General features: G+C 40.9%; 1 protein-coding gene across 2 annotated transcripts; it reads left to right on the top strand.

Moving 5' to 3' along the window:
* Positions 1-26,765: 26,765 nt before the first annotated feature.
* fbxw7 (F-box and WD repeat domain containing 7) lies at positions 26,766-90,092 on the top strand. 2 transcript variants are annotated; one of them, XM_079372375.1, is made up of 11 exons: positions 26,766-27,142; positions 68,577-68,659; positions 69,992-70,133; positions 73,692-73,826; positions 75,858-75,981; positions 76,181-76,317; positions 77,408-77,521; positions 82,262-82,443; positions 84,026-84,251; positions 85,332-85,542; positions 87,624-90,092. In XM_079372375.1, the coding sequence occupies exons 1-11, from the start codon at positions 26,915-26,917 to the stop codon at positions 87,890-87,892; spliced, it is 1,851 nt and encodes a 616-aa protein (XP_079228501.1). In that variant the 5' UTR covers positions 26,766-26,914; the 3' UTR covers positions 87,893-90,092. The 2 variants fall into 2 exon arrangements, with proteins under 2 accessions (XP_079228501.1, XP_079228502.1); XM_079372376.1 differs by lacking the exon at positions 26,766-27,142 and adding an exon at positions 64,137-64,501.
* The last annotated feature ends 54,087 nt before the right edge of the window (positions 90,093-144,179 follow it).

Below are 144,179 nucleotides of genomic sequence, written 5' to 3'. Positions count from 1 at the left end.
GAACCTGAGTTTTGTGTTCTTCATCAGTGTGCCATGAAGCTTTTAGGCCCATTTTAAAGGGGCTCCATGTGTAAGATGTGGATGTGCTCCCTGTCACGTGATGTGGATCTCATGTTGAGGTGATCCAAGTCTGTCCATGTGCTGCTGAGAACAGAGGTCGTCGTTATCTTGAGCTCTTTTCTATTGTCATCTGATGATGCTTACATCAATCATTCAGTGTATTTCTATTCCATCTTTTTTTTTTAAAGCAAAAAAACATGTAATTGTTTTTCGGGTGATTTGTAACACCTTGTCACATCCCCGATTTGAAGAATCCCAAAATCTAAAGCAAGATAAATCTGCCTCCATGTACAGTCTGGTGCTTTTATATAAGTGTGTCGAGCAGGGAGAAATAATTCAGGATAAATGTTGGGTGCTGTCCTGTTTAAGTTTCCATCTTTGTCCACTAGAGTGCAGCCTAGCCAGAGAAAAGAAGGTCTGTGTAGGCTCAAGTAACCATTAGTTGTAATCACACTGAGGACTTCTTCATTTCATCTTTAAAGCAGCAAAGCATCTCCATCTCCCGTCCTGTTAATGTTTGTAGATTTCCTGTGCAGTGGATTTACGTCCCTGTGACGACTGCTCCGCTCTTAATCTACGCCTTAAACATCGACACCGTTTACTTTGCAGTAAATCTTTGAAACAGAAGCTGCACACACACCGACTTTATCTGACAGGATCTTTAAGAATGAACAGTTTGCACACGTCCTCGCTGTTTTTTTTTCTTTTCTTTCAGTGTGTGAAGTTTGTCCACTTCAGGAGAATTGAGGAGGAGATTTTCTGGCTCACTTAAACATATCAGCAGCTAATTGGTTCTGGGATGAATGGCACCGCGGCCACTATCACACTTTCCCCACTTGATAAACCACTAAAACAATTTGTCAACAAGTCTATATCTCACTGCACTTCAGACAGTCGCTGCTCTCGAGTCTTCACTTGGAGAGTGAAACACAGTAAGTGAATAATTCACCTTGTTAAAGCTCTGAGTGCGTTAATGCTTGTGCTGTTTTGTTGTAGGAAGTTAATAGACTCTAAGCTTCGTCCATCCATCACCAGTTGCTGCAGTCTAACTTTTCTCTCATTAGAAGCATCGCCGAAGAAGAGCATGCTTTAGATGTACTCCGCAGCTGCAGCCTCATTGGCTCCTACGTACTTAATAGAGGGTAAAAAGGTGGATGGACTGTTTTTTTAAAGTACGAGTGGATTAGTTTGGTGTCAAATTATTTTTTTCAATTGACATCACATAATCGTTTGTTCAGGTCAAAAAGAACAGACTAAATAAATTAAACTTTTTTCAAGTCATCAATCATAAAAAATAGTTAATTGGAATTCATTTGATATAACACATATATTACATTAAACCTTTAATAATTGAAGAAAGAAGAGCCCCGTATCGGCCCGTACGAAGGGTTCGGTTTTCAGAGTGTGTGTGTGTGTGTGTGTGTGTGTGGAGACAGGAAGTGGATTGGTTGCATCCTAATATAGTTTTGTAGTCTGGGAAGTTGCTCTGCAGTACATTTTTCATGGTTGAAAAGGCATGTGATGAAATGTTATCTTTCAGTAACAAAGAGTAATGGCAAGAGGCCCTCCAAGAGAATACCCGAGGACACAGTGCGTGCAGAGTTTCGATTGAACGTTTTTGGGCATCACTTTAGCTGATGTGCTTTTGGCAGAGCCTTTCTGGTGAACTATACAATGTTAATGTTAATCCTGAGGATGTGTATTTATGTAAGAATGGGGTCGTTTTTTTGTTTTTCTCAATGAAACCACTTCAGAGGAATTTACAGTATGGCGTGCTGAATTTTGAATAAAAGGGTCACGTGATGTTTGTACATGCACACCACCTGCTACAGATATTGATTCTTTTTCTTTGTTATAAGGGGGATAAAGGGCTGTTTGTGTCTCCTGAATAGCATCCCAAAGCATTACTGTCTTCATTTACTGAGTTCAAGAGTGCATGCAATGCTTGACTTACACTGAGAGCGCCCTCTGCTGGACCAAACTGCAAACTCCTCCAGATGGCCCGATGCGCTGGTTGGATGTATATTTTAAACTCTAATGGCTCATTACAGTTTGAATGTGAACTTTCTCTCCACATTTGGATAAATGTCAGAGTACAAATTGACAGCTGTATTGTGTTCACACACAGAGCTCACCCTGAAAATGTCAGGTGTTTTTTTAAATTTATTTTTATTTTTTTTTAGGAGTTTTGTTTATGCGTCAAAGCACCAATAGACAGAAGGATTGGTGATAGTATTAAATTGCCTTTTGCATATCTTGTAAACTCATGAATAGAAGAAGCACACATCATTCTGGAGCTCAGTTTCTAATCCGTGCAGCTTTTGTTCAGGAAATACAGTGCAGAATATTCATTTCGTGGGCAGCAGAATAAGCACAGTTGAATAATTATTCCATAACTGACAACAAGCAAGTGAAATTCATGCCATTTTTAATGCCAGTCTAAGTACCTCATTTAAAGGGAGGAGGGAGGGGGGGGGGGGGAGTACTCCCTATAGCTGCAGCACAGTGTTGTCATGTCTTCCTCTGAAACCCTCGGTGGGGTTGCAGTGAGTCTCGGCTTTATGGATCGATACCAAAGCAGTGAGCTGACAAAGGGAAAAGCAATATTCATAAATAATGAATTGGGCACCCTTTCACCCAGCTTTGTCTTTTAGCCCTGGAAAAAAAGGAAGAAAAGAAACCCCTGAATGTGATGCCTACATTTTGCTTATGAAGCATTCTGATTTAAGGTTGGACATACTGGTACTGCCTTCACGTTTGATGCCGCAGACTTTATTTGTAGCTTTGTTTCTTTACCGCCACGCTATGTCCTTGTTCCAGTTTGACACTTGCTTTCTTCACTGATTGTTTCTGGAAATTGTAGATAGAGGTCTCTGTTTGCTTGTGTTCCATTTCTCTCCTGATGTGATGTTTGTTCCAGGGAGACGACAACCCGGTGTTTCAGGAAATCTGTGCTGTAATGAATCACAGCGAGGTGTCACCTTTAGTAGCACTCCTATCAACGGCTCAGAGATGTGCCAGTGAGTGAGCACAGGGGAAGGGGCTTTAAGTGCTTCATTATTACCCGTTCCAACACCTTTTTATTTCGGTGCACATTCAGTCCAAGCTTCACATCAAAGCGTCTTACACAAAATTAACTGACGGCGCCAAAACAGCCCATGTCATTTTTGCATTAACCGCCTGAAAAGCAGTCGATCTAAGAGAGGAGCCCAGACTCTTTATCCAGCACTGAACAGACAGGAAGCATGCTCACCTTCATCCTCTGTTTGCATACATGATGAGAATAAAGCTGCACATACAGTGAAGGAACTTCTTTTTTTAAACTGAACTCACTTTCTTTTTGGCGTTTAAAGGATCCGTGGGAACTTGCACTACTGAATTAATGCGTTTTGTTTATAAAAAGTACACATTGCAAAGTCAGAAACTGAAGGAAATGGAACATGAATGCCTCCATAATATAAAGAAATTAAATAATAATTAATACTCTGTACGACCTGCTCATTAGGTCTCTTCTTCTTGTTTAGAAATGCACAACTTGAAATCTTGAACGATGGGAATATTCACAAAAGTAAGCAGAACAAATTGCCATATCCAAGCTGCGTTTTTATTATTGATTAATGAGACAAATATTTTGCCAAACAGTCATAGGGCTGGGCATTTAATCAAAACAGTCAGAACCTCTAACTGATGTAATCTTGCCCATGTCGATTATTTTGATTATTTTTAGCTCAGAGTGACGACACGTCCAATACGTGCCATGGAAGAAATGTCCGTCGGTTGGACACATTTTTGTCCTCAGGGAAGATGAAGCCTCACAAAAAGACGTGACATGTAAAGACTGCGGGAAAACTGTTGACGAGAAATGCACCTTACTTTAAAACTATTTCTAACTATTTTTGTTGGAAATATTAAGTTACCACAAAATAGTCCATCAGACACTCACATTAGCTTTAATAGTTGAGCATATTTACAGTCGATCATGTCAATGAACTAGGAGGGCAAAAAACAAAATCAACGTTCCTGAATCGCAATCAAGGTAAAATGTTCAATTATCATGATTTTGATTTGAGGCCAAACAGATGATTGTCTATATAAAATAAAGCTGTTAATGTTTATCGTTAATGTGAAGGTCACTTTAAGAAAGCCGTTACAGGTTCATCGTCTCTGAGGAAATCACTGAAATCCTAACTGGAATGTATCGATGAGTGTTGAGTGACGTGCCTCATCATCATTATGTTTCCTTTGCTTTATCTGTCCGCTGTGGCTTCGTGTGTGTTGGTTAGCGTCGGTGTATTACAGCACCGGCATGCTTTATCTGTGGATTGCTGGTGAAGGCAGAGGATGATTTGTAATAGTTAAGTAGCTTTATTATGTGCAGCTATTAATAGAAAGCTGCTGCGGTTCCTTTAAAAGAGTACCCATTCTTATTTTGTCATTATTGCTCCCCCCCCCCCCCGCTCCTCCTCAATGATCCTCACTATCTCCCCCTCCCAAAGCCTCATTAGCTCTGGTGAGTATGAGCCTCTGTGCCGCATAACGCTCACGTCCTCCCTAAATTCATCAGGTCAGAGATCCACGATGAGGTGAAGCTGGGACACACGTGCCTGCATGCTTTTCACAAGCATGCAGGCACATCGTGCCACCAATATTACTCACATTTTAAGAGGGTTATTTTTAACTTCAGCTTTTCTTGCCTTGTCAGAAAACCCCCCTTTTTTTAAATTGGATTTAATTTATGTTTTTTTATCATCGCAGCAGTCAACATCCGCAATCTCGACCACAGTGACAGATTATTACAACGAGGATGCTGTCTGCTCAGTTATTGTCGCCTAAATGCTCGCCCTGGACCCCTCCCCTCCCCCCATCAATCGCATCCTGACTGTATCCTGCTTATCAGTCACTCTGGTTGCATGCAGAGTGGCTTGGATTTCTTTACATTATTCTGTCCACTGCCTCCTCAATTAACAGAACAAACAGGAGCTCCAATGTCATAGGAGAGAAGCACTTTTATCGGGAAGTTGGAGGAGCACAGTCTGAGTGGTTTGCCGTTGGAGCTGCGAGTGTTGGTGGCGGAGGGAGGGAGGAGGGGGGGGGGTGCTCAGTGGTGGCAGCAGCATTGAAGGGGAAAGCATCCTCATTGCACAGCAGCTGAGGGAGGGGAGAGACACACAAATGGAAATTGTGGCCGACGGAAGAGAAGTAGTGGCAGACGATGCATCCTGAGTGGGTTTTGCGATACCAGAGGAAAGTGTTTTGTGGAACAGAGTGAGTTTGGCACATATAGGTGGGGGGGGGAGCTACAGCAGGCGGCGCGTGCTGTTCAGACTTACAGGTACAACCCATGGAAGTGGATTAAGTGGGAAGAAATCATCGGGGGAAATGGAGCAACAAACTGTACTTCTGAACTCGCACGTCCTCACCGTGGATTAAAGCGAGGGTTGGGTTCTGTGTATAAAAAAACCCCATCCGGATCTCAGTGACGGAGTACCTGTGGAGCGTCACCATGTGGAATCCATCTGAGCGGCTGAACTAAAAAGGAATTCAGGAAAAGAAGAAGAAGCAGAAAGTAGCTGCTGTCTGTGCAGCTTTCTTTTTCCTCTCACGTCCTCTTCCCTCCAGAAACAGTTGGGCTACTCATGAGCAAGTCGATGTGTGGCTGTGGCTGCAGCTTCATCTCGTCTCTGATGAAGAGACTGGGCCGCACCGCTTGCTGCTCAGATCTCTTCTCCAGCCAGACTTCAGAACAGCTGCACCGCCTGGCCACTGGCTGCCCGCCTCAACCAAAGGTAATCTGTGTCTCCCCCCCCAACATGCCTCTTTATCGGCTGGCTGCCTGCAGGAAACCCACAGAGCTTGATGGCATGTAAAAAGCCCAACATGTTAAGTCCAGTGGCCCCGCTTATCTGTTTCCTGAAACTATTTCTCAGCCTTAAGGAGAGGGGAGAGCAGCTCAGTAATTGATTATTTAATAGAAGCAGGTGATTTAATGGCCGTCTTGCTGCCTTGACAACAGTGGACTTTGCTTTCAGCTGGCAGAGTCATTTAAATGGATGCCTTCAGACTGACTGTGGTTTACAGGGATTGCTGCCCCACATTAAATTGGAGGAAAAGCTTTCACTAATGGAACAAATAGTAGCCAAACAAGATTGGCGTGTGCGTCTGAGTGCTCGTGTGCACGTGCCAGCAGTGTGTAAGCGATCGTGTAACTTTGCTCGAGCTGGGGCTTCATGGCCTGAACTTCTAGGGTTCCTCCCCTGTTTCATTGTTTGTTATGCACATGATGACTGTTGTAGTTGTTGTTGGTGGATACTGTCTGGGATTTAAAGTCCCGTCCAGCCTTTCTGGCTGTTGGCCATTTCCACAGATTGATTCTTTTAGTTTCCATGAAGATTTAAGCCCTCATGAGTTATGATTGAAAATCCACAAAGAAGAATGTTGTGGCATTGTTGGACTGTTGCATGGCAACAATTAAAAAACAAAGAGAGATGAGTGACAGGCATAGAGCTTTTAGACAAAACCCTTAATGTCTCCTTTGTATTGAGTATTTATTGTTTCTCTATGAAAGCATCGGCACAAAATAACTGAAATGAATACGTGGATACGTTTGTTTCCTCCTTCCAAACTGCTCGGGGAGTAAGGTTTCTCTCTTCCTCTGAGACATCACAGGGCACCTGCTGCAAATAGAGCCATCGATTGATAGCTTCTGCGTTGGATCAGAGACACAAAGGTTTTAAAAAAAACAGCGTATTGATAGGTTTTCTTTTCATTGTCTGGAATCCTTGGGAACACTTTCCAAAATTAAATCTGCTGGCTCGGAGATTTCCATTTGAAAAAGTCCAAACCTTTTATTTTTTTTGGCCACATGTTACAGTTATCAGGATGCTAAATATCAGGGAGCTTTAAATCAGCATTACTTTGCTCAGTCTTTATTAGTGCCCCTGTGTTAATATGTGAAATGTAATTGAAGCCGACATACGCTCTCTGCTCACTCTCTCCCTGTTAATACAGTGTGTGCTTTTTTCTAACAGCTGATATTTCCTCTCGCCGTCTCTCCCACTGTTCCATTAAGGTCACATTGCTGTAATTTATCGCTGCCATTTGGGGGGTGTTGTGCTCAGTCTTTGACTTTCCTCTCCTGATTCACACCAGGGTTCTGTGCTCGCTATGTCTGTTAGCCTTGAAACCACCGAGCCTCTTTAAAGTCGCCTTTCATCTGTTTCAGCATGAACAGTGATGATCGGGATTGCAAATTGTCATTATGATACCAAGCTCTTTATTTTGTATACATACATTATAACTCCAAACAATCACATGATGTCATCAAATGATCTCCACCTATTAAATTACACCAATGTTAAAAATTGGAACTGACAGAATTTAATAAAGTTTGTTCTGTCACTTACACTCTTTAACTCTTTAAAAGGTGTTTAATATGGGTAAGCTTTCTTCAACATTTCATTACTAAACAATATAAATAAAATGATACAATGAAACAAACAACATCATTCACAATAGTTTAATACAATCTGGTGTTGCAGTTGTAACCCTAAACTGTTGTTAGTAGCGTATCGACCAGGGACAGGCGATAAGATCCAAAAATGATATCTTGATATTTTTTTAACTGAGAGGTGACACACGATATTTACCTCCATTTTGTTTCTGTGAAGTACACACACTAAGTTAGTTAGTACAAATCCACATGGACCAAATACTAAATGTCACACAGGCACTCACACAAAGCGCCGGCTGCACAATGTCAACATGAAGATGAACATGGGAGCAAGTTAAACTCGCTGTTATTCGGAGAGAGAGGCGGAGCAGGGTGAAGAGAGGGACAGACGGTGAGAGGGAAAATGAAAGAACCGGTGACAATACGGAAGAAATGTTTAACGTTATTTTAATTAAACGAAACGGAAACTAAATCTCCTTTGAAAAGAACTTGGTATATTGCTCGACCCGACTGAAGACAGATCTTTACCCACTTGCTTTCGTCGTGGTTTGGATTGACTACAGCTTCCTGTTTGGGGTCTGCAGCTGCTTGGATGATTTTTCGCACAAAGTGAAAACCTGTTGCTCGCAGCGTGTTAAGAACTCTGTCTGAAATCATCCAAGAGAAGCGCACTCTCACTGAAGTGGGCCCCTGTCGAGTCTCTAAACAAGGCTAAAGTAATGTCTGTGTGTGCCACAGCTGTGGCTTTATCTGTGAAGTGCCAGCTTGGCAGCCCCGACTGGAGAAACCCTGAGCCACCCCACCCCACCCCACCCCACCCCCCATCAGCAGCATGTTTCCCTCCCAGAGAGCTGGGCGCAGATTGTCAAGGTCTGGTCTACATTCATCGTATTACTGGAAGAAAAGAGAAGACCTTTGGGCCTCTCATAACTTCTCATTTCATGTGTTACAGACTTACAAGCTGGTAAAGGTGTGCGGCAGCTCAGTCTGGAGAGACTTGGGTTGGGAACCGGAGGGCGAACACTGCCGAGGTTCCCCTTAAGCAAGGCATCAAATACCCACCACTCTGACATCTCTCCATTAATGCATTGTCCACAGATCCTGCTTGTGCATGTGTGAGAAGCATGTCTCTAAAATAACAGTGCAAACCAGAATTTCCCCTCAGACATTAATAAAGTATACCGTAGATATAAAGAAAGCCAGGAGAGAGGGGGAATGACATGCGGGATCAGAACCCCGGGCTAACCACTATGCTCGTGGCGGCCCTGAAAGTGACTGAAGTTTATGTTCGATAAAGCGCTGGTCTAAACTTTAAGTCTGTGTGGCATCCTGTTATGTTTTGAGTCTCCGTGTTTCGAGGCCCCTCGCGTCCACATTGCCTACATGTTAGCGTATGTTTGTGTCGCTGTACACACGGCATGAAACCATGTAGCACGTGTTCGTTCATCACAGATTTATTTTTTTCACCGAATCTGCAGCCGTTGTTAAAAGGACAATCTCATCTGAACGGGCTGAAAACAGTCGGTCAGCAGTGAGTCAAATGGCACCCCACTTAAAAAAATGTTGTTTCTGTCCCTTCATAACACAACTACATATCTTTGACCCGTAACAAAGCGTGTGTCCCTGGATCATGGTTTCATAACGTGGAGGGGGGAAACACTCATCTTAGTGTGCGTTTGTTGTTCCGAGAGGTCAGAGTCGACATTGTTTGGACTTTGTTGCCCCTTTATTTCAGGAAAACAAACTCCCACCTGCCCTCCTCAGCTTCCTTCAGCTGTTTTTACCTTCCTCATAGCTCTTGATGGACTAAGCACAGAGTGAAGAATGACACTTCTATATGGAGCGCTGCATGTGCCAAGTCTTCTTTCACGACAAGATCTGTTAGACTTTCAGATCTGTTGTATGTTTGGTGGCTGAACCACAATGAAAGCGTCATCACAACTGCAGTTTTCCAAATGCCAAAGCTGCTTTTTAGCTTATTTTAAAGAAATGTTTTAGTCAAGAATCTTTCCAAACAAACGGATAACGTCTCGTTTAGAGCTCAAACTGAACAGTCCTTTTCTAATAATCTGGACTCGGTTACATTTGTCATCTTTCATCATCCGCACATGTCTTTGTGCGTCATTCTCCCATCCTGTTTTCTTACAATAGTTTGAACAACAATAACAACAAACAATTTTTTTTCATTCTGTAAAGGAAGCTAATTGCTAAACGCCGTCGGTTCCGGTAAAAGGCAGGGACAACTTCAGCTATTCATAGCCTTCCTCTTCTCGCTCACAGCAATGAACCAGCAGTCCCGGGGGTATGGTGGGGGGGGGGGGGGGGGGGCTCTGCAATCTGAGATAGGTCTAATGCTTCCCACCACAGCAGTGCGGCCATACAGAGGAGACATGGAGAAGCCTGCCTGACAAAGGAACGAGTGACTTTTTCTTCAAGGTCAAAGCAACTGGTTTTTTTTCACTGAGACTGATAAAGTATGTGAGCCTCTGAAATACATTTTCTCATCTTGTATGAAGTGAATCGAGGAGATTGGGAAAGTGCAGTCTGCATGGCTGAGCCTTAATTTGTTCCAGTTAAGATTAGCCACAGGCCTCATGAGTGCATTTAATGAGTACATTGGCACCTTTTAAAGCTATTAGGCCAGATTATGTTTAATTCACTAGGCACAATTGTACTTTTTTTTTTTTCTTCTTTTTTCTCAGTGATATGTGTGACCAGTGGTGAAAAGCTGGCCTAATGTAAGCCTGACAGTGAAACCCCAAATGTAGCTCATCTTTGGGTCACGAGAATAAACGCTTGAAACCAGAGAGACAACTGTTTACAAAACACGGATCAGACTGAAACATGAGCGAACCCATTCCAAATGTTCTTCCTCCGTGTCATTCAAGTAAAAACAATAGCTTGGACGACTAATTTGACATGACGTGGACCACTTTGTAAAGCAGGGGAACATGAAGTCATAACAGATGTGACATTGAACAATAATAATTTTGCACTGATTTTGCCAAAGTGCCTTTTTTTTTTATTGGCATTTTGTTTTTTTACAACACAAAAAGTTGAGGATCTTATGAGGATAAAGACAGCAAAAGGCTGGCGTTATCGAATCACACCATCCCGAATGCACGTGTGTGTGTAATTGTGTGGCTTGAAACTACTTACATTATTCTGAGTGTCGTCTCAGACCGATCTGTGCAAGCATTTAAGGGAATTGAAAGCATTGTAAATGAGCGCCCACTTTGCCGGAACGTAATTTTCTGTGCTTGATTCCCACAATCCAGTGCTCCCAAGTTCAGGCCCGGCTTTTCTAAAACCTTCAGTCCCAGTGCTGCAGTAAGCTGGACACGTTCAGCTGTAATGATTTAACATTACACGTAGGAACTTAAAAACTGTTCATGTTTCCACTGTGACTGTTATTAATTAGACCTTCCAATCCTTCGCTGCAGCTGTGATGTATGCAAAGTGTATTCTCCCCACACAGAGAAGCCCCTGTCGTGTATTTATCTCTCCTCCAACTTGTATTCACAGTTTATTATGTTGTAGGGGAAGTTTGTGACACTCTTGAGGAGGGAACTAATTTGCACGCTTACCTACAAACCCCACAACCACTTTGACCTGACGAGTCGAGCAGTCACACATCCCACCACTTCCCTTCATTTACATACGCCTTTCGTTCCGCTTTAACGTGGAGTAAAGAGAAACAGAATTGTGTCGTTGAAATCATTTTGAGTTCTTTAAAGATGTGTAAGTTTGATCCTGTGTCCTGAATGAATACTATTTAGCTTTTCTCAAACACAAGTTCTAACACCTTGAAATGAGGGCTGGGTGATAAATCGAGTTTTTGAGATGTATCGATTTATTTTATGTTGCATTAAATTACCACCTATACGCGTCTTCTGTCGAGCTGCCAGTTCACATATTTCTCTTCTCATTGTCTCGCTCTCTCGCTCTTGCTCTCTCTCTCAGACTCTTACACGTTATCCACATCAGGAAAGCAGCCCAAACATTGTTGTCTGTTGTTTTTCACACTTTTTCCTGAAGAGCAGTTTTGCACAGATCCATGCAGAGTTTGTCTGTAGAGGCAATTGCAGATTTGCCACGAATCACTGCTTCCAGTTGAAACCACCTGGTATTTATTTAAACAGCTCAGAGAAATATATAGAAAAATAGTATGCCATGTGGGTTTGTGCCAGATTTGAAGAATCAACTGGAGCTGTTGCATGAGGTGGTGACTATTAGGGGGATGTTTGTTGGTTTTTGTTTGGGTCTTTGGATATTAATATTAAAGGAAGGAGTTGGTAAGATTTTCCCGTCTCCCTGCTCGTTCTTTAGCCCATGAGGTTTGCTTTTGGACCAATAGCGCTCGTGCATGTAAGTGAGGGGCGTGGCTTTTGAGGGGAGGGAGTGGATGCAGATGGAGCACTGAGGGAATGCCACTTTTCAAATCATGCTAGTTTTTCAATGATTACCAACCCTGCCTTTGGAGTACTGTTGTTATGGACTGGCCTATTAACACTGTCACATAGTGAAACACTAAACACTGATAAGTACATTTAAGCTGTTGTTTCTTCACAGTAGAACTGTGTTTCTGTCTTTACTGTAGGAGTCGTTGTAGCATCACAACACCCTGAATTCAGCCATCAGCATTTCTATCCAGGGAGAAAAAGCAGAAGCAGCGTTTCCCTCGACGTCGCAGTGAATGCAACAGTGCGATCCAATCTGCTTTACAGACACAGCCAATGTTTAGTCTGCACTTTCCATATTTCATCCTCGAGTCTCCCTTTTGTTGGTTGCCCTTCAAACAAAGAAATACATTGCAGTGACAAATCTGCATTCAGCTTGCCAGTAAGTGCAAGAACATGTGGACTCGTAGAAACTTCAGCTCCAGAGGAATGATGACGGATCAGCACTGTTGCTCGTCCGCGTAGCAGCGTCAGAAGGACAAGCTGTTTTGTGAAGTTTGAGGCATTTCAGAAGCATACTACGTGACTTCTGTGTTTACTCACAGTGTTTGCCGCCATAAACAAGTGAACTCACAGCATCAGAGTGCAGATTTAGAAGATCTACAACATGTCTTTTTATCTCTCAGAAGCTTGTAAGTAGACTATACAAATCTTAAAGACAGTTTTGGGGAGAGAGCTTCTGCTACATTTAGTCAGTGTTCAGCTTTTGTATTTGACAGATTGGACTTTGTTTATTGGCTTTGTTGGAAGCTGAAACACTAGTAGTTTTCTTTCTCTTTAAAACGGCGTGTGATCTGAGGCCAAACACAATCACTCCCACCTTGTCTTTCCTGGTCTGCTGCCCACAGCAAATGCTTCATTATTTTTATTAGAGGCAAGAATGGAATGCGAAGAGGCATATTCACACCTTTCTTTAGAGGAAATATGCAACGAGCTTGCATTTCAGTGTATACAATGATGTCCAAAAAGAAACCGTTGTTTGATTTTGGCCTGAAAAATACCCGACAAGTGTAAAAACAATGAACAAACATTGACCATCTTTGTGTTTTTTTTTCCCCCCCTTCTTTTGTGTTTGTCTCTGCAGAATGCCAAGCCCTTCTCCTCCTCAGACAGCCTAGCGAAGGTCCAGGAGGTAGCAAGCTGGCTTTTGGAAATGAACCAGGATCTGCTGTCGGGGGGCAGCAGCAGCAGGCGGAGTCGGGGGTCGGGGGGTCCGGCAGTGCGAGGTAACGCCTCCTCTACGGCCCAGGCACCTCAGCAGGCGGCAGAGGAGGGGGACGAGGATGAGCATATGAACCGGGTAGTAGAGGAGGAAGAGCAGCTGCAGCAAAGGGTAAGAGAGATAATATTTCACTTACATGCACAGGTGCCTCCTTTTTCATACTGATTCCGTTTCCTCAACCCGAGTGTTTGCTGACAACCTCTCCTCCTTGGACTAGTGCAATGACAAATATTCAAATCATCATTTGTGGACGGAAAAAAACAACAACAACCTCACACCTGACATTTGGCTGGCTTTCATGAACCTAAAGCCTGACCTGCACTAAAGAAAATGCATTCACAACATTGTTATCAGATTTTGAAAATGTGAGAGACCCTGCACATGACGACAGATAAGAATTCATTAAACAGATTTGACCCTAAAGTGTGGGGAGCGATCCTATGACTGAACATCAATCCACACAATAACAGATTCCATTCATGGAGAAAAAAAAAAAAAACGAGTCCAAACTTTAAAAACTGGAAAACCTTGCAGTCTATTGCGGTCGAATGCAACTTCAGAATGAATAAACATGGCAGGAAGGGTAAGTGATGGTTTTTGAACTGCTTTTTATTTGAAATTGAAAAAGAGTCAAACTTCAGCTGAAGCTGTGGGGGTACGTGTTGATGTGAGGAGAAATTGATTTACTGAAGTTGTAGTGCTTTCTTCAGTCAACTCGCTTCCTAATTAGCAGGGATACAAGAACACAGTGTGCTGCTGATTACCAAACCGATCATTACAGAGTGTGATCCGCTGATCCATTTCAGAAACTGACTATTTTGTGTTTTCTTACAGCAGCAGATTTAGCAGTTGGCCACTATACTTAGCTCTGTAGTGTACTTAAACCTCTTACAAGTGGCAGCAGGTCCCGGATAAAAGGGCCATAAAAGTCATCCTGATTCAGACAACAACATGATTTTACTTCAACAGAGCAACCCTCTCTCCTTCCCTCTAAAGGAGCGATGCAACAAGTATCCTACAGTTAGAACAACTGAGTTACACAATGTGTTGACTCATTCGATGCATGTGTAAATTTATGTGAATTAATTAACACAGACTGACACACGCGCAGCTCCACCTGTGCTGTACGACTGGGTACTGCAGGAGCAGCCTGCTACAGGACATGCAGAGTCTTTACAAAAGGTTTTCAGCATATTGATCAGAAGTCTTCAGACTGTCTCTTCACTGCATCATCATTTTAACACATGCATCCTCTGAAGGGCTGATGATTGATTCTTAGGAGTCCCTGACTCTTATCCTGTGGGTCCAAGTCCACGACTTGCTTTATTTATTACAATGGTTGTTTTTTTTATCCTTGTGATGATTTGAGTCCCTGGCTGTTTGTAGTCTAGGTAAGTATCTGTTTCTGTGCTTATGAGGCACTTTGGACAGCTGAGTTTAAATTCGGACTTTAAAAAGCACTACCGTAAATTCCGGACTATAAGCCGCTACTTTTTTCTCACACTTCGAGCACTGCGGCTTCTACTCCGGTGCGGCTAATGCATGGATTTTTTATGGGGGACAATGAGCTTCTGCCGCAAAAACATTTGACTTCGTCACGTCGGATCTTAATATCAGTCATTTTGCGCTTCATGCACGCACCCTCATCATGGAAAACACACGGAGAAATACATATGATGCAGCTTTCAAGTTAAAGGCGATCGACCTGGCTGTCAAAGAAGCTAACAGAGCTGCTGCACGTTAAGATGACACTGACAGCGACAACAGAGACTGAGGAAGTGAGTAATGAAGTCATTCTGAGGCAGTGAATGGATGGACTTTTTCTTGTGAAATATATTACGGTCATCTTTTTCATCAGCCGTGTTACAGACACCGTCGGCTAGGCTTCGTATTGTAACGGTTCATGTTGTAAAGTCAGTAGTTGATAATGTGTTCATAATTCCGATTATGTGGAGAGTCAGTGAATGCACCAGCGAGAACGTGTTGAGTGGCTGTATGAGAGAACGCTGGGGGAGAGAGTTGGATTGTTACGGCAAGTTATGTGTTGCTCTCTGCTGTAAACGGCGTGGTCACGGCCGACAGTGATCGGGTTATTAAAAGTTATTATTTGAACGCTCTGGTCGTCCTTTAACGTCCGTACGGACGCTACAGTATTTGCGGATGTTACCGGTAGCCTACGTCTGTGTAAATAGCTCTTGTTATAGCGTGGACACCTGCGGCTTATAATCAAGTGCGGCTTATATATGTACAAATACATTTATTTACTTATTTTTAGCCGGTGCGGCTTATATCCAGGTGCGCTCAATAGTACGGAATTTACGGTAGTTGTTTTTTTTTTGCAAAGTATAATGGACCTATAAACCTATGAGTTATGTCATCGGTTATGATATGGGTTTTACGTTGACTTGCATACTTTCCTATACATTTTAGTTTAGGAGTTGTTTTCACATATACTGTACATAGAATATATTTAAAGCTCTGGATATAATTAATGGGTTTTAGATCATGGTATGAAGAACGATAGAGTGGTCAAGTGTGATTTTGGAGAAGTTGCTTTCGATCTTCATTTGAAGAGGTTTCTGGGAACTTTTAGATAAGATTTTTTTTTTTACCACTAAGAATTCTTTAAAATGATTCCTTATCTGTTTCTTCACAGCCCGAGGCGTCGCAGGTCGATGGGGAGAGAGAACCGCCATGGTCTGATACAGGAGCCAGCAACGGCCCCCGAGGAGACGACGAGGGCGAGGAAGACGAAGAGGGCCCTCCGAACGAAGTAAACGGAGGAGACAAAGGAGCGCGATGGATGTGGGGGTCCGAGCAGAGGCGGCTAAGAGGCCAGGCCCTGGGTGAAGAGGAGGAGGAGGAGGAGGAAGAAGAGGAGAACAACAACAGCAGCAGTCACCAGGAGGAGGAGGAGGTGGAGGAGAGGACAGAGGGAGGGGAGGAACAGGGAAGGGAGGAAGAGGAGAGGGAGGAGGACGAAGAGGAGGACGAGGACGAGGAGGAGATGGACCAAGACAGCGATGACTTTGAACATTCGGCTGAGAGTGGAAGGGAGGAGGAAGAGGGGGAGGAAGGAGAAGGGGAGGAAGGGCTGCGGTCTCCCTCTCTCAGGAACAATGTGTCTACCCCCAACAACAACCTGGACTCTGGTTGTACACACCAAAGCTCTTCCAACAAGAAGGTAAGCACAGCTGGTGTTCATTGGAACTAGTGCAGCTTCCTCTGAAGAAATGGTCCCAGTTAGACCAGTTTAGAGTGAGCTCTCTGAGGTAACAGAACCTTCATCACAAAATCTCATGAAGTGATCAGGCGTGGTCAGCTAAGGCCATTGCATGGTTTAGGTGCTTCTTGTATGATGTGAAGTTGTTTTACCGGCAGTGTTTCATTTCTCAACACTGCTGTGAAAACTAAATCGCTCTGTGCAACACTGGCAGTAAATGTTTTATGTTTAACACAACAGCTCCCTCTTTTGGGATACAAGTGTAACTGCAGCCCACAGTGTCACCTTTCAGGAAGCTTTCTACTGAGGGATAAAGGATTTGAGAACGCTATTACAGGCGTAAGAAAGGTGTGGATATCAAAAAGAGTTTTTTTATTTTATTTATTTATTTATTTTTCTAGAGGTGTCAGCACTGTGACACGAGATTAGACCAGAAGTGAAGAGTGAACGATTTTCTCCTCAGCCTGGTGTATGAATTGATGTGACCATATACCTGCATGATCTCATCTAACATATCATATCATATTACATCACATAAGGCTGCATAGTACATATCACACACACCTGAGACAATACTGTAAAATAGTCTTTTCACTGATGGGGTCCCTGAAGCTCACTTTGTCCTAACTGATGTTTTCTTTGATGATCAACAAGCGGCTGTTAAATGTTTCATTGGAAAACATCACAGGTTTCTTCAAAAGATGACACCCCTCATATGAGAGGTGAAAGAACAGATGGTGCTCAAAGAACAGCAGTCAAAGGTCATTATGTCCACGAGACCTGGATATTTCCTTCAACGATTGGAAGCATTTTACACCACAGAGGCCACGATACGATACGTATCGTGATGGTTGATTTTAGATCATGTCCACGTCCTTCAGAGTTCACTCTAACAGCTGTTCTTTGTTGTTAATAATAACAGCAGAGACTCAGAGATCCTAGAAATACTTAAAAAAACAAAAAAACATTTGAATCCCATGATGTTACTGTGACCTGCACCACAGCTCAGTTATCTCTCCAGACTGTCATCATTGAAAACTGTAACATCTGCAACAACTGTAATGTCTTTATGTTAACCTCATGGTTAGGAAATATGTTCAGTGTGTATGTGAATAATGAGCAACTTATACTTGAATTCTGCTTCAAGCTTATTTGACATTATGGACCAACATGTTGAGCAGGACTCTGCATCATCATCATCTTCATCATCATCATTCTACCTATGAGTGAGTGTCGTCTGAGTCCATGAAAGGTTGCAGTTGGTGGTGACCTGAAAAAGGAAGCAGGGCTGTTTCTTTTGGAACAAGTTGAAACACTTTATATTAGAAGTATTTGTTCGTTCTGACAGTTTAAAGCACTTTTAGGATTCTACATTTTGAGTGGATAAAGAAAATAAATCAGTTTCATCATTGCCAAAAACTCAGTTTAAGCAAACTCAGGCTGTGAGTGAGTAACATTTATCCAGCAAATAAAGCAGCCGCAGCGCATGGTCCCACTCAAAGCCGTCTCATCACTGAGCAAACAAATTAAGGATGATCACTATTCAAAATAAAGAGGCGGCTTTCGGTTTCTCCCTGGTTCTCTCTGAGCTGCACTTTGTAATGAAGAGACCGCACAGGACAAAATAATAACAGCTTCACAGCCTCCTTGTGAATACTTCATTCATTTGTAGCAACATGCGAACCACTGTGAACCCTTGGCACGGAAAAAGCTTTTAAAAGCCTGCTGTTATGTGCCTCGTTTGACACAAAGCAGTATGAAGCAAATGAAGAAAGAATCTGTTTCCACTGAGGACCTCTTCTTTCTCTTCAAGGTAAGAAAACAGGCATAAGAAGATTATTAACTGTGTTTGAAAACCAGCTCCAATTCCCCACAGGAGCGTTAACGGGGTCCAGCTACAGTATTAAATTAAAACAAAATACTGGATTAATACAAAAGTAGAGAAGTAACCGAAACGGTGCCAAAGAAAGACAATAAGGAAAAAGGAACGGAGACTTCTTCTTTTAAATTGGTGGGTCTCTGAATGTGGTCCAAGGAAGGTCCCCACCAGTTTTTGTTATTTTAGGGGGAAATCTGTTTCAAAAATTCAGCTTGAGTCAGAGTTCTGTACATCCTGTGGATAACCTCTGTGCACGGCCAAGCCTGCCAGAAGCAGAATCTGTCTGATCTTATTCCCCCCCCCCCTGCTTTTGTTTTCACTCTCAGTTACACGTTGTTTTGGGAAATGAATCACCTGCAACGTGAAATTGTGATGTGTATTTTATAGTGTCTTATTTTCCCCTTAAAACACCAGAGGCTCTGTGACGGACAACAGAGATAATAATCCCATCTCCACAGACTGTCATTTGATTTGTTATCAGCAGGCCAGTCTCATGACCGTGAGCTTTCTCTCTCCACAAGCTGTGACAGTCGGAAGCTGCCCAGCAGTGAAGTTATTGCTGTTGCATATCATTCCCCCCCCCCACTGTAAACTGTCACAGTTGTTTCCTCTGTGATGTCATACCTCACATATCTGAGTGGTAGTTCAGGGTCTGAGCCTTTGATGGTGACTTTGCCCTTGCTTACATCGGGCCTAAATATAGCAGTTTGAATTTCCTCTATTGTGCTTCTCATCGTCCGGCACAGCTGTCAGTGGGTTTGTCAGGGTCTCGCTCGCCATGGCGGGCTAGCCGGCTTTGATGTCGATACGTATACAATTTGTTTAGCTGTGGCTCGTGAATACTTGGAGTTAGGAGTGGTGTAGAAAGGACAGGTCGACATTTATTGACAGATCAAGTGAGAAATGTTCATCAGGATGAGAAAGTGTCATTTCTAAAAAATAAAATAAAATAAAAAAACCCGGATGTAGAGGCCTGCAGGATATGTGATGAATGCTTTCTGTATGTTAACAATATCACCAAATAATCTTGAGAGTTGCTGATTGCGAGTTTAAGCTTCATCCAACTGAATCGAAATGTTGGGAAAAAAAATGTTCATTATACTCGGAACTCCTCCCAAGAGGGAGAAGACTTCTGACACCGATCCATCACCGAGGTTGTGGGTATATTCCCAGCCTGAGTACCAGTATGAGACTGGTGTTAAATGAATGACCTACAGTTTGTTTGTCACTGTCGGGGTGAAACTGGAAATCCTTCATGTGTAAGGCATCATCAGGTTTTCCCAAGTTTGTAAGACGAGATTAAATAAGTGCATGCATAAACTGTTACCGAGTCTTCTTGAACCCTCGTCGACTCGAGCTGCTCGTAGTAACACTTCCAGCAGGTATCTGCAGTGAAGGTCATAGTCTTCACATCCATTGTGCTGTCAAGTGTTCTAAAGTGTCGTTGTAGAGGTCAGGTGGAGGGCTCTCCTTCACTTGGAAGTTTAGTGTCAAAGACACAAAGAGGACTATTTCCTTTAGTTTCGTCTGCCTTCTGTGTTCACTTCAACTTGAGTCTCCAAATATTTGGCTTAACAAGCGTGAAGTACCTCCAATGTGCTCCTGTGCCTTCGTGGTTCGTCTTTGTTGTGTCAGCTCCCTCTGTGCTGTGTTGGCCCTGACAAGATGATGCACAGGCCTGCCAGCGCACCGATGACAGAGATGTAGCACATACACAGGCATGCTGTAAAGAGAGACTAGCAGAGAACTGCAGTGAATAGATCAGCCCCATTGATGAGTCGCTTTGTTCGGCCCGTTGTCATAGATACCTGATGCGAGTCAGGATCAGACAGATAAACAAACAGTAAGTTGTTCTGACTTATTGCACAGCCTCAGTGCAGAAACGTGTTTCTTAATAAGAGCCCTTATTGATTTAGATTTTTTATAGTCTAAGTGAAATATTGTTAAAGCTTTCCTTACTTTAAAACCTTTGTTGGATATTTTAACAGACATTTTAAAATGTAAAAAAAAAAAGTACAAACAAAAGGTAGGTAGGAAACAAGAGTTGATGATTTCCCATTGAGCCGTCCATTTATCACCTTACTTTCAGATTGTAAAAATATCAGCTATACATGTCCAACATGCTGAACATAACTTTAAAGTGTTGTACAGAGTACAATACAGAGTACCTTCACTCTTGACATGTCTCATCTCAAATGTGTCCGTTTGCCTAAAAACTCATGTGTCCATTTAAAATGCTCAGAGCCAGGGTCACAGGGTGCACAAGAGGGATAGTAGACGGATCACCTTTACAAAGGTTATCGGTCAAAGGACTGTGTCTCCATAGAGAACATGTATACAGTGTTCCAAGCTATGATGTGTGCATATTGACAGCTGCAGTGAGCACATGTCAATCTGAGGGCAGCAGGCTTGTAGTGGAGGATCAGTAACCATGTTTAGAATGTGTCAGCCCATTTCTGGGTAGGTGATATGAACTCGCACTTGATGTGTGACAGTTGATGAGGAGTGCAAACGTAAAAAACCAAAACCAAAAAAAGAAACAACCTGTCTAACTTATTTGTGGAGAGGAGAGACGAGTCAGACTCTTATCATTTAAATGACACGCCTCACCTCCTCTTCTGACTTAGTGTTCTGCCATGCTCATTGTTTATCCTTTGAAATGATTCAGTAGCTTGATAAAGCAATAACTGAAGAACCCTGCGTTCACCTCTCTGCAGGCCTGACATTAAACATTTCAGAGATGAGTCCAACTTGCGTCGGTCAGGTGTTTTCCAATCTTCACATGTTGAATGACATGTGGTGTTGGGTTCTCATGAGGCTTAACGCATGTGTGGATATCTGCATACCATGATATATACAGGAGTCCCTCAGTGGGCAGATTATTTTACACGAGCTGCTGGATAAAATGTTAAAGGTTGTTTAAGGTAAGTGTTAAAGGTCACGACACGACAACTTTGAGATAGATTCAGAGTTCACATTGTTCAGATCTCCGCCCGAGTACAAATGATATCCTGTTTCTTGAATGAGCTAGAAAAATGAAAGTCAGTGTAAACATGAATGGACTCATAACAAAACATAGTGGGATTTAATTTTTAGAGAAGAAAAAAGTGTGTGTAGTACAGAAAACATCTAGAGAGCATTCAAACCACGGCTCTATGAGAGGCCCATTGTATGGAGAAGCTACAATCAGTGCTTCTCTCACTTGGATTGGATTTTGAACCCCTGTTAAGAAACAAATGGCAGTAAAGCTTCTTTTGAATTGTTTGAATTTAATAGAAATGAAAGAATTGTAAGATTGGATTCTCCATGTCTCCCTTTCTGCACCTTTATACGACAGGTTCTCAATCTTTAAGTGCAGCTTGCTCCAGAAATTCAAGCGAAGAAATACATGAAGATGACGGTTCTAATTCAAATCTGAAACCAAGGTTGGCTGATTAGATTTCATGGCAACAAGGAGAGCACAAGAACCATCTTTTGAAATATAACTTTTGTTTCCAAACCATAACTGAATCCATTAGTCCTGAAATTAAATTAAGCGATATTAAAGTGTCATGTTTTTAAAATGCAATAATGATAATAATGAGAACATATTGGGCCCATTTTCAACACTCCACTGCTGCCGTTCCATCCTATTATTCAATTTGAACACATCACTCATGACTAATGACTTCAGCATTATGTGATCTTACAGGATTCAATGTCTCTGAATGACTCATCAGAGACCTTTTCTTGGTGACTGGATCTGCAGAGAGGTGATAAGGCTATGTGTGGGGTGGAAGGCATGGTGCGTTCACACCCCTGGATGTATAGCACATAATTATCTGGGTGAAAATAGACGATCATATCAATGACATTAGCTGGGTGGCTCATATGTTGGGGACTTTTGGGTCTTAACTTAAAAACATCACCTGGACATTTTCAGCCGTCTTTCTATCATGGTGAATGAAATGAATCCAGATACGATCAAATTCACCATTTGGCTCCGTGTAACATACAAATCAGAGTGGCTGAAAACACAAATGATCATTAGAACTTATTGTAAATCAGGCCACAATTATAACATTGGTCAAAATGATTGTAAAGTGATATAAACCTCCAAAATGTGCCCTATTATAATCCCTCAACATCTAAATGGGTAGATTTACTTCCGGTCTCTTCACACACATTTCTGTCTATCAGCATTAACTAAATGTTTTGCCAAAGAATAGGCAGCCTGCTTTTTGTAGGTGGCGTCTCCCACACACTGGCCTCGTCACTCAGGCAGAGATGAGCCATAAAGGACCGGTGTTCTCTGCCTCCCACACTGAGCAACTAGTTTGAGTCACTGCTGAAGTGAATTAAAATGATATCATGATAAACCTGCACTGACCCGTTGGAAGATATTCCTTTTGGCATGTAGAAGATTCATTTGGTTACTCGCCTGTTTGTTAACTTGGTTTAGTTGGGAGGTACTGACGCTATGATTTAAACATGCACAGCTTAAACAAATCAAAGGCTAAAGCCCAATATAATCCACTGTGATGTTAAGATGGCAAAAATGTGAAGGCAAATACTCGAATACTTATTTAGTACAAAAATAAAAGACACAATACATTGCTGCATGAGAGCTGAGAAGGGTTTTATTTAATGAGCTCTTTTTTCCCCCCTTTTTTTTCAAGCATTGTGCAAAACGAGGTCACCATCGTGTGCGTGTGTGCACCTCTTGCAAGCTCAGCAAAGTTTTTGTCTGCTTTTTAAGCTAATGACAAAGAAACATGGACTATAGGATTTTCCCCTCCACAGGTCAGTTACACTTCAGTGTGTCTGTTCGTGGATACGTCTGCTCCTTGCTCTGTTCCTAGCATGGGATTTCAGGCTTCTTTGTGTTGTCACCATAGCTTTCTTATACAACCTTTGAAGGACATGTTTTCCATTGTGTTCATATCGTTGTATTTTGCAGCAACAGTGTAGTCCCTCTTTTCAACACAAGAGGGAGGCAGTACTCTGAAAGTCATGTACACAATGATCCATGACCTACAGGCTCAGATGAACACTTTGCTGCAGGACAGTGAGTGAGCATTGATGTGAAGGTTTTCACTTGCAGGGCCTCCAGCTTTACTATAGAACTGATGCACCTAGTCCACAGTTATCTACATATAAACGATGTGTCACTGTCACCGCACAGCCTCAAAAACACACCTGTCAAAATAGCTGGGACAAATACGCAAGCCGACGTGGAAGCGACTCTGTTCTCTTTCAACGGCTGCTGTTACTGCGACACATTTGGCTGACAGTCACCAGTTGACACGGTCATTCATTACTGAAACACAGTTATGTCCATGAACGGAGGAAGATGTTTGAGTTTTCCCTTTCCACTGGCCGTCAGTCGCCTGAGCTGATTCGACGTTCCTCGTAAGGTTACACGAGAGTCACCTCCTCAAGTGTTGCCACGTCTGTAACTGTGTCCTGCCTGAGCTACAATTGTCTTCACGATGAAGCTCTGAAACGGGGAAGAAAAATCTCAGCTGTTGTGTATCTCTTAGCTGTTGCTCTTTGCATCATGTGCTGCAGAGGATGCTGACAGTGTTATGATGACACCATTGTGGAAAGATCTTTTACAAGTTAGCACTGTGTTTTTTTTTTTTTATTTTGACGCAAAGCTTCTAGAATCGGAGTTTGTACATGCAGACATATCTGTGAATGAAAACACGAGAGGGTTTCCCCAAAAATATTGGTTCTGATGAAGGAGTTCAGATGTCTCCATATTGTCACGACAAGGATCTTTAGTCTTAGTTTGTTCGTTGTTATCACGAGGGCGTTGTTGCTAAAATTGGATTCTACATTTAGATGTTTATAATCGTATTCTACCTCCGAAAAAGGCCATCATCTGTATCCTTGCCCTGTCATCTCAGTTGCTGTGAGATGCGGGGATTGATTTGTACATGTACTCAGTTACCAGCAGCCTGACATTCTTGGCCTCTGGCTCTCCAACAGTCGGGGGATGTCTTTCAGAGGATTGCAAACTCATCGACCAGGCAAATACTGCTGGTACACATCAATAAAAGAAAGCTGACACGCAAACATTTTTCTCATTGAACTGTTTTACTTGTGTACTTTATGAGCTACAGGGTATTGTAAAAAAAAAAAAAAAATGCTGGATTATAGGAGGGGTTTTGTAATGGGTAAATTTAATTCTGGCATAAATAATAATGCATTGTTTGGGTTTAATTACTAAGTTTGATGGGGCGTCAGGTTTTAAACATCCTTTTAAAGCTACTTTGTCATATTTAAACGCAGTGCACGCCCTTCTATAACAAGACACTCTGTGCTGATCATGTTGGAGCAGACTGCAGCAGTGTGTCTGTCACATAGCTCTACGGCCTAAGATTAGTCTGAAAGCTCAAGTAACCTCTACACGGCCTGGGCTGTGTGGAAAACAAGCACCCCTTCCCAGGTGCCTCATTGGTTATATCACAGTGCATGTTGACAATGGTCTGTCATGGTGTGAAAATGGCAAGGGGGAGAGAAATGTGTGTATATTAGCCAGGACCTCAAGAAATGGAAGTTGAAAAAAAGCTGAGTGACGCTCAAGCGGACAGTCCAGGTTCAAGTCCGACCTGAATCCTTTCCCGAATGTCATTCCTCTCTCGCGCGCTCTCTCTCTCTCTGGGATTTCGATGTGTCATAGATAACATGTCATGAGACTTTGAACTGAAGTCGTTGCATCTAAGAAAGCCCACAGCAGATGTCTCTCTCTGAAGACAACCTGTACTAGACACTGTCCTTAATACTTAGATAAGGAGGGGGCATTGTTGTTTTAACTGTATATGACCAAAGATAGAGATCATATACAGATAACCAAAAAGAAAAAAATGTCTGAAATGTCCAGCAAATATCGATGCATGTCCTGCCCAGGGATTGTGCACGTGTTGGAAACACTGAGGAAATATGAGATGCATCCCTGGGATTCATAAATAGTAAGTTTATTACATCCTTTCAGATTTAGACATGTCAGGGACGCAGGACATGTACCGAGCAACAACAGCCGCCCTGATGTTCTATAAAGTCTCACTCGGATAACTTTTTTTTTTTTTTTTTTTTTGTAGTTCTGGAAAAGACGTCTCATACAATTTTGAAGCTGCTGTTTTGCTGAATGGAAATGAAACATGACCATCCATTTTTTAGCAGAGTGAGACGGTCGTAAATGATTCACAGCCATGACTCTGCTCAGTCTTTCTTGTTGGACCAATTTTGTATTCGAGTGATTAAAAGTTGAAACTGCAGATCGACATTTTTTTGCCTTGGATTTGCACATCAGCCAAATGTATTTTTGGGCCTGAAGAAGAAGAGGAAGAAGAAGAAGAAGCAAAAATAAACTGCATGAAAGAACAACTTAGATCCATGTCACTTGACAGCCTCAGCACCTACGCTCCATTGGGCGAGCAGCTGCCAATAGTGGGCCAATTTCTTCCACTTGTGCTGAACATACTGGAGAGAACTTTTTGGGCGTTGGTCAGCCGCACTCAATGGTGCCTCTGGCCTGGTGTGTCGGGGCCCTCAGTCTGCACTGATGGATGTTCTGCTGCTGTAATCCTCTAACAATGGCGGATGTGAGAATAGAAGAGAGTTTAAGCCCTGGTGTTTCTGTTACCATATGAGCAGATATTGAAACGCTCACAGGGTAGCTTACGCTCTCTCGCATCAATCTGTAGGTGCATACATATTTAGTGGCGCGCAGCTGCTTTAAAAACTTCAGTTGCAATCAGCATAAAAAAAAAACAGAACTTTGCTCTACTCCCTTCTGTCGCACCCTGAGCGCCCACATTACTTGCACATCTCTTGACTCCGGCGTAGTTGAGCAATGTTTAATTGAAAAAGGTCGACATCCTGCTGCCGCTTCCTTTTTGGTGTCTTCACTCAAAGACTCTTTAAGAGGCTTCCCCCTCTCGACACTCGCTCAAGTGAGTCCTCGTTTTAAGCGCATGTGTCACGCATACAAACATTGAGCCACTGTGAAATATCCTCCGCCTCTTTGCTGAGTTCCTGACATTCCTGAACACCTTTGGTTCATGGAAGAGTCTGATGAGGTTGACGTATAACAAATCCCGGTTTCAGCTCTCCCTGTGACATGTGTGATCCAGAAGAGGAGGGATAAAGCAGTGTGCTGCTTTGTTGTAGGCCCACCGTTTTCATGAGGGGAAATCAGCTTGCCTCAGTTATGATGTAGGGGCACTAAGTTGGGAGGACCAGAGGGGGTCAGAAAATTACCACAATGAGGAAGCTCCCCGGACACGTGTGCTGCCTACTGCAGAGAGAGAGGGGGGGGGGGGGGCATGGGAGCAGATTCCACAGTGCTTGTCTGAGGGGGGAGAGGTTAGAGAGTTGGTTCATCCTCTTCAGGCTCTGACAGCAGCTGCTCTGCTGGCTTGGGGAGCGACGGTGATCTCACACCTCAGAGATATTTTAAAGGGTGCCAGTCAGCAGGGAGATGAGTCGTGAGTAGGTAGGTGCTCAGACTCAGGGAGCACGTTGAGGAAGGTCCGAGATCGCTTTGAGGAAAGTTGTCTGCTCGAGACAGATGTCAACTAGCTTTCTAAGCAGCCTCTGGGATATGATCCATTAAAACAGCCTTGTTCTTGCAATGCTGAGGCATTGCCCTATTCCCCGTTTCTCATCCTCTGGTACTCGTAAAAAGATGCCAAGTGTTGCCTGTGGGAAAGACAAGACTTTGCACGTCCCGCTGGAGAGCAAGCCGCTCAACCTGCCAGACCCCAAGGATGTCACCAAGGACCCATTACCTCCCCAGAAAGTGCTCAAGATATTTAGCATCAACATCATTGCTCAGGGTTTGCCTTTCTGCCGCAGACGGGTGAGTTTTGTTACCCATCAGGACTGTCGTAGGATTTGGGTTTGGTTGACTAGAATAATCTGAAAATGTCAAAGGTCATTCAACAACATCATCCCCCTTTCACCTTGGATGAACTTCAACCTCTTATATTTGACATTGATAGCTTGTTTTTTTTTTTTTTTTTGGTATGAATTGAGAAGTCACTTGAATTTGTCCTTTGGTCAGATCAGCTGTCATTTCAATTCGCTCAGAGATAAAAGGTTCTTTGCTCGGCTCCACCCACGGCAGACGACGGACACCAAAATATAACCTTAAAAAGGCAGTCGCGATGAGCCTATTTTTAGTTTATGTTAAGTCAATAAAAATCATTAATTGACAAATACTCTAAAAACACATCAATCTTTTTATTTATTGAAGATGTGCTTATACATTTTTTATAGTAAGCCATTTGTTTTTCTTAAAATAATAGAACATTCACAAATAGTATTCGTCTGCAGTCGGCAGTGAAGGAACTTTGACGGTTCGACAAACAAAGTCCGGCGATTAATTTGTTAGCTTTACTAGTCGAGAATGTTTGCACTTGACTTTCCTGTCAAACCTGCACAGTGCTGTAAAGAAGAACTCCCCCTTTGGGACCAAAAAGTCTAAGTCTAGTCTAATTTATCTTTGTCAAATCTTCTCTGAGACGGAAGCTGTTCCAAAACATCGGCATCATCTCTTTTTCCCTTCATGGACAGCCAATGAGACGCTCTGATCAGAGCTGGAACTGTAAAACAATCCAAGCGCCTCCATTGACATTTTGACGAAGTAAATCTAATGAATTATGTTCAGCACATTATTCAGACTTGGTCTTTAAATGAATTAAAACCCTTGTATTTATTTAAAATAGATCAAATCTTGCAGAATGTGGTATTGACAGATTGAATAAGGGATAATGATTTTAGTTTAGAAAGATGAACTTTATTCTCTTCTATGCTAAATATATGGCTTATTTTCCATTGATGTTATAAAGCCTATACATGAGTTTAATGGACTGATAGGCTTTTAAATATCAACCTTATAATCTGTCAGATAACGTCGACATAGAGGAGCAGTGAAAAACCGGTCAAAGACTAAAACGGATCTCGGGCTCACATTGATGGTGTTTCAGCTCGTCCTCTTTTTTTACTCTCTCTTGTCTTTTAGATCAAAGCTATCCGCTGTATTAACTGGCTTTTTGACACAAAGGGTCCATTATGGTGATGGACTTTTAATGAATGCTGTTTATTCAGTAGTTAAACAGCAGGATCAAAGCAGAGGCTGAGACAGTCCGCAGCAGGAGCTTTCTTAAGTTTACCGAGCCACAGGCTTCAGATGTCCGGTCAATCGACGAGGCAGCTCGGCTTTAGAAGGAAAAGTCAGAGAAATGCAGACAAAGAGCTGTGTGTTACACCTCAGTAGACACTGAAATGTTGTGTATCCTCCCTAATTACATCCCGACAGTGGGGCCGTTTCATTTAAAAAGTCCCAGTCATGTCTTTATTTAGCTTGAAGGACGTTAAGTCTTTAGTTCCAACATTTATACTTCAGTTTGTTTAATTAATGCTTGCAGCCTATTCTGTCCATTGTGCCACTGCTAATTAGCAAACCGTGAACATTTTACCTGCTTGACACCAGCATCTTGCTGTTGTCATTATCACCATTTTAGCATGCAATGCTAGCATGTAGGCCTAAGTGCAGCCTCAAATAGCTTCCAGAAAGGCTTTAAGGTCTTCGTTAAATTTGGGCTGAATCATTATTCCTTTACTTCATTTTCAGCATTTCAGCTTTTTCAGCGGTTGAATCCACACCCCTTCCTCCAGGTTAACGATGAATGTCGCGTGTAGTGTTCAGTAGCAGAGAGGTTAAGACCTCATCCTCCAAGGTGTTCAACTTGACCATCTGGTAACACAAAGTGTGATGGTCGAAAGTACGCTCGGTAAGATGAGCGCTTTAGTTTGCTCCGAAGAGTTCGACATCTGCTAACGTGATCCGGAACACTTCTCAACTTGTATTTCTTTTAGAAAGAACTTTGTGTTTAAGGACGTCTCTGAATTCTCTAAATTGAGCGTCCCTCAAGGCCGCTTCATGGAGTTGTTGCTCCATATGGAGGAGAAAAAGCTTCACTTTTGGCTGTGTTCTCCAGTGGAGAGGTGGGATTTCCCACGTTGTCTCCGTGCTATTGCTTATGCATTGGCGAGCTGCAGATAATTTGTCTTCTTAATCGTTTGGATTTTATTCTCTTTCCTTTTAATCGCTGGCGGTTGCAGTTCCCATCGTGGGAGCTTTATTTAAGGCAGTGTGGTTTGCTGTATTCACCAAGTCTCTTGAGAAACTTGAAGAGACATCCACACCAGCCCTAATACTTTCCATATTGTAAGTCCTAAAATAAACCAGGGTTATATTTCATTTAAAAGGTGCCCAGGATGTGCTTTTGTATTTCCGACAGCCCAGATTGGGCATCCAGCTGTTTGCACGAGATAGCAGATCAAGATATAGTACATTAACAGCAGGACATTCTAGCTGTGGCATTACTTTTCTCACCCGCCACACCCTTCTCTGCGGGCCTGTGGAGTAAGGGGATCTGGACGTGCCCATAGCAGCTATGCATATATCCACAACCATCAGCACCATGCATGTGCTGTGTGAGCAGGTGTTGCTGTTGGACGTGTCCGAACTTTCTTTCGAAGAAACACTTTGGTTTTTAAGTCTTTGGCTTTTTTCTTTTTTCTTTTTTTTCAAATGAATCTTTTAGCACTATTCCTGCTTTTTTTCCCTGTCTTTGTGCAGTCCTATATCTATAGTAGACAAACCGGTGGACATGGGAGGTTTTTGTATTTCTCATGAAGCAGATTGAACGAGCCACTTCTGTCAAAAAATATCTGAACTGCAGTGAATGATACTCACCAGGGTTGACACAGCTGCAGATTCCCGTTTATTTCTTCTGATGGAGACGCACTATGACAAGAAAATTCAAATACCACCATTCCTGCTTTATTAATTAAACTTTGGGGTTCTTGTTTCTTTTCTTTTTTTTTTTTTATAAACAGGTTTATTTCTTTATGCTGAACACGAGGAAACACTGAAGACTTTAAGATTCTATCTCAATTTCGAGTTGTGTCCTTGTGCGTTTCCTGAAGCCTTCCACTACCGAGTCAGATGATCTCACATCAGCTCCAGTGTTTGTCTTTGGCTTTTTATATTCCAAACATGTATTTCATAGCTAACACTGTCCCCCCCCATTACTTTAAGTTGTTTTTCAAAGTGCGGCCTGTTGACACAATTTGTCAGTGTGGAGTGCTCATTTGTGCATATGTGTTGATTCAGCGTTACTGTTTAAGTGACGAAATGGAGGAAAAACAGACTCCACCGGGCTTCGAATGAAAAGCAATCACAGCAGGGGCACTAAAAAGTTAGTGCAAGCAAACAAACACCTGATTGAAACACTCTCCTAACACCATCCATGCAGAGTTTTAAAGGCTCTGAAATGAGCACTGTAAAGTTGAAGTCAATACATCTCCTCAGTGGCTCTCAAGCAATGTACAGTCAACGTATTTAGCTGCATAAACGTTGTAACCTGACTTGTTCACGGTTCAGCAGCAGTCAGCTTTTCCCTTTTGAATGAACCGTGTGCCTGGAGGAGCAGCTGCCCTCACTTGTGTCGCTCTCTGGAGAGAAGTGTTGCAGAGAAAGGAAGTCTCCCCTGACAGCATCAAGCTGCTTCAAAAAACACGAGCCATCAAAAGTTTTGAAGCACTTTGTTTAAAATAAGGAAAGGCATGTGGAGTATAATGTTTGACAGAACAAGAGGCTAATTAACGTTTTTGAAGTTTTAAACCTTTTCTTTTCTTCTTTCTCCATCGCTGATGCAATTCTTTGTAACACGCTCGAGTGAAGTTGGCGTGCAGATGAGAGAAAGCTTTTTGGCTTCGTTTGGTCAGTCCGATTGAATTTATTTTTTTCTGCGTTGGTGCCATTTTCATAGGAATTTCTGTTGCTACTTTAACAACACTATTTCCACAGAACTAGAACATCAGACTGCCGGTGGTTAATTGAAAATGCCTACATGTACATAAAGTGAGACATTTTGATGGGCTGAAAAAAAAAAAAAAAAAAATCTAGTAATTACTGTGTTTTTAAACGAGCAGCAAACTACTGCAGCTCCTCACAAGTCCGCTTGAGGCTCGCTCCAAGACACCCTGAAGTCGCATACACCCAAATCAAAGATGGCTGTTTTTACAGCAAAAATGAACATCTTTAAAGCCTGGTACAAAAAAAATTAAAATAAAATCAATAATGGCGTAAATAGTTAGGGGGTGATATGGACAGCCTTAAAAGGTAAGGAGCAGAAGTTTGAAGTTGGTGCAATATTTAACCGGAAGCCAGTGAAGCTGCTGAAGGACAGGGGGGGATGTGAGGAACAGAGGGGGTTCTGGAGATGATGCGAGCTGCAGAGTTCTGGACCAGCTGAAGGTTTGCGGTGTGGACTTGAGAGGGAGACCAGACAGGCGGGAGTTGTTGTCACTGCGGGATGCGAGGAGGGGCGGTACTGTCGGGGGGCGTGAGGGACGGGCGGAGGCGATGAATGTTCGGTAGACGGGAATAAACAGACCACATCAGTTCGACTTCACTTGCTTGCAACAGTAAGTCACCTCATGATGTAACCCCGATGCATTTGATGACACTCGTTGAGCACATTCTCCCTGCTTGCACGCGTCGACATTCGAAACATGGCGGATTTCCTCAAACCCCCTCCTCTAAACTTAAAGTCGTTTTCTCATAGCCCTGAAGTAATGACCACAATGCAGGAGGCTGGATTCCATTGCCCTTGGGCTCCAAATAACACACACAGAGGGGAGAAAGGCATCTGCCATCGGCTATTCTGAGAAGCAGATTCATTCCAGGGAGCACACGGATCCAGTCAGCAAAGTACGCAGCACCCAGATCGGCCAAACAGTATTGTTTACCCTCCGAATTCACTGAAGACTCTAAAACTATGGCAACCAAAGCCGGGGATTATGATGTTGAAAGAGGTTTGTCGTCTTTGGTGGAAAGCTATCGAACTGTGCCGCTTTATATTTTTAGTGAAAATGAGACCTATTTACAAACTCTAAGCACAGAAATATTCTATTGAAAAGGAGCAAATAAACGCTTCTATTACTTTCTCTGCTCGTACATAGGTTGAATAGTTGTTTTTTGAGCGAGCGGTCTTTACACTTTGACGTGGCGCGTGATCAGTGAACTTAAGCTTGATCTAAATAGCTCCTGAGTTCAAGTTCAGGGGTGTATAATGTTCTACTGTTGCTGTTCTTCATACTGGATAGTGATGTGATCCCACCTGCTCTGACATTTCCCACACTCCCAAACTGTATTTAGCTGAGAAAAGGTGCACTCATTCTCTCTCCAGCGCTCACATTCACACGTACTCCTCCTCATTCCCAACAGTTTTCCACCCTCGGAGCGCTCTTTAAGGGCTAAGATGATTTGTGAGTGACTTTGATCTCTACCAGGACCTGGTCTTAACTTGAATGGAGTCACAAACATGAAGATTTTAAGAGTGTAAAATGTGAAGAAGTGAATTGTTTGTACTCGGAAGCTTTATGAAAACAGCCCTCGGAGTTTAAGCGCCGCAGCTCCTTAACATCACCTCTTAACTGAAGACGTGAAGCGAGCAAAGGGAAAGCTCTTCTTCTATACACTTGATCTTTCACAAACACCAACATGACTCTGCTTCAATTATTCATCTGGGCTGTGCTGCATTGCACCCACATTGTGCTACGTTATTCAACACAGCTGGACACATTCAGTTAGACTTCTGAATAAACCACCTGAGTAACCGTCTCTGCAGCTTCAGCTGCCTTTTCATTTTGTTTTTTATCAAACCCCGCTTCTGTTTTAGCTCCCGCTTTCCGCCTGATAAGATGTTCTTTTTACAAATGGTGAACTTTGCTTCAATATAAATGTGTAATACTTGTGTGTAGAGGGAGGCAAATGTTTTTCTTTTTTTGATTCTTCTGAGGTTTTAAATAGATTTATAACTTTTTAGCAGATCAGTCACTCCCTGCTAAGTCCTAATGTGCTAGCTCTTAAACTCAGTAGAATGCCAAATGGAGCAGCAAGATGACCGGAGTAGATCCTGAAGTATGCTCTGTAAAAAAAGATTTTGAATCATGAATTCAGAATCATGTTAAATCAAAAATAGATCCTTAATCCAATAGTGACCCCAAGAATTGAAATCGAATTCAAGTGTTAGACCTCCAAAGTTTCCCAGCCCTCCTCTGTTCTGTTATGAGGAACATTTCAGTTCCTCTCCATCTTGGTGCCCTCTGGATAAATCACTAACTCTTTCTGGTTTTGCCCTGTGTTGTGCCTTACTCTTCTCACACTTACCCTGATAGCTGTAAATAAAACAACAACAAAGAAAGTCTCATGTCTACCCTCTAAAATGGGTCAACCACTTATCTCGCCGTTTCAGTTGTCGACAGGTCTGTTTTATCACTTATCTTCAGGAACTGTGAACAAAGTTGGAGGAAGACCTTTTTTTTTTTTTCCTTAAAGAGTTCAACCACAGATAAGAAAAGCTCTAAAATAAACATCAGTGACAGTAAAGCAGAAACCAAATCATCAGTGATCATCATATTAATGTTTTTCTTTGAACAGTGTGGCATACACACATAATGTCAAAGAGGTGTGCATTTAAACCATTCACAATACATGTGTACAGCTATATCCATCAGTCTCTAAACAGCAAGCGTTGATCCAAGAAAGATTTCAGCCCATTTATCAGTGTCCGATTTTATTCTTTTCCTAATATTGATATCAGCCCCAAAAATCTCATATTGGTCGGGCCTTAGTACACACAAGCATGTGAATGTCCATGTCTGTATAACATTTATACATGTCCTTCAGGCTGTGGCTGTTACCATAGTGATTAGCTGTTCCATCAGTCTTTGCTTGAGAAATATGACTTGTGAACCTTCCCTTTCCCCTCCGTCTTTAGAGTGAGCATGTCGCAGTCCTGACCTTCAGCAGGCGGCCCTCGTGCCTTTCACAATGTCCTGCTTGCAGTAATCTGGTCATCAGTGAAGACGGCCTGTGAATGGATAGCTGACTGGCTGTAACTGATGTGGCTGTCTGCATAGTTTGTCTAATCGGTGTATGAACCCTGCTGTCTGAGTCACAGTGTGTGGTCTGCTCGCTGCGTTTTCATGCTCACCGCTCACCGACTGCAGTGTGACTCAGGGACTTCCTGCACTCTCACAGTTACCAAAGAAGAGCACTGTGTAATGTGAGGTTTGTGATGAATGTGGAAGCCATTTACCAAAGTATGAAGTTACATAGGAAATGGCAGCTCAAAAAAAAAAACCCTCCCTTTAAATACCAGGAAGAAAAAAATCCCCTTAACATGTTTTTATTTAAAAACACTTGATGTGTAAGAACACTTCAGCCTGGTCTGGTTTCTGTGCTGAACTCTTCTGAAACGCCCTGAATATCAACAAGTCGTCTCCAGGCTGGGTTGATGCATTTTCAAGTGCTTCTTCATTACTTTGAAGGCAGGAACACGAGGGTGAGTAGATGAGTATACTGTATGTGCATACTGAAGTTGTTGTCTCCGAGGCCTGCTGTTCAGTCTTCAGAGGTTAAGTGTAAATACACATACATGCTCAGCAGCAAAAGCAAAAAAAAAAAAAAAAACTCTCCAAAATGGAAGGCCTAACGGGAAGACCATCAGAGAGCAGAGGCAGAATGTAACCTATAAAATATGATGATCGAGGGCACTTCTGCAGGTTGTGGACCTGTGTTTTCAGCATTTATTTATCATCATTTAGGAGAACCGGTCCAAACTGCAACACAGGATGTAAAATGAAAGTGTTGCTTTGTACTGGGGTATTCCTCCGAGTATTATGTACAGTATGATAAAGCGGAGTGTTGGGTGGAGATTTTCTGCACATGTACCGGTACTCCAAGTTTGTCACATCATGTGCAGAGGCCACATGTTAACTATTGGATTTATTTAAAGGGTTAACTCACTCCTGCTAACTGATCATTTATAGACCCCATAAATTAATATCAGGGATCGATTAAATTCTCATAACGTAATTCATGTGGAAAGGTTGAATTTATTTTCAGCTTTGGGATGATCCAATGAGTACTAGCACGTTTGCCCTTCTTAGTACTGTTTCTTATAATGTCTGAAGCTCAGAGACTGAAGAGGTCAGCGGAGAAGAAGAGACGAGGAAAGAGAGAACACCTAACAGATTTTGCGACGTAACGTTATGTTGTATTGTTATCGTCGTTGCGTGTTTAGCAGCGTTATCAATCCTAAGTCATGGTCCATTCTTGCATACAGTGAAGTCAGTAAATCCATCTCACGCCAAAAGTTGCTCTTTACAACAATGTAGATTTGTTAATCAGCAAATACCGCTAATATTAGTTTACCTCGTCAGTTGAAGTGGTTCTCTGGCTTCGGACAACACCGCCCTCTGCTGGTCCACAAATGCATATTGCCTGTGAGGGAGGAGGAATAACTGAACTGTTTTACCCCAGTGCAGTTGCACTCTGAGACCTTGAGTGGGCGCCAAAAGGCACCAAACTGAATTTTTCCATAATGTTGCTTTAAGCTTTTAGTTACTTTTCTCACATGACAAGAGAAGACTGAAACATTTCATGATAAATTCTAAACCACCACATTTGGAGTTTCACTGTTGTCTCTGGACAAACGCGTATATGTCAGTGTAATGGATTTATCCATGAGGCACTTAGTAACATTTTTAATAATTATGATGATAACTAGGGAACAAAATGATGGTTAAAGTACAAACACATCGTCTCTGAGATATACAGTAGCTCAACTTTGCGGCTTTCAGTGGCCTTCCTCAGTCTTCGTGATTTACTGAATCATATCATCTGACATTGATTATCAGCATGCACACCGAGAGAGACGATGGATGACTGCCAGGTTGAGGCCATGACATCCATATTTATAATTTGTGCAGTATATAAATGACCTTGGCTCTGTGGGTTCTGTACGCACAGGTCTGACAAGGAAGGCCGTGTTTGCAACAGAAATAGCTGTGTTAAAAAACCGCAAGGGGCCGCGCCGCTACAGGTAGATGAAATGTGATCCAGCTGGGTTAGTTGGAGAGGTGCATTCATGACTTTGAAGGCTTATCACCTGCCAGAACACTGCACAGGGAGTTCTCATGCTATGTGGCAGAAATGTACAACTGCGGGTGGTTATCATGTCGGCTGATGTTTGATCCTCGCTCATGGCCTTCCTAAGCAAAATACAAGAACAATGACTGTTAATGCTGCGAAGAAGCAAAGCTGGAATACACACAGGCACGTACAGACCTTGATTTGCAGGTAAATTGGGATACCAAATAATCTAACTTTGCATTCTGTTTCTCTACTCAAAAACTCTGCTTTTCTTTTATAGCCCCTTGATTTAGGAGCGTCACATAGGGCTCTTTTAAATAAAAAAAAAGAAAATAAAAAAATTGGAAGCATCTCTGCAAATGCAGCCAAACTCATTATCCCAAGCTTCTAACTTTGATTTGGAGTCTTCCCACACTGCATAAAAAAGGTGCATAATGGTTAGTTACACTTATTTCATTAAAATAAAACTTCCTGCAGCCTACTTACCTTAATTATTCAGAACACCACGGCACTGTGGCTGTGAGAAGGTGGATGACTTCCTTGTAAATGTGCATATATTTATGTAAATATGATGACTCACATGACTAATAATAGTCTTCACTGTCTCACTCGTGCCCCTCCGTGAAAAGAGTTCAGTATGCTTCTTTCAACTGTTGGCGGACAAACTTAAAGAAAAGGCCTCGCGTCAGTGGCTTTAACTTTTTAAGTTTGTTAGTCCAGAGTTTAATCTCTGTGAAAAGATCCTAAAAATAAAACGCAAGCCTTCCAGGCTGAACAGAAATGTCTTTCTTTTCCTTCAAGGACAGAAGAGTCCTTTTGTGTCATTAACGGTGCAGTGACGTGGAAATGATTGCTTCCTTTCTCTTTCCCTCTGAGGACTTGGAACAGAGGGCGGGGGTGCTGCATGTCTCACTCTTCATAAAACATCAACTCTTTCCAAGTCAACATATCACTTTTTTTTTTGCACTCTCTCTCCTGAGTCTTCCACTCCCTTCCTTGATGTATTTTTTTTTCTCCCTTGGTCAGAAAGATGACTCTGGGTCTTATCTGTGAGGAGCAGAATCAACACCCTGCCTGCTCACACTGTTCTGGCTGCTTATTGTTCCCGACTAAATTGAGTCATTCACTCTCAGAGAGGATGAGCCCTTCAGACCGAGCATTTCTCCAGCACACACTGTGATTGATTCTTAAAAACTGTAACTTTTGAAAAGTTGCCTCTGTGAAAGTGTAGCTGACTTATTAATGCACTAATCCATTTCAAGTCATTTTAAGATCAACAGACATCTGGCTCACACCCACTGCCTGCACAGGTCTTCTTACTGCTGCAGGAATGTCCTCATTAATTCTAAAGTTAACGATGTGTAGTTGTTTTAAAAAAAAAAAAAAAAAAAAAAAAAACGTGCAATATACATATGGACACTGTGTGTTAATGAATACACACATGCAGCGTTCAGTCTGAGTCTCTCCATTTTACGCCCTCGGGTTTACAAACTGTGAAGGCAGATGTAAAAGCTGCCTTTGTGAGCATGTTTGGAATGATTGCAGCAATTTCTGTTCACTTCCAGTTTTGGTTTGAGTGTTCCTATTGTGTAGAATACAGAGATGAATGAGTGAGAAATAAGAATGCAAAATAAGTCCAGAAACGTGTGAAAGCAAAGTTGGAGCCTCCTCCTTACACTTATTGCTTCAGTCTCCTCGCAGCATGTGGACCTCTTTGACTCCTGTGTGGGAGTTTGTAGTTTTCACATTTTGCTTTCAGAGCTACAACTGCAACACAATCGCTCTTCTTCACTGTTTTCATCTCTGCGTCTTTCCCTTTTCAGGACTAACTCAGAGATTGCTTTCACTTCTCGGCTGTTTTGTGCAGGTTAGGCTCGGTGCTGCTACATTTCAGCAGACGCCTTGGTCCGAACAATCGGTAGAGAAACTGGAGAAACAAAATCGATCTTGTATGAAGCAGAGGAGAATTGCTTCATCACCCTCCACAGCATTACATCAGACACCCACAACAAAGTCCTTCATTACTGAGCTGTGAATCCCTCCCTCTCGTAGTGCTCGCAGGCCGGCCGTGCACAAGGCCAAACAGGCAGCGAAAACAAATGGAGCAACTTTAAATCAGTTCACTCAAAATTGATCTACACTGAGCACGAGGTTATCATCGGGCCAGGCCGTGTTTTTCTTTTTCCTCATTGCTTATTTCTTCGCAGCCTCTGTTTTTGAGCGTTTCTACTTAGTGAAGAAAGCGCTTGATGAGATTTCACTTTTTCTGTTTGAACAAACTCGTGTGAGCAACCCGATCGAAAGCTCAAAATCTTCTTGAGCACGCATCAGGGAACAGAGCTATTAAAGATAGACATATTCTTCTAACCTGTACTAACACCCTGACACTTATTCTTCTGTAACACTTTATTCATGTTGATTGGTTAATTGTTTAGTATAGTTGCTATAGTTGTCGTTATGTGCTGATGTGTGCCCTTGAATTGCCCCCCCGGGGACAAATAAAGTTTTTTGAATTTATTGAATTGAATTCATCATTAAAGCTCCAATCTTATCGCTGCAGATCTTTTTGGCTTCATTGGTTAGCACAGTGGTTCCCAACCTTTGTTTGCATCTGACCCCACTTTCACTTTACAAAACTCCACAGGCTCCTGATATCCAAAGAACATACAGCTGCCCGCTAAAACAATCTTCTTCTTTTTTCAATCATTTGATTGGTTTTTTTTTTCTTGTATTTTGCAAGTGAATTTTAGACTCCAATAACAGTAGAGGACAGGCAGCAAAGCCAGGGGGAGATTTGTGCACAGTGAGGATTTGATTACTTTTTCTCAGTGCTAGGTGGCTAACGTCTTGTAGCTTAATTCAATGCATTTTTTTTGTGATCAATAATGTGAATATTTCAAAGGACCCCATTTGAAAAGCCTGGGTTAGCCAAATCAGTCCCTGAAACTTCAGATTTACTCTAAACAGTGACTTGCATCCTTTTCTGTATAGAAAATAGCAAAAAAAAAAAAAAAGGTCATCTTAAAAAAACAGTGCGTGTGTGTTGATAGACACTAAGTCCTTGTTACTCATCATGGTGATCAAATGTAGTAGTAAGGTAGTTTGCATATAGACCAGTTCTTCTGTATCAACAACAAGTTGGATTCACAGCAGTTTGAGTTTTTAATAATGGTATGAGTTGTCCCAAAATATCATGTGACCACTTCTGATTATTACGTCTTAATTATCCAACAAATCAATGTTGCAGATACTTTGGGACACTTTAAGTTTATGTTCTTTAACTAACAAGAAATTGTTCTGTCTTTTCTCTTCTATGTCCTGCTCTCCTTTCATGGAACCTCATGAACACACAGGTAAGATCATTATTGTTATTACTTTTAAATGTGACTCTTCCATTTCTTTCCACGTCTTCATATACACTATTTCATGTAAAGACAGTAAGCTGAACATAAACACAATGCTCTCGTCACTGCTGCTTAAAGAGTCTACAAAATCACAAATGCTGTATTGTTGCCTCTAGGGGGCAGCATGAACTTAAAATAGTGATCACTGAGGCAGCTCAGTGTCGCCCAGGAAAATGACTGTGATTGTAGAGCTCGGAGGGTTTGTGCATTTCTGCTCTGCCTGTATTTACAGCCTGTGCGTTTGCTGCTTCTTCTTCAGTACTTTGAACAACAAAGGGTTCGCTGGAGATCTGATGGTCTGATAAGAATCCTTCATGTTGTCCGCTGCAGTTCTTGCAGAACCATATGCGACCAGGTCTCTCCGTTGTCGGGCTTCGGTTTAAAAAAAATCAATTCTTCATCTTTGATCCCCAGGAAGCTGTGTCACTCCTGCTGTTTACCGTCCTCGTCTCTGCAGTTCAAATTGTATTTGGAAGCCGTTTTACGCGTCCCTCGCTCAGACACACGTCTGCTGTCTCCTCTTCACTCTTTTTTTCCACATGCAGACTCTCCCAGCTAAGAGCTTCATTAAATGTTCTGGTTGTTATGACGACTATGAGTGCGGCACTCAATACTACATTAACAGTCTGAAGAAGCTCTTATGCTGTTGCACACCTCTGCAGCTTCAATGCAACCGTAATGCGTCATATAAACGTTAGCAAACATTTCCAGAGACCGGAGAGAGATCTGGGGCTTTTGTTCAAGTGGACGCATTAGCAACTGGTTCTACTTGTTTAATAGGATCCTAGTGACCAGTCTGAGAAACTAGGACATTTTAATATTCATAAAGGCAGTGTTGCATATCATTGTAGATGTCTTAAACCAGTTTAAGGCCTTTAGTGTCTTTCCTCTGGTCCAGGGGCGGATTGGCTGAGCTTTCAGCTTTGGGTGTTGCTTACGGTCTGATGGAGTGACCAGATGTAAAGTGGCTCCCAGTAGCTAAGCTGGGAAGAGAGAGTAGCAGTGATAATGAAGGTGCTTTATTGTTTTTCATATTTAGCTGTGTGGGGTCAAAAGTGGCATCTCGGCTCATTCTGTGCTCGTGACTCGCCGTAGGCTGTCTATGCAACGGAAGAGTCATCTCATCATGCCATCAGGGCAACTTGAAAGCTGTTTTAAAGCTGAACATCTGTTTTTTTTTCTGGTTTTATACTTTCATATAGTGGTGATTAGGTCTGTGCACAAAATTGCTTATTCATTGAAAAAGGTGATGTGAGCATTTTAAACACGACACAAAAGTCAGAATTATTGCAATAACAAGCAGTGCATAAAGTGGTTTAAAAATGTTCTTTTAGGTATACAGCATATGCACATGTACATATGCACATGTACACATTCTGGCCTCCCTCCACTGGCTGCCTGTGCATTTTAGAGTTCATTTTAAGATTCTTTTATTTGTTTTTAAATCTTTAAATGGCCTCGCCCCACCTTACCTCTCTGAGCTGCTCCATCCCTACGCTCCTGCCCGGTGCCTCAGGTCAGCTGACCAGCTGCTCCTGGAGGTACCGAGGTGCAAGCGGAAGCTCAGAGGGGATAGGGCTTTTTCTTTTGCCGGTCCCAAACTCTGGAACGACCTCCCTCTCCATATAAGACACGCCCCCTCACTGTCCATTTTTAAAACTCATCTTAAAACACATTTTTATTCTTTGGCTTTTAACCCAGCATGAGACTCTGTTCTTGTTTTAGTGTTTTATTGTTTTTATTGTTTTTATTGTGTTAACCCTGTTAGTGTTTTACTTATGTTTTATGTTTGTGCTCATGTATGTACAGCACTTTGTCACAGCCATGGCTGTTTAAAAGCGCTTTATAAATAAAGTTGAGTTGAGTTGAGAGTTGAGGATAGAGGCCTGGTTATAAAGGCCTTTCACACTCTTCAGAAGCAGTACGATGAAGAGTATCCAGCTGTTGGAGTTGGTGCTCATTAGTGATGGGGAAAATAAAATCTGTTGTGATTTGTTTGGTATTAAAACATGTTGCAAACACAGGTATTGTTTACAACGAGACAAACAGCAGGAGGACAGACAATCGGTGACTTATAGCTTAATGTTTATGTATCACACTACATATGGTTATCACAATATTGAAGAATGTAATCACACATCGCTTAACGGCTGTAACAGCTTTGAAGGGCCTTAACAGTCGTATCTGTTAAAAGTGATTTTCCTGCATATAAGAAAAAAAAATGTTGCTAATAGGTTGGTGGGGTTTTTTTGGTCCCCTGACATCAGACTCCAGATGTAGAGTGAGAAAAAAAAAACAGAGCTCAGTGCTAATATAGATGCCAGAATGATGGGGGATTTTCTTAGCTCGTCTACTGAAACTTTGAGATTTCGGTGCCATGAAATTGCTCTAAGTACTTCTTTCTGAAGGCTTTACAAACCCTTAAGTATTAGTCCACTCAGGATTGATAAAAACACAGTTCATGTCGCAAACATTGAAAAGGATTGTTCAGATAAGTAAGGGTTTGAAATCTAAATGTGTCTCCTCCCTTTTCAAACGTCATAATTTAAGGTTAAAACTAAGAAGCAAACTAGAATTATAGTGAAGATAGTGACGTGTAGCCCTTGTGTTGCACTCTCTACTTCATCTTGTGGAAAAGCTGTCTCCAACAACCGAGCGACCCCCATCATATCTGACGTCAGCTTCTGTGCGCTCCTAATTCTGTTGAAACTTTACCGACAGCATCGGCTATTTCTTGCAGCTCAGTGGGAAGTGTGTTCACATCTGTCAGGAGTCCGTGAGCAGCTTGGCAGCACATCTGCATTCACGTCCTGGTCACATGATGCTCGTCAGTTAGCACAAACCGGAGATCTCAGATCGTTGTCATTGTGAGTTGATGTCCAGTGAAGCACAAAAAAAGAACTTGACTGTATTATTACTCGTGGGAATCCTTTCAGTCCAGGACAGATCTGACTGTTTTGTCCACATAGAAATGTGTTACAATCTTGTTTAAGAATCACATATTGATTCTTGCTCACAGTCCCCTGCCTGAGTGCATACGTCTGAGTGTAAACGCTGTGTGAAAGCAAATGATCCAGAGGGATAATAATGGAGGAGTATCCAGAGGAAGGAGGTGCGTGTTAAAGCAGTTCTATAAACACTCGAGCACTTTCTGGACTCTTAGCAGCAATAGTGAGTGCTCAGATAGGACGTTGAGTTTTATAGCCACAGAGCCAAATACTTTTTTTCACTAAAGGCTTTTTTTTGTGCGTCGTTCAACCAAGACAAATGTCAAACTGTAATACGATAAATGTGCTCATGTCACCTCCAGGGATTAAATGGCGTTTTATCTTAAATGGAAACACAAGCTTTTCTTTATGTCAGATCTCTATACTTTTTTTGAAACACTGTTTTACACAATAATAGTTTCATCTATGTTAACTAAAAAACCCAACCAATATCAGACAACGGATGAAAATGTTGTCAATAGATTTTCCTCAGTGACCAGAGACTGTCACTACATTGCAGTTTCACTCTGTGTGTTAAAGTGTTTCTAGGCTATTTATTTGATTAATCTTTAATTATTTTAGCTTTATAACTTTATATTTCTTATTTTTTTCTTCTTTCAAGAAAAATCAAAATACTGCATTTGGTTTTCCGTTTCGAAGTTATTTGAGGCCTTTCTCTCTCTTATTACACAGAGTATGAAAAATGTCGAAAATACAAATTCAGCAATCTAACGACACTAAATCACAATTAAAAATGGCTTTATTTATACATCTGTTTCAATTCTTATTTAACAATGTAAATTCAAACCATAAAACAGATAATAATGATGATTAGTTGTAGTGCTTGTTGAGCATAAAGTTTAAATTCACCTAATGGTCTTTCACCAATTGTCTTTATGTATAAAGCCCTTACCCGTCCTGGATTTCCATGCTATTGAAAATAAATTACACAAGGTCACAATCTATGACTGTGCTGCAGTTCCTCTCCATCCCCAAACAGTTTAGCTGTGTTTGTTTTGCATGGCCAAAAATTGAATAATTTCCCCGATGCGGCTCCCCACAGGATTTTGGTTTTGATTAGAAATTCGTGGCCTCCTAAAGGCGGTATAGCAAAGCAATCAATATCCTCTCCTCTGATGTGGATAGGGGGGCTGCACGTTGTTGGGATTAATTTACTAATACAAAATGAAAAATCAATGACAGGCTCCACACAGAGATGCACACATACAGCAGCTGGATCTTCTCAGCCTTGTGTTTTTTTTTTATTATCATCTGTGCTGCAGCGGGTTATTTTACTGTGATGGATGACAATAAAAAGGATTCCATGGCTACATTAGATTTTCCAGCTTTCCAGTTCTGACTGGGCAGCAACATCCGCAGCCTTTCATTTAAAACAGAGCTCTGATGTAATTAGCACAGCCTCATTACTCTGCTTGTTAGCCCTCCCCCTTGTTTACCATTAGGCCAGTTGAAAAAAAACACGACCACGCCGGGGACAGCTTAGCCAAATTAAAGTCACCCCTGAATAACACTAAAGTTAACTTTAAAAGATGTGGACATTCACCACAATCTTTTCCCCTGAAGTGTTGTCTCTACTTTTTAGCTGAGTCCCTCCCATCGAACAAAATGTAACTCTTAGTCTCAAACAGTACGGCACTGAGATGTTTTAGTGGCATTTCGTTCGAGTCTTTAAGATATCTACTGAATGAAATCCTAAAACAACCTTACTATATCATCCGACATCAAGGAAACATGGCATGTTTAATTATTGGCTTCTCTGCTCTCTCTGCAGCAGCCGGTTTGTCCTTCTAAGTTCTGATACTGGTTGTATCTGGTTGTTCTTGAGCGGAGAAGGGTGGTGGCTTTTAAGGCAACCCCAGACGGCCATTTTGGACGCACGCAGAAAAGCAAAGGGAATCTAGAGCGATGTCGGAAATTGAGATAAAGTTCTATGTAGGCTTGGTCGGGTTAAACTGACTCATCAATCAGGCTGGTGGTGCTAGCACTGCTAACGTTAGCCATGCACCTGTCAAACCAAGTGACATTTGACATTCACCTGCAGACTCCCCCAATAATGTGTGTGCTGTTTTTTTTCTTATCTCTAGACAAGTAAGTAAGACAGAAATGTGTTCAATCAACTTTGAAATAAGATGTTTAGGAACAACCCTATCCTGGACCCAAGAGGGATGTCAAAAATGTCTTTGCCCTCTTCAACCACACAGATAACATTATAAAGTTCTTTCAAGAAGTGTTCATGCATATCTAACTGAGCAAACTCAGTGGAGTTAACAGAGTCAGTGGAGATGAAGTCGCCCCGGATCTGGTGGAGTTGCTTCAGGCTCGCAGCACCAACATGTGCACTTCACGCTTCATCTCCTCCTATCTTCTCAGGGCCCTTTTTTTTTTTTTTTTTTTTTTTACACCTCTGTACACCATCAGCATGCTATAGTGGCTGAGAGAAAGTGCTGATCTGGAACGACTGCTCTCTTTAATTTGTGATGAGCGTGGGAGAGCGGGACCCCACGGGCCTGCCAGAGAGCCTCATGGCCAGGTTGTGATGCAGCACCATCCCCCTAGCCAGCTGTAGACGCACCTGCCAAGTCAGCGCCCGCTACCCAGCTCACTTTCTTTTTCCCTCACCATTACCAGCAAGAGGAGCATCTGCAAGCTTAGAGTTGACCTCCTTTTTTTTTTTTTAAGTCCAGTCAGAAATGTGAAAATTGCATAATTGCCACACTTTATCTCCTCATAGTTTACTACTTGTGTCCCATCTCTTTCAAATAAATTCACCTTTTACTACTTCCTGTGCTGCCTGGGCTTAATAGAATTTTATGTTGTAGAGCTATTTCTCGAAGGCAGCCACACAAGACATTCAATTTCACAGTCTTTGTTTCTATACCAGAGCTCATCAGAGTGATCAAATAGGATACATGTGGTACTTGCATTCATTTAAAAAGGAGAAACCGATACTGAAATACTGCAGCACTTACCTCCTGTATCTAACTTACTCACACGTCCAAACAACCCATGATGATGAACACGCTGATAGTGAAATAATCACCATCAAGGATGTGCAGTATGAACAGCAGACAGCGTGACAGTGCTGCAGAATCCAAACAGCCGTATATTTCAGTGGGAACATCCTGAACTGTGAAGAGAACTAAGTGTTGGCAGAACTGCTGACACCTCTGGGCATGTTTAGGATTTAAACAGTTGAACTGCCACAACAGCAGCAAAAAAAACCTGGACACACTCTGATTCATCAATGATCACAGTAAATGTATGTGTTCATATATCGTCTTCTACCTTTGGCCAAAAAGACAAACAAGAAAGGATATTGATGAAGTACAGTCAGATACGCCAGGTCATCAGAGTTATGTCTGGAACATTTTCAGTACACCTGCCTTTGAAATCTTTCCCGTGTTGCTCTTTTACCCACGCGTCCCTCACTGCAGAAGCTTCTCACCATCATAAAGGAGGGGCAGGTGAGCATCATATGTCTAAGATGGCTGATAAGCAGCAGAGTTTTAAGCTATGATGACAGTTGTTGCCTCTGTGTCACTGCTTTGTGTAAATAGGTGTATAAAGACATGAAGGTTAAAGAACATGCTGGCCTTAAAGAGAGCGTTAAGCAGCTTTATTATGTACACACTGGCTGCACAGCATTCGTATGATAGAAACGGCATCCATCAGCCCATTTGAACGCAGTAGATCTTCCCAAATGAAACCTGGTGTGTTGACGTACCTGCTCACCCCCCCCCCCCCCCCCCCACGTCTTCACATATGTTGCTCGGGGACCGGTAGGAAAAGTGGCGGTAAAAAAAATGGTGCCGTGTTCACACCTGGAACACTCGTCCACTGTTGGTAGACACGAGCCTTATTTCTAACTCCGAGTCTGTTTAATGTGAACTTTCCTCTTCCACGTTCTCTTCACACTGAAGCTCATCAAGGAAACGGCGTCCAGGGAGACCAGAAAAAGGGAAATGTGTTGAGAAAAGATTACAAATGTGGAAGATATCCTCGTGATTAGTCTAACTCAGACTGCTGAAGGCTTATATTAGTTTCAGATAAACTTTCTCAGAGCACAAACCCCCAATGACTTGCACTGATTTCACCCTGGAAGAAAAAGGTGAATGCAGCTCTGACTATCTGCTAATACACAAAGAAAAGTCACTCCAAAGACATTTGAACTTCACAGAGCAGTGCGGTAATTGAGGATCCCGATGTCTGAAGTTTCCATCTTCAACATGTCTGTCACCCACTTCAAAAGTGTCACCCAAGATGCTTTGGAATTACTTAATGCACTTGTGGGAAAATGTTATTCATCTTTAACTGAAGAAGAAGAAGAAGACAAGCCCTCGTTCCTTTTTATGTTAAGTCTAATTAATAACCAGGAGAGGCAGATATCTGCTTCTAGCAATTTCTGTCACAGAAATAACTTTGTTGCTTTGGTTTTATTTATTGTCAGGTGTATTCACATTTGCATTTCTTAGTGGCTCAGCGCCTTTCCTAATGAAAAACAACAGTCTTTCGTTGAGATTGCTTGTGCTTCAGAGTATGTAAATGTCAGGTAAAGTGCAGCCTGCATGTCGAGGAATTATTGATGCGTGTTTTTAATAAATCCACCTGCAAGCCTGAAATTTGAATATCTGCCCAAGACCAAATGGGAAGCATGACTTCTGTTCTCCACGCTCACTCTTTTCCAAGTCTGTAAGCTTTCCATTTTCCATTCAGAACCATAAGATGGTACATTTTAAGTTTTTCATCCTCATTATTTGTAATGACAAAAAACAAAAGACAAGCTCAGATGATACGGCTATTTATGAGCCTACCTAAAAGCTTGGTAACGATCCATGTGTTGTAAGCGTGTCTCCACTGCATAACAATTAAGCCGTGTTGTCTCGGAGAGCATCAGAGACAGATGGCATGGCCAATGCAGAAGGAAAAGAGAGAAACTCTGGAGGTTGTGTTGTTTCCTTTAAAGCTGATGCTTTCCAGCCTGTTGGGGATGTAGCCTGATGTTCATGTTGTTGTTTAGCCCGAAACAAATTGTCATAAAAACTCTTGGCAAGAAATACCTGGGACGTATCCAGCACTGCTTGATGATTTTGTGTCATATTTTTGAGACAAAATTGAGCCCCCTATTCTTCTGAAATTGAAGCCTTCATTAGCAGCCTCTGCAGAATTCATTCCAGAATGGCAACCCCCTGCATCCACTGCCAGAACGGGTCTGACTCTAATAGAAAACAAGAGCCTTATCCCCTGGATGAGGCCAGAGGCAGCATACTGCAGCCTGGAGGCCAGTCAGAGCGAATCCTGTTGCCAGGCAACGGTGTGTGGGGAGGGGGAGGGGGGGGGGGGTGTTACTAGGAGCGGGGTCCTCCACCGCTGCCCACGTCCTCCGTCATCACCGCGTCAAGATTGTATTTGCAACTTGTCTGGCCTTGAATTATTGAATGGGTTTTCTGTCCTGTGCTGTTCATACCTGAGAAATACAGATGCAGAAATCTGTCACTCACCTCCAGCCAGTTGCTTTGAGGATTAAGGAAACGATAAAACCAACGCTTGCTGAAGTATTGGATAATAATAAGTTCATCCTGATTTAGGCCTTAAAACACCAAAGGTCTTAACTCTGCAGTTGCTTTTCCTCGAAGGACTCTTGAGGAAATTAGAAGTTTAAAGAATTCTCTATTTGGTGTTTTCTATCCTTTTTTTTTTTTTTTTTTCTCATTTCCAAACTGAGGAAAAACCACAAGATGGCAGGCAGAGTTCTCCAGACTCATCACTTGAATGCTTAAAGATTTTCCCTCTCCGCGGGTCTGTGTGTTAGGCGGTGGTTGTTGTTGATTTCGGATGCCCGTCTTATTTGTTTCCTGAATGTTTAATCTGCCAAGTTCATGCCTCTGGCTGCCCGTTGAGAAGGGGCTCCTTGTTCTGTGTCTGCCGTCCCCGGCCTCTCATGCACATTAACATACAGCTGTCCCACAGGATGTAGTGAGACAGACACCCATGAGCTTCAGAGGGGAGCCGGGTACTCCCTCTCCTCTCTGGGATTCATCTAACAGTTCAGCAGCCGCAGCAGATGGGCTGTGAAGATTAAACCACCGGGCACATGGCAGCTTTTGTGGGCTGCCTATTGTGAAATTCACAGGTCATCTATAGGGTCATTGGTGCGGTGAGCCCCGCCTCCTATACATGAACTGGGCTGGTGAAGGTTTTTGCTAATGATAGCTTTTTGGCCTGTTTGGTATTTTGACCAGTAGAAAGTGTGCTGAGGGGAGGAAAGAGTCAGAGAACAGGAACATTGATGGAAGGATGCATGAGCTACATTATTCACATCTTTTCAAAACCAATGTGAGATTTTACACATTTCCTCATGAAATCAAACATGTTACTTTTACCTGTGTATCCCATACTGAATATAAAGTACACATTGGTTTATTCTTTAGAGCCATACACCTCTTCTGTTGTCCAAAACATCATCATCTCGCCGCACTCTGACTCTGGCTAACTTTTCCATAATCATGATTAGCGATGTGCAACATTGATTAAACGTGGTTGCCATTTCCAGTTTTAATTGTTTTATTCTTTTAGTTCTGCTTGTAAAATGCTGTGTTAGCTTTATTGCAGCCAACCACCACTATCCGGGTCTGTAGCTCCAGTTAATGGGCCTGCTCTGTAGCACAGTGGGCCGATACCAGGACGAACCAGGTTGTCAGTGTTTTGATGTGGAAAAGAAAGCAACCCATAACCAGCATGTAGGGATTTGTGCTGGGATAACGGCGCATGACGACAATAACTGTTCAAGATATGATGTATCCTTTGCTGTGTCAACTTGTAGTTTCCATGAAGCAGACAGGGAAATTAGCCGTACATTAGCGCTTTATCAAATGCAAAAACAAACTGGATTTAAAAAAACTATAAAGGCCTCCAAAGACGTCGTGAAAAATTGTGTCATAATTTAAAAAGAAGCCAAACATCTAGACATGTCAGTAAACCCAGTTTTAAGCAGCTTTGACTGGCCTGACATTTAAAATCTTGAATTTCAGCTTGCATTCGCGTCAAAGGCCATGAAACACGCCCGGAGGAAATATAAAAGGAATGAAAAAGTGTTGATACCCTTTGACTTCAACATCTTCTCGTGAAGTTAAGCTGAGAGTTCATAAACGATTGGCGCAACTCAACAAATGCAGTCCTCAATCACAATTAAACTCCCTTAAAGTGAAGTTCAGCCCCTCAAGTGTTGTCAGCGCTCACTTAAATGATCCGCTCCAACGATGAGTTCAAGTGCCGCGCACATCAAGGTGATGATAGGTTGGCCTCCTCTTGTTGCTATGCTGGTTCAGTTAACTCCACTTATCCTCTCTCGCTGCTGTTTTCACCCTCTTAAGTTGCGTCCCACTATTTTTAAAATGCAGTCCAAACATCCCCTGCAGAAGACGCTGTGGTTTCTGAGTAAAGAAAAAGAAATCCTTCTATGTCGTTGCGGTGTGAGAGTATGACAGTGTGTGCTCATGGAAGTCTATTTTTGGGAAGTTGTTCCAACCTCACTTCCATTTTCCGCTCTTGTGCTCATTTCATTGACTGGCCAGTTGGCTTCATCGGTTTTTTTGGGGGGTTTTTTTGGGTTTTTTTCGTCGGGAAAGTCACCAAAATTGCAGTAAAAGAAATGGCCGCACAGCATTTTAACTGGCTCCATATAAAACTGAAGTGGTCAAATCCATCCACGCTGGACCAATAGTTGACGTGAACAGAACAGATCTCACTGTTGTGTAGTTTGTCGCCTGTTAGAGACTGGAAAGGCTTCTCATTGTTTATTCCAAGTGTTACATTGAAATTTAAACCATCAAATACTCTGTTTTTAGCATCTCAAAAGCAAATACAGTATTTTACTAATTCCTTTAGTACTTTAGTTTTCCCAAAAGCTCAGCTTAGTCCAAACTGAAAAACTGCCAAATATTTTCAGCTTGTCATAATTCATGCTTCTGTGTCGGCCCTGAGAATCTCTGCACTGTTTTAAACAGTTTACTCTATACGTTTACTTTCACTCCTGCCATCTGCTGCTTTAAAACTGCAGCAGTGGCTGTATAAATACTGGTTAGTCAGCCTCAGGCTACGTGTCGTTTCAATCCTTCACAGCTCAAGATGAGTGACAAGCTTTGCAGAATGAAGCGGGACAATTGACAGCTTGTACCAACAATACACTTCATGCCACAAGGTGAAAATCTGGTGTAATAGCGTGTGGGGGCTTGACCTCTGTGATAACTGTCTAATAAATGGACAGATATTTAAAGGTTAACTCAAAAGCCCTGACCTTAAACTGGAAAGACAGACAGAAAGATTCAGTTCTTTGTTGTTTCAGGAAATCTGTGGATCCATTTGGACTTTTTAACTGGTGATATAGTCTCAGTCCATTTGAGTTCTAATCCGACCGTGGCTCGTTGCTGCATGCCATCCCCTCTCTTCAGCTGTCCTATCAAATAAAGGCAAAAATGTCCCTTTGAAATGACACAACATTTTTCCAAACATAATGAGAAATAAACTTTGGCCAGATGGTTACATATACTAGTGAAAACGAAACTTTATCGAAAGAGTTGGTGTCTTGAAATCAAGATCTTGAGAAGAGTCGAGACTTGAGAGAGTTCAACAACACAAGCTGATAAATTATACATGAAAAAAAGCAAAGCCATAGATCTAGATATAGACAGCATCAGAGACCATCACAGACATCAGTAAAGAAATCAAAAATGTATTCATGACAGTGTCATGAGAAAGTCACAGTTCTCTAAATTGCTTCATTTTACTGTATAATGAACGACATGAACATTCATTGTATCTCCATATTCCAGCACATAGCTCGGCTTATTTCAGGCCTAATATATTCCTGACAGAAACGTGTTTGATTCCGATAGAAGAAAGTCATTCATGTCTGTCCTATTTCTGTGAAAGTTCCTCCACGTGTTCAGAAAAAGATGCTCTCTTTTGTTTTCTTGTGATTTTTTTTTTTTTCAGAAACAAAAAAATCAGCGAAGAGAAGCTCTTGGGGTGTAGAAAGAAAGTATGGTCTGACATGACTGAAGCTTCTTTATTTATCAAAGAATGTCAGACTATATCTGTCTGATAATATGTGAAACAATAAACCTCCCATAATGTTGGCAAAACAAACAAGGCTTTGACTACAGACTTTCTGCTACCTTCTATCAGTATCATCTTGTGCCTGAGCGTTGCACTCTGCTGCCTGCTGTATGACTATGCATTGTATTTTCCTATTGCAAGGCTCTCCGGGGATTCTTTTTGAATCCATTATGCATGGCATAAAACCCTTGCACATAAGCAACACAACACACAAACTCCTAAAGGTGCTTTACCCAAATGACCCTATACACTCTACTTCCCTTATTCATCCTCGGCCAGAAAAGGAAGTTAGCGTTGTCTTGTGTGTGGTTTGGTGTGTAGGAGTGCTCTCCCAGTGCGTGTTAGGAGCTGTATGAGTCGGAGGCAGGGAGTAGGAAAACACTGCAGCAAAATCTGAGTCATTTCACTGACACAGAACCACTGGTTCCACTGTAGACCTTTCTTTTAGCCTCAAACAGCAAGTTTGAAATTCTCACAAAAAGCAGCCAACAATTCCTGCAAACTTATTTCTGACAACAGCAGTGTAAGTGTTAATGGTTTTTAGTAGCTGTTAACAAATCCATCAAAGTCACAGGACGGAAGTCTTATTATTGCAAAAGTTCCAAGTGAAGTTTGAGGCAGTTTCACTCATCATTCATGTCCAGTCATTAAAGACTTCCTTTAACAGCAGCTGCTTTTTCCTCGGTCTTTCTCCATGTCGCCCAGCATGGGATGAAACTCCTCAGAGGCCCCATGTTGCCTTTCCTCACAGTCGGACACAGTTCCACCTTAAGATCCATTGGACATATGGCATCCATCTTCATGGTCAGCTTAACGACTGACCTTTACTTAGCCCAGCAACCACTTCTTTACTCTTCTTTGGTCGGGCAAGTAGATTTTTGTGTTGTTTTTTTTAAGGGTCGGGTTTATGCTCTGTATCAAGTCAAGTCTTTTTATCCATTCTTACTTTTTTATTTGGTTTATTCATGAGCTACGGTTTCACTACAAAGAGTCCTGTACATCCTTCAGAAAAATAACTCTTGCTGCAACTTTCAACATATGCCTTGATACGTACAGTAAATCTCTCCTGTCAGTAGTATCGTGTGTGTGTGTGTGTGTGTGTGTGTGTGTGTGTGTGTGTGTGTCAGGGGAGAGAGAAACAAACATGCTTGTGAGCCACCCAAGGCTAGCTGCTCCTCTGCCCTTCCTGAAATGAAACATTTATGGCCTTTGACCTGTGTCGTTCCATGTAGCCTTGGGAATAGCATCACTATCATCCGTCTAACCCTGCGCTCAGTTCGCTCGCTTTTATGCCCTCGCTGTTTTATTGCAGTGGGACTCTTTATACAGTGGGGTCAAATCTTTTGCCAATATTTGATATAAATTCCTACTGACTTTACTTTCCTCATTAACTTGCTGTTGTCTCAGCCGAACAGGCTACCTGCTCCTCAGATGTACCAGTTCACCAGAATCAACATACATATACAGTACATATAATCCCATATCTCAGTACACTTCATGAACTCTTTCATGGCTTTTTTTGTGACTGGATTCTGTTGGATTCTTTCTCTGCCAGCAGTTTTCATTTCGCCTCGGGCTGTTTTGTTAAGTAACAGCAGCACATCTTTTGTGTTCACAGAGCACAGCACTGCTAAGAGTCCGTATTTGTTCATGTGGAGTGACACCAAACACATTTCATTGCCATTTCCAACTCTGTGTGAGCACAGCTCTAAAAAAAAATTAAAAAAAGAATAAAAAAAAAAGTCTCCCTATTCAGCAGATTTATGTTTGATTCATTATTTAGATTTTGTTGGTCTACTAAAAACAATTTGTTTTTTTAGCATATTGAAGAAAGATTTAAGATGCTAAACTTTAATGAAAGCCACATTCAATACAATTAATGAAACTAATTCATTCATTTGTTTAAACGACACAGTTCAGGATGTATCTGAAAAGAGTAACATTACCACTAAACATGACTTCTTCTTTTTCTTTCCTCTAATTGTCTTTTCTTTTTTTTTTCTGAGTACATCTTCTAATGTAAAGCTGGATCTATAATAGGCCTGTAATCCATCATCTATGTTTTGAGAAATGATGATGACGGCCTTTATAAAACACTCTACACTAATCGTTTTTAGCTGTTTTGCCTGCGACTTCACTCGTTTAATTCGCTCTTAACATTTGGTCAAATCCTCGCATTGAATTATAGAGCAGCGCAGCAACATTTTCAGGAGCGGGAGGCGTTTGTGATAAAAGCTTTCTTCAAAACTTGCTCAGATTAAAACACAAGACAGACACTTTAAGTGACAGGTGAACGCACTGTGAAGGAGCAGATATTTACTGAAATGTTTTGAAGAATAAAAACAGAGATACTAGAGACAAAATATTGGATCTGCATTCACCAGGAGTCTGGCACCGCCGGTTAGAAGCACACAAAAGATGTTTCTTTAGCATGAACTTATTCCTTTAAATTCTCTTCGACATGATTGTCCATAGTAGCCTGTTGTAGGGCTATATTTGTGTCATTTACTGAATATATACTTGAGTAAAATCTGGTCATGTCCGCAGTCTCATTCACAGTTCCATTGCTGTTCCGTTGCATCATTTATCTACTCCAACAAACGCAAAACCTCTTAAGATGTATGAGCTTCTATCTGCCGCCTTTTTGATCTCTCTTTCAAAGTACATTGACGTCTTCAGTCTCACTTTGTGCCATCAGACTTGCCACTTGATCGCAGTCAAGTCGCACACTGAAAAGGTTTGCTCTCAGCCTCTCTGCTGGTGGTCCATCAGAGATACCAACAATCCCTGACACTTTCAGACAAGAGCCTTCAAAGCAATGTCCACTGGACACATCTTAACAAGATCAAAAGTGCCCTTCACTTTCAGGAAAATTGAATTTGTGTCAAGATGAGAATCATGTATTTATCTCTTATCAAATAAATATATTTCATTTGTCCCATTTCTGCCTTGTCTCTACACAACCTCGCTGTCAAGACTGTAGTGGACGACATGAGGGCTGTGTTTTCAACATCTAGCGGAGCAAACCTGTGAAATGTTGAACCTGAGTTTTTCCCAGATTACCTCATTAGTCACGCTCACCTGTCAGTGGGATCCACCTTGGTTTAATCTTTAGAAAACAGCTACTATACCTCATCCTGAGGAGAAAATTGCTTTCCCAACCTTCCCCGATCATTTTCCCTCCCGTACTCTTCTTTTCTTGAACTTCGTCCTTCTACAAGTTGTTAAAGAGTATCCCTCCATTTATCTTACCAGTGATGAGGTCACCACCCTTAACTCTTTGGTTGTTATCTACTTCTTCTTCAAGGTACGTTTTTCTGAGGCACATTGCAAGCAGGGCCGTAGCCAAGATTTTTGAAATACCGAGGGCAACATTCGGCGAAAATTTATTTTTGGCAAAACTGTTTAGGGTGCGTCTTTGTATGAGTGTGTTGCTGCAAAATAAAATAAATATAAAACTATAACTGAAGTATTTTAGTGTGTGGTGTTAAAAAACTTCAACTAAGACGAGAGAGAGACTCTGGTCTTTGTATGAAGCTGGGTCCTGGTCTTTGTATGTAGCTGGGTCTTGGTCTTTGTATGTAGCTGGGTCCTGGTCTTTGTATGTAGCTGGGTCCTGGTCTTTGAATGTATCTGGGTCCTGGTCTTTGTATGTAGCTGGGTCCTGGTCTTTGTATGTAGCTGGGTCCTGGTACTGGTCTTTGAATGTATCTGGGTCCTGGTCTTTGAATGTAGCTGGGTCCTGGTACTGATCTTTGAATGTAGCTGGGTCCTGGTCTTTGTATGTAGCTGGGTCCTGGTCTTTGAATGTAGCTGGGTCCTGGTACTGGTCTTTGAATGTAGCTGGGTCCTGGTCTTTGAATGTAGCTGGGTCCTGGTCTTTGTATGTAGCTGGGGCCTGGTCTTTGTATGTAGCTGGGTCCTGGTCTTTGAATGTAGCTGGGTCCTGGTCTTTGAATTTAGCTGGGTCCTGGTCTTTGTATGTGGCTGGGTCCTGGTCCTGGTCTTTGTATGTAGTTGGGTCCTGGTCCTGGTCTTTGTATGTAGCTGGGTCCTGGTCTTTGTATGTAGCTGGGTCCTGGTCTTTGTATGTAGCTGGGTCCTGGGCTGATAATGGACTTCCTGGACTCCACATGCATCTCACTGGTTCCTTCTCCTGCTCTTTCTCTCTCCTCCTGTCTCTGTCTCTTTAACAGCCTCTTCATCTCTCTCTCTTCTGTCTCATCATCTGCTGAATTTTGAAAAGTCTAGGTTTTGAGTCATGATTACTATAATTTGACCTAATATTTGAATGCCATGTTTAGTCACATTATTACTTATCCATCCAAACATCCAAATATTATTATTCATACCAGCACTAACATGGCCCTAAAACATTCTGATTCATTGCATGCCCTTTCATTTTACAGCCTCGGCTATTTACAGTCACTTTAGCACAAGGGTCTCCAACAGGTAGCTCGTGCACAGTAGCTCACCTATAGGTTTGCTGACTGTGTGTTAAAAAAATAAATAAACTACAGTAAATGTACCTCTTCCCACTATTCAGTGTAATGTTTTTTTGGACATTGCTGTTAATTTTCAGTAACATAGCTGACAATGTGGCACATTAAGAAGTGTAAAATATTCATGTTTGCTGTGTAAATAAATGTCAGCAATGGGATGCAAGTAACTCTTAGTCACTTGAATTTGTTCAAAGTAGCTCTCGGGTGAAGAAAGGTTGGAGACCCCTGGAGCATCAGGCTCGTTTACTATGTTTCTCATTCTCTTAGCTTATTACAGTTCTCCATTTTCCTCCTCTTTGCTTGATCATCCTCTGCCTTTCTTGCTTCAACAAATGATAACTTGATTGATGCAGCATCTTAACACGACGTTGTTACATCTTTGCTCCGATTCATTTAAATGCCGTCAAGTCACGACCGTGTTTATTTCATTTTCTAAGCTTAAGGGTGAAAATGCCGAGGAGGAGATGACCAGTTATGTAGCGACCATGTTTATTTTCGGTCTTATAGAAACGAAAATGACGGGAAAAATATCAAGGACATGACCTCGGTATCCTCAATGGTGGCTACGGCCATGCAGTCACGTCGCGATTGTGTTTACTCTCAGTTTTATAGAAGTGAACTTAAGCGTAACAATGCCGAGGAGGAGATGACCAGTCACGTAGCGACCATGTTTACTTTCAATCTTAAAGAAACGAAAATTAAGGGAAAAATACCGAGGACATGACCTCGGTGTCCTCAATGGTGGCTACGGCCATGATTGCGAAGACAGACGGCACTGTTCTCCACGAACTCCATTGTTTCTGTGCTTCCTCAGATTCCAGCAGAGGAGGCTCAATGAGAGTGCATATTTGTATTATTAGTAGCGCCACTGGCATGTAGCTTTGAACTATTTTTAAATGCAGAACTCCTCTCCGATGGTAACATGAGGTGAGATGGGGGAACGCTCTTAATGAGTGTGAACCGTTCTCGCACACCTGAGAAGTTTCTCTACGAAGTGCTAGGGTTTGTGAATTAACATGTTAATTTATGATCCTAATGTGTACAGATAATGAAGCAGCACTTTGTCTTATTATTTAACAGGCGCCATCAACAATGCTGTCTGAGACCATGAACAGGTGCAGTGTAGGCTTTTAGCTAAATGCTAACGCTAAGTGATGCTGCACAGTGCTAAAGAGGGGACATTAGGCCGGTCTTGATTAAAGCAGATAAGCTAATGAGAATCCTGATATGAACCCCTTTAAATAGATTTAATAGCAATCCATCCAGTAGTTATTGTTGTATTTTACTCTGCGTGACAGTCATCGATGTAATCTTCATGGCTGTATCAGATGGTCATCAAAGTTATTAGTTTCTATCATCTCAAACGAGGAAATGTATTTCTGAAAATGTATTGCCATCTATTGGGGAGAGGTTTTCCCCCCTGGTGGTGTCTCTCTTTTTTTCCTTTTTATTTTCTGAGATACTGTACAGTAGCTCGAGTCAGAAACCAAGCAGACACAACATGGGGAATGACATGCAAGAAAAAAGCTCCAGGTTGAAAAAAACCAGGCTGCCCGCCCTGGAGGCCTTAAGACTCTGTACGTGGGGTGCACAAACTAAACCACTAAGCTACCAACGCCTGCGTTAGTTACACCCTCTGCTGAGCACGAGCGTCGGCCCAACGTTTCATGAAAGAACATTCAATAGTTTTTGAGATATTTCAATCAGTTTTAAACCACACGATGAGACAGATTGATGCTGCTATCCTAAAGCACTGAAGTTAACTTGGCTAATAAAAAGAAACTGAGGTTAATGACTGATTAATATATTTGTTTATGTATTGCATGTAACAGACTGTGTTAAATCACATCCTCTGATGTGTGATCCGTTTAGCTTAAGGTGAAATCTCAGCTCAGGGGGAGCTCAGGCATGTTTTCTTTTGAAAGCCTTTTATTTGGAACAGCAAACATGCAAATCTCTGCTTTGTTGGAGAGATAAAGGAGTAAGTATGGGTAGATGGTGTTCCAGATGAGATCAGTATCACAAAGGAGGATTTAATGCAGAAGGCAGTGTGATACTGTGTGTGTGTGTAGTGACTTCAGGTCAAGGAATGAGACCGTGTCACTGTCACGATGTCCCCACATGGTTCCCCAGCATATTTAGGGCTCCAAAGATGACAGCTAACACCCAGCAGGCACAATCTGGCTCGCTCGGCTTCATCGGGGATGCAGAGTGGTAATTTTGGATGATTAAAGAGTTCTTTTTTTTTTTTTTTTATGGTTCTGTGTAAATGTTTACGCCAGCCTTGGCCAAGTTTCACCTGGCTCATCACACACATTTCCATAACCTTATTTCATTTCTGAATGAGAGACGACAGCTCAGGCTGCTTCAAAATGCAAGAAGAAAATAAACAACGAAAAACAAAAAAAACAGATCTGCCGTCGGAGAAAGATTAGGAATGGTGGAAATGTTAATACATCTGTGTTGTGCAAAGTTACACCAATGTAAGACTCTGATATACTTGAATACCCAGAACAGTAATTTAACCGAGAGATAGTCCAAGTCCATAACTCTTCTTCTCCGAGGCTAAAACTTTTCATGACCTTTTATGATTTCAATTAAAATGAGGAAGGGCATGAGAGAAGTAACTCACAGAATCAGAAGATCAACTTTGCTGAGTGAACTTGCTCTTTGGGCTGATTTGGGTAGGGTTCTTGCGATTGGACAAAAAAGAAAAAAGAGTCGTCCAACTCTTTAAAATACGAAGGGCCTCTGCTTTTAGTCATCGATTACTTTGATTTCATTACGTCGAGACAAACAAATGATACACCTTTGCAAGGGTTCATCTTTTCACAAACTGTTAAATATCAGGACTAATTCAGTGTCATCTGTGTCCTTGTGTTCCTGCTGAGAACTGTAGTGCTACAGGTGCTGTAACGTAAAGCACCTTTAATGTTGACATATTTATAAGACATTGGGTCTTTTTTTTTTTTTTTTTTTTTTTTTTTAGTCTTTGTGCAGCTTTTTCTCATTTCGGGGTCCACACTGAGACCACAGAGTCAATATCAGCTTAAGCACTCACTCCAGACTGACTCCTTCTCCTTGGGGAAATCAGCCTGGTGGTCATTTATTGCCCTGCTGGGAGTTCTGCGGTCAGTTTTAATTGGTACACATGACTAAATGAGGAGAATGGGGGGAGAGACTTTGTAGTTCTGCTCATGATCCAATAAAGGATCATCTTTGTGTGAGGACGTCTAAAGGATGAGTGTTTCCTCTTTAAGAATGTGTAATTCTGAGACAAACACAAAATGAAGAACCACTTAGCCTCCTGTCCCGTATAAAAAAGTCTACAGTAAAGAAATGGTGCAGTACTTTCTGCATTATTTCCATGTCGTGTTTCTTTACCGCCCTTTGCCTATTCTTCATGCAGAAGTAATGGGGAAAAGTGTTACTCTAATTATTGTATTGTTGCATAAATGCTATCAAATGTATTTCTTTAGCTAGTTTATTGTAGAAATGAGACTGAACTGTTAATAGGTGGGGAAAAATCCACTTTAGATTCTGTAGTGCTAAAAACCCATCAGCTTCACTTTTATTTTGGCAGTATTATTTTAAACAACCTGGCCTTCTTAATCCATTTATGCTCATGTGAGTAGTAACAATAATGGACCTTAGCTCCTTTCATTTAATATTCTCTGTGATATAAAGGCTGTTCTACATTTCATCATTTTTCATTGCTAATACTATTGGCCTTTAATTGTTTGTCCAGGCTTCTCCGCTTGTACACACCTCAAAATGCTACATCTGCTTCAACCTCCATTATCCTAAATAATTGACAATAATTGCAAATAAGGACCTCATTTCTTCATTTATTTTCCATAAACTGCATTCATGTCACAGGGGAGATAACAGAGGCTCTCACTTTAATTTCTTTTTTTTTTTTTTTGACCTGACCTCTTCAAACTTGAATGTTTCAGTCGCGTGGGTGGCAGTAGGATATGTTAATGTGATTCCATGCAGATGATGCTATTATTGTCCTTTGCAGAATGCCATGATCCATGGTTTCCTTATTCATCAAACCTCCCCCACAAGCATTGCATCTGTCGGGTTTAAACGAGGCTCGCACTTCACCATGTCAGGGAGAAAAAAAAATCTATTGAGACGAGAGCCCCCCCCCAATTCCTCCTTTTTTTTTTTTTTTTTTTATACACAGGGAGGACAATCACACAATGACATGGTCCCGTTTAGTGATGCATCGCTGCCCGGGAAGTATTTGTCTCTTTCAAGTTCACCTCATATTAAACATTTACTCAGGAAAGCTTCTTGTTGGGTTTTTTTCCAACCAACAAATATAGATTTAGAAAAGCACACTGCTGACATTTCCCCCAGTCAAACTAAACAGGTGTTCGACCATTGATTATCAATTTAGGACTGTTAGTGCTTGAAATAGTTGACTGTCCTGACTGTAGTGCCTTTAAACCAAAAAGCCTCCTTTTCAAGTTAAAACCATGATTGACATAATGAGCTTTCTTTGTTTACCAACAAAAAATACAAAACCCAACAGGTATTCAAAGGACCATGAAAGAAGGCCAAACACTTACTCATCATGTTTGAGTAGACATGTCGTTGTGTATTCTTATCTTAGCTCTAAAATATTGTGTAGTTTAAGACTTTTATCAAGTCAACATTTTCCTCAAATTGTGAGAATGTCCTTCCTTTAAAGCACAATCAGGTGGTTAGACAAGCACTCGCCAATAAACTACTGACTTTAAATGGACATTCCGATGGCAAATAAATGAATAATAGTAAGGAGGTTACGTGTAGCCAACGTGTCTTAATCCATGCATTAAACATATCTTTAGGATGCTTCACATTTCTGCAGACTGTTAGCGAATCCCTTGAGTCAGCATGCTGAATCCTTGGCATTGATGTTATCTTTTATGTGTGCATAAAGTTGAAGAAGACAGCATTTGCATTTCCCCACCAGCTATCTGTGATGTAATGAGTGTGTTTTCTTTCAACCTCCGCTGTTCAAATAGGAGCGAAAGCAGCCGGTGGTGTCGGATGGAGCGGAGTTACCTGAGAGTTAGTTTTTCTGAAGCAAACAAACAGAATGTGTAAAACAGGGGGTAATATCTGTCTAACCAATAGGATTATTTCAGATCTGATAAAGAGGAGGGCAGCATGGAGGTGGGGGGGGTCTGTTAATGCTTTACCAACCGGCAGAAGTAAAATGACAAAGGAGGCCACGGCCTATTCAAAGGCCACAGTGCGGCTCCTCTCGCATGCCGAGCATTCCAATGTGCTGTGTAAAGGTTGAGCCGGCCGAGTGTGAGGAGAGGGCCTTTCTCATGAGGGCCACCTTAAACACACGTGGCTCTGTCTGATACACCCACACATCCAACTGTTGAAAGCAGAGAAAGTGTGGATTTTATTATAGAGAGAAGGTGCTACTATTGCCAAGATTAGCCTTTTAACACCCGTCTTCTTCTTTTAATATTTCATGATCTTTGTCATATATTAATAACAAGATAAGTCCATTAAAAATGTGTTTCTTACAGTAAAGTACTTAAGGACTGGCTTTCTTTCCCTTTTAGAGTATGTATAGTATAATATTAAAACATATTAGCCATAAAAAAGAGATGATCAGTTGTTCATGTTTTATACAGTGCTGTTTGTTTTTTACACTTTATTCTAAGTAATCCGACATCAGCCCAAGTTTGCAAAAGGCCTTTTTCATTTTCACCTCAAGAAGAACTTATTCGACCACTTGTTTGTCCCTCTTTCTCTCTCCATAGACCTGGTGCTATAGCGAAAGCAGTTTCATTGACATTGGGCTTATAATGTTGCATGTTGCTCCCCAAGTGCTGCTTCACATCTGCACAATTCCTTGCTTTTTTTTTCCTCTAACAGCACTCAACAATTCTCAATTGTGGCTGATTTTTTTTTTTTTTTTTTTTTTTTTCCTCCAACCGAAATTCCTTGCCAAGCTTTTCTTTTCAGGAAAAAGCCCTACACCCTTTCCTGTGTCAGGTCACTTAGTAATTACAGGTGTAAGTTGGGAGTGTCTGGAAAGCTGCCAGTTCCTGAAACTCCATCACCTTTAAATAGCTTCCCATGACCCTTTATTGTGTCCTCTGTTTCCATTATGTAATGTTGTTGTCTTGTGAGGTTGAGCAAATGTTGAAGATCTCAAGACTCACGCTGTGGTCCAGACTAATAAACCGTAAACTGGATAAATGTCTGCACGAGAAAATAAAGTTATAGCAAAAATAAAGCCAACAAACCAATGCTGAAAATGAAATTTAAACTCCAGATAATTGGTGAGTTAAATGGTTTCACTTTGTTCCCTTGCAGCATAGTGATGTAAAACAGTTGGCCTGAGACAGTTGAATGTTCTCTGTTCACAATGTGTCCAAATGAATCAAACAAAAAGCTCTGTATTTATCATACTTGGCGAAACAAGATTAATGTACTTTGTGCCACAACTCGGAGCGCTCTGTGACAGTAAGCGCTCGTGTATTTTAAGGTAAAGCTACCATCGTGGGTTTAGCATTTTTACAAGCTGAAAAAGCAGCTGTGAAGTCATCAGAAGCACATTTCGCTGTAATCTGGACAGCTGCAATCACCCTCATTACCTGCCATTCTGAAATGCAAATAATGGCCTGTTCCCTTTGTGCAAATAAGCAGGTGCAGCTGGAGATGGACCCATTCACATTGCTGCCTGATGGAGTAGAACTATTGTCATTCATGTGCTCTTTAAGCTGGGATGTTAAAAGTCTTAAATGAAGCAGATGTATGCATTTACTTTTTATATAATATAAAAAAAAAATAGTAATGTTGGATCACTACAACAGAGACGTAAACATGTCAGCGTTTCTGTTATGGTTGGTCAAGGAGTTGGATTGAACTGATTTACATTTAGAACTTGTAAAAACTTTAAAACAATGTGTTTATAAAAAATGGCAGATCATGAATGTTGAATGGAGTTCACTTTAATAATACTTTATATAGTTTATATACTTTGCTTGGTAAATGGCTGGAAGATGAATCACTCTCCTGTACCTGCTTCTCAGTTATGAAGATGCACTGCTCTCCTCTAGCTTACATAATCACTTACCAAATAATTTGGAGTCTTGGACAGATGGCCCGACTAAACAGGCAATTTAAAGCAATCTGTAGCAGAACTTGAAAGCAGTTCTCCTCGTTTTCTGAGTTCTTGCAAACTCATAGATCATTTAGATAATTGACTGTTTTCTAAACGGATATATGTGTATAGTCTTAAATACCCCCTTTGCAGCAAGTTTACACTAGCAAATGCAAATTTCGCAATACTTTCTACTTACACGTTAAAAGAATTACTGGAATAGATGTGCATCTTTATTTGCCATCACTTCACATGGGCTTTTTACGGAAGCAAATGTATGCGCATTATAGATGCAGAGGATTTACAAGAGAGGAGGCGATACCTATGTAGAAATCGAGAGTGAGGCATTGGTAGAGGATGCATAGATGGGTGGGGTGTTTAGGTTCTGCAACAAGTGGACGTACACCTTTTTTATGCCAGAGGACAAACGCGTCCCCCACGCGGTCTCGGGTGCTGCTCCGCTCATGTCCCCGGTCTCGAGCTCTCAGAGGATGCTCTGCGCACAGTGCTGAACGTTAGACTGCACCATTCCTTCTGTCTCCACCGGGGAGGCTGTAATCCGATCCTGTGGAGAGGGAGAGGGCACTGTTCAGCGCTCTGACGCTCTCCTCTCCTCCTCCTCCTCCTCTTCTCCTCCCCTTTCTGCCGAGTGTCACCCGCTTCCTCTCTCATCTGCTCACTCCCTGCTTGGTGAGGCTGGTCGGCGGCGCACACGCCTCCAGGATCGTCGCATCGCATTGTTCACCGATCGGTGTGACACTACGGAACCTTTTTTTTTTTCTTTCTTTTTTTTCCCTCTCCACACTTTAATTCAATGTATTTACCTGGAGGATCTACTGCATGCACGCCAGTCCGGTGACGTGTCCGAGCATGTTCACATTAGAGACGGATTTACCTGAGAGTACGCTGCCCTCACGCCGTCAGAGCCATCTCTTCGTCACGCGCACACATTTGGACTTCACCGCTTGTCACTAAAGAGGGAGAAAAGGGAAACACACCGGGTTACAAGGATGGGGTTCTACGGCACTTTAAAGATGATTTTCTATAAAGTGAGTATGCGAGACACATCCTCATGTCTTCTGTCATGTTTGACTCGCTCCGTCGCCCTCATTATCTCTGACGCGCCTCTCGCGGCAGATTGTGCGGCCACTGCGGAGGATGAACAGCGGCGTAGCAGACCCCCAGAGACGCCGCGTTAATTGCCTGGGCCTATATGTTGCGTTGGCGCTGCCTTAAACGTCGGAAAATCACGAAATTTGCTGGCTTTTCTCCCCTTCATATTAACTTAGGATTTGTAAATAAACGCACCACATCCAGGGCTTGGACTTGTGTTTATATATGGGTCTCTGCTGTAGCTCTTGCTGTACATATGGCCACTTAATTCTACAATGCTGGATGCATTTAACTTGCAATTTCTTTCAACGCATTGAATTTCCTTTTCTGTATTCCCTCAGCGTTTGATTGATGCTCTCTGCACCTGAGCATCAACCATGGTCCTCCCTTCCACATAATGCTCCTTATATATACCCCCCATATTATTGTATCTCGCTGCTATCACCCCTCCCCTGCTTAACACAGACTCTCACTTTGATCAATTACTGTCAATTACAAGAGCAAAATCACCCAGTTTACTCATGCAACCCTCCCCAGTTTGCAGGGGTTATTATGCTTCTACATTATGCAGCAGTGGTTTATCTCGCGCTGACCAAAGTGACTGCTGGAGATGCATGCATGTGATCAGCCTGCTGCTGCCGCTGCCTGTTGGAGTCGCCTATCCCCTGACATTGTGCGCTCGCCTCGGGCTCCATCCACAGATAATGGGTCACTGTGTCAGACTGCGTGAGGTAGAAATATCCTCAAGGATGTCGAGTGTATCATGCTGGATGGCAGCCATATAATGATGCTGCCTAAGCTTGGAGAGGCTGAGTACAAACAGCGCAGGAAGAGAGTGAATTGTAAACAAATGTAAATGTTAATCATCTGAAGCCCTACTTGCATTTAGGTTTGTTTTTGTGCGTCTGTGTGCACTCTGCATGTGTGACGTTGAAGGTTGTACCCAATGAATCCTTCAGATTGAGTGAAAGTGTCATTCTTAATCAATGGGAGATCGTTTATTGACTTGAGCGGTGACTCATTTGTATTCTTCATCCATTTTGAGATTTGAGGATTTTGAAGTCAAAGCCTCGAGCTTAAATATTTTTCACGCCTGACAAAAACTGACACTAAGACCGATCGTTTTTTTTTGAAGACACATTTTCATGGCTTCATTTCGATTCTCGTCCTGATCAATTCTCGAACTCTTTGCGCGTCTCTGTGTCTCCGGCGGTTCTGATTGACGTGAGCAAACTCTCTTCATGGCTGCTCGAGAACAGTGTTTGATTTATGAGGAGGGCTCTTTTCTGTGACTGATGCTGCAGGATGTAGTTCTGTGTTGGAATGAATCAACACATTATGTAAGAGCGATTGCTGTCTTTAAAATATCATTAACTCTCTGTGTATCCATCTGTCGTGCTTTTGGACAGAAAGAGTGTGTGTGTGGAGGGGAGGAGGGGGGGGGGGGGGGGGGGCAGGAGGGGAGGGAGGACTGATTAGCAGTGATTTACAAACACTGCGTTCTCTGGTTACCTTTTCCCAGGCTAAAACACATGAAGACGCTGGTTACACGCGGTGTTATGTTTTTTCACGCCCGCATTGAGTTTGAGGTTGTTTTTTTTTTTTTCTTACAGAGAGGGGCTCACACTGAAAACCAAGCCAGCGCCTCCCCCCCCCCCCCCCTTTTCTTCTCAACCACACACACCCAACGCATGCATACACACACCCAGGCTCTCCTTGACTACTGAACTGCCATTGCAGTGAGATCACCGCCTTAAGAACAAGGCAGTTAGGTTTTAAGAGCGGGATCCCAACAAGCAGCGGGGATAGCTCATAAACCGCTCCACCAATCAAACGAGAGCCCTCAATGTCGTTCCTGAAAACTGTTAATACCTTTCGCCACTGAGATTTAATCTCCGAGTGCCTTTTCTTCACATTTCCACCATGAATCCCTCCAGATTTTTTATGGCTTTTCCCATGATCCTCTCTCCAGCTTGTCACAGGAACTGACATGTGAGGAAAAGATCACAAATCATTGGTCAGACCAAAGAGTAAAAGTCGAGGGGGGCACCAAAACCTGCAGCGCAAGTTGGTGTGCTAATCATGAACACATGTCTGTGTGAATGCAGGCTTTGGTTGATACTGAATTGATTTGAATAATCTCTTTTTAATGACTAGAGAACTGGCTTTGATATCCTCACGTCCTTCGACGTTTCTTGGTAGCTTTCTGTAGGTTAATCATTGTATGATATAAATACCGTAGCGTGCTCCTGAAATGTGCACGTCAGACTGCAAACAACTGTGAGGACAGAACACGCAAACACACACTCAACTAAATTATAGTGATAAACAAAGGGAACGTATCTTGTGGACAGACGTGTAATCATGCCACTGTGACGGCAGACAGTTTGGAGTCAAACGTAGACGTGTGTGTGTGTGTGTGTGTGCCTGTGTGAGCGTATACCACTCTATAGTAACAAACCCTGAGTGCTTCCGAAAGGCTTTGTTTGCCTCAAAACAGAGGGAGGGAGCGTAATTCTGGAACGCGGTTTCTGGTTCAAACAAGCCAATTAAAGTTAAGATCTGCAACAAATTCAGCACTGCAGGCTGTGTTTTGCAGCACAATCAGCTGAACTCCTGCAGTGAGCAAGACGAGCTTTACAGGATGTCCGTCGTGTGACATCCTCGTTCTCTAACCTTAACCCTACCCTCGATTCAGTTAAGGAAAAGTTTGCACAGAAACCAGCCTTCAAAAACACATTTCTCATATTTACCCAAATTGAAAGTAACTTGCCAACATCCCACTGTGCAGAAATGAATCATTCAGATGCAATATAATGTCAGGCTATTTATTTGCTCTAAAAATGTATACCCTCGTTGGTCCTTTTTGCATGAAACCCAGAAAGAAACTATGTTTTTGGTTCTTTGTGGAAGCCTTTCCTGATACTGTAGGAACGTGATTGGATCTTGTAAAGCTTTTATCTAAACATGAACCATACGCAATGAATCAAGAAACAAGGCTCCACTTTCAAATTGTTTATTTGATTTTGGTTGGACATTAGAGAAACACTTCTTGGATGTTCACGAGGGTTAAAAGCTAAACGCTGCATGTGTGCAGCGTGGCCTTGATGGAGAGAGTTGAAGGCATGGGATGAAGAAAATTGGCTTGCCCGGGCCATGACACAGGCTCCTTTGTTTGCGCGGTAGGGTAGGTGGTAACAGGGACGAGGGTGTTATGTGCAAACGCAGGTGACGGAGGGAGAGAGGGAGATAAAGAACGGACTCACTTTGTGTTTTCTTTCTGGAGTATCAGTGGGAATCCAGCTTCAATGCCAAAGAATGCACTGCGAAACCCTCCCTGCACACTTTGTGGTTGTTATGTGTGCATGAACACGCTGAGCTGCTCCTGGAGTTTTGGGTGTGAATGCATGATTGCCTCTGGATGTTATAGCAGCGTCTGGTTGCCTCAGGATCAGTGTGCACTCGTCAGGTGTCTCCAACGTGGACAGTAATCAAAACGAAGCACAGCCATGTTTAACAAGCACCTGCTTTGTGTCTGACTATCTCCTAACGTTGAGCTGCTTTATCTTCAGATACCTCGCTGCTTTGTGATGGAACATGTTCATAAATTCAATTTCCAGCCTGCCCATTAAAGTTTAATTTCCAATTTGCATAAAGCTACTGCAAGAATGTGCTGTCGGTATTTAATATTCAGAATTTCAGACACAATGTTAACAAAGTCTGTAACTTCCAAAAGCAATTTTCTGCTTCCGCTCCTGCTTTTTTTTTTTTTTTACCTCATAACTTTCATGACCTTTGTCATTTTTTAAATTTGTTTTTCATGAGTTGGCTTTTTCTCCCACTTACAACATAAAGTTAGTCTCAGTAAAGAAAGTTGGTTAGCAGTAAGAACAAAAGAATGGATTATACGACACGCGCCAGAACAGCCGTCCAGAAAAATTCTGCAGCATTTTGTGTTTTTAATTCCAGGTTTCTAATTTGTGTTCTTTTGTCTCCTTGTTTCTCTCTCAGATGAAGAGGAAGTTGGACCATGGCCCCGAGGTCCGATCTTTCCCTTCAGGAAAAAAGCCCTGCAAAGGCCCAGAGTATCCAAGGTAAAGTTATTTTACACATTTCAACACGGTTCACTTCAGATAGCTAGAACCTAATGTAAAGGATCTATTTCTCCTAGTTTACTGTTATCCACATGCTAAAGCAGCCCTGAAAAAACATCAAGAAGCTTGAACCATGATGCTCTGCGCCTTCAAACAGAATGATGCTACACATCATATCATATCTGCAGCTTCCAGCCGGCAGCACTCCCAGATGTTTCCCTCGGCCTAAATATTTAATGCATGTGTTCACATGTAGCCACATTAAAATTCACACCGAACATAGCCACTTAACTGTAAATGTTACCATGTAACAGGCTCCATCTCAGCTTCCTCTCCCATTAAAAATAAATCAATAATGAAATGGAGACCCGGCTTTCCAATTTGCTGCCAGAGCGAAGGAGCCGACGCGTTGAAGGCGCCCACTGGAGGGCTTCTCCCGCTGCCCTTACATTACTACGGCACGTGGGCACGCTTTTGAAGTCCTCTGCTGCTTGTTACATCCAGGTTCTTCCAGCAGGAGATCCTGGACTTGAGCAGATAGCTGTGTGATTGTGTAACACTTTGAAGTCTCTGGGTTTCGAATAAATCTCGGACGTGCTTGCTTACGTGCCAATGTTTACTGATTGTGTGGAGGATTTTGACACACTTCCTGTCTATCAAATGTGCTTCCTCTCTGAACAAACAGTAACGTGTCAAGTTTGAAACTACAGAAGGCTGACAAGGTCATATAACACTTACTTTGCTGAACATATTGTTTGTTTGTTTTTTTCTCGTAATATAGCCTTCTTTGGGCTATTATTATCTCGCTGTAAAGGCTTTTTATTATTATGAAAGAACATCACAGTTGCTGCTGGACCTGAGGGATATTAATGACTTCTCCTCTGTGTATATAAAAGAATAACACATCTGTTCACTTGGTCGTAAACTGTCGTAACAAAAAGAAAGTTACAAAGGGAAATAAGTATAATGTACAAAGAAAGCACAGGTTTTATTTCAATGAGTTTGGTCCAATCCACTTGATTTCAGTGGGAGTTTTCTTATTAAGTTAGTTCTATGACGGGCAAAAGCACCTTAAAGTTGAAGTGCATCTTTTGATATTACATTTTGTGGTTAACTAAAGAACACAGTTATTATGTGTTCTTTGTGGTTTAAATACCTGAAAAATATGTTGAAAAACTATCCAAGTGACAGCTCAAATCCCTCATGATTGACTTTTTTCTCTACTCTCTGTTAGATCAAGAGCCTTTGTATCCCATGATCTTCTAAAGGCTGTTTGCCTGTAAAGATGATCGCTGTTTTTTTTTAGCATTATTCTTTTCTTGTCAAATGCAGCCCGACAGGAATCGTCCCATGTCCAGCCACGCCTACCACATTCGGCCACATCAGAACAGCCAACGGTCAGGGGCAGCAGAGACGGCGCATCACCTCAATCCAGCCACCCACGGGTCTCCAAGAATGGCTCCGAACATTTCAGGTGAGCGTGGCTTACTACTTTTTCTTCTTCTTCTTCTTCTTCTTCTTCTTCTTCTTCTCTTGTTCTCCTCCCTTATGGTCATCTCCAAGCCCTTCAGCAAAAGCTCATCAAAAAGCAGATGTTGCTCCCAATCATTGTTCACTTATCCTCCAAGATAATTGGCGCCTTGTTGTTCAGGCCCACCACATTACCATAGGCACTGGAGCGTGGAATTGGGATGAGCTGTACCTGTTCACACTTAAAGGCAGAGTCCCTAAATGTCTGTAATGCACTTCAGGTCTGTGGGAACAGTTGAACAGATGTTTGTCGACTATAATACTCTAAAGTTAAATTGGGTATATCTTCTGACTACTATTTTCTTGCCATGTCCTTTTTACTGTATAAAACACCCGCTTCCTAATTAAGCTGAGAGCTTAGCAGTACAAAGTTGGCCTGCAGTCGATAAACATGGACATGCGCCGCAGAGCCAAGAGAGGGGCAGACATGACACGGGCAGTCAGAGCAGTTTTACCCCAACTAGAGAGAAACAATCGGATCAATCTTGAACTTGGATATTGATCCGAACACCAATAGTTTTAATCCACCCTTCTTGTTTGGAATGACATTTCTTTCTGAATGATATCTTTGATATCTTTCTTGAAGCATTCTGATCATTTGTGTCCATTTAAACATAACTAATGTCTTTAAAAACCTCTGTACACCTACACAGGTGTTAGTGATTGAGGCCATGATTAGACCAATTTTCAGTTATGTGGGTGTGATCAAGTCCGTTTGACTGACAGCTCCACTAACCTGTTAAATTTGGAGAAACCTTTTGAGAAGGTGGACTCGACGACCTCTCATCATACTCGTTGGCGCTTAAAACTGTTTCCATAATTTCATACAATAGCTCCACCTATCAAACCTTTCCAGGTCTGATCATCCAGAGTCATTAAAAAGATCAGTGTGGATGTACTGTACAGACGCTTTAAAGCAAAACGCTGATAGAAACACAAGGTAGTACTGCTGTATGTTTTAACCTGTTTTTATGTTCAATTGTTGTTTGTCTAGATGCAACATAATATAGCTATTTCTTTGTTAATCTTCAGCTCTAATAATTCCACTCTTAGTAGAAACAGGATGTCAGTTTAACATATGAGCCTTGACAGGTTTCTGAGATTTACGATGATAAGTTTAAGTGGATTTTGTTATCTAAGAGAGCCTCAGCTCATTATCTTTGGAAAGCAGGGAGGGTGAAACCTGTGAAACCTTACTGTTTGTTTCACATGTTATTGTCCTAAAGCCTGCCCTAAAGCAGTCCCCCCCCCCCCCCCCCCCCCGTCTTTAATCTGGCAACTAAACCTCAAACTTACATTCTGTACATTCCCTGGTCCAGTCCCAGCCTGCACTCCCATTATACTGTAGAGGCAAAAGCAACCACAAAGCAGCATACAGCTTCTTCTATGGGATGTTTTTAAGTCACATTTTACAGTCAAGTGTACGTCAGAAATGTTGAGATATATGATTGTTGTTGTTTTTTTCTCTTCTGCTGACAGAAGAGATGATGAATCCCACTCACGTCTCGCATATAAAAAATAAAACCAAAACCATAATCAGGAGCTGTTAGCCTACTTTAGCATAAATACTTGGAAAAGGTAGCATGGCTCTGTCATTCAATAATACAAAAACTACCTATTTGCATCTTTGCATTTCAACCAATAAACACAAGATATCTCAGTCATTTATCGGTTCAAAACCTTTAGAGTATCAACAACCTGTTGAGTTTGTGGAATATAACGTGTGGGACTTTTTCTTAAAATGTCAAAAGAAATCTCTTTGCCAAGCAACACACAGTGTCTTAATATATACAGTACATGGTGGCAAGCTTTTAAATAACATATATGAATGTTTTACAAAACATTAACCAGAGTATGTTATGAGGGTGTCAGAGATCATCAGTCATCTGGTTTTTGCCTCTTTAAAGATTGAATAATTGAGTCTTTGTGAAATGAGGATTCATTGAACATTCACCCAGATTGTCTGAGCTGCAGTATTTAATCAGTATCTTGAATGATAAAGAATGAGGTGATCAAAAGAGCAGCACTTGTATATCAGAGCACCAGCCTCAGTTTCCTGCCCTTTTCAAGTATCTGCTCTCTGTGATTCCTGACTGTATCTCCAGGGTCGTGTCACAGAAGATTTCCAGTGATTTTAGCCAGAAAGTAAATGGAATACATAGTCCACCTCTGAATTAAAATTCACATCCAAAAAGACCAATAAAATGTCTCTAAAATATAACTTTTAAAGTTGCAGACCGTCACATCTGACTAACCTAGACAAAGTCAGAAAACAAAAGAAACGCTCATCGCTGAACAAGAAATCGTCCAAGTGAATGTATTCAAACAAAGTAAACAAAAACCAAGACTAGAAAGTTTAAAAAAGAAAAGTGACATCTCAGGTTGGGAATTGTAAATTTAATAGATTATATTCATATTAAAAGTACCAATAACCTACATCATATAATTGTAATGCATGAGTAGCTGTTACATGGTCCTCCCATTGGTAGGAAGAAGGTCTCTGAAACCCTTTATTACCTCCAAACGTCACCTCTGGCTAAAGCTTTTAGCTGCCAAATTACAGGTGGTTTGCGTGTGCCAGATTTTCCATCCCGGCTCATATCCTGTAATCATTGTTAGATTTCGGGGAAAACAACTGTTGCTGTTCGGTCCAACATGCAGGAAAGGGATTTTTCTGCACCCAGCATTAAGCAAGTGAATGTTCAGACAGAAGAAATAACCCCTCTGAGTTTTAATGCTGTTAATGGAGTCTGGTTTCTCATTCTCAAATGTTCCTCTAATGTGCTGGCTGCTTGAAATAGACGAGTGCCTCAAGCTACTCTGTATTCTTGACGAGGTCACGTAGGAAACATTAAAGTGTTACAGACATGCTGCACAAGGCAGTATGTTTCCAAGTCTCTCCACTCCAAGTCAAATAAGAGATTCTACACGAACAGCACACCGAGGCGTCTAGTTTGACAGGAATAAAGTGGACAACCTGTTAATATGTATTTGATTTAATCCAGATGTGGAGGTGGAAGGAACACTCTGCTGACAGTGTTCCTCTTGTTCATTACTACCTGTAATACCCAACATGGGGAAAAAAAGGAACCTTTGGAGAGGACAGTACAGAGTGTGACAGAACAAACGCACAGAAATAAAAGCCAGAAGGATTTACTTATTCCTGAGCTGGAGGCCCTTTCCTCTTGTTCTAAATCAGTTACAGAACCAGAAAGGGGCTCGTCATGATTAAAACTATAGTGTCACTTAACAAAGCATGATATACCAAAGTCACATATATAAGTCTCTGTTTAGCTGTGATAAAGCTGTGTGCGCATCTATTGCTATTTTTAGTTAGCGGTATGTTTTTCCTTAAGACTTGTACTGTACCATCAAACACACTTCTACTTATTGTTTTTTTGGATTGATTAACCTCCATGTACTGACGAGTTTGTTGCAGATTGCTTTAATGGCTAATAAAGATGTTTTTTTACAACCAGTTTTTATGTGCTGTGTGTTCCAGAGCTGGACTGGGCCTGAGAAGCTGCTGGCGCTGGATGAGTTGATCGACAGCTGTGAGCCCACACAAGTCAAGCATATGATGCAGGTGATCGAGCCGCAGTTTCAGCGAGACTTCATCTCCCTGCTGCCCAAAGAGGTGAGTCCCTGAATCCCCCTTTTTTTTCTGTTATCACTTCACAGCTACATATCTGGTACTTCTTGTTCTTCTCACCTGGACTCCCTTTGGGAAATCCCTGTGAACATGGACGGGCTTCCTCTGTTGCGTTAATCCTCTCTTCTTTCACATCTTTCTGAGGCGTCTGTAGCGAGTGTCTTGTTTTTGCTCTGCTACGTAGCTGACAATACAAACAAACTGAAGTGTCAGACTGATGATAAGATTACATTGAGGATCCTTACAAAACAGCCTCAATCCACCTTATCTGATGTAGCTGATCAAATACTTTACACCTCGTCTCTGGCTGGCAGGTGTTAGGATAAAAGTCTGTGGGGGGGGGGGGGGGCTGCAGTAAAAAGCAACAGGATGTAAGATTTCAAGGTTTTAGAACTTCTTGCTTCAAAACCAAAAATACAAAAGCATCATATGCTCTCAGGACATCAGCCCTCCGCCTTTAAAAAAATAAATAAAAATCTGGTTCCCTCCGACTTCTTTTCCTAATCCTGTCTCTCCTCTCTGCCAGAGCTGCTGGATTTATATTGGGCGGGGCTGTCAAGTCATTTAAACAGGACAATCCCTGTGGCGCAGTGAAGATACAGTTGAAATTGAAAGTATGAAGTGAATCTGCAGAAAAGACTTTGTGTCAAGCTTAAAAAGCAATCACAGAAGCGAGGTTCATTCATAAAGCTTTTGGAAATATGGTCTGGTAATGACTTCTGGCTCAGACAGGCTTTCAGGTGATTGAGGCGAGTCCTAGTTTATGGGTCCTGTGTGGGGCAAGCGGCTTGAAAGAACCTTAAAATCCAACTGTACGAAAAGTTATGAAGGCAGAGTTAAAAAATATCACTTATACTTTTGAATTCTTTGTAAATAAGATCCTATTACAAAATAGTAAGTGATGACATTGTAAGATGCATCTCAGTTTTGACCCCGTCTGCTCAGATGCGTTCTCTTTAGCCTCTAAGGAAGTTAAATCCCGATTGACAGAGGTGCACAGGAGAGGCTAGCCTGAGAAACGTTTGTTAGCTCCTGTTTTTGTCTGGTAAAATGAAGCAGTTCTGCACCAACTCAAGAACTTCATTATTCCATTGGGAGATGAAAGGCGCTCCATTTCTTAAGCTTCCTTCTGTGGAAAGCGGCTTCATCAGCATCGTCACCACAGCAACCCATAACAAAGGATGGCAATGTCTAACCATTAAACCCAGTACAGTTTCTAATCACTTAAAACTCAAGACAGTCGATGTTGGAGGTTTGTTTGAGAAACGAATCTGATTTTAATGCTTTCTGGACATATGTTCAGAGCAAACTGGCTAACACTACACCAGTCTAAAATGTCCACTGCTAGGTATTTAAGTGACCCTGGTGGTTTTCCCTTGACTCCATCGTCATGATGTCCCAGAATGCTGCAGGTCATTATCATCTCTGACAATTCAAACAATACGTGAACAGCAGGTGTCACGTCATCCTGCATAATGAACCCATAATCATTGAAGTGTCACAGAGCGATCACTTGACCTGATTATTGCAGCTCAGCAGACACTGCTTTTAGAGCTTTGAATTTAAATTTAAAAAAAAAACAGCAAACTATTGTGTTTTTCTCCCTGTAGCTCAGAGGAGCCGGTTTCTGCTCATTATACTAAGTTTTTTGTTATTATGCAGGCTTTGGATTAACTAACAGTAGGACTGGTTTTATGACCCTCTATGAGACGCTACTGTTGTTTACTTTTTATTCCGCCTCAATAAAATTGTTGATTTAATCCTTTGTAATGACGTTGTCTACCTTTGTCAGTTAGATCCACTCTGTTAATATTTTCTATATAGGTTGTACATCCAGTTTGTTTTCTCAGCTGCTCTTTTTTATTTTCATTATTTAGTTAACTTAAAGTCTGATCCTCTCCCACAACGGGCTTTTTTCTGTTTTGTACACCTGCTGCAGTGAATAAAGGCTCCTTTTTTTTTTTTTTTTCTGGGGGTCTTCTCTTCCGTTTACACCTTGTCTCCTTCTGTCAACAGCTGGCTTTGTATGTGCTGTCATTCCTGGAACCGAAGGACCTCCTCCAAGCAGCGCAGACGTGTCGCTACTGGCGCATCCTGGCAGAAGACAACTTGCTGTGGAGGGAGAAATGCAGGGAAGAAGGTGAGTGTGTGAAGTCGTTTGCAACGGATGCAGACTGAGAGACACAATGCAGGAGTCACCGCAGCGGGAGCAGAGTGGAGCTAAATGCTGGGTTTAAAGTTGTGCTGGTATCTGTTTGGTTTTTGAAATAAACATTTCAAGGGAAGAAAAAAAAAACTGTGCCTGTTAGTCCAATCTGTCCTTGTCTCTTTCCGAACAGGCATCGATGAGCCTCTGCCCCTCAAGAAGAGGAAAATCGTCAAGCCTGGCTTCACTCACAGCCCGTGGAAGAGTGCCTACATCAGGCAGCACAGAATAGATACTAACTGGAGGAGAGGGGACCTCAAATCACCCAAGGTAGATCAAACTTCAAATTCTCCACATCACTGGTTTTGACCTTTTTTAGCCTGAGGTTCCCCCGCAAGCTCTGTCAGCCAAATTCATCTTCTCCTTAGTTAATTGAAGTCTATCATGTTCTAAATGCCAAACCCTACTGCTTCTGTAGAAGTGGATACTTTTTAGATCCATTATTCATACAACAGGAGTGTCATTCAACGCTTCAGATTCAGCCCATTTCTTTAGTTCCAATAATCTCGACCATTTATACATTAGTTTAAGGAACACATTCTAACTGTTTATCCATATATTCTCTACTATTTGTCTATATTTATTTGGAATGGTTTTTCGAGTCGTATTAGTAGCCTTCTTGAATGTACTATCTGAATGAGTAACAGTAACCTCAGGTGCGGCTGTGACTCAGTGGTAGATGGACATCTGTCTCTGCCCCCCCCCCTCTCAGCAACTGTTAAAATCCCTAGGAATGGCTGCACTACAGGTCGGCTAGATTAGCTATCAAAAAGCCTCGAGTCCAAAAACAATGCAGTTGCATCAGTTACCTGAGGTGTGGTGTTGATGAAAAGTTAGCGATGGGTCGGGGGTTTGTGCGCCGCCGTTTCCCCTCTTAATTGCTAACTGCTCTGCAGAACAGCACCGTTTTGCTCTCTTTCAATCTGAATACACAATGTGTCTTCTAGCTGTTCAGAAGTTTCCATAAAACATGACCAGCATGCTCGAGCTGAACCTTAATGGGCCTTGTGTGCCTTCTCAAACAGCCTCGGGTCGTGTTAGGCTGCCACTGATGTAAATTTGGTGACTGAGCTCCTCACAGTCTTTGCATATAGAGTGTGCTCAGTCGTTTGCTGAGCTAGCGGTCCTGCGACCCAATAATAGCCAGCAGAGACCCCCCTACTCCCATACGCACACACCTACACACACACAGCATAAAACTCTCCTATGTACACCTGCAGCACTTCATGACATTATCCTCTTATCTGATGTATAAAGCACGAGAGACATGTCACTGTCCGACATTTGCTTTTTTTCATTCCAAGATCACCTGTCCCTCACGCCCTTCTGACAGCATCTTTTTGTCTGTCCCCTTTCCAAGGTGCTGAAAGGTCACGACGACCACGTGATCACCTGCCTCCAGTTCTGTGGGAACCGCATCGTCAGCGGCTCTGACGACAACACGCTGAAAGTCTGGTCAGCCATCACAGGAAAGGTAGGTTTATCTCCTTTTTCCTATATCCTGTTTACTCCTTAAGTCTTGACAGCTTCCTCTTCTCCTACGGGCATTCATGGACTGCAGGCCCGCAGTTCATCTTAAATCAGCTTTGTTAATTTTTCAGACTTGATGGGAAGCGAAGGAGTCAGTAAATTATCGTTGAACAGTTGTAAAGGCTTCCTGCCATCTTGCATAGCGTGTTGTACAATGATCTCTCTGCAAAAACACACCAGCCTTCACATCTGACAGCTCCCTCTAACCTGATAGGTAGTAATTGTCACCTAAAAACATCCTCTCACGACCGTATCAGTCCACTCCTCCTCTTACATTTAGCTATTTGACAGACTTGTTACACAACACATGTCCGCAAGCGCTGTTAGTATTCATTGCTGGAGCTGTTGCAGCCACACAGGCCTTGTGCTGCAGCTTTATGCTGTGTATTAGAGAGAAAGGCAGCGGTTGTACTGTGGTGTTGGAGAGAGCTTCACAGATAGTTGCAAAATCGCTGCGCTTACATGTCTCAGTGTTGGACTCCATTTTCAAAGGAGCTTTTCACACTGTAAAAATCCTCTCTAAACTGTTGCTGCCTCTTTCTCTTCCACTCCTTTTTTTTTTTTCTTTCATTTTCACCTGGCACATAGTAGAGTTCAGGTTGGGCTGGGGACTCGCTCTTTCATTTCACAGAAATCAAATACAATCAAAGAGGAGAAAAAAAAAAAAAAAACCGGAGAGGAATTGATATTCTGCATGATCACAGCACAGTAGGTTTCTCTTTCTGTTTCACACAAAAGAACAGAGAGCTTCTCACTGCTGTAACAACCAACACATAGTTAAGTCTGCATTCAGCCAGCTAGTGATTACTCGCATCAGTCACAGCACTTGCTGATCTGAACAGTTGTCCTCAAGGTCATCTGATCGCCATGAAGCCCCATCCATATCTCCGTCACCCAAAGACTGATATATGGATGCCAGCTTGGTGAATTACAGCTACAGTATCTCCGTATTTGAGGTGGAAGTCTGCGATGAGTCACATCACCAGTAGGCACGGCAGCTTTTCGTGAAGCCATCCGGCTTTCAGACACACAGCACATTGTTTGGGGGTCTCTACAACGTTAATCCGACTCAGATTTGTTTGTTTACATTGCTCATGAAGTCGAGATGAGCCTAAATCCGTTTCAGTTGGAGGTGCTGCGTTCCCAGCACATTTCTCCTGTTGTGGATTTCACCTCTCTGCTTCCTGAGCTCTTCCTCCCCAGAAAGAGAATCCCTCACTCGAGGGGAATGGCCAATTAAGCACAGTCGACCATTTTATATGAAGCTGTGGCTGTCGATCCCAGGGACACAGTAAAGTAACAATATAATAGGATTACATACACCTTCATTTGTTTTTCCTCTTTGTGCTCAAAACTTTTCAATGTCTTTGTCGGCTTGTTTTGAGGGCTTGATTTCTACTTTTTCCTTGTTATATTTTGAGGACAGTGAAGTGGCTGCAGGTTTTTTAACTATTTCAGATACCTTTCTGACATCCATCATTTGCTGATCCTAATTATCTTGATGATACATATTAGATGTGTCACAAAATGTCCCTTCAGCGATATATTTTCTTCCTGATTATTTTTGATACCGTTATCAAAGCACTGATGCTAAATACCTGTATATTAATTTTCCTTTAAAAAGTGCAGCCCTTAAAGAGATTTCCCTGTCATTTTGCCTCACAGCTGAGAGCACCGGAGATCTCATATTTTTCGGTCAGTCAGATATAGAGATGGTTTGTATGCATGTCCAAACTCTCTTGTCCTTCATATCGCTAATACCGGAGATGGCAGGAAAATGCTTACTCCATAACCTTCATTTGGAGAAGGATTTGTTTGACCTTGGGGTGCCTTTTTATATTTCATCGAAAGCTCAGGGTGCTTTTCAAAAGCTTTACTGTTAACATCAAACTTCAGTCTTACTCGGAGTGGGATCAATGAGAGATAACGGCACGATGATCAACAGATGAAGAGCTCTGATTGTCTGTAAACGGTCGACTTTTGAAGCCTCGTGCCATTAGACTGATGATGTGGCTTCTGATCCATCACTTACATGCTCTGATAGGACACCATGTTTGACTTTGGATTGTTTTTTCATTTATCGGGAATCCTTGTAATGAGTTTGGACTGTTGAAGATTATGAGGGTGAATTGGCTCACGCTATCAGAGCTCAGCAGCTACATCTGTCCTTTCTCTTCAGAGGAGATATTAGCAATGCAGCTGCTGCAGCCGCGGTACCTTCGGTAAGAGAATTTAAATTCCGAGTGTGGAAAAAGAAATTGGTCACAGTGTAGAGAAGTTGTGCCAGAGGTGGAGCTGTATTAATGCTTCTCCTTGGCCACTTGTGCTGCCTTCTCTCCGAATCTTTGTGCGAACGTTTCATAAGATTCCCTTGTGATGTCGTAGTAGGGAGGGAGTGAAATGGTGTAACATAAGCGTCAACATGTTCTCGTGTATTCCTTTCCCACAGTATTCCCAACACGTCACTGAATAGGGCATCAGTCGTGATGTTGACAAGATTTTAGCAGATGCTTCCATCAATAGTTTAAGGAAAGTCTTTTTTTTTTTTCCTGCTTAAATCTTCTTTGTGAATCATTAATTATTTCAACACAGTGGGCATAGTAAGCATCAAAATAAAGATGTCTCATTGATCTAAAATACACAATGAAAAGAAGTCGAGCTGTGAGGAGAATTTCAAACAGCTTGTTTTCCTGCTTAGATGTTACTAGAAGGCTCTGTCTTCACTTGATAACCTTGTCTTTGCCTGTCCTCCATCTGTAGTGAAAGCTGTCAATCTTACACACACACACCTACGTCCAGCTGCACACATCTAATAGCTTCAAAGGTGGCTGCCTGCTGCCTAACAGAGCTGGGTGTCCTTGGTGCTGATGTCAGCAGCAGGCTCAACTGTCAGGCTGATCCAAGATGGCAGACCTGTGGACTGCTGTCGTATCCACGGAGAGGCGTCCTCCTACAGATGCTTCGCCTGCATTGATTCCCGGCTCACCTGCTCCTCCTTTCTAACAAACTAAGAGTTGAGACCTGACCTTAACACAAATTTAGTTCAAATAATCAGCAATGCAGAAATTACAACTCCAAGGATGAAGCTAGGGCCGTGATGAATACACATTACCAGTTCATCTGTTTACTTCTATCTTAAATGATTAAAGAATTGGTCTAAAATAAAATTAAAATAAGGTGTTACCTTTAAGAAAACAATACTATACAGGCATAGCGATGATGAACCGACTCCTGCCAGCCATGAAGACATAGATATCATCCCTGGCTAGGTTTGGAGTACTTTGTACTTGTAGTGTTAATGAAAATCTTCTCTTTTCGGTCCTTCAGTTTCTTTTGTTAAACTCTCAAATGGATAAAGAATAAAAATATTTCAAAGCTGGGAGACTCTTTAAGCAAGCTTCATGTAGTCTCAGTTATGGCCTGGGTGATCTTTGATCAGGCAGTGTGAGTCTACAATTATGTGATGCTTGAACTCTGCTGGTTTACTTTAACCTTTGAAACACATTCGCCGCCGACAGCTGTAGCCTTGCAGACCTTTATTTTCTGATACTTCCTGCCAAGCCCGATAAGGAGTCTAAAAATAGAATAGGGGTATTAAATGAGTTTTCCTTATTTTGAAGCTCTGTGGATGCTGTTGTGGATATTCCCCCATTGTTTGTTTAAATGGATAGAAAGATTTTTTTTTTAAAATGCGTGTAAACCCTAATGTGTAAAAAAATAAAATAAACATACCTTCTCAGGTTCATTAAAAGAACTCAAATCTTTCATTCTCAACGACAGATTTGAGGTTTGTTTTGCTGACAGATAAAGACACCTAAGCCCTTCATTTGAGGTATTCTGTCCTCCCACACAGTGTTCAAGTAGGCTCTAATCACCCTCCATCATTCTGGTTCTTGGATCCTCAAACACATCTCTGATTCAACAGGAACATCTTGCATCATTTAGAGTTTGATTACAGCAAACTGCAGTATTTCAATTAAACAGAAGAGAAACTGTTTTCAGCACATCACTGCAGCAGCATCCTCCTTTTTCACCCTGCTGCAATAAAACTTCTCTCTCGCCTTGCACGGCAATCACTGCTTATCAGCTTCAGTCAGCGGAGTCACATGTTGTACACTTCAGCAACACGCCCCACCCTGAACCCACCACAGCCTCCTTCTTCTTCTTCATTTGATACATTTAGGATAATTAAATCAGGGGACAAATGAGACAAACTGTGGAAACACAAATTGAATTGATCAGAAAGATTTCCATAACTGCTTTAATCAATAGCTAATCTACCGTCCCTAATGAGGATGAATGGGTGCATTTCTATATTAAAGACAGTTGTCAACCCTCAGCAGGGGGAATGAATTTCTTGCTTTCCTGACAGATAAGTAAAAGCAATTATAGAAGCTCAGAGAATTTTTGTCCCACCGCAGCAGCCGGTATAAAATGACTGAGCTCAAGTTTCCTCTTAAAGGTCGCAGGAATCTCATTTTCCCTGTCCTCCAACCCACTAAAGGCAAAAAGGAGTTTGTATGGTAGAAAGTTGCAAATGTGATTCCAAGAGTGCTATAACTGAAAAATGATATTTATGAATGAAATCATCCTGAATGACTTTTGTCTCTAACAACCAACGTTTCAACAGCGGTGAGGATTACACTGACCAAGGCTTTTCCTCTTCTCTTGTCTTTTTTTTCAGTGTTTGCGCACATTGGTGGGCCACACAGGGGGCGTGTGGTCATCGCAGATGAGAGACAACATTATTATCAGCGGCTCCACTGATCGCACACTCAAGGTCTGGAACGCAGAGACAGGAGAATGTATCCACACCCTCTATGGGCATACCTCAACAGTGCGCTGCATGCACCTACATGAGAAAAGGTATGCAGCCAACTCATTAAGTATTACTCAGCCACCAAAGCGCTATTGTAGCTTCTTTTTTGCACTGTATTGATTTTGGTATCATACAATATCAGCTAACAATTGTCAGGTGACAGAATTAGTGTTAAGTGGACGAGTTGATTGACATGTCAATCTTTTTATCGTTCAGCTTTTGAAGTGATTGAACATACGGCTCTTTAACTTTTGTGCCAACAAACTATAAGGAGAATTTTATTTGTTTAATTTGTTTCTGCACTAAATATACCTAAAAGCTTTGCAAAAAGTAAAGTCCACGGTTTAAACCTTAAGGTCATTTTTTTTCTCCCTTCTTATAGTTTATGTGGTGACATTAATTTATTGTCCTTCTTGATTAAGATGCAAAGATCGATACCACTCTCATTTCTTTGAATATGAAGAAATGCCAGCAGCTGTTAGCTTAGCATAAAGACCAGAAATAATAGGTACAAGCTAACCTGGCTCGGACTGTAGAAAATAAAATCTGCGAACCCTTATCTCATAAGCTCAGCATGTAACAGGTCCTCATTCTGTGTGTGGACCTTCTCATGTAAATCCTCATATAAAGCAGCATTGTCTAAACAAAGTGTCCCTTTAAAGTCCCGTATGTTCTATTATGATCAGAACCATGACGCCTGAGTGAACAGCGATGTCACCGAGCCAAAAGAGCATCTCTGCCGCTCCACTCTGTGAACAGTATCTGTCTGAGAGTGAGCGTGTGCTCTCATAGTGATTAAACAGACGCTGAGCGCTGTCTTGAGTGACTGCTCATTCATTCACTCACTGTTACACTCCGGAGACTCGGAGTGCTCTTTTCGCCCTAGGGCCCACCAAGGTTTTTGTATATCATTTGATTACTCACTGAGTGGAAATGCTGCGAGCTGGAGGCGGACAGTGAATAACATGTTGGTGATTTCCATCTGTGTAGCGCTGTGGGGTATTTTTGAAATACTAAGTACGCACTGTGTGAGGATCTCAAGCTAACAGATGACTTTATAATCTGGTGGAATGTCTCAGTTTTTATTGAAGTTTTGGGAATAGGGTCGAAACTAATAAAGAAATGTCAATTGGTGATTTTCTACAACAGTGTAAGTTTTTCCTCATAAAATTCTTCGTATAAATTGTTCGCGAGTAATAATGTGAGAATTGCAAAACTTACGCAACAATCTTACCTCAAGGGACTTTCCTTTTCTATAACCTGATATAAATCTTTCCTCTTCATATTGGGGGTGTAGACACTGCTGCAGGGCAGCCGGTTCAGTTCAATGAGTGTTTTTAATGTACAAGTATGAACATGAATGTGCAGCATTGAGAGGTCGTTGTTGGAGGAGTGAAAGGAAATGTTCATACACGTCTGTGTAGCTGCCAAGGTGCTAATGTGTGACTGAAGGTGTTGTGTAGACTGCCGAATAATCCTCAGAATGGAAGTCATTCTTTCTTCAGGAACAGAAGCTCAAAACAAAAGACTTCTTTTATATTTTATATTGTGTGAGAAAAATCCAGCCATTGAATACATGACCCCTAAATGGCTGATTTTCTGTCTTTGTGGGGGATTTTTTCTCCTTAGGGTGGTCAGTGGCTCTCGTGACGCCACACTGCGCGTCTGGGACATTGAGACAGGTCAGTGTTTACACGTCCTCATGGGCCACGTGGCAGCAGTGCGCTGCGTCCAGTACGACGGGCGGCGGGTGGTCAGCGGTGCCTACGACTTCATGGTCAAAGTTTGGGACCCTGAGACGGAGACCTGCCTCCACACGCTGCAGGGCCACACTAACAGAGTGTACTCATTACAGGTGAGCGGCTTCACACGCACAAGCTCCACCACAGCTGGATGGTCAAGTACAATCTGCATGAAGACCCGGGTTTATATGTACTTTTCAAACTGTTTGTATGTTCTGCCCTCCTGAGGGATGATATTCTGTGCTCAAGGTAACATCTGTTGGACTAACCAATAAGAAAAAACATCAACCATGGGAAAATAAGAAGCCGCAGCATCACAAACAAATACCAGTTTTAGAGGTTTAGAGAGTAATCCTCAAATGCAATTTTTTTTTTCTACTTCTTGAAGACTTCAAACAATAAAAATGAAGTGGTAAATATCAAACTGCAGCTTTTATTTTCATTTATTCTAAAGAGTTTGCAGGATTTGTTTGAATTCAAGTACACTTGGGTTAGTCTTCTATTAAAATATTTCCAGTTAATACAATTCAACTTAGAAGCAACAAACAATTATTCATGTTCCAAATGAAGGCTTTTACACTTCAGCCTCTCTCTATTTGTAAGATAAACTCGGTTCATTCAGCTGCTAAACCTTAAACTTAGCGGTTAATATCTCCGCCTTTATAACTAGACCGATTTAAAATGTCTGAACAGCTGGTGTAAGTGGGTCGACGACACTCTCCTCTCTCAACTGTCCTTGATTCCAGGACGGTGAACCACATCAAAAAAGCCATGAAGAACGTGATATGATCTGATTCCTCTGGTGTTTTATACCCTTTATTACTGTCAATGCGTTCGTGTGTCCTCTGAGATGTCCTTTCACCCACTCTGTGTGATTACAGTGCATTTTCAGTCGGGACCGTCTCCCTCTGAGAAGAGGCTGTTTACTACACTGATAGATTGGTTTTTGTTGCACCCTGCATCATCAGGATTTTTTTTTTTTTTTTTTAGAGTTGTTGCTCTAAAATTGATCAAAAAGAGATGCTTTACAGATCGATGCAATTCATTTCTTTTGATTACTGTCATCTCAAGTTTGCTAATCGAAACAAAGAGTGCTTGTTTCAAGTTAAGGTGACAGTGGGCGTCTTGATTGTCAGCCAGTTTTTCATTCACATTCAGTGTCAAGTCTGAACTGGAATTCTCTCTGTCTCCAGTTTGATGGGATCCACGTGGTTAGCGGCTCATTGGACACGTCTATAAGAGTTTGGGACGTGGAGACGGGCAACTGCATTCACACGCTAACGGGGCATCAGTCCCTCACCAGTGGCATGGAGCTCAAAGACAACATCCTGGTCTCAGGCAACGCAGACTCCACGGTCAAGATCTGGGACATCAAAACGGGCCAATGCCTGCAAACACTGCAAGGTGAGTCGACGTCTAAACTGTAGGTTGAAGTTGACCTGAACTGTTGTCTTGGTGTTAAGGTAAAAAAAAAAAAAAAGGTTTGGGTCATATTAGAAGAGCCAGAGACATAAAGCGATACCATAGACCTGCTCAGATATTTAGATGAGGTTCAGTGCACGATTACAGACTGCATGCGCGCGACTTCTGCAACCTTCCTGCACGTAACTAAACGGCTGCAGTGTGTTTTCTTTTCGCCGGTCTGTTCTTTGCCACTCTTTTGTTGACATGTCTATCAAACTGCACATAGCTGTGATATAAAGGCAAATAATGTCCTTGTAGCGTCCTGCTGCTTCGTCAAGCACTTCTGTGATCTGTGGTCTCTTCAAGAGAAACTACCAGCTCGTGACCGAGTTCAAGTAAAGGTGGTAAAACTGTACACAGTTATGAGTTTGTGCAACAGGCTGCCAAACTGAAAAGATGAACACCACCTTTACAGATATTATTGTATTAATATAATAATACAAAACCAGCTTTAAATAATATTTCATAAAAAGTAAACGAGCACTTAGCATAGAGTCATAGCTTCAACCTGACGCTCCAAATGAACCTAGTCTAACGACATGTTTGCCTGTGTAAGTGAGTGAGTGTGAGACGCAGTGCAAAGCCAACACCTTGTCCTCCTGCTGCTCCTGATTGCCGCCTCATTTCCTTTGTGTCTGTTTAAACACTTTCAAACTCCATTAGCGCCTCACAGGAAGTTTGAAATCCTTTGCTGAATAGCAGCAGCAACCAGCAGTGCTCCACCCCTAAAGACCCTCATTAGCAAACTACAACCCTGTATGCTGCTCCTGCAAACACCAACGCACACACACACACAGACTCGCTGAACAAAGAGATGCCCCAGTGAGAGTCTGAAGAGAGAGGGGAGGGACAAGACCGGCCGTGGGGGAGGACGTGTGTTCGTGTGTCCCTACAGTGGAGGGCGAAAAAGGCCTGTAGCACTTTGTAGGTCATATAATTAGGTCAGCGGACATTTTCTGCCATTCACTTGTGTGTTTTGATAAGACAATAGGCGGACAACGAGGTCTTCACTGTCAGCCAAAGAGAGCATAGGTAATGATGGAGCAGCCTGCTTTGTTGTGGAAATGCAGAGAGGGGAGGAAGAGGAGGGGAGAGGCAGGCATGTTGGGGGTTGGTGCACAGCAGCATTGTAGTGTACTCGGGTAAATAACGGCCTTTGATCATACTGGAGAGAGACATTGAAAAAATGTTTAAGCTCAATGATTGTGGAAGCAGGAAGAAATTCAATACATGTAAAATGAAATAGCCATTATACAAACCTAAAATATAACCCTCGTTTGCGAGCACTGTGTCGCCCTAATAGATTTAATTAAGACGTCATTTTCAAGCCCTTGGGGGAATCTTAAGTCACTGCACACGTACACTCAAACATAAAGTCACCTCAGTGCAGGCAGTGAAGCCGCCATCTTCGCTTTAACTGTGGCCTCCTGCCAGCTGCCAGCATGCAGACGGAGGTGTAGCTGGAGCTGCTTAGTCTCAGTGACAGGGAGCGACCAGAGTCTTGGCATCTCTGTGCAGCTCGTCCTGAAGCCGGTCTGCAGGTGTTAGAAACTCACACACTTGCAGCAGCTCCAGCAAGAAAAACAGGGATTTTTTTTTTCTTGTCTCCCAGGATTACTGAGGTTTTTGTAATTTTTTTCTGTATTTTGGTTCTTTTGCCCACCCTTCCACAAGGGACTGCAGAGGCTCAGGGCAGGGTTTCCATGAAACTGTTAAGTAGAGGTGGTACAGTACGAGCATCGCCTCATGCTCAGGTTCGTCAGTCAATTATATCTCTTTGGTTCTTAAACTACGATCATTGATCATTGGCGTACGTAAAAAAGGAGATGTGCAGAAATGGAATTTGAAAATACTCTAGTGCTCTCGTTTTCACAGCATGGGCCATGTCCAATCTCAGGTCGGCACCAGAGCCATTCTTCTCTTCTCTGTTAGAAATGCATGCAGTGTATTTTAAACATTTGCGCTTCCAGCTCGCTGTAAGATAGCATCTGCTTAACCCTTTTGTTTCAATCTGTCCACAGGTCCCCACAAACACCAGAGCGCCGTCACGTGCCTCCAGTTCAACAAGAACTTTGTCATCACCAGCTCGGATGATGGCACAGTCAAACTGTGGGACCTGAAGACGGGCGAGTTCATCCGAAACTTGGTGACTCTGGAGAGTGGCGGGAGCGGCGGTGTGGTGTGGCGTATCAGAGCCTCCAACACCAAGCTGGTGTGTGCGGTGGGCAGTCGTAATGGCACGGAGGAGACCAAGCTGCTGGTGCTGGACTTTGACGTGGACATGAAGTGAGGAGGGATGCGATGGGGAAGGACGAAGAAAGAGAAAAGCACTGATTGGAAAGAAGAGAGAGGGAATGGGAGACGAGGCACCTGGAAATCCCAACACTCTTCACCCAAACTTGCTAAATCTACAACAGCTGTCCTGTCCTCGACCACCATCTTCCCCCTTTGTGTCCCTTTTTGGGCAAATGTTACCGACAAAGTCGCAGATCATCACACTGGGTCAGTCCCTGCTTTTGACCCTCCACACCTAGGAGCAGTCGGAGGGATTAAAACTAAGCAGAAAAAAAGGGGAGGGGATGTCTGATCTGTCCCTGAATTGGCTGGGAGAAAGCAGAAGAGGGAGGAAAGAAAAGAAGACTGAACTCTTTGAAGTGACCCTCTGCCCTTTCGGTTCAGGGTCAGCTTCGAACAGAGACTTGGTTTTGCTCAAGCCTGACAGATTTTGAGATGTACAGAGATATATTATTTTTTAAAGTGCCCCCCCCCCCCCCCCCCCCCCCCCCCCCCTCCACACATAACCCTTCCCTCTCCCAACAATGCGCGCCCACACATTCAAATCATACAAGTCGAGGACGGTGGTAAAACTCACACACAGTTACAGGTAAAGAGCTGCTTGTTGTCGTCTGGAGGGTTCGGCCTGTCATCAGGCTTGTTTCTCGTCACTCCATTTCCGTTCTTGTTGTTCTCCACTCGGTTTCATTAGTTTGATTTCTTTACAGTATCGCACACAAACACAACTGTGAATTTCAATCCGTTCTTGGTTTATCACATGAAAGGGGGTTCCTTTTGTTTTGTTTTTTTTGGTGTTTTTTTTCTGTCCTCGCGGTTGCCAACAGCAACAAATCCCAGTATTAGAAAGCTGCTCTGTTTAGGTTTGCTGTCATTATGTCAAAAGGTTGTTTTTTTCCCCGTTTGTTTATTTGAGGTGTTCTTCCTCTCTGTTTTCAACAAACCTGAATTGGTTTGGTCTCCACACAACCCCCGATGCTGTCCATATTTTTCACTTTTCTTGGGGTGGTTTCCTCAATGCCAGTGCTGTGATGAGAGGAGGGAGTAAAGGTTGTTTACTCCAAGCGCTGTGGATTAATGCCCCCAAAGCCCCCTCCCTGAGCCCCGTACCCTTTTCTGTTTCCCCCGGTGGCCAAACTGTATTTATGCTGCTAGATGAGTGGAAAAAAAGAGAGAGAGGGAACTTTTACTTGCTGTGACGTTTTAGTCCCAGGCAAAATTCCAAATTGAACTATGTATGTTTGGACTTAAGAAACAAAAGATGACAAAAGGTAACATCCAACATTTTTGTTTTTATTTTGTTTATTTTTTTGCCACTGAAACTTGAGCCAAACGTGCCTCTACGAGGCTGAGAGGAGGGAGCGTCCAACAGGTTCTGATGGGATTGTCTGCATAGAGGAAACAAGGGGGATGTACACTGTTGGTGTGCGTGTGTGCGCGTGCATGAGTGCGTGTGTTAACTTGTAAACACATTCCTTGGGACAAAGCTCTCTCAGCCTGTCCTTTGGGGAAATGTACAAACGCTGTGTGGACTGGCAAAGAAAAAAAAAAAACTAGCAGATGTATCAGATTGGAATGACAGAACTGTCCGTATTCCTGTGTGATTGTTGTTACATTCAAAGATGTCTGAAGCAACAGAGGAGACCATCACAAGCATCAGTTGACGGGCTGCAGGAGTCTTAGTGTTACATGTTGCAGATAAAATCAGCGGCCTCGTGGATCGTCAGTGGGGGAAAATACACAAAAAGGCAACAAAACGTGAACAGAAACATTGTAGCCAAACGAAAAGTCGTCTCAATCTCCATGAGTCACAACTCAAGCTGAACTGTGAAAGTGGTATAACACTGTATATTAAAAAAGAAAAAAAAGAAAACAATCTCGCTCTATCTCCTCTCGTTGTTTTCTCCGTTTTAATTTATGATCTGGTTTGAGAAATCAGATTTGTTGCAGGTGTTTTATTTTTTCAGTTCATGTAAACTGCCTGGCAAAAGAGAAAACAGACAGAAAAAACCTTAAAGGGATTGTGTATTTGTTTGATTCACTTAGAATTTTATTTTCTTATAACTTAAGTGCAATAAAATGTGGGTTTTTTCTTTTTTGATTTCAAGCATATCAGTTGTCTGTTTTTGTTACCTGTGTGAAGGCATCTTATATGTTCAATAAAGCAAATTATTTGGTTAATAAGAACCATAAGGGAACACTTTGACAGTTATCTCTCTGCAGGCCGGACTTATCACTGCACAGTACACTGATACAGTAAAGACCCTAAGTTCAGTAAAAGGGGGGGAGTTAGGTTTACCTCATGGAGGGTACATAAACGTTTAAAAAGCACAAGTTTACGCAAACCGTGTGTTCCTAAGGTTAAGTGTATGATTATAAATGAATTTATGTTGTGTAAAAGGATCTATTCAACATGATCTCTAGATCAAACTTGAAAAGACCAAATTTTAAGCAAAAATCTCTGAATGTGTCCTGCTCCAGGAAGGAGCGGGTGGCCTATGCCCTTTAAATCAAATGTGCCCATAGCCATTGAACTTTGCAGGCTTACAACATGAAAATAGAGATTATTGGATTCTTAAAAATCAGCTACTAGACAACGTGGTTTTTGTGATCAGTAAAGAAACGTGTGGTTTAAATGACTTCTGACTTGCCAGGAAAAAATACAGCCAGATATTTATTTAGCATCAAGTAGCTAAAAAAAAAAACTTTGATCGTGGATGATAAATGATCCATTCCTTTTCCCAGGAATTCATATTTGTAGTCCTGTTTGTCATCACATTTATCAAAGTCGCCCAAAATTAAACCTCAAGTCTCGGCGTACTTTAGAAGTCCCAACAAAGTGAGAACCTCTTTCTTGGGAACCACAATAAGGTGAGGTTATCATTTCATTTGAACTTCTGACCAGGGCTGAAATGACTCATCACTGCAGGGACTGAAGTCACTTCAAGTTTGTGACTAGGAAGGAACAGAGGTTCAGAGGAACAGAAACATGAAGATGCAACTTGGGCGATTTTGTGAGGCATTTCATCAGCCTTCACAATAAGAATGGTTTGCTGTAGCTTCAGTAGTGACATGTTTGGGACAAACAGGCGTACCCTCAAGTGTAAACTTCCCTGGCTTTAGGGATGCATTAATCTGTTTGATACTAACTCTAAATGGCTTGATTAGGTATTTGCGACCATTGAGCCTGTCCGGGCAATTCCATGTCTACGTCCACATGAGGGGAATGTGTCTGCAGCATGCAGAGTAGACGCAAAGTGTCCGCTGCGTTTGGAGTATTTTGTACTCACACCAACAAACATTTCAAGGATGTTACAACTCCTCTTACATGGTTGAAAACAATGTTTAAGTCAAGCCTGTTATCTTACTAAAAGAGTTTGATCACACTCAGCTTTACTAAATTCACGGCAGAAGCAAGTCTGTACTTTTCATAAAGTGATACCAACAACAAAGGTCTTGGTATAGATCAAGTTAAAATTGATGATTCAATTTTCTGACGTTTTATACATTAAACGAAAAAGATTTTCTTTGCAGTTAAAGCCCTCGTGTTAGCCCCCTCCCCCCAAAAAACATCTATGGACACTAGTCGCTTTTTTTCACATTTTCTCACCTATTGCATAAAAAAAAAAAAAAAATCCAGTTATAAATTAAAAAATATATTTAAAAATTCAATTTAAAATGTATATGATTACCATTACAGAGATTATTAACAGCCTTGGTAGAGGTATGCATTCTGTAATTGCTTTGAAGATTGTGCAGCTTTTGTAGTTTCATTGCTACTCCAGCACAGCATGACCCTCAGACATAATTTGAGGATCATATTTTTAATCCCCGTGTTTTTCAAGAGTTGTAAAGTAATTGTATAACAAGGATCAACCCCTTGAAACCTGATAATGGGATATTTTTTCAACTTCCATCTTAATTAAATTCTTGTTTCCAAACGGTTGCGTTCATTCTGCTCTGAGTGTTTAAAGGACCATGAAGAGAAGACATTTGAATATGACCCTCTGGTGTTTTTTCACGTCGATGTCAATTATATCTGAACCGTTATCTGTCATTGGTCCGTTCAGCTCACTGTAGCAGCAGTTAAAGAGTCTTTGCTGTGGATTCCCTTCCCTCTGTTGCCTGGTGATAGCTCGTCTCTGGCCGGGCCTCACAGCTCTGTAGTATAAACAGTATTGTGAGGAAGCAGCGAGGGTCGTACATCCTCACATGAATGGACGCGTGGGGGAGTTTCCACTTTGGTTGGCAAGGTTACTGCGTGTGTGCCCGTTTGTTCCCAGGATCCACTGGCATTATGTGAGCTGCTGCTCCGCCTCACTAATGGAGGATAGTAATCGAGTTCTTGGAACAGACTATTTGTTTATAAGGAATGCTTCTGTTTTCATACCGATACACTAATGTTACAGCACATCTGTCATCTAGTTTAAGAATAAAAAACAAGTTACAGAACACCGGAAATAAACCATTTATATCATGTTTCAAAAGTAAGTACTTTCTGCTTGTCGCTGATTTATATCGGCACAGATCATGTTCTTTCTGATAAAATAAGCATCAAGCTTTTACAAATGTATGAGTACCTAAACTACTCTCCAAAAACTCCCTGCTACAGTTTAAATTCTGCATTTAAAAAATAGCAATTTAAGGTCAGGTGCATAAAAAAGTCCCAAAATGTCTTTTAGTTACTTCTGCTATTGGGTATAGGTTCTGACACGCTCACAGAGCTGATCAAAATGTTATCGATATGCTCAAGTGAACCATGATGGAAAAGAGCTTGAGGTTTAAAACTCAAACTTTGAAACTAAATTAACAGAAAAGGGCATGGCATAGCAGACATACAGCAAATCTGTAAGCTAGCTACTTTACATCTCTGCTTTAGGGTAATGGCTCCTGGCTACTCTGGCTTGTCCTGGCATAACAAACAGAAAACCTCAAAGTAAATGTTTGGCAATTTAGTTCCATATGGGAAATCTCAGCTCTGGGGTATGAACAGAAAAAAATAATCCATAGAAGAAGGAAAGATTCCTGTTCCAAAAACATTTAGCTTTGTATTGCTAATCAGATTTTTCCAGGGGTGTGGGAAGTTCAGACTCCAGTCTGAGTCCTGAACTGCTTGTGGAATACCTGGAACTGCACAGATGAGATTGAACATATTCAATAGGACTTAGAATTATGATTACTTAGTGCTTTAGCATCCTGACCGCAAGAGCCAATGACAAAGACATCTACAAGGAGAGGGACCCACTTAAGGTGTAAACACTCTTCTTGCCCTTTGAGGCTAATATCAGCTATATATCAGATATTAAAAGTGACAGTGGAAATCTCTCCTCCAATTCTTACATATAGAGCAAAATAGGGTCTCCCTTACATTTTCTCTGTTAAACTTGATGAGCCTTCTGCTCCATGTGAGACCACACTAGGTGTTCTGTTGCTAGATGCAACCCTGCTTTGAATTCAGTAGGATTTTTAAATTACTTATGTAGTCAAACATGTCATGCTCCCCTTTTGACAGTCAGAAGATAAATTTGAGGATTCGTGAGATGAATGTAATAGGAGGGAAAAGAGAAAATACAATATTGATACACATACTAAAAATTCCCATTTTACTTTTTAATGAAACCACCTGAAGAATCAAGAATAGAAATATAACTCAAGATCATAGCCTTCTGAAAACTTTGGGGGAACAGTATCAAACATGTAGTATAATCCTTAACAGCATTCAACAACAAGGTTTCTTATATCCATATGAGTAAACATCTTGGAGAAAACACTGAAGTCCTCTGCAACAAACGCCTGAAGAAGGAGACACTGATGTATCTCCACAGAAATCCTTAAATGAACTTAATTTTAGGAAGTGATTAATCATCTCATTCCTGCAGGTTATTCACCATTTTTCTATCTTGCACTTACTGTCCGGATAGCACTGCACTTCCTTTTGATGAATGAATGTTCCCCTCCCTCCGCTTACCACTGAAGCCGAACCACGTCTGTTGTCCCCCCACAGCACTAACTCATCCGGGGACAAACACCATGCTGGAAAATCTAGTGAGGGATGCTGCTCCAACAAGCAGAAATTGATGTCACGGGCAGCATTTAAGAGGTGTTGGATGTCAAGATAAAAGAGGCAGAGAGGGGCTCCCACACCTCATTCCATATCCCTCCATCTCTTTGTTGAGTAATCCTGCCCTGCAGCATCGCAGCTCCTCTCACTGCCAGTAGATTCTCAAAGGGCCATAGCATTAGCACTGCTAGCGCTCCACATCTCTGCCTAATCCGGTTTTGGACCTTTGTTGTAGCCAGGGATCTGATAAAAGAGCTCTTAATCGCCATAACCTGCTGTCAATGACTGATGTCCAATGGAGTTACAGTTTGTAGCTCACTATTGAGCCATGCGCACAAGCAGGGACAACCAAAATGAAAAGCTAAAATGCAACATAATGTTGTACCTCTGTATTCAAGTTAATTTGATCCCTTCTCAAAAAAAAAGAGAAGATGAAAGGAAAGTTTATAGTGATAATCTATCTCTATGGCAAGACAGCACAACATAGCCTATTTAAAAGTTCATTAGCTCCACTCAGACAACAGCACCCAGCGTTAGCATTCAACCTCTTCCAAGCTAACATTACAGAAGCTTGGAATTAATGCCATTCTACTGCATTTTTTAATGCTACCCTTATGTTATTATTAGAGTTCTCCTGTAGCTAGTAGCCTATGAGAACAACGTGACTGAATGCTATCGCTCACTGTTGTTTGAGCATAGCAAGAGGGACTACTGTATGTTGTTTGACTTGAAATATTGCCAGGTTTCCCCTCTGTATTTTCACCTTTTATTGACTTTTTAGTTGCTGGAGAAGCAGTGAAAGAATTTCTCAGAGTTCCTACATGTTAACGACTTGCAGCCAGTAACACAACAATTTGACAAGTTAGAAGCATTGGAGTTTCCCACCCTGAGCAATATGTCCGAGTTAAAAAAGCGACACTGTCAGTATGATGGCTTAATCTCTGCAGGTTGTCTCTCTGGATAAGATAATAATGTTAAGGCTGTGAGGTCAGCAGTGTTTACTCAACACCTCCCCCCTCCAGGGCTGGAAAAAAGAATTTATATGAATTTGACAAGTCTGACCTTTTTCTCCTCTACACATTTATTCTGCATTCTGAAAGTTTCAACTTATGGAAAACCATGAAAAAGACACATGGGTGAAAAAAACAAATTTGAATGAATTCCTGTTAGACCCATAATAATAAGATGTCTTGGAGCCTTTTTTGAGTGAAGGAGGTAGAAGAAGAAATATTCATTCTTTTCTCCCCCGCTCTATAAATCAGGCATGGTTAATCACAGCCAGTTGAGTACAGATCAGATCAGCTCGATCTCTTTGATTGCTCTGATGGGATTCATGCCTGGCTGCATCTCTGAAGTATCAGGAACCTGCAGCAGGAGGTGAACTATAGGGGTCATTTATTCAACGCACTGACAATCTCATGGATTCCCAAATGCAGGACATTTAGTTTAAAATTATAGTCAAGATGAAAGTGTCTCAATAAATTAGTCATAATGAGGAGCTGAACTAAGAATTTCTGTTTGATGTGAAGACTCAGTTAAACAAATTTGTCACCTTGAGTTTCAAGGTTCTGTCCCGAATACTGTTCAGAGCAAAAGAGAGTAAAGATGATTAAAGCAAATTCACTCGTTCATTTTTAAAGATGTCTTGTGACTAATTGAAGAAGCTTTTTTCTCATCTCAGGCATTTTAAAGTGGAAAGAGACAACTTGTTCTCTGCTAGAACTCCAAAGTGGTACAGTATTACTGTTAGCACCACTCTCCCAATGACTGCTAGGTAGCTTTGAAAAAGGCATAATAAAAGACCCAAATAATAGTCAGGTTTTGTCACTCATATAGCTAGTTAAAAGAAATTAAAACTGCAAACGTTTTAACCCTAAAATCTCAAGGTCTCCTCATTGAGTCATTAGGGAATTCACTTGTGTTTTTCCTACCAGACACCACATTTGATACCCTAAACCCTTTATGCAGCGTAATGAAAAAGTGTAAACTGGGAGAACATATGTAGGTACTGTCCTATTTCTGTTTTTGTAGCACAGTGGTTCACTTTCTTTGTGTTTAGTTAGTCAAGGGGAGATCGCACCTGGTGGCAGAAAGAGTTGAACATGAAATAAAGGATAAAGGGAATCAGTTTCAACATTGTTGATGGCATTATTCTGAAGCCATGATATCATGCAGTGAATGTTAAATGTACTAATTATAGGATAGTGTAAATGTTGTCTATTGCTTGTTGTATATTACTCCCGCACGTTAATGTCATCTAAAGGTACTCAAAGTCTCGTTTGTCACCAGAGATATGTCAGAGTAATCGGTGCAAAACCACTTTAGAAGAGAGGATGTCAGGATGACATCATGTGTAAGAACATAAAGGATCACTATCCTGTGGCCTTGTGAAATCATCAGACATCATTACCAAACAATGTTTCTACAACTTAATGAGAGATCGTCTTGATCCCCAGATGTCTGAGTCAGAGCTGTTGCATTCAGATCAGTCTCGAAGTGACTCTTGCATAACACCTGTTTTCTAAACACTACAGGATCACATATTGTCAAGATCGTGACGTATCTCTGCTCATATTGAGATTCTAACTCAGGCGTTTAGTATTCTATACATTCTTACATGCTTTAACATTTATATGATGCATTCAAGACACTGACAGCTAAAAAGATGGAATGACATCCTCTTTGAAGACTGTGATATGAAGATGTCTAACATGCATCAAGCAACGACCATGATATCTTGATGATGCAGCTGGAAGAAGACAGGTGTATAAATGTTCTTGTGCACATAACTTGGAGGTACCCTGCGCTCTTTAACCGAATTCGTTAGCCGAATTAGTCCACCACTGAAATACATTTTATCGAAAGGGTTATAAAACAAAGTTGAACTGCAACCACTTAGCATACATTTAATTAGTTAATCTGTTCAACATTAAAGTCAGCTGTAGTTTATAAAAACACACCTCAATTTGTCCAAGCGTCTTAGTAGCTGGATCACATTTTTGGAAAAATATGAAGCAGCTTGTGAATTAATTTGACCAGTTCCATTGACTAATTCTTTCAGCGGTGGGACAGAGTATGGTGACCTTGACTTTGCAGGATTTAAAAGTGAGAAAGCGAGTGTGATTTCAAACTTCACAGGACTGTAAAGGAACATTCAGCTTCATGCTTCAATCCCATCTGCAACACTTGTGTGTGTAGGAGCTTAAAAGAATGTCCAGGGAGGCTGCCAGCACACATACAAATGCTGGCTCTCCAGCACCACCTGCCTCACATGCTGTAGGTAACTGATGAGCACAAGGTGTGTGATGGTGTATGCTCCCATTTATCTGCAGATAAGTTGAGTAAGCAGATTCACCTGGTGTCGCCCTCAAGTGCTGATTATGTGCTGAATTTTCTGCTACAGAGCACTAAGTACTCTGTTTGAGCAGATGTATCATGTTTGCCTGAATATGGAGAAGAACTCTCCAGAATTAAACGGATTCCATGTCAGGAGATCCAGCTTTATTGTTGTGTCGTTTAGCCAGTCGTGTTCCTTTGTTTGTGTGTGGAGGTGGTTGCTGGTGCTTTCCAGTGCCGGCTTTGCCCGCTGTGGTTTGGCAGGGAGACACTGACAGCTCCTGAGCAGGAGAGTGCCGCAGGCAGAGTTGGGCATGACAAACCCTTCTGCAGCACGGTTATGACTCAACAGTGCTGAAACACAAAAACACTCATTTCTAATGTCCTGACCGGTTGCATGAATTTCAAACTATCTGCTGAAGCCTCTTACCCTTTAAAGCACTTATTTTAATATCAAATGTAGTTTTTATAGATTATGATGTGATTTCTCTCAATTATGACAACGTTTTACAGACTGAAGTGTTGCAAGATCCTTCTTATTCTAACTGAAGTAAACAAAGCTCCTCCTGAGGGCTGTATTTCTATTGTTTACCCTACAACCGTTGCATCAAGAAATACAATATTTTCTTCTTTGATAAAATTCAGAGGAGGCATAAGCCCTGAAACAGATATGGTCTTATAAACAAATTAACAGGCCTTGATCTGTTACTCAAACTGGACTACCTTTGTTGTATTACATGCAGCACCTAAAACAACATTTCTCTCATTAACATCGATCCATTTGTTGTTTTGAAGCTAGAGCTGTCAGATGAACTTATTGTTACTGTCACTGTTTGTCTTTGTTATTGTTTGGCTATCTAGATTTTTTACAAAGTCTAATTAAAACAGGCTTACTCTGATAGTCGAAGTAAAAAAAATTTAAATGTGTGAAAATATAATGATTGATACAAAAGTTTTTATTGTATTAAAAAACCTTCTGTCTGCTTTAACTTAAAGTTGTGCTGGAGTTACAAACCGTTCCATAATAGCTGTGACATCCCATATTTTGAACTCAATAAACATCCCTTGCCCCCATGTTGACGTTATGTCTACATAATCACTAGAGCAGGGCTTCCCAAACGTTTCTACTTATGACCAGCAAGCGAAGGGTACCAGAGACTGTGCCTGGAGGTTTTTGAGACATATAGCAAAGTGCACAGCCATGCCCTCACAACACAACAAAAGAATACAACAGCCGAATGACCTTAAAATGATGTATATTGTAATGTATTGTAAGAAAGGCTAGAAGCAGAACACAAGAATTGTCCATGTAAAGACACTGAGTGGACATACATTATAAATTTATAAAAACACAGGTGTGTTAATGGAGGGGCGTCTGTGGTAGAATCATTGTATGATCATCTTAACACTTAACCCTGAATTGCGCCAGCTGCTTCGTCTGCGGTGTATGAATGTGAATTTATGGGATCATTCCCTTCTGATGGTCTCCCTACATAGCAGTTTCTACAATCAGTGTGTGAATGAGTGTGAATGGGTAGGTGTAACATGCAGTGTAAAAGTGCTTTGAGTAGTCAGAAGACTAGAAAGCTCTATATAAACTCAAGTCCTAAATCTGTCCTAATCCTCATGGAACTTTAAAGGAACATAAATACAAGTAGAAAAACATGTATTGCAACCTACTCCATAGGTTTATCCATGATACTGCTGTTTCTGAAACGCTAGTAATTTTGGTTGTAAATTATCCAAATATTGTCAAAAAAAATGTATTTAACTAATTAAACTGCAATGCAAATATGCATCTTTGTGAATATCCATAAAGCTTTTAAAAATTGATCATTAAACCACAGTTCCCTATACAAAGGACACACTTCAAGACTGGTATCTAAAACAGACTGGTTTGATAGCATCCTCAGTTTATACAGTGAGATCACACCTAACTTTATTGTTGAAGCAAAACTCTGAAACCAAATTTGAGATGGATCAGACTGCTGGCATCTTTTTAGTTCCACTTAGAGCATTAGTGCAAGTGCTTTTTGTTCGTCGCCCACTCACAGACCAGATCTAAGAAAGTAACTTGGCCAGTATCATGTTATTACTGACAAAAATTAAACAAATAGGCAAATGTTAAACCTGAGTTATTCTTTTAATTAGCAGAAAAACATAGTGAAGTTTACAATTCCACCTTAGACGAGCAAGAATCAAAAAATGTGAGTGTGCAAGTAAAACAGAAGGAGAGAGCACATCACATTATCTGGGTTGAATATTACCCAGAGACACAAAGAGAAAGGAAGAATGCAATGAAGCAATACTGCCAGTGCCTTTAATACCAGGACACTAATTATACCCACCATCTGCAAAATATTGCACAGCAGTGATTCCCAAGACGGCTTTGTTGTAATGCTTTCATCATGATCCCAGTTTTCCCCTAGAGAGAACTCTTCCATCCAACCTGGGACCAATGAAAGTCTGCAAACGGCTCCTGTCAAGTGCTGCAGTGTAACAGTGTGATTATTATCCTGTAAGAGGTCACAGCATGTTCTAGGTAATTTGAAGAGCTTAAGAGCAATTCAGAGTGCTTTATCAGGTGATTATATCAATACGAAGTTAAGACAAAGACACAAGCACACAAGACACAAAGGTAGTGTTTGTCCAAACCACCAGTGAGAAAGTTTTCCTGGCTTTAGCTGTATTTAAAATACATACACAACCTTTAAAATTGTAGACTTGCAGGAGACATCTGTCTGCAGACCTAATACATCTGGAGGAAATCTTTGTTGACACATTAGAAGCATGGCATATTATAATCTAATGCCAGACCATATGATGCTTAAAAGTCAGAAAATCTATTCGGGTAACAAGTGGGCTTCCATAGTTGTGTTTTTTTTGTGCTGATTTTTTGAGTGGCTGTATTTTGAACAACTAACAGCGAATGAATAGCCCCAACTGAATCACAAGGGAAAATGGTATTGCTATAATCCATTAAGTTGAAATCATAGGAAACGAGAGGTGCTTTCATGTCCAAATGGAATGAGACGTCACATTTTTGAAACATGTTTAACTTCTTCAACAAAACCATGTTTTATCACAGATGCAGTGTTTTGTTAGTTCCCCAACTCTCAGCCCTTCTCATTCAGATTTTATTTTCTGAGGAGAACTTAACACCACAACATTTTCTCATGTGTTGGGCCACATAGGCATTTATGGCCGCAATGGATGGTAAAGGTTCAGAGCCTGCTATGTCAATGTGCGAGATGAAAGTGAAAATAACGTAAAATTAGTAACTCTATGTTACTAAATGATGACATTTCATGTTTAAGTACCAGGCTGAGAATGTTTTTATTATTATTGTTGTTTTTTCTTTAACATAAGCCTCTGGATTGATTCACAAGCTTCAAGGGGCCTTTCAAAGAACTGTAGACTGTTAGATTCATTTGATAAACACATATTTTGCTTCTGTAAACCAAAATGTTGTAAAGCATGCAGGCACAAGATAGAAACCAGAAAACAAGTTTAAGATTGTGAGATTCACCTGTAAGGCCCATAAAAAGTCATTAAAGCTACATCCGGCTACGATTGTTTGTCAAGGTCTAAACTGAACCTTCATGTTCAGTTTAACAGCTCGTTTGACATTGTGAGCAGAGGTCAACTTAACCTGAGGACAAGAGATGATAGAAAGCTTCAGGTCAGGACAATAAATTATACCGCCCCTCTGATGACCTCACTGTGACCTGAAATAATTGTATCCTGAATTCTGCATCATTATTCTGCTAAATGGCTTTCTGTCAGTCTGAAGGATGTGATGCATTTCTCTCACAGCATGATATAGTGATTTACCCCGAAACATTATGTAAGTTATTGATTCTCATTGTTCTCTTTTTGTCTGATGACCTTAATTGCTAAAATACTATTTTAGGGCGCAGATAATAACTTCAATGCTTCCGCTAATCCTGCAAAGCTCCTGAAGAAATGCTTCCTTTCTTTCTCCTTTTTTTTCTCCTTTGGAATTCTCACTTAATTAGTGTTACATCAAAGAAGCAGTCTCAATCTGTAAGCAGGAAATGTAATTAGGCGCTGATGAAGAAGAAAACTGTACTTCTTTCAATCCTCCACAGTGACACTAGAGGCTTGCGTCACATCAATAACTCACTTTTCAACCCTCCTGGGGAGCAGATCACATGGGTGCAGCTTTAAACCCCACGCTGGGTGAGACAAGGCATGGAGGGATAGAGGGGGGAGGCTGCTACTAATGACAAGTGTAGAAGAGCTGAAACTGTCGAGAAAACCCGACTTCAAAGGGGTGAATAAGAAGAAGAGAGACCGCAAACACAAGCACCCAGAGCATGTCAGAAGAGAGAGCAGAAAGAGGACGTCTGAGGAAACAGAATACAGTATAAAGATTTGGGATTGAGATGTCCTCAAACACTTTCAATCCATCAATTTTTACTACTATAGTGCCAAAACATAACCAAGTTTACGTAACACTTCATTTGAAGAACACATCTTCAAGACCATGAACTTTGTTGTATTATTAAATAATTACAGAGTCTAAATGTCATAAGCTGCATTTGAAAACAGTAGCAAGAAAAAAAAATCCCACTAAAATGCAAAAATCTAAAGAACCAGACTCTTTTGTGAACAGTCTCACCTGGACAGGCTGAGGGATTGGTATAGAAGGAGACGCCAATGACAGATACACTGAGATGTATACCACTTACTGTCTAAAACATGGACATGTGTCACTGACATCACCCACTGAAGTGGCAAGTGAAGCCCAGCAATGGAGGTTGCTATAACAGAAAGGCTGAGTCCAAAGCCCAGTTTCCACACAGCAGTCCGGTACGGATCAGTACAGTTTGGTTTGGTTTGATTCGGTAAAGCCCGATCCCGTTTGCGTTTCCACAGCCACCCGTGCCCTATTTGGTAGGCGGCGTGTATGCCGATAGCTGCATCAGCTACGTAATAGCATCATATGATAGCAGCTAATCGCTAACATTCATAAATTCCAATGTGACATGGGGTGAAATGTGACAAACAAAGCCAACACTAAAAGACATTCTCTTTATTACAAAACTCAATCCAACTTTGTTTCAGATAAGGCTGTTGGCACCCCAACGGAAGGGTCCCAAAAAGTATGATGGTAAGGATCGGTTATTTGGGAATCTTTCCCGGGATTAGTCTAAGGAAACACCACAAAATGTGCGCTGTACCGAGAAGAACTGAAGCGTTCATTTGAAACGGGGCTCAAGTAACCTCTGACGTTAAGGTGCATTGAATGAGCATTTGTCATTGCTGAAATATGCCCATCGAGCTTGTAGCCCACCATCGACAGAGAAACCTAGCCTCCTGGTAATCAGTGTCAACGCCCACGCCCGTCAATCAACTGATTCTTGTTCTCATCCAGGTGTAAGTATGCAAAACTCTTAATAAACTGATTTGTTTTTATAGTCAACCCACAAACAAATTTCTACAAAGGAATTAAAGAGACCAAAACATGTTGTACCTTTCTGAAAAAATTTGAATTTCTGCTTTAAGTTTTGAATTGAGATTTTAAAATCATTTTAGAAACAGGGTGAAGTGGACATGGCAAAAACGTTTTGCTCTTCTGCATCTGCTTCAACAACCGAGGTTGTTGCTAGATCAACAACCTGTACAGATTGACATATCTGACTAATAGTAACAGTATATATTATAATAATACTCAGTACAACCAATCACCCTCTGTCGGCGTGCTGCGCTTAAAACTGTACACTCTGTGGAAAAGAATTTCCCCTCGGGGACAATAAATAAAAAAGTCAAAGTCAAGTCTATTAACAATGCCACAATCAACTGATAATCACACCCTTACAATCTGAGTTCCTATTTAAGCAGTAAAATGTTCCTTTTTCCTTCCCTTCTGCTCTGTCATTGCAACTACTGCTCTGCAACAGTACTGCTCTCATTCTCTCAGCCCCATCACCAACCCAGCATCCAGCATGTGGCTGCATCTCTCCTTGCTCCACGGCAACCTGAAGACAATGGGGCTCAACAATCTGTGTAAGATACAAGCTTGCATTAATGGGAAAAGTATGCATACAGATGTCCAGGTTACCTGAGTGCTCAAGTGCACTTATTACAACTGAACAGAGCACCATCTGAACACAAGCTGAACCTTTTGAAGCCTGCAAGACCATGTTTGTGATGTATAATTAAAAGTAACTGTGGCGGCACACTGGCATGTATGTTGATTGATAATAATGATGGTAGCCCCCGGGTGTGTGGATGACTCGCATATTGATGAAAACTGATCAAAGCCCCAAAATATGAAACCTGATGATTTATGTTTAAAATGAGAGTGAAAGAGAGAGAGAGAGGGAGAGAGGGTCTTCAAGGAAAAGAGGCTAGTTTCACCATTTAAACAGCAAACAAGCAAATGAATGAATATAAGATGTTTTTACAGAGACTCTTTTCTCTCAGGGAGGACGACTCAACCCCGTGGTGAAATAAAGCTTGCATAAGGATCTCCCTCAGTGGGCTGTGATGCATGTGATTGAAGCATAGTGAAGATGCTCTCAGTCCAATCAGAGTGGATTCTGAATACATTTTCTGTGCAGTTGACGACTGCAAGAGCAGTGCGATAATGAGGCCCAGTATAAGACATGAACAGAGGGATTGCAGTGAACATTCTGCAGACTGTTGGCAGCCGTGTATTCTGAGCTGGGCTCTTACACCAACCGCATCAGAGGACAAGTCTTTAAGATGAGAGGAGGGTGGGAGTGGGAGAGGAGCAGAGCGGTGGAAAAAGTTTGATTGAAAGAAAGAAAAGAAAAACACCCACGTGTAACGGCAAAACATTTGCCCATAAAAAAAACTGCTGGATTTCCCCTAAGAACCAGGAAGCAGAAACTGACAGATGTCAGCCAGTCAAACAGCAAGCAGGATGAGATGAGCTGACAACACCAAACAGATTGTACCATGCCAGTATCACAGAAGAAGAACAGTGTTCTGGTTTCTGCTGTATTGCTATTTCTCAAATTGCACACAAACAACAGCGAACGATTATGTAGAAACATTTTCAGAAGTTAAGCATGTAGTGTAGATCTAAACAAGTTCAGGACAAATTTAAAAAATAAATAAAATGCTATTATTGAAAGCACTGGCTCTTGGATATATAAGCTGTACATTATTAAAGGCAACAACATTAATGTAAAATAAACAATTTTGAATAAAACCTGCACACAGGAAAGTAAAAGGCCTCCAGTTCCCCTGCAAAGAAGGTTTTTCGTCATTAGGATTCTGTGTTTCTTTGTGTTTTTAAGTGTTTTTCTTAATGTTTGACCCATTTGCTGTTTATTAATGTCTTTACTTTGCTTTTTGTTCTCTTTATGGTCTTTTTATGTCTGTGTTGTTTCCTGTGTTGCAGTTCCGTGTCAATTTTTGTGGTTCTGTTATTTCTTTTAAGTCTTTGTTTCCTTTTCATTTGGATTCTCATCTTGCTCCTTGTGGAGGTTCTGTGAGTTTCTGGGGTTATTTTGCATCATTTGATGGTTGCTTTCTACATCTTTGTATGATTATTTGTTCATGTTTGAAGTCCCTTTCCATCTCTATTTTGCCAGATCATGTCTCTGGAGATTTTGTGGTCAGTTAGCTTCTTTGTGTGAGCATTTTTGTTGTTGTTGTATTTCCTGTCTTTGTGGTTGTTTGATCTACAACAACAGCAAATATTACATTTGGTCCCATCTGTAAAACACAGTCCAATCTTCTTATTATTTTTTGACAGTTGTGGCTAGTAGAAGGCTGCACTGTGGCGCAGTGGTTAGGGGTTAGGGCTCTTGCTTCGCTGCGAGGAGGTTCCCGGTTCGAATCTGCATCAGAAAGGAGCCTCTCTGTGCAGAGTTTGCATGTCTTCTTCATACATGTGTGGATTCTCTCCGGGTACTCCGGCTTCCTCCTACAGTTCAAAGAAATGCCTGTGAGGTCAAATGGTGATTCTCTAGGGCCTGTAGGTGTGAATATGAGTGTGGCTGGTTGTCTCTCTTCATGTCAGCCCTGTGACTGACTGGCAACCAGCTCTAGGTGTACCCCACTTCTCACCGAATGACAGCTTGGATCGGCTTTAGCCCCACAAAAAGAAAAGAGTTAAAGAAAATGGATGGATGGATGAAAGTTGATAGAGGGCAGAACAATTTAAGTGAACACTAAGATACAGCTACTGTCTCCTCAATGAAGAAAAGCAGGATGTTTTATTACAATATAAATGTTTACTGGTAGAGAGATTGTTGTACGATGCTTTCAATGATGTGTTCAATCTTTTTGTTTGGGTTCTAATCAGAAAACCTTTTATTTCATGAAAAATATGAACTGAAACTGTTTTCTGCAGTTCACTCGGGCCATTCATTACCCTCTCCAATTCATAGTTTCTCCTTGAACCAAAGAGAATGATTAGAAAGCCCCTGATTGGTTGGAGAGTTTTCTGATTCTTCAGTTGTTGCAGACTTCAATCAGCCTCTAATTGAAAAGTTATAATGAGGTTCAGCAGAAGCACTCCAGCTTGACTTAGATTCAGCATCAGCGTCGGAACAAAGCAGAGGCACGGCCGTTTGAATTTTCACACAAAAAACTCCTGCGGAAACAGATCTTTACAAGAGGCTTTTATTCCAATTTTTTTTTATGAAGCTCAAAATGAAGAGACATTAAAGGCTGATTTCATTCAAATGGAATGTGCAAAAGCATTTTGCATTTTTCATTTAGCTGTGTGTGTAATTAGTCACAGTCCATTCAGAGTGACTGAAGAAAGGGAAGAAAAACAATGCATACATATTGCATTCAGGAGCAGACAACTGGGGAGGAGCAGCATTAATGAAAGATCCATAAACACAGCTCATAATGTTAATCCAGTACTTATTTTCAAAGATTCCCACACGCTTTGCATTACCACAAAGTATGTCTACAAAGTGGCGAAGGATGAAAAACCAGAATATGTGTTAAATTGTCCATCAGTGAAGTGCCAACCTTTTCTATCTGCTTGTTTTTATCTTTTTCCTGCAGAAACATGAAACATGAGAGCTACGGTCCCTGATGTGATGAGAGTAGTATGTCAGCTTGCATGTTTTATTCTCACCTCAAGCCCGAGTCAGACCCTCTTAGTATTCCTCATACATCTCATCTTGTTGCTGAAGCTTTGAGGCATACAGTTTGTGGATGTATGTCTCTTATTGTAGAGGTGCTTCAGATGAAGACCGGCTCCCTTCCTGTGGGCATCACAGCCACACAGGAGGCAGACAATCAATCGCCACTCGCCCGTATCGCCTGAAATTAATTTCCCAATGATTACCTGCGGGTATCTGCCGCTGCTGTTTTTCCCTCTGCAGATCTATAATGCAAACACTCTGCAGGGGCTGCCTGTGAGTGTATGTGTGGGTTTCTTTGTGTGATGCACAAGCTGGCCACAGCAAACTATAGCTTGTTGAAAAATGATCACCCCTGGGCACAGAGGGGGGGAAAGAAAGAGGCAATGGGGAAGAAATAGGAAGAGAGAGGAGGAGAGGAAGACTGTCTTTGTCTGTGTGTGCAGAAAAAGATTCTTTCTAGGACCAAAGCGCCATATTCTTTATAAGATGGAAAAAAAAAAACCCTTTATAGAGGCACCAGTCAATCTGTAGGGAAGCTGGTTTGTGTCAGTCCTGCTGATCAATACTCATAGGATCCTCTTCTATGTGTGTGATCCTTGAATAAATTCAGCGGCAAAGCCTATTACACTGCACTCAACTTCAATATATAAATGTTTTTTCATGCATCAGTGCCCTTTAGCTCACTAGACTTTTTCTTTTTTGTGTTTTACAAAAACAAAGAGAGAGCGAACCAGAATGCAGACAAAAATGGGTTTGTTATTATTATTATTTTTTTTGCGTCTTCTAAATCATAGTGAGTCATTGCTTGTCTGATTTCCAGAAACGCATCTCCAATATCCTGTTGGCACTCTGCCCAAGAGGATGGAAAAATAGCACACGGCAGCAGCAAATTCAAACTATCATAAGTCCAAATGAATCTATTACCATAATTCTCACAGCTCCTCATTTTTTTTCATATCTCCGTGCTTCTGGGACGACGCTCGTAGCCTTTTCCAACCCATCTCCATTATGCTCAACTTGTCAGCCTGCAAGCCAAGCAGAACAAGGAGGGAGGAACAGTGGTCATAATGAGGGAGACGATAACAGAGCAGAGGATGGAGAGATGGCAGTGACGGAGCAGAGATGGTGCTACAATCTAAACAGCCTGAATGGCCCAAAGAAGGGGCACCATCACTTCTCGCAGGCGTCAACGAGGAATGATTCACTTTAGACGAAGGAAATGACAATTAACGGGTTTTTCATCATTTCCAGTAGCCGGAGAAATATCAAGCACATGCAGCCCTCTACATCATTTCGAGAAAACTATGAATTAAACATGGCCACTTATTACACTGGGGGTAAAATGTGATGAAGCTCAAAAGCACAACGGACACTTGTTTTTCACATGTTATTAAAATATCAGCCAAACGCTTGTTGGATTTTTTTAAAGTGATTAACTGTGAGGTGAAATGAACCTCACTGTTTCTAATTCATTTCAGAGGGTTTTTGCCTTTGGCTATTGTAACACGGCTATGAAATTTCTCCTTTGCAGCCTTGAAATAAAATTGATCAATTGATCAATTTTCTTGCAGCCTCCCCATTCCAGTCCCCCTTTCGCTCTCATTTCAGGGCAGCCAAGCCTCTCAGTCTGTTTTGCCTTAAGCTAAAGCAGGTGTATCCACAGTCTGTCACAGGTCGTTGATCCTCAGTCGGTCCAGCTGCTCCCTGTCTGTCTTCCTGCAAAACTGCAAACAAGAAGCTGCTCTTTCCACCAAAATAAGAAGTGAGAGGGAAAACAGCTGCTCACTTTCCTAACAATCATTATGGCCCACTTCCAGTTACCACACTGACGTGTAAACACTGAGCCCTTATAGACTGAAGTCACATGCAGAATCAGACTAAAGTGAATGCTTATGGCGGGTTCTTTGCTAAATCAAACAAAGCATTCCTGTGGCCATGAAATCAGGCTTTTATATAATAAAAGGGAAGAAACAGTGTCTTCATGTAACTATATTCATACCTACATTCCCACATTTCCAGCTTTGTTTTTATAATCTGAACCCCCATTGCCATCCCACTTTTTTTTATTATAAGCTTATCAATAAAATGCTTTGAATAACAGGAAGTGCTGTTGGGGTTCAGAAGTTGGCCAGGAAGCCCTCAAGCACTTCTGAATTCCTCATGACACAGCCCATAGACATAGAGGACTGCATGAAAAACCCAACCCTCCACATTTGTTTCATAAGGATCACACACAATTGCTTTGGCAGTTGCTAACTTTTGCACCGTCAAAATTCAACGAGGATCTTAAGTACATTAAATTTGTGTCAAGGCAAACCACTTGTAACCCGAACCCCTTTATGGAAAGTCACGTGGCTCCACCAAATTAAAATAGTGCATCCTCAAACATACAATCAATATTCAGGCAAGAATGCTCTGTTTGAGTTTCCTTGTTATGCCAAAGTGTAAATACCTGCATATTCGACAAAACCTTGTCATTGAAAGTAATCACATGCAGTTGGAAAACCTTGGAACGTTAAAAAACTTGAAAAAGCTTTCATTACACAACACAAACTCTGCAACAGTGCCTGAAAGTTAAAGTTGAAGTGCATTTGGGTGCAACACTCCAGGAACTACTGTCATGATACAATATTGATGATCTGGCTTTAATAATGAACAGAAGAAGAGAATGTGTTGCTGCTTCACATCAACATGCTGTCGAAGAAGAGAAACCGTCTATTCAGAAACGTGTCTAAAAAAGACAATGCAATCAATAAACCATCAAGAACCGTTCATTAAACCCTCTTATATTCCCAAAATAGTTTTTATCTGATGGCACAACTCTGAAGATGCAGTCCAGATTTCAGTCCTTGTTTTGACATTCCCTTTATCCTCTCTAATCAAATGCTTGACAGTAGCGAGCACGGCTGTATCCGTTGTCGTTTGTCTTGTACAATCACAGACGTACAGTATCAGAGGCCTAAAATGGAGCACAATGTTGTCCCCAGATGAAAGCCCCAAAATTGGCATCCACATAAGAGGGACGAGGGTTTGTGTGTTTCTCAGTCTCCCTCTGCTGCTCTGACAGCTGTGTCTCTTTCACAGGCCTCATTATGAGTCTCCGCTCTTTCCCGAACTTCACCCTCGATCTCTTCCTCATATTTCATCTTCTCCTTCTCTATGTCTTTCTGTGTGACTGGGCCTGATCTTTGACTGCCACACCCATCTTCTACGCAGGTCCATCTTCTGTCCTGATTGGCAGGTAATTACCAGCCAGGTGACAGCATGCCTGTTTGAAGAGTTGAAAGGTCATAAAGGTGAGATCTTTTCTTTCTTTTCGATGCACAGACTTTTCTAGGAGCTCTTCATGTCCCCTGAGCTGAATTATCAATGTGAGACAGCAACATGCATTGAAAGAAGAGCGCTTCAATCAGTATGTTTGTCTTAACATCAGCACTGTTCCCATCACTGTTCTCTTGAGCAATCTTTGATCCAGTGACTGAAAGGCGAGCAGTATATTCTCTGTCAAAGAATCTAAAATTAATACAGCAAGAAAGAAAAGTTATGTGCAGATTTAAGCGTGTTGAAGGTTGTGAAGAACAAAAACTGGAAATTAAGAAAAGTGAAAATATGGATGGCATTGTGAGAGGGGCAGATCAAACAAGGCCTGGTGACAAAATGTGTCAACAATGTGATAGCAGATCAAAGTGAATGTTTAAACTCACAGTGATGGTATTTTAAAGACAGCTCTAAAATAAGTGTGTTACGGAGTGCTAGATAGCCTAGCGGTTGTATTGCGCACCCCATGTACTAAGGCTATAGTATTTGTCATAGCAGCCGTGGGTTAAAGTCATTCCTCAGCCCTTTGCTGCATGTTGCCCCCCACTCTTTTCTCCCTGTGTTTCTTGTCTCTCTTTAGCTGTCCTACAAAATAAAGGCAAAAAGGGCCAAGACATAACTTAGAAATAACTTAGAAATAAGCAGACTTTGAAAGAGACTTTAAAGAAGTACATTTTGTTGTTGTTGTTGCCTTTTGTTGCCTCGAGCAATTCTGACTGTAGAAGGTGATGCAGAGCATTTCACTTTTAAATGGATGATGTTATAGGTTTTATACAAGTGTGTCCCCACTGTCCCCAGTCTAGGGAAACCAAGACATAACATACTTAGCGACCCCCACTCTTCCCACTCCCAAGACAACCAGCAGTCGGCCACTTTAAGTGAACGACAGAATTTTATTGTGGAGGAGAGAAATTCAAGAGACCCTGAAAACAATAAACAAAAAGGATAAGGTACCCTCAACCTTACCCTTCAAGACAATAATTGAAAATCAAAGACAAATTCTCTGATCGAACTCCGAGTAAGACAAAACATGAGAAAAAGTCTTTATACAGATTTTCAGAGTGGCTGGCTGAGTTGAGATTGGCAAAAGCAAAAGGGGTGAGCAAGGATGTAGCAGTTGGCTTTTAAAAACAGGCTCCACCAATCAGGGTCTTCCTCTCATTCCTCTCCCTCCGGTCAGCAGCAGCGTCTGCCTCCCCAACTGACACATCCTGAAGACCAAACACGCCCAGCGACACACTCAGACATTCCCCACTGAAACACCCAGAACTCTGCAGAGATCACTGATAATTGTGTCTGGAAGTTTCAATGCAAGCCTTTAACGCTTCATCAGTCAACCTTTTCCCTGTTTGACTAACACATACCATTTAGCATAAATTAGAAAAAAATTGATAAAACAATGACATCTAACAGTCATTCACAAGCAATACAAGTAATAATTAGATTTTCTCGTGTCTTGTCATCTGCACATGTAAAACCAATTTTCAACGTTTTTTCAAAGGTATTAGACTGCACCCTGTAAAGACCTAAAAACATCCTGCAAAAGCTGAAGGAAACTGTAAAGTTGGTCGATAACATACAGTCCTTTCATATGTGTATACTACTTTATTTTTAAAGTAACAAGTTCAAGAAAAAAGTTAATAATAGCCTATGTTAAAAATATGCCTAGAGACTCCAATAAAATGTACTTTTTATATAAAAACTTGATGGGAGACATGTTTCAAACCAGCTGACACATTTTCATTCTCTTTCAATTTAACATCAACCATTTGTCTCATATCATACTTCAGAACAAATCTTTTCTGTCCTGGGGCATAATACCTCCATGTGCCCTCACATCCAAAATGTCATGTAGCCTATAAGTGCAGGACTGGCTCTCTTCTGATCCTGCTTCCTGCTCTTTGTCTTGCTTAGTGGTGTAATTGTTGTGATGGTTTCTGGCTGGTACCCCTCATTTATCTCATTCACTCAATTAGTGCATTAAAATAGCAACCTGCGGCTACATTTGTTGTTTAATGACCCATTAGCTGATCAGGTAGCATTAGCTTCTCAGCACTGTTATGCAAATGCTTAATAACAAAGGAAACATGGTAAAGAAGCATTTAGCCTTATGTGTTCTGTCGTTAGTGATGAGTCAAGCTGGTCAACATGTGTGCCTTGAAATCAAAGTTGTTTAGTCCTTCTGTGTTGTTTCTTTTATTAACGCTAACCTAGAATATGCAAAATAACCAATTCTGAAAGTATCGTGGCATTCTGGTAAATTACGTTGGGAGACAGATCCAGCTTGCATGGGATTTTATTTCCCAAACGTAACACAGGCTACTGTAGGCCGTAGCCAATGCCAAAATAACCAAACCTACCCTCTCTCCTAGTCCCACTTTGGCTCCACTTTCGCACACGCACTCTCACCCCAACGCGCGCACAACAATTAAAAGCTACTGGACCTTTAACTTTGTCCATTTTGACCAAAAACTTTATCCACTGTCAAGAATTAACAGGTCCAATGCTTGCTAACCCCCAAACATGAACAAAGATTACAATCTGCCTCTGCTCTAAATGTTTTTTCAATTTTATTTACCTCATGTACTTCAACACATTTATTAGTTGTGTCTAAAAAGAAAGTGAGAGCGAGGCACTGTAACAAACACCAGCACAAGCGGAAAATGTCATGTTTCATATAGCAAATACCACACTTTTAGAACCAGTTGTTTTCTATACATGTTTTGTTAGGCTACCTTTTGAACCCTAATATCTATTTTGATGTACAAGCAGGTAATCCTCTGTATAAAGACTTAACTTTGATGTTCCTACAAAGTTGCAGAGATTGCCTACATTTAAATGAAATCCAGACTAAGTGAAATTACAGCTTTTGTCAGAGTGGGAGCTGTTATTCAGAACACTATGAACAAGTTGTGTTTCTTCTACTATACTGTTAATGCAAACTTGGACCTTGGTTGCATAAGACTCAATAGCCTTTATTTAGCCAGAGAGGGCTTTCATTTGAGGTGCAGCATAAATGATGCAGGACTCTGAATGACGCATGTAGACACAGAAGCAGCAGAGAGGTTTCCCACTGCAGCCACCACTCTGGGCATATACAGCCACCGCTGTGCTGGCAACCAGGCTGAGTCACAGACAGGACAGTGTGTATGACGTCTGCACCGCTACTTGAGGTCTGTGGCTAAAGGCTCTTCCCGGGCACAAGTACATGGAAGTAAACTGTCTTTTTAAAGATACTCTGGTGTAATTCAAAAACCAGTGACTGAAGCATTCAAGGAAAGCATGGGGAAATGCACTTTCACTTGGTTAAAAAAAAAAAAACACCTTGTATGAGCGTACAATTCTAAAAAGATCAGACATTAGGGTGTGGATAGAGTCGAGGCATCCACTACCTCAGACGAACACCACAGAACATTATGGAAACTGCTGACTATCTGTTCCTACCCACAACCACGCCTCCAGGCACAACCACCATTGACCAACAAGATGGTGCCTTTTTCTGCGCCATGCTAAACCTAATACTTACTCCTCCACATGTGCGAACAGCGCTATTATCCCCCAAAAATTACAGCATGATTTGTAAAAGCAACTTGCAGCACAGGCCTCCAAAGTCTCTGTCATTGTTGCATCTGCATGCAACAGGCTACAAAGAGATTCAAGGACGTGGTTGTCATCAGAAAGCACTGCCAGTACTGATTGATATGCAACAACTGTCCTTGTATAGGCAACAGGATAGTACTGCTGCTGCCACTGCTGCAAGAAAAAAAAACTCAGCTAGGAAAAGATCAGAGATTTTACAGATGGAAAGCCCATAGCTTACTCTGTGATCCAGTTGCTCTGTTGAGTCCTGGGAAAACAGTACAGTGCCGCATTATAAGCCAAACAAACCTGTGGAGGAAAAGTCATTAATGTTTCTAGACTAACTTCACTGTAGCTCAGAGTGAATGTCTTTTCTCCTTGTGCAAACATTAAAAAGGTAAAAATGGTTGGCTTTTTGTGTGATTGTAATTGATAGGGGTCTTTGACCAGAGGCATACAGAATTCATCCCAGGCAATGTATGGAACAGAAATAAAGTCATCATTGGGTTTGTGTGAAGGGTTTTATTTTGTTGTGCTGTGCTAAAGGTTAGTGCCTTTCTGTTGAGCAAAGCAAAAAATCAGGACATATGCCCCAGTGAGTAGGCTTCACTAAGCTTGTCAAATGTTTTTATGGTTACACAAACATAAAAAGTTTCTGCCTGATTTAACCAGCCCTCGTGCTGCATCACCGACAGTATACAGGCAGTCTGAGCCATGACTTAGCTCGTTAGAAAGAGACAAAAGAGTTCCTGACAGTTTACATAAACCATAGCAGATATGTGCCCTGTAGGCATAATCAACAACAGCAAAACATCTCCTTAATTAAAAATCATTAACTTGATGCATTTGCTATTAACACCACCAATTAATTACACGCTGAGCTAATGTCTCATAAATAATGGAAAGCATGGTAGAGGGATGAAAGGATGGATGGATCTGTTCACCGTAGCGCAAAAAGGGAAAGAACAGATGGATGATCCTTTGCTCATTTTGCTGCATCGCTTCACGTTCAGTCTCCCGCCCAGACCACTAAACTGCACTAATAGGTTCCTAGTGTCAGCGGTCTGGCATTAATGGTGACACTTTTGTTTAGGAGGACAAATGAACGTGTCTGAAATGCTCCTGCAGCCATCTGTTGACACAAGTCCACAACCACTGTGTCCGCGACAGCTGCAGCAAAGTTATGAGGCCCTCATGTCCTGCATCACTAATTCCATCAAGTGTGTAAAGGGCCTCAAGTGTGTGCATACAAACTCCACATCTGCATACATGTATTTGTTGTATTTCCAGCAGGAGGTGTTTCTGAGTTACTACACTAGCAGGTGGTAAAAGTTTTGCCCTAGTTTTGGCCCTTCAACTCCTCCAATCACATCTATCTATCTGTCTGTCCGTCCGTCCGTCCGTCCGTCTGTAGTATTCAGACCCCTTTAAAGTTTTCACTCTTTTTTAGCAAATGTAGACATTTTTGCAAATTTATTAAAAAAGAAAAACTGAAATGTCACATGGTCACAAGTATTCAGAGCCTTTTGCTGTGCGGTCATATTTAACTCACATGCTGTTCATTTCCTCTGATGCTCCTTGAGATGGTTCTGCGGCTTCATTGGAGTCCAGCTGTGTTTAATTAAACTGATTGGACTTGATTAGGAAAGGCACACACCTGTCTATATATGACCTTACAGCTCACAGTGCATGTCAGAGCAAATGAGAACCATAAGGTCGAAAGAACTGCCCAAGGAGCTCAGAGACAGAATTGTGGCAAGACACAGATCTGACCAAGGTTACAAAAGAATTTCTGCAGCACTCAAGGTTCCTAAGAGCACAGTGGCCTCCATAATCCTTAAATGGAAAACATTTGAGATGACCAGAACTCTTCCTAGACCTGGCCATCCAGCCAAACTGAGCAATCGTGGGAGAAGAGCCTTGGTGAGAGAGGTAAAGAAGAACCCAAAGATCACTGTGGCTGAGCTCCAGAGATGCAGTAGGGTGATGGGAGAAAGTTGGAGATGGAAGCCTCTCCTCAGTGCAAGACATATGAAAGCCCTCATAGAGTTTGCTAAAAAAAACACATGAAGGACTCCCAGACTAGGAAAGAAGATTCTCTGGTCTGATGAGACTAAGATTGAACTGTTTACCGTTAATTCTAAGCAGTATGTGTGGAGGAAATCTGCTCATCACCTGCCCAATACAATCCCAACAGTGAAACACGGTGGTGGCAGCATCATGCTATGGGGGTGTTTTTCATCTGCCGGGACAGGACGAGTGGTTGCAATTGAAGGAAAGACATATGCGGCACAGACACAGTACAGAGATCCTGGAAGAAACCTCTTCCAGAGTGCTCAGGGCTGAAAGTTCACCTTCCAACAAGACCATGACCGTAAGCACACAGCTAACCATTCTTGACTGGCCCAGCCAGAGCCTTGACCTAAACGCAATTAAGCATCTCTGGAGAGACCTGAAAATGACTCTCCACCAACATTCACCATCCAACCTGACAGAACTGGAGGATCTGCAAAGAAGAATGGCAGAGGTTCCCCAAATCCAGGTTTGAAAAACGTGTTGCATCATTCCCAAGAAGACTCATGGCTGTTCTAGCTGTTCATTTGATTTTTCTTGATACTCTGAAATGTATTGGAATAGACTGGAGCCAAAAAACTTGAGCAGATCATTAGAATGAGATACAGAGAGTTACAGCATCAGAAAAATCTGTCCCCAAATCTCGGATGGCTGTCATATCTAATGCAGACGAATATTTCTTAAGTTGTCTTAATAAGCAAGGCGCTTCCTCCATATCTTTTTCTCATGCACTGTAAATAGATTTTATTCCTCGCTGTAGATTCCCTTCTTTGCCTCCTGTTTCCCCTTCCTTGCTCAACCCGCTTCCTGACTGTTAGAAGCTTCTCAAAAAAGCACAACTTTATATCTTAGAGTAAATCTTAAAATTAAAAAAAATATCTCTTGAGGCAGCCATCCAAGCTGGAAGCGATTCTTTTGATATACTGCAGAACAATTTCATGCCCAATTCATTTATTCCCTGGGTACTTTAATTGTGAACTACTTCCAGATCCACTGTAAATTTCCTGCCATCTAATATCTTTAGAGTAGTTCTTCCAACTCTTTCCAAAGTGTAGCCTTTGCAGTTAGATACACTGTGATCTGTATACTTTAGCACAGTCTTAATTACAGATGGTCATCTTACACTTTTTCTTACTGTGCTAATAATATAAAATATTCATGGATATGAAAAACATTGATACCCATAAACTAATGAGCCTCTTAAAAACCTGCCAGTATCTATTTTATTGTTATTGTTTATTGTACAAAAGAAACACATATTTATGTGAGCAATATTTCATAATTGTTTCCGAAGGTACAACATAGTAAAGCCTTTTTGTTGTTTATTTCTGGGCAGTTTATGCCTTTGTTTAGACAGAAGAGAAGTCAAAAATTAGGAATAGAGAGTGGGGAATGACATGCTGGAAAGGAGCCACAGGCGGGATTCAAACCTTGGCCCTAATCCTCTATACCAGTACACAACAGCTTGCTACAGTTGTTGGCATGATTGTTAAAAATCAGGACTACAGTAATACATAGTTTGTAGTAGAAGTGCACCCTTCATCAGTCTAAATAGATTTAACTGCAGTATAAGAGCCATAAACCATGAAGTCACTCTTTTTTTGTTAATTAGCTAATACCTAATAAAGAGAGTCAAAAGTCCTCAGTTATATACTGTATATTCAGTGAGAAGGTTGAGTATTATATAGTTGCCTGTGTGATGTATGAAGGGAAATGAATGAGCATACAGGGTACACCGTCCTATTTTTTTTTTTATCAATATTTGTGATGACAATTCACTCATAAGACAGACAGAGACAGTCTTGTAAAAACTTGCAGTAAAACAATTATAGCCACCATCTTCTGTCATCCTCAGACTATTCAAGGGTTGCAAGGAGCCTGAACTGAACTTCACCAAGTACAAAACTACGCATGGCTGCACATTTCTGCAGCGTCATCTTGTACTTTGGTTTATAAATTACAAATACTGACAGAGGCAGAACAGCTCTTTTATTTGTTTCATTTCCTTTAGTTACAAACTACACAGTGACTTTGTGATGCTCAAACTGTTTGTATACTCTACAGATTTATTGTTGGTTGTCTTAAAGAAGAGTCCCTCACCACACCTTTTCAATGTCAGATTTAGATGTCTAACAAATTCTGAAACTATGCCACATTCACATATACTTTAGTGCAGTGTGCTAGGGTAAGAATGAGGTCAGGGTTTTATCTCTTTCTTTTTTTTTGCATTTGTTGGACAACTTTTCTGTCACTTTCCATGTAACCGACCGAAGTGTAAAACCAGGAATTTCTTCCAGCAGAAACCGTCTCCTGAAAATGTGTGCTGTCATCCCCATATTTACTCGATATCATGAATCTCCCCACTCTATGACAGCTTGCTTTTCATTCAGTCTTTGAGTGTTGTTGTTTAAAACGATAAATTGTACATACTTCACTAGTCATATAGAATAGTTCTGTTTAGGCATAACCCTCTATTCTTTACTTTATCCCGACTTAAGGTTTAACTCCAAACACTTGTGGAAGAAAGGAAAGGAAGACAACAAATGTTAGGACTATAATTTGGTTCCTAAAGTAGAGGAATGAAGTTCATTTGATACAGTATGGGATATAACGTCCCTCTGGAACTCAGTTAACCTTTGATTTATGTATACAGGTTCATACTTTATAACAGATAACATTAAACTCTTCCATACTTTTAAGTGATGTGGATTGATACAGATTTGGCTCATTTTATATTTATGATATAAATCGATAAGCTTTGTAATTTTTTGAATATGACTATCTACACAAAGGTAGTTCTCTTTGTAATGTTGTGTGACAGGATGAACTCTTATAGGGACAACTGCTGATGGACGAGAGAAGTGCAACAAGCGTGTAGCAGCAGTGACCTCATAATTAGCATTTGTCCAAACAGCATGGCGTGTCCAAAAATGTTTTTTTTATAATGCTGTTGAGTTCACTCAGTACTCTTCTAAACAGAGGTTCGAAATACAGAACAGGGAACAACATGTGACAAACAAGAAATTGTCAACTAAGTATGTTATGTTAACATAACATAACTTATCAGTACACATGCTTCGTTTTTGCATCTGTTCCATTTCCCATTCATTTCATTTGACCTTTTCTAAGAGAAGCTGTCGTTGCCTGAATATCCAGTGATACCATGTATTTGTGAAAAATGAATCGGGTATTCTGAGGGATTTATTACTAAACGGCTGTATGTGGATGAATTATTTTAAGCATCCATCATGGATCAAAGCTCAATGTATCCGTTGGGAATCAAATAGAAATGCATCCACTTCTATACCACTTGATGATTTGGTCTGCATGTCCCTTCATCCACATTTTCTCTCAAAAGATTGACTAGCTTGTTATAATGTTATGCAATCTGGTATCAGATCATATAAGCAGAGTGTGTGATTAGCTCATCAAAGGATGCAGCCATGTTTCCCATCTACAAGGAAATTTAGTATTGGCATCATTTTAAGTGCAATACTGATGGGCTTTTTTGCCAAAACGAGACAAAGACATGGTGCTTGTCTGAACAGTGAGCATGTGCAGACACATTCAGCGCCCATGCATGCCTCCAAGCCTGTCAAATCAGAAAGCCTATTACAGTAAATCCAAGCTTTGCAGCTATTGGAGCATAATAGGACACCTCTTATTCCTGTTCAACAAGGACACACAGGTTTGGTCATTTAAAAACATGTGTGTTGTATGTGTATTATATTAATGGAAAGACTATTTATCAGGATTGCATTCATAGATAAATTCAGAAGGAGTTTATAAAGAGGCTTCATTTCACTAACAGATGAATGCACACCTGCTCCTTGAGGATGTTTGGGGATGGATGGATTAGCCTTTCATTAGATTGAATAGCTGCTGGGGCAAAAAGAAGAGGGTCATTACAACAAGCAGCTTGAACCACAAACCCCATCATCTCCACAGGGGCTTCACATATTATGTCTTAATAATCTGTGGTTGTTAAAGTAACAGGTGTAATTTTGACGTCAGAAATGCATTCTGTTTTGGTTAGTTGAATGGCTTGTTATCATAGGAGTTTATATTTCTCATCTGTTATAGTTGTTTTAGCCACATTTCTTATTATCAGATACACTTGCATTAACATAATGATGGCTTTTATTGTGATAAAAGCAATTTCCTTCATAACCATGAGGCTGTACGATCTGCTTCTTTTGTTTTACAATATGTTAGTATATTTTTCATTTGCATTTAGTTTACGTTTGATTGAAGTGTGGTGTATAAATATAATAATTATAATGTGGCAATGTTCTTGCAAGTGATTTTTGCTTTTGTTGTTGCCCATAAAATTATGCCTATATTTTATCTGCTTGTAAAACTGACCAATATGCTAAAAGCTTTTATCCCCACTGCAGTCACATTACTAAATGTTCCAAAGATTTTATATTAATTGAAAGACTGATTTAAAAAAATAAAATTAAAAAAAATGTGGTAACTAGTTTTTCTACCGCTCACCGTATTTAACAGTTTTAATGTTTGACATTGTTTCATCTATTGGCTTGTCTAAGACATTTCTTTCTTGTCTCTGTGATTTAAAACTTTTTGACTTGCAACCTGCTCCAAACCAAATGCCCCAATAAAGATTTCAAACATTGTTGATTGATTCTTCTCAATATATGGTACCAAACATTTGAACATTTGTCTTACAGTTATAGAAGCCAATATCATTTCCCTACTTATACAGTTTAGTTATAAAATTCTTTTCTCTGGGGTATGAAAGAAATATTAGACAGCTGCACTCACCATAAGTATTGTGTTGTTGGAACAAAAGTAATTCTCTGTTGAAACAGCTTTCACTTGTTCCTGTCACTGAAAGAATGAGAGATGGATCTATAAAACTTGGAGTGTAACTTTATTTTTTGCGTCTCTTGTCTTATGCATGAGTCCTATATATTCATGTGAGAAACTGAGGATGTAATAAATCTCTGGAAGACAGCTGCTTGTTTGATTTCAACATATTTCAACCCTACAATGCAGCACACAGAAGAGAATTATTTTATTTATGATGTACTTAGTTTTATATGAAGATTGTTTGTTTATACAAGTGAGTTTTTTTGCATGCACTGTTCTTCTCACCTCTACAAGAAACTGTTACAGGTACTTTTGTCAAAGTGTCTGGCTATTAAGTAAAGTGTTTTTTTCAGAAATTAGTGGTTTCAACCTTTTTGCTTTCAGATGTCTGATGAAGGAGAAAAACAACTTCCTTTTGTGTGACACAAACCACAATAATTTCAGATTTCACTAACAGCAGAATCTGTTTGAATTTGGAGTCATGTTTGTCTTACCTTCCAAAACACAATCACCTTAAATTGTAAGCAGAGTTCTGTTAAAGATCAGCTTATTTGTCTTGTATCCTGGAGTAAGACGAGAAGGTTCATTGCGATCTAATATTTGTGTACTCAGAGTTTGTTGAGCTTATCTCTGTATAAAATCTGGATTTAGGAGAACAAATACACCTTGTCAACTAAAAACCTCACTCTTTACATGACACATCACTGTTTATTCCCTGCTCAAGCAGAAATGTTAAAACAACCCTTTTTTGTTTTTCTGGGGTTTTCACAGTCATCAACAGCGCAAAAGATCAACAAAGCCTTCCCATGACAGTGAGGTTGCCAGGTTTGGCTGCAGTTTGCTACACCAAATCCTTAACCAAAACGTGTGCATACACGGGAACAAAAAAAGGGTGGTTGCACATGATTACTGGAGTGGATGGTTGGAGTTTTAGTGGAGTTAGTAAACCTGTTTTTCAACAACCTAATCATTTGACCATGCTTTTAACATGTATGCTGATTTAGGCTTTAACCCAGTTTGTTAGGAATAAGGGAAGCAACATAAATGATAAAATAAAGATGTTTCCAGGTACCTCCAGAATTTTTATACACCTAAATGGACTTGAATGGCGCATTCATCCTGTTTAAATTACCTAATCTAACTATATTAACAAAACAGAAAAATAATGAAAATGGCAGAGTGGGTCCTTTTGTGACAAGCAAATAATTTCTTACCAAAGAAATATAGTCAAAACAACATCATGTCTAAAAATGGTTCTATTAGTGCCTCAGTCCTGGTTTAACACAATCATTTTTAAACATTTACATGTGGAGTCTGAAAACATTGGATACAGGTTGATGAGTTGTCCACCTTCACTGTCAGCCATGTGACTGTGAAGTTGGCCAAGAATTTGTAATTTGTAATATACTACTATATACTAATACTTCAAGTGGCATCAAACATTAAACTAAATTTGTAACAAAAATAGCAAAAACAAACTGTTCCATATGCTTAAAACCAATCATGTAAGATACTAAACAACCACAATTTCATTATGCAGTTACTTATTAAGTAAGACCATTTGTCAGCATTCTTTTAAAAATGCTTAAAGAGACATTACCAAGGACGAGTTTCTGAATTGTTCATGTGATTCCTCTCTGCTGTTCAAGGTACTTTCTACAGACTTTACAAGTAAATATATTTGCAGTTAGAGAATTATGACAACCAGCCTACATTTTTTTACTAATGAAAAGGGGGATGGATTCCTTCTTTGTGCTATATGACACTAATGCCTTCCTGCCATGACTCTGGATTTTCTGTATTACTTTGTGCATAATGTAACACGATCCTCACAGTAGCCAACCTGGCCTCTCTTGCATTTTAAATAATCATGAAGCTCGGCTGTAGATTACTGCGGTAATGAGCAAGTACAACAACGCTGTGTTGTTTTCACTTCCCTCCTCATCAGAAGTCGACCCCTGCAAATGTTCGCTATCATCTCTGTGTTTACCGATTAATGATGACCATCCAATCAAAGCTGCAGCTCTTGTCACCCTCCCACCCTTTCTGACTCCAGAGGGGGCTGTGCCAGCAAAACAGTCCTGCACAAACAAGTCACAGCAATCAATAGGCAACACAAACATATACTGACTGTGTTCGTTTGTAGCCTCTATCTGTTTCTACTAAGCACCGGGCAGCTAAATAACCTTTAGCGAGCCCTGGCAGGCGAGACAGATGACTTTCCTAAATGAAGCTTCTGCTAATTCTGGGCCTTAAATCAATGGCGGAGGCAGGTGTTGAAATGAAGCCCCTGCAGCATGTGCTGAGAGTTTCCTGTAAGAGGGTTGGACTCTGCACCTCTCCACATGTATTAATATTTTATTGAGGCAGTAATTCACTCATTCTTGTGAGACAATATTGTTGCTAAGGGCTAAATTGTGATCAAATCCGGCAGAGATTCCTCATGATCGGTTCTGTCTGACTGATCTCCAGCACTTGGTTTGAGAGGCAGGGAATTTCTCTTTTGTTGTTTCGGATACTATGCTAACTTTTTATTATGTTTGATGGCATATAATAAACCATGATAAAGTGCATTTTACATGATAGGCTATGTGGCCTTTAGTTCTCTCTATTTCTTGAATTTTATTTATCCAAATAAAAAAGGCAATGAATCGTGTTAGTCCAAACAGAGGCTGTAAATGCAAACTACTGTTACGGGATTCTCATAATTATTTATGAGCATGTTTCCAAAATTGTTGCTCTCATTTAGCAATTTATCAATCTCAGAAACTGTATGCCCTAACCTGCTGTGTAAGGCCTTTTATTGAGACGCAAAAGTTGTCTCAGGGATTTTAGCTCACAGGCAATGGTTCATTGTGTATCCCTGACTTCTTGGTGCTCTGCAGATTTATGATGTCATTTGTGATTCGAATCGCTACTCTGAGGCACTCATAAGCTTTTTTTTTTCCATCTTTTTTGCATATTTAAGCTCAACTTTAGGAGGAATCTCTTTCTCTCCCTGCAGTTTGTCCTTACCTGACACATTTCTTTGAAGCAGCAGCTCTCCAAAGTATTATTCATTCAGTTAATGGCAAATTATCAAATCTAATTTGATTTTCAGAAAATAATGATTTTTTTTAAACATTGAGCATTAATATGTTATGAAGACTTTTCCAAATAGAGAAACTGATGACGTTCTAAAAATATGAAAGCAATTTCCTTTGACAGGTGGCAAATGACCTTGAGGTAATGATATCTCAGATGAGTAGAGATGTATTATGGCCTTTATCTGGTTGTCTTTTTATCCATCTGTCTAATGGCACATAGGCTATACCAGAGATTTTCAGAGTGGGGCCTTTTTTAAGTCCCTCTAAACCAAAATATACGAGAGCAAAAGTATGAGCAATGAACTGAAGAGCAGACAATCATGCTCAAGTTGCAAACATTAGCATATTCATTGTTAGCAGCTCACAAGCTTTTTAACTATGTGACTTTAATGTTGAAACGACTACTCGTGTGAGCAAACAGCGACAAATCAGCGACACATGCGTGAGAAGATTGAAATAGATATTTCAGGACTTTTAATGTTAGCTTAAAAATATTTGTTAATTAGATAAGGTATATTCGTCAGGAACACATATTTAGCTAATATTTACAGTAGCTGTTTAAGCTAAGTATTAGGCTAACAGCCTACATTTTAAATTATATAGTCAACCTTCTTGCTAAATCTATGTTTTCTAGATAACGTGTGTCATGCTAACTGTTTATAAATAAAGGCTATCTACTCATTTGGACAGCCAAACACTCAGAACATGAGACTGAGTTTACATATACAATCAATGTTTTCTGTTGGACATTAAACTGTTTCTATTAATAAATTGAAACTCAGATTTACGAAGGTATATCTGGTGCAGAAAATCTAGCAGAGCTTTGGAGGCAGCACTATGTTGCTCTTATTAATTGTATTAAAAGTGAGCCTATTGTGTGGGTAAGTTAAATGAGGATTTAATTCACTTTATTCCCAATGAGGTCTATAATGCTATAGAGCAACTAACTGATAACAAAGCTAGTGGTAAAAATAACATCACTGCGGAGCATCTTAAGTTAGCCAGCCCCAGAGTGGCAGCACTTCTATCCATTTGCCTCACATTGCTGATGACACACGGTATACTGCCAGACACCATGTTGACCGTCACATTAGTGCCCGTCATTAAGGACAAGGCATGGGAAATAGGGAGTCTTGACAACTAGACCCACTGCTTTAGCTAGCATTCTTTCAAAGGTGCTGGAAAAGTTGCTCTTAGATAGACTGACTGGGCTCATTTACACCACGGAAAATCAATTTGGTTTTAAGTCACAGCACAGTACTGATCTATGTATCTATGCCTTGAAAGAAGTTGTTGAATCATACAAAAGGCTCTACAATGTTTCTTGGGTTTATTGACGCGTCCAAGCCATTTGACAGAGTAAATCATCATAAGCTTTTTACTAAACTCATGGGGTGTGCCCGGATACATCATACGAATGCTGGTTTACTGGTATGCCAAACAAGGCTTGCAGGTTAAATGGGGAAATAGCCTGTCCTCATCTTTCAGAGTAAGCAATGGAGTACGGCAGGGGGGCCTTCTGTCTCCAGCCCTGTTTAACTTATCCATGGACAATTTTTCAAAGCAGTTGGTGAAATGTAAGACTGGTTGTGTAATAGGGAACACTCTGTTAAACCACCTGTTGTATGCTGACGAATTAGTAATTATGTCCCCCAGCACTTTTGGGTTCCAGCAGTTGTTGGATATATTCTCAAAGTATGGGGTTGAGTTTAATGTACAGTACAATGCAAAAAAGAGTGTTGTGTTGGTTTGTAGGACTAAGGAGGATCAGAAGCTGCACTTCCCAATGTTTTACCTGTCAGGGCAATGCATCTGTGTATTCAACTGTACAAAATATCTGGGGCACATCATTACAGACAAGATGAAAGATGATGCTGACATGTACAGGCAAAGACGAATGTTGTATGTCCAAGCAAACATGTTAGTAAGGAAATTCCATTACTGCTCTGATGATGTAAAAGTGAACTTGTTCTGTGCTTACTGCACCCCATGTATGCAGCCCCATTATGGGTCAACTACAAAAAGGAGACCATGCGCAAACTGCAGGTAGCATACAATGATTGTTTGAGGATACTGCTGAAGAAGCCCAGGAGCAGCAGTGCTAGTAAGCTTTTTTGTGAATTGAGACTATGCTGTTTAGAGGCCCTCTTGAGGAACCTGATGTTTAAGTTCATGTGTCGACTTGATGAGTCACAAAACTGCATTATTGTGAGGCTCACAAGGCCCAGGTGTAGCTCGGTCCGATATCAATCATATCTATGGAAGCATTGGTATGAGTGCCTTTTAAGACTCTTGTGAAAAAGTTTTTTTTTTGTTTTTCTTTATATGTTTATGTAATGTTTTTTGTATATGCTGTATGTCTTCCTATTGGGCTTAAAGTTTATATATATTTGAAACCAAACACTTGACGAGCACTGATAGCAACTGCAACTGTAGCTATGAGCCTAAGAATGGCCAGCCATACCTGCAATTTATGCCTCTTGCTAGCGGGCCAGACTAATTTAGAAAACATGATCAAAGAAAAACTTAAAAAATAAATAATCCAGAAACTTTTTCTGAATTCAGGGAGCAGAGCAGTCTGACTTTGCTCAACAGGACAGACAACAGTGTTGAAGCAGAAACATAATTTTTCATCACCAAACCTACAAGTCTCTCATCACTTTGAGGTGACCTGACATCGTCCGCTGAGGGAATATAACATCTTCTCTCTGTCTCTTTGTTTGTTTTCTGCTTAAGCTCTTTGCTGTAGGGCACTGCAGCATCTAATGCAGTTTCACTTAAGGGGTCCAGTTAAGTTGCATATTTTCCAAGTGACTGGAGACATAATGGTCTGCACCTAAGCCTCAGCAGGTAATAACATCACACTCTTCATATAATGATGCACATTTAGCTCCATCTCTCTCTCCCCCTGCCTTGCTCTCTCTCATCTCTCCCTCCATCTCACAGACTCAAGCCTGTAATGACACCTCACTTCAGGATGAACACCCTGCCATTTTTCATAATTACAACTGGATGTGATTTTCACACAGCCTCACGGTTGACATTTCCGAACACAAGCACACGTGTGCACACACAAACATACACGGTGGGCCGAACCTGAGAAAGGAGCCTGTTGATGTTATCCGTCTGATGAGAAATTCTCTTTTCTTTGGAGGTCCTGTTTGCATAAGTATGAAAAACTATATTGAAAACGTTTGTCTTTGATGTTACATGTGGGGTCTGCTTTTTGAGGTTTTCCATACACATTCAACAGGACACCCTGACATGCTGGAGAGATAGCACATCTTATCTGATCCAGGAAAAGCTTTGGAAGAGAGACTTAAAGGTAACTTGCTTATTTTCACTGCTACCTCGCAATGGATAAATGAATAAGAAAATTAAAGGATGGATGGATTAAAAAACTGTGTTCTTCTAATTTTGTTGCAAGAGCTTTGAAAAGAGCATTTCTTGTTTGTTAAACAAGAAAAAAGGGTGAAGTAAATAAATGTATGTTGTGAAAGAATGTGACTTGGCCCTGACCTCAACCCCATCAGACAAAGTGGACACACAATTCAAGTCAGGCTTCATCCTCCAATGTCAGTCTCTGATTCACCAACAGTCTTTTAGCTAAATAAGAAAATTAATGCAGTGTTTCCCATATATTGAGAAGAACCTTCAGTAAAGCTTAAGAAGCCTACCAAAGAGAGGTATAGACGTTTTTTTTCAGAATGTCTGAAATGGATTAATCCAGTTTTATAATGTATTAAACAGTTGAAAATTGCTCAATTGATTTTAATAAAAACTATGAATCATTTGGTAGCTTCAAAGCTAATCTAAATAATCAATTGAAAATGTATAGAGAATGCGCTAACTAAATTTGTCAGTCATTTACTCTATCATTTTTTGTCTCATATATTTTTCTTTAAATTCCTCATTGGGCTGACAAGGTGTGTGTGCGCATGTGTTTGTGTGTGCGTGCGTGTCAGCAAGGGACATTTCATGTGCAATATATATTGCTATTTGTTACTTGCTAAGTGACATGTGATGTACGTTTTTATATATGTTGTTTTGTTACCTGCACAGGGAATGCTGATGTAAATTAGCCTTAGGCTAGCTCTGGTGTTACTTGCACATGGTCCCTTACATATAAAGTTGAATTGAATTGAATATCATCCCGATGGTAACATTATTACATTTGGTTGTAATGCAGCGTTATGTTAGATTCTACAGAGCGACCTCTAAGACATACTTAATAGTTTAACAGTGTTGACAACAGTTGTGTGTAAACCATATGAACCAAATAGACAATACTCTTGTCAAATTAAATAACAGCTAATCTTATATATTAGAACTGGGACATTAAACTGCTCATTGTGAAGCTGCAGTTCAGATTTTGAGCTGGGAGACATTTCTCTTGAATGAGTTTTTTTATCCCCTAGATGGATGAAGGATTTGAGAATCTACTGTATGTTCCTGCATTACAGATCCCACATAGTCCGTCTCTGTGGAGCTGTGTTAGTTTTCCTTTAAAAACTCTTACATTGTTGAAGTTGAAATTCAAACATCTTTTAGTGCTGTAAGGAACAATCATTTCCTTGGGTAGTTGGATTTAGAGTAAGGATTAAGTTATCTTATTGTTTCAGTTATTTTGGCCCTCTTTTTTTTTTTACTCCTCTGACATGAAAAGAGACTGTTACTCATTGATCCAATACAAGAACGCATTGTATTATAATTTGAGTAAGAGTATGAGTATTCAGGCTTTCTAAAGAAACTTGTGTGACATTGAAAAGCTCAGTAAAATGTGTGTGGACAAAGAAGGAAAAGCCTTCTATCTTTTTTCACTGCCGTCAGCCCTCGTTACCATTTGTATCTCTAAATGCTCATGTCCTACATTTCAGCACCCAGGTTCTTTTCAGCCGCCCTGACAGGTCCCTCCTTCTTGTTTTGAGGCTTAAATGCAAAGTGATGGAGTGACAAAACACCGTCAATCAAAATGTGTTTCATGACCACTTGAGATTCTTGGCTGGTCTCAGAGTGTGAAAACATTTGAGGCTCTGAAGTCGAGGTCTGAACGGCAAAACCTGACCTGACTGTGAATGGGAGGCGAGATTCTTATTCCGAACTTCAGACTTCTTTTTCAAGAGCAGGCTCTATAAAACCTTGTTTTGCATTAAAGCTTCACTCCCATTCCTGTTCCATGTAAATCAAGGCTGAGCTTGTGAATGCCGACAGCCTATTTGTCAGGTCTTTCAATAAGAGTGTATATTGCCACTGTGTTCTTAGGCAGGAATTTGTTTTTTGAAAAGTATAAATACACAGTTAAACACTCTTATTTACCTCAGCGTTCTCAAACATAATCACCATGCTCTGTGTCCTGCATTAAAATCAGCTTTCTATTGATTGCTTAAGCATCTCCTCAGAGTTCCCAGAATTACAAAGCCCTAATTGGCAAAAGCACAGATTTAGTGTCGAACATCTTGACAGTTTCTCTCCTAAACCTTTTAAAGCAGAGATGCAGACTGCAGAAAGACAATGCAATGACTCATTATCAAACCCATTTAGTATTTAATGTTTTCTTACATTTTGGGACCAGACAAGAGGAAATACACAAGCCTTGATTTGACATTTAGTGACATTTAGCACTTGAATGTGAATGACAGAGTCTTAACCAAAAAGGTCACGCCTTTTGAGAGTGTCCCCACTAGATCTGACTTTATCTACATGTGTTTCTTTGCACAGAATGTACACACATTTGATTCATACGGATCCCTGCTGCTGTGTGATTCACTTTTACCCTTTAAGATAACTTGTGTTGCTTTTAAAGTTGTCACAGTTCAGCAGTTCTAAATAAATCTCCCAGAAAGAAAGTGATAAACAACAGTTATCTTCTTGGAAGGCAAGGATATTCTTATTTTGGTGCAAATTAAGGGCCAACATTTTAATTGGAATTAAAAAAGTAATTGTAATTGTACTGTCAGTAATTTGAATGTCAGGACATCAAAAGATATTTTGTTTAATGAACAACAATAGCCAGTCAATTGTAATCATTATACCAAGTTAAGTTTAGAATGAGTTCTTCAGCAAAATCCTTCAAGCTGTTTTGACTCTGAGATCTCAATCAAAGAGCTGAAAGTTTTCCATAACATCTAACACGTAGCCCTTTCCAACATGTTCTCATTACCATTTGGCAAATATCAGCTTGGTTGGTGCCCCTAAACTTTAAATTAAACATGTAGGCACAAGTCTTGCATCACTCTTGCTACAGCAAAGCTCCATGGTCAAGAAAGAGCTATTTTAAGTGACACTTCAACAAAAAAAAACAAAAAAACATGCAGGACAGGGAAAACTAAATTAGTCTCATCCAGTTTGATTTTTTGAAATAAGTTTGCAAAGAAACATTTCTCAAAGAGCAACTACCACATGATTGAGGTTGAAAAATGGTTCCAGATAGGTTATGTAAGCGTTTAAAAGTGCTCAAAACAAAGTGCTGAGTTCAGAATCTGATGATTATAAAAAGCATTATTATTACTATTTGTTTGTTAAGTTAACAAATGTGCATGCATAACATGACTTAAGCTGCAGCGTAAATCAGTTGAATAATTTAATGAACCTAATCTTGGCTGAGCACGATGCCATTTTACAATTTTGCAATATTTTACGATGCTCAATTTTTCAATGTAAGTGTCTTTGACTTATCTGAATTCTAAACAGCATATTCTACAATAATTTCTCCACCACCTACTCCATATCTGCAGGTTCTCCAATATTTCTGTTTGAGGTTTGGGCACCACAGTGTCTTCTAATTGGACAGGGACTGAGGGGACACTTGTGATGTGATGGAAATGACAAGAGGAGAAGTGTTCAGAGGCGTGCTGCCTGTGGGAGCTACTACCACATCTTCTGACAGAATCGATGTTTGCTACTCACCCCGTCAAGGCCACAGGGAGCCAAGTTAAGCAGAACTAATTACTGTTAGTTTAAAAAGTTAATTTTCTGTTGGTTCTGTGTTTTTTTTCTCTCCGTTCTTCTTCACTGCATCGCTCCGTTGAAGGACTTTCTATTATTTGGAAGTGCTTAGAAGTGTTGGCAATAAGAGAGCTTTATAAAGCTCAAATCGCAAGACAGATAAGATTTGGTGGTTATGATTGCTTGATTAAAAAAGACCTTTTCCAAATATGAAACTCTGGCTACAAGTAGCACTGAGGGGGCATCTCTGGGTGTGGCACTACCGTGGAGTGTGCTGTTGTGCTGTCGTTATCAGTGAAAGTAAGATCAAAACATTTCTAAATTGTCCTGTTTTGGAGAACACATGAAGGTCAAGCACACAGTGTTAATTCAGTTTTCATGGACAGAAGAATGCCACACATGACTTACTGTATCTTATCATACCGTATGGAAGAGACATCACATCTTTGGAGTGATAAGGTGAAAGAGTCAAGGGCTCGAGGAAAAGAAGGATGAAGGGATTATGGTAAGAGTTGTGTTTTGTGAAATTTGAAGCTGTTTTTCAAGAAGTTGGCTCGTGCAAGATGTTCGGAGGTGTAAGGAAAATGTTATATTTGTGAAATGTCAACAGGGAAGTTAGCATAGGTAATTAAGGAATAAAATCTAATTGTTGAAGAATTGAAGGAGGAGAGACATTTGTTATCCATTAATCTATCTGTTTGATAATTGTCCAATCATCTTAGAGTTTGTTTGAAGTTATGTGGCTTCCCTACATACAATTTTCTGTTAAAGGTCTTTATTTTGCAAGTGGTGAGTTTGTTGCATGTGTGAAGTTTTGTGGATGTACGAGTGTACATGTCACTGTGGTAAAAGAGTTGTTGAGCATAGGACTCAGAATTGAGTCCAACCGATTTGAAAGACTCATGACTTCACTTGGACTCGTAGCTAGCTGCTGTTAGATTAATTTCTAAAGTGAATCAACTGCTGTTCAGAATATCAAATTACTATTAGATATTGTGAAGGACAGCTATGCTACTGTTACAATGTAAACCTGTGGATACACCTGTATGCTGTCACAACTGTTTCCAGAAACAGCCCAAAGGATCAATCCTGAAATGAGACACTGGCTAAGTAATCAAAGTAAAACACAAGACACGACATATGAGGAAAACAGAACAAAATGTGAAACTTAACCCAGAGTTGTGACATATGCAGGATTTGGTATGTCACGATGCGTACAATAGGTTGCAGTCATATCAGTGAGCCCATAAACATTTAAATTCTGGTTAATAACAGGTAGTTTGGAGGTCATTAGAAAACTTGGAGTGATTTCACTGCAACAAAAACAATCAGTGCATCTCCTCATTAAGAGTGCATGGTACACGTCTATGCACGGTGCACAGCGTTATAACTTCATTAATTATCTAAAGATCCAGAAACGCTGTCAGGATAGGTCTGGACCAAATGTTAATAAATGAAATGTGTTTTGTAAAAAAGTCTCACAGGCGGTCAAGGTTCATACAGTGAAATAGTAGTCATCTCCTCATGATAAATCTTGAGCTCCTTTAGAACGTTTCTTTACATTTTTATTTAAAGGCAAAAAGAGGCAAACATTTGTTTGTAGAGTTTTTTCTGCCCTGTTATGTTAAAACAGTTTAAAACAATATAACAAGAGCTTATCATCAAATGCTGCTTTTCGTTCTCTCCATCCTTGAGAAGGAGAACTTCAGGCACTGTCTTCGTGTCCTGGACCCTCATATGTCCATAGATCCACTATTCCCTCAACTCAGAGTGTTGCTGTTACCACAGAACTGACTGATAGAAATATTACTTGAGTCACCACAAACAACTTAACATGGCTGAAAAAATTCTGGATCCACCTGATGATGAAGCTTTGTTCCCAGCTTATTTGAGGAGCCTCACCTATGGCGAGAGCCGCGAGACCTGAGAAAATGAGAAGGTAATGCTACCTTGGATGTTAACTGCAAGATTCAAAGTCTGTCATGCTTAACCTATTTACTGCAGCTGGTCATAAAAGATGGTCTGAAAGAGACCAGTGGGCTGTCAAGCGCAGCAAATCTCCTCCATAGTGGCACCTCTTTAAAGACTGTTTTGAAGCTCGGTTCTGTGATGTCTCAATACCAACAGAGAATGTCATCTGATGGAATTCCACGCTAAAGCAGGCAAAGGCTTATTTTATAGTGGATAGCAAAAGCTATGAATTAAAGGGACATCCAAGCCTTATCCTGTCGCTGCACAAGTATGCTTAGCTCAAAGAACTGACCAAAGATCTTGATCCATTTTTAGATGCAACCAACTTAACTCAGGGGAAATTATTTTACAGTGTGACTGTGCAAGTTAGTGCCCTCACTCTGTGCAGTCACCTGCAGTAAATAAGAGAAAAATCTAGGTACTGTGGTCCTCAGGTGAAAGATCTTGCAGTGCAGGGAAGATACCAGGAGGACACGAGCCAGCCAAATTTCCTTACACTGATGCCTATAGCGTTCATGTGGGACCTGGCATTTGATTCTAGTAGTTTAAAAACGAAAGGCAGCTGGATGGTGACATTAAAGATGAGCTAAAGATGGAGATCAGAGGTGAGAAATACTTTGATATAAGTTAGCTTAGTTATTAACTTCTTGATTATGGTAATGATTGAACACAATCTGAACCACTGTTGTTGTTTGAAAGCTTTGATTACTTATTGTTTGCATCCATTCAGTGTGAGTGCAGAAGTTTAAAATGCATCCTTTTTGCACCCCCTTACAACCGGGCTTGGCGCTATGAAAAAAAACTGAACATTGGCAGGTGGATGTTGTCAGAATATGACTCTTTTCAAGCATGTGACATTGGACACAACTCCATGTTTGAGTTAAGGCAACATCCTCTCTTAATAATAATAATATTAATGCATGTTATTTATCGGCTCTTTCATGACACTCAAGGACACCTCACAGTAGAATAAAAACAACACAATCAAACAATATAGTGTGTGACATCAAATTTATAGTAGCCTCCACAGACATGCCCTTGGAATTTTGTGCAAAAGCCGAAGTCTTTTATTCAGGCCAACATGATATATGATCAGTCAATTAATCTTCATTTGTAGAGTGAGTGTGTTGTGTTGTTTACATGCTCAATGGTGTTGGTAATAACTACATGCTAATTTTTGACAGAGCCTTCACTAGCTATTAGCTCTGCATTCTTGCTGTAATCTAAGGAGATACTATTTGACTGTGCCTTTGCTGTATATGTGCTTCATTGTTTTATGAGCTTGCCTTGATATTTAAGACTTCTGCATCTTTTTATTCCACACACATATCTGAGCAACAAAAACAGTATTCGGATCCCATATTCTCAAGTGATTGCTGCCATAGCATATAAATTCTCCCATAAACTCTTTTTTCTTGGGTAAAAAAACAACAGCGCAGTCATGTCATGGCCTTTACTTTCACATCAACTCCACACTGACAGTGTCCAGACTCACCTGACTTGTTTACTGCCTGACAGGAGCCTGCACAACAACCTGATAGATGTGCACATACACACCCCCCACCTTCTCCTTATTGGCAATCCAGGGGTGAAGTCTTGGAGGCTGATGCAAGAAGACAGGCTTGTATAGGTAACTGAGAGAGTCGACCAGCTCTGTCTGTGGGGAAACCTCGACAGGGGCTCCAGAGCAGGAGGGGGCTCACTGCATCGTCTCTCCCAGCAGAGTGGCTGATAGATTACAGAAAGCACAGACAAGACAGGAGCCAGCAGTAAGTGGTAAGACACAGGATGCTAAATATAGCAGCAACTGCAAAAATGACCTAGGTCAAAGACGAGTTACCAGAAAAATGTCCTTTTTAAATACTATTACATAAGCTCAAAAGTTTGTTGAGTACATTAGTATATCCTTTCAAGACCATCTTGTAACGATTTTTCATTCACCAATTCAATTATTGATGCTCGGAGTTATCTCAAGTATTAACAGTACACATACAAATGAGTAGAGATAAACAACTACAGCAAAATCAGAGCATGACATGAAATGTAAGCATCAGCAGCACAATTAACAATGGAGGTTGTTGTGACAAACTATGAGCCTTTTTGGAAATTGAGTGTCTAATAATAGGAATATAACCCATAAGATATGTGAATATTTTATGCGAGATGGTGTGTAAAGAGCAGCAAAAAAATAGCAAAGATTCTAATGGCAACATCTAAATGTTAACCAGCATAACATTTGTATTCTGTTTTCTGGGTTCCAAACTCCTTTGATCATTTAAGTAATACAATTTTGTACAGAGATTGTTAATGTTATGTAGGCTACAGCTTTGATAGGGTAGTGGCTGTAAAGACCCTCGCAAACATTTTCTACTTACAATTAAAAAAGCAGGAGTAAATGATTACTTGGTAACAATGTTATAGAAGTCTTTTCTCTTGGAAGGTCAGGGCATATATCCTTTTCTTTTTCTTTGCTTTGTTTTGTTTTGCTGTTTCACTGTTTGTTCTGGCTTTTGTGGTCATATTGCAAATGATGGTCATACCTCCATGTGTTAATGTATATTGTGACCCTTGTCTTTGAATATTGAAAAAACAAATAAAAAAACATTCAAATAATAACGTTACAGACATGAACAAGATAGAATGGCTGAAAAATGTAATAGATGTTCCAAGGCCATGGACTCAGATTACTGTAGATTAGTATTTGTAATTTGATCATTCTACAGCAAATCATGTTACTACTGGCATGCTTCAAGTGTATACCCAACTTTCTACTGTCTCTATTGAAAAGTCTACTGGACAGACTTACCTTGTTTTTTTCAGTTTGTTTAGTGACAAAAGATTTGCCTTAGACCAAGGCTTAAATCCTGTGGGACACAACACTATTCAGATCCTATACATTCAGGTTGAAGTTTAATTAACATGAACTTTTGTCAAAGCAGCAACTTTTGTCTGTTGGAAACAATATGATGGCCTTGATTAGCACAAGGCCAACTTCTGGGGCTAAGTGACATACAGTCCATGATAGAAAAATGACGCAATAATACTGTGAATAAATCAGTATAACCTTGGCAAGATACTTTAAGAGAAGATAAGAGGAAACAAATGAGTTGTTGTTGAATTAACAGTTTTGACAAGTACACCAGGAATCAACACATTGGTGAGTGCACAGACGTCACAGTTCGAGAGGAATGCAGGATGTAAAGCTTACTTTAAAACATTAAGTCCAGCACACATTTCCTTTTCACAGTGTTGATGTTTGCTGGATTTATGTGGCCAATGTTCATATATTATTTGTTAGTGTGATCAATGTACAAGTGTTTAATGGATATCATGTATTGCTGTTCATAAATGCAGAAGTAAAACTTAAGTTTTCTTGAAATAGCTGGCAGTCTCAGCTCATTAAAGCTAATTACCATAAAATTGTTAGAAACTATCTAATTCGTTCATTATCATTATGTTGTAGCAACAGTAAAATGCATTTGTTTTTTATTAAATTGCCAGTAATTTCCCCTGATGTTGATCAAATTGCACCTTTATGTCTGTTGAAAGCAGTTGCTGACCCACGAGCCACTATCAATTCATGCCTCATAAAAGCATGAAAAAAATTTAAAAAAACAGCTTTCATGTGTACTTCAAATCTAAGCTCACATTTTCTGCATGCTGCTATTGTACAATATAAAACTCCCAAAACTTTATATACCAAACCAAATAGCCTTCACTATCACTGCTCATTGACTTAAATACACAATCCAAGAGTTGAGTGCTTACATAAAATTTAAAGTTTCATTTCATTTTATATTAAAATGTTTCTTTGGTATCCTAAATGATCATTACTTTGGGACTTGGATCGCATTCAAAACTGTGCAAATGTTGTGCTTTTTACTGAGGCAGGACATGAAGTAAATCATTGGTTTGTCCGTTCATTCGTACTTGGCCTGGCTGGTAGAATACGCAGCTTAATTTTCAGTCATGTCGTCTAAACTGCGAGTTGCTAAAGAGCTTTACAACTGGATAAAAAACTGAAGTGTCTGGGATCTTCCAGTTTGTGTGTGCATGTGTGTGAGACATCCTGAGAGCTTTCTCACACAAATCTCAGGTGGATAGAGTCCACTGTGGTTTCTTAATTAATAGTGTGCCATCTGTCCGTCTCTAGAGGAGGGAGACCACCAGCTGCAGGCTTTGATCTCGTCTGTCTGTCTGTCTGTCTGTCTGTCTGTCTGTCTGTCTGTCTGTCTGTCTGTCTGTCTGTCTGTCTGTCTGTCTGTCTGTCAGTGTGAACAGTGTCTGCATTTTGGTTCATGTCAGTCAGCAGAGATATCAACAACTCTTCAGCATGGGACTCATTTTTTGTGACACAGCTGAGCTAATAAAACTTAGTGACAGCCTATTTAAATTCTTATACATTTTTCATGCAATTGTATTATTTCCCTATAGCTGCTGGAGACAGTTTGTGATAATATTCCTGATTCAAATGAAAAATGTGTCATGTACAGTAAGAGGTGTTAATCATAGCACAAAATCGACACATCCTCAGTCCTTATTTGTAACAGGTTGACCTCATGAAATAATGGTTGTTGTTTATTGAACTTCTTGAAAAATGGCATAACGAAATTTGCCAGACTATAAATCCCTTCTAACAGTTAAATAACACTTTTTTTTGTGGCAAAAGGGTTTTCTACAATAAAATTTAAACTGTGTTTAACTGGAACAGAGATGTCATTGTATGGTAATACTACTTTTTTATATTTAACCTATTAACATATTGTAATGTAATACTGCTTTTATATTAGCTGGCTACTTAACACTGTGAAATTTAATGGTGATAAATATATGTGATCACTGAAGGTGCACTCCTTTGTTAAGATGACTGTATGGTTTGTCTCTCTGTGTTTGCCTTTTATCAAGAATGGTAAAGATTTGGGAAGTTAGTCAGGTTTTTCATGTAAGTTAATTAACTGCTTGATGATTTTAGGGCTTTTTTAGCTTTATTGTTCAAACTCTGGACAGTTCAGCTTGTAGAGCTTAATATGACACAACGGATACTGTAATGCTTTTTTAAAGAGGTCTCTTTCTCATCTCGTCAAAGTGGAATAAAAGGACATTTAAAGTAATGTTGACTTAATTCATTTTGTTCACAAGCCTTCCTAATTATGTTTTTCCAATCTACACAGGAGAGCAGCCGAGCTTTTAGCAGCTAAAGAGCACCATAATTCCAACAGGAGTTTCTGGAGCGCAACACAGGGCTAAATGAAGAATGGATCTTTTTCTCACATGCTAGTTGCTCTGCTAGACTTAAGAAAAAAAGCAACTGTTTGAAAACCTGTTAGGCATATGAGAATCAGAATAGTTTTTTTATTGCCAAGTACATTTACATAAACTGTACGAGGAATTTGTCTTGGTGTATTGGTGTGAAAGAAAAAACTGCTGCTGTCCGACACCATTAAGTCCTGTGGTCCTTGTTTTTTTGGGGGGACAGGGATGATGGTGGAGGACTTGAAGCAGGCTGGCACGTGGCATGTCTCCATTGAGGTGTTAAAAATGTCCACAGAGAAGGGAAACAGCTGATACAGTGCTTCAAGGTGGAGGGAGAGACAGAGTCTGGTTCAGCCACTTTGCGTGGGCTCCGTCTGTTAAAGATCTTGTTTACATCTCTATCAGTGACTGAAAGAGGTGTCGAAAGACGCTTGGCTTCAGGGTTCACCGCCCTGCCAAAGGTTTCTAGCCTTTTTAAAACTCTCCCTGTCCCCACTCCTAAAAGCCACCTCCATTTCAGACTATGATGTCAATGTATATGTATTCTTGATTGTTGAACACATTTTTGTTCTATCTAATTATGGTGCTTCACTTTATTTTAATAATTGACTTTCCGGCAGCAGATGTTCTGTGATACCTTTATTATCACCAAAACTACCTCCCCCTTCTTTCTATTTTAAGAGTGAGTTAATGCACGGCGTCATTAGTCTCATCATTGATCTCTCTCCTCTCTGCAGCCTCAGGACAGTCTGCTGTCACTGCTGTCACTGATGCGTCCGCTTGAAAAGTCAAGGTGAAGCATCAGTGAGCACATCAGGATGCCTGCTTCCTGAATACAGCACAGACAGTTGAGGTAAAGCACGCACAGCTTTTACTTCAATCCAGCCTCCCCTGAGACAGCTTAAGGAGGAAGATTCACGCAACAGTTGGAGAACAAAAAGGATAGTTTGTCATTGAGCTTGGTAGAAGTCACTCTGTCCTAGTTTTTCAAATTGTATTCAATACTTGCTGCATCTTGGTTTTTAAAGTTACACTTACTGAACGTCTAGATTATGATCATTTCTCAGTATAACTTTCTTCAATAATATAACACACCCAAATGGGCTTTCTACCTGAATCTTCCTGATCACTAAAACAATTTTATTAGGAAGCCCTGCACATATATTTGGTTTCATCAGAATATTAATTTGTAGTCATATTACCAAAATGCACATTAAGTTTGATTGATCTTTAATGTCACTGTCAGTGGCCTACCCACATGAAAGGCTTAAGTGTTTCAAATTATTGTATTCCTTAAATGTATATACATTTCAAAAACCAAATTACCTGGGTTAATTTTTCACATTCATAAAAATCAGCCCTTTCTGAAACATAGATCTTCCTTCATGGTTGTGCTACTGGAGAAAATATTCAAAGGTGACCTCTACACATGGTAGTGACTACCGTTTTGTCAGTAGCCAAATAACTTTTACCAAAAATTGCAGTATTCTTACATTTCTAAGGACAATAAATGGATAATTGCCCCATATTAACCCTTTACATTTGTCAAAAGACGTTGTGAAGAGGAGAGGTAAACAGCTTTGCGTTTGATTAGTGGAGGTCGGTTTAATAATTTCTGATGCATTTGAGGTAGTCAGTGGATCTAAACGCTGATTGGTTTTAACAACATACCATCAAGCAAATATGTAGCTTAAGTTTAAATGTTTAATCTATAATGCATGTAAGCTTTTTTTTTACGCAGATATCCGTTTACAGAGAAAAATGATATCACCATTGATGAGAGCTGGTATGTCAATAGCCCATAAAATGTTTAGCTGGATAATTGCTGTCCACATTGACCATCTTACCAGTATACTAAAGCATGCTGGTATGAAAAGGATGGAACGGGTGCATTTATGATTAGTCATTTTCAACACATACACATCCACAAAAACCAGACTCAGTCAACCTTGATTGGTTGATCAATTATGTGAAGCCTGCTGTTGGGCTCTTGGTGACAGCTTATTAAGCTATTAGTTATTCTTTTTTATACATTACTTGTTTTTTATCTTCAATAATTATTGGAGGGAGACTGAAGAAGACGAGTAAGTGTATTTAACAGATTCAGATAGGAGAGTAACTTAGTTTTACAACCTGTGAGATTTAAAGACAGAACTCCCACTCGGCTCTCTGGGTCGGCTTTAAATCTCACAGCTACTTCACAATTGTACAGCTGGAAGTTTTGTCATTTTTCTCTGCAAGTATTGACATTAATGGTCTTTACTATTTAATGAATTGATTGATACTATAATTGGAAAAATGCAATGAAAGCACAGAAAGTACTTTAATCAGCATCATTGATTAAAGTACAAAAAGAAAGATTATCTGTAAAATCACATCAATGTTTTATTGAACTGCACTCTGATCATACAGTACAAACTAAGTTAAGACGACTGTAGGTGCAGGTGCAGCAATGATACCAGAAGATTGCATTTTGATGCAATGGTTTATATATTGTTTATAGTGTCCGGTGGGGTTTGAACGGTCTTCAACTGACAATGGTTAAAAAAATAATGTTGCATGTCTAAGTTCAGCTCTGGGGCAGTGGGGTTTTATGGATCCTGAATCATTCCAATGTGGCAGGAGTGACCTTGACTCTAGCAGACTCCTGGTGCAGATCTTCAGGAAGGGCAGAGAGCAGTGAGTGGGCAGGAACAAGGGGAACAGGAAAATGAGACGAACCCATCCTCAAGTAACTTGTGGCTTAATATACCCCCACACTTCTACATCTGCCCCTTCCTCTCCCTGGACTCATCTTTTCTCCCATCTAGTCAGCGATGGAACAACATCCTCTCCAGGTTTTCCTGCTGTTCAAAGAAGTTCTTGCAGGCTTCTTCAGCAGTGGAATATTAAATGTTAATTACATCAATACAGACCGATAATTGCATTATGACAGCAAATCACCTTGCTTATAGTCAGTGACGAATCTGTGAAAGTATGAGCTGCTAGCAGAGTGACTAAGCGACAGGATTAATGACAGGCTGACTGCAGATTAGCAGGGTCAGGGGGAACTGCAGCAAACCGAAGTGAAGTGACTCACACTTGGGCTGCTATTATCCAGAGTTTTAATGGGCATTTTTATTCTATTTCTTCTTGTATCCTCAACATGTGCATTGGTGTGTTTTAATGTAAGGCTCTGAGCACCTCCTCTGCGACCCTCTGCTGGCCTGAGCACAATAACTGGACCCAGCACACTGACATGAGGGATAAGTAATAGCTCCACTATGGCCACCAGCCCATACGATCATCCTCGCTATTGCCTCCCTTGATTTATTGAGACACAACGACCTTTGGTTCCACTGAGCCCGTTTCAGCCTGGCTCAACTCCCAATCCATGTATTGTTTCTCTGTTTTATTGCCACATGTGCCGTGTGGAGGCACTGCAGCCCTGAGGTGCAGCACTGTCACCGCTCTGGATTTGACTGAGCTTAATAAAGTGGTCACAATAAATCATGTTACAACTTTGCACTTCAGGGAAGATTCAATGTGATGCTAGTGATGTAAAGATTGTATGTTGGATTTACTTTTTTTGGGGGAAAAAAACATGTACATGTATAGAATTGTTATGTTTCGACAGATTCTGTATATAGATACAAAACGTGTGTCCCTTGTCTACAGATTTTGTGTCATTAGTGTTCTTGTTTCTGTTATTATCTTCATAGCCACTGGTTCTTCAGCTAATTGGGTATGATTGTGGATCAGCAGTTATGCAATCCTGGATCCCATCAGCAATCATCTGCCAGTGATTTAGCTTTAGTCATTGTCCCCAAGAAAACGTTTATTGCACAAGTATAAAAATATCTGTTGTACATGTGTAAAAACTTGTCAGGGTTTTCTCATGCTTTTGTGTTAAAACCTTATTTTTCACCAATAAAAAAATAAATCTTGCTTGGGTTTCCTTTGATAAATGTCTAAAGTTTAATTAAAATACCGTTCATTATCCTGGTTGATGGAATACAGATACTTCTGTGGTAAATCACACAATGAACTCAACTGCTTGAGACAAAGTTAAATCACTCCCCAGTCATAGTTAGCAGCATTTGTTAATTTATTTTCCATTTCACTTTTTCGGGACAAAATGTTTTATGGAGAGGAAAATATCTCCACCAGAGCCAGAAGTTTCTTCCTCTGCACACGCCTCCATCAATAGCTTCATGGTGGGTGAAAATGCTGCCAGGAGCATCCATGCTGATAAAAATAATGGGACTTCAAGCAGGCTTCCATGTTAATACAGTAAATGTGGGAGAATTGAAATAAAACGAGAATTAAAGAGGAAAATATGGCAAAAAAGACGATGCGTGGCTCTTGGGTTAATTTTTACTCTACTACTGACTCAATACAAATAGATGAGCTCAAATATAGGATGAGGATAGTCGTTCAAAGAGAAGAAGAATGGAGCTGCTAAACGGAAACCCTGAGGTATTTTGTTTTCAATGCGGTCAGCATGTAGCGTGGTCCTGCTCCCGAACCTAAGTTAATATACAATGACTCCCTAAATTTTTTAGCTAATCCTTAGTCTGGCTGAATTGCTCAAATCTAAGCGTAATTTGACTATAGCATCCATCAACACCTCCTTACATCCTGTTGTTTGAGCAGGAAATTTTATTTTCATTCATTTGAGGTGCGAAGACAAACCTTTTGCTAGAGGTTTTTCCCCAGCTAACTACTACAAGCTAAGGGATGGTTAAATGATGGGAGGGGTAAGTTAGACATCCAAAATCCCAATACATTAGATACTTTCAAGGCTGTTAATCGGTCACCTTCAACATGAATCTACATTTTAAGGAGAGGAACTAAAAAGGAAAAACCTCTAGCTCAAAGTCAATATATGATACAGTACAAGTCAACACCACACAACACTAAGGGATGAAATGTTATAAGATACGATACAACAATAAACCAGACCATACACTTGGTCCACAGGGGGAAATTTGTTTTGGACTAATCTTGACTGTTCTCTTAGGTTTGTATATTCAATCTTTTACTCTTTCAACACATGATCTAGACTGATGAGTCAAGGATAAGGATTAGATATCCATCCAAGGCCTAGCCTATCAGCGTCAACACAGAAATTAGTATAAGTTTTACATCATGAAGGCTTTGGACAAAAATACTTCTTCAATACTATATGGGAATTATTCAGGGTTGTATGACTCATCACAAAGTGCAATAACAACGAGAGCCAATGTTTAGAAGCAGTGATGTAAGGGGAGTGAAAATCCCCCGTTAGCTTACATATCTCAGGAGATGTTCTCCATGGGTGGGTTTGAGGGGCTGAGGAAGGAGAGAGAGAGAGAGAGAAGGAAAGATGCAGTCTGCTAGGCATGGGGGGCTAAGAGGGTGACACACACACCAATTTTATCAACTCCCACCTGTACTTATTTTTCCACTTGTGCTTTCTTACTTCCACACTTCACTTCTCACTCATTCAACTGCTGACCAACTTCATATTTTCCTGCTGTTATTTTAAATGCATGTGCTTCATACATGATTTGTTAGAGGGACTCAGGTACCATATAGAATGTGTTTAAAACAAACAGCTCATCCAATAGTTAATACTGAACAGAATGTATGTCTTTGTCGGTTTTGGTCTCCTGCTTGGGGTGTAAATGTGGTGGGTAAAGAATGACTGGGTGACAGGTGAGCAGAGCAACGCCTCACAGGTTCATTACCGGCTGGCAGTGTGGAGCAGTCCAGGGCATGGTGGGTTGAAGTAAAGCTCCGGGCCTCCTCATCAATATTCTGTCACCTCCATTTTCAGAGTCTCACGCTCCACACACAGGCTGACCCATGTTCCTTCTCTCTCAAGGTAGGATTGTCTTCCTGAACAATATGTCAGCACCTGGTGAAAAAGAAAGAGAAACAGTGTTTGTTTGGCCGCTGAGAAAATGAGAAAAGCGTCATCAATTTGCTATAACTGAACCCCATCTGATATTTTTGTAGATAAAATGATTAAAGGCTGAGGTTCTGTCATTGTCTCTACTAAAAAATTGTTTACCTGGTTCAATTTTTTAATTAAATAAACAATTCAGGAATATTTGACCTTTTTGGCTAATATTTGTTGTTTCTTTTTGCTCTCAATTAATGATCAACATTAAGCTAGCTATGCTGGAATGTATTTAGTCAAATGGTAGACAGGGAACAATAAGAGGGAAGAGAGCTCTGTCAGAGGCAGCATTTCTATGTCACAATCCCAGTTTGAAAAACGGGGTAGGAGGATCCAAGTGCGGGAAAAAATGATTTAGTTAAACTAAAAAAGACAAAACTCAACGTACTTTTCAAAAATAAATCCAAGATGAGGAACAGGAAACAGGAAAAATCTAAGAGGAGACAGGTTATGTAACTGCGCCTACAAACTACAGAAGACACAATGAACTGACACAGTGCAGAAGAAACACATAGATTAAATAGACATGGCGTAATCAGACATAGGTGAGACTAATGAGATGGATGAGATTAATCAGGGTAATCAAGACAGGAGGGAAACACAGAAGCAGGAAACACTGAGAACTATAAAGTAAAACATGAAACACTGAAGAAACACTGAGAGGAACAGGGAGAAGATAATACAAAATAAATCAGGAAACACTAACCAAGAAACAAAACTACACAAGGAAACATTCACACACAGAAACACTAGGGGAAAACGAGAACTGAAACAAGACATCAAAACTCAGGAATTAA

The sequence above is a fragment of the Symphodus melops genome (genome assembly GCF_947650265.1).
Source record: "Symphodus melops genome assembly, chromosome: 2".
NCBI lineage: Eukaryota > Metazoa > Chordata > Actinopteri > Labriformes > Labridae > Symphodus > Symphodus melops.
This window is presented reverse-complemented; position numbering and strand designations above follow the sequence as displayed.

What these genes read in the sequence shown, in the direction of transcription:
- fbxw7 (XM_079372375.1), top strand. Translation starts at nt 26,915, where the DNA reads ATGCTGAGGCATTGCCCTATTCCCCGTTTCTCATCCTCTGGTACTCGT. An exon ending in AAAGGCCCAGAGTATCCAAG is followed by an intron (nt 68,660 to 69,991) that starts GTAAAGTTATTT and finishes TGTCAAATGCAG; the next exon opens with CCCGACAGGAATCGTCCCAT. An exon ending in ACAGAGTGTACTCATTACAG is followed by an intron (nt 84,252 to 85,331) that starts GTGAGCGGCTTC and finishes CTCTGTCTCCAG; the next exon opens with TTTGATGGGATCCACGTGGT.